Source organism: Schistocerca serialis, chromosome 1, assembly GCF_023864345.2.
Source record: "Schistocerca serialis cubense isolate TAMUIC-IGC-003099 chromosome 1, iqSchSeri2.2, whole genome shotgun sequence".
In the NCBI taxonomy this organism is placed as follows: Eukaryota; Metazoa; Arthropoda; class Insecta; order Orthoptera; family Acrididae; genus Schistocerca; species Schistocerca serialis.
In genome coordinates, this window is record NC_064638.1 from 764,969,186 (window position 1) to 765,113,364 (window position 144,179).

The window sequence follows — 144,179 nt, forward strand, 5'->3', positions numbered from 1 at the left end:
TAGTTATTTAACATAGGCTGATATCTCATTAAAGATTCGTATGTTATTCTGGAAACGCCACATAAAGAAGCACGTTGAATACCTTGAAGACGATGAGCAACTTGTATTTTCATATACACTGCCCAATCACATTAATGCCACCATCTACGAAAATCATTCTGCAGAGTGAGTAGTTACGAGACATGCAGGAAGAGAGTCAATGATTTTTTGGAACATACCGACGGGAATTTGGAGCCATACCGACTCCAGTACCGTGGCCAGCTGCGCTGTGTTCTATTTTATTCTATTTTGTTCATTTATTTGCAGCATGCTCCATCACAATATTTGTAATACTACATATAGGCCTATGCCTTGTCTGTGTGTGGAGTTTGGTGTAATGTTCGTGTTTTGTGATGTTGGCGATCCGGCCGACAGATCACCGTCAACAGTGTGACATGCCCCCACTTTCTGAGACACTGAGTAGAGGTTTCGTATTTAAACAATATGCCACAAATTCTGGTGATGAGAAACTTTACGCCACCACCTTCTCTGGCCCCATACTCGCTAGTAGCCGATAGGTTGCCATCCGAGAGAGTTCTGTCGCAAGATCACTCTCTCAAAAAATAGTAGCTTTTTTTTAATGAACGATATATTGTGTCATTATTATCAGTTTACGGAGTTTTTGCAAATAAACACATCATAATGGCTTTCGCTGATGTATTTCAAGTAATACAGCCCTCGCGTCGTCACATAGAATTGTAGCATCCGCCTGCTTAGCTGGGTAGTAACGTGCTTGCCTCCCATGCACTGGGTCCAGGATCTATTCCCGGCCTGGTTGGAGATTTTCTCCGCTCGGGGACTGGGTGTTGTGTTGCCCTCATCATCATTTCATCCTCATTACCGGCCGCAAGTCACCCAATGTGGCGTCGACTGAAATAAGACTTGCACTTGGCAGCCGAACTCGACTGGGGCATCCCGGCAAACAATGCCAGACGATCATTTCATTTCATAGAATTGTAGCGTGTAGAACTATACTTTACAGAGAATTCAATGACGCTGCTACAGCTTCAGCGAAGGACATCCATCACAAGAGCTTCACGGCAAAACAGATAGGAGGAAATCCAACGCAACGACTCAGTAAAACAATTCGACAGATATTATTAATCTCTGCAAATCTTGGACGGAAAATGAGGTCAGTCATACTGTGTAGAACTGTACTTCACAGAGAATTCAATGACGGTGCTACAGCTTCAGCGAAGGACATCCATCACAAGAGCTTCACGACAAAACAGGTGGGAGGAAATTCTACGCGACGACTCAGTAAGACAATTCAAGGACAGATATCCTTAATCTCTGCAAATCTTTCGAGGAAAATGAGGTCAGTCATGCCGTACGCCAGTTATACCATCTCCTAAGGACATTCTAGCTACACTGACACACTTCAGGATGTTAAGTAAAGTGAGGGGATCTTGCATTTGGCATCCCTTGCATGAGAAACTCCCACTACATTTGGATAACTTGCGGCGGAAGGCACTACATACTGCAAATTTGTGTTAAGAATAGGAAATGCAGTTCGATAGGAAGTGCGACGGAAAAGGAAGTAGGAACCGAACAAAAAATATAGAAAGTGACTGAAATTTGTGATTATCAGGAAGTAACATTGAAGAGTGCGAAAAGTGGTAAGTATACGTTGAGGAAAGTAACATAGAAGAGTGCGAAAAGTGGTAAGTATACGTTGAGGAAAATACAAAACGCGTCCACGGAGTATGAACATCACGCGAGTGAAATGTAACGAACGATTGTCGAGAAGACACCGTGGCGAAGAAGAAAGAGGCAAGGATACTCACGCAACCAGAGGAAGCATTGGAGCGGCCGGAATCGCGCGGGAAGCAGCTCAGTTCAGGGCTGCGACAGAGAAAGGGTGCACTGGAGGCGCGAGTGCAGAGGGGTCCTCTTTTTCGCGATTGCGTCACCAATAGAACACTGAAACTTTCCTAAAGTAAGTCAAAATTCATTCCGAGTATACAAAAGTAAATTAATGTTATGTTGCTCAGCAGTGGCAGAGTAAGTCAAACAATTTATTTTATTTAATCGTGTCCAAGCCATAGACAACCCACATATTACATATACACAAAAATACAAATACAATACACATATGTATAAATAAAACAAGCCCAAAATGGGGAGTCACATTACAATACAAAGACAAACATAGTTTATATATCATATCACGTCCCGCCAAAATTCAGCGCATTTAACTGCCACTGCCGTAGCGTTTGTCAGATCTTCTTTCCTGCACACTTCCCCCATGTTGCTGCATTCCAGGAGGTGGTCCACTGTTTGGGTCTGTCCGCACTGGCACGTGTCCGTCCCGTCTCGGTATCCCCATTTACACATGTTTACGTTGCATCTGCCCACCCCAGTTCGTAGGCGGTTGAGGGTTCTCCATAATGGCCATTTTAGTTCATTTCCAGAGGCCAATTGTTCGTTGGGTGAGGTTAGAGGTGCCTGGTTCTCCCGTAGGCAGTGTCGCTTGCCATTTTGACAATCTGGCCTTTTGTTTTGAGGTTTCGAGCGGTTGAACTGAGGTGAGGAAACTCCGTCTTGATTCTAGACGTGTGTGTGGAGGGTTTTGTCCGAAGAGAGGATAGCGCTGGTCACGCAGCTGCTTGAGGCGCTCTGCTTTGCTTACTATAGCTCGTCTGATGTTGGGTGGAGCTATGCAACTAACCAAATAAAGTTGGCTAACCGGGGTGGGTCTCAGGCATCCCGTGATTACGCGAAAGGATCCACTCGTTTCGCATTCGCTGATCTTTCCCAAACTGGAGCAGCGTATTCAGCAACCGAGTAGCAGAGTGCAAGTGCCGACGTACGTAAAGTATGTGGGTCGGCACCCTATTTTGTGGAGGTGAGCTTACTCAGGAGTTTGTTTCTTGTTGATAGTTTGCCCCTGACCTTATCTACATGATGTCTGTAAGTAAGTGTGCGATCAATGATGACGCCTAAATAACAAGGAGTGCTGCTGAACGCGATCCGTAGGTTGTTCCACGTGATGTTTAGGGTATGTTTGGCGTCTCGGTTTCGAAGGTGGAATAGGCAGGATAATGTTTTTGCTGCGTTCGGGCGTAGGCAGTTGGCTTCGTAGTATGGCGTTAGACCGTTGAGAGCATTCGTAAGGCTAATTTCTATGTCGTTAAAGTTCCCACCCTGCACGGCTATTGCAAGATCGTCCGCGTAAGCAAAGCTCCTAGTACCTGGTGCAGCCGGTTGATCACTCACATATATGTTGAAAAGAGTGGGTGCGAGGACACTGCCTTAGGTTAGTCCATTTTTCTGGGTACGCCATCGGCTTCGCTTCCCTCCTAGGTTTACGATGAACCATCTGTTGCTGAGAAGAGTTGATATAATTTTATCAGCCCGAAATCATTAGTCATAGCGTATATTTTAGTAAGCGGCAGTTTGTGATTTACAGTGTCGAATGCGGATGAGAGGTCGACAAGTACGGCTCCAGTAATTAGACGGTTCTCGTACCCGTGCTCTATGAACTGGGTAAGATTCAAGACCTGTCCAGTGCAAGTTTTCCCAGGGCGAAACCCCGCCTGTTCCGGAATTATCTGATGATCAATGTTAGACACAAGTCGATTCAGCAGTATGCGCTCGAACACCTTGTACAAGCAGCAAAGTAATGTTACCGGTCTGAAATTTTTTGGTTCGTCCAATGGTTTGCCGAGTTTTGGAATGGCTATGACCTTTCTCCAGGTTTTCGGGACGTTGTTTATCTGGATACAGGTAATGAAAAGTAGGAGCAGTCAGTTTTTCGTGTACTCGCCAAATTTAAGGATCTGTTCATTTCTAAGGGCGTCTAGCCCTGCTGCTTTGCCAGGTTTCAGAGATTTAATTGCGGACTCTAGCTCTTCGATGATAAATGGACGGCTGTAGTAGTTCGTGTCACTTTCGCCACTTCTTATTGGGATGGTTTTTGCTGGAGTCTTCGTTTTCCCATTAAGAACGAGTTGGTGCGCTATTTGGTTGGCTGTTACTCTTGGTGCTTCCGTTTGCTGCTTAGGGTCATTATTTAGCTTCTTAATTGTCTTCCAGGCAATCCGGCTAGAATGTTTCATGTCTACACTTTCAATTAGATGTTGCCATTCTTCTCGGCGCTTCTCGATTAGCTGGTCGGTAAGTGCATTTGCAAGTTCAAGAGTTTCTTCAGAGAATGGGTTCTCCTCATACTTTTCCTTATATGCATCGTATAGTTGCCTGCTGTCTTTCGTTAGGCCCGGTACAAACTCCGTTCTGCAGCCCCTAGGGATAGACTTTCTTTATACATTCTGGATGATTTCTGTGAACTTATCGTAGTTGCTGGGTGTTGGTTCCAGAGTTTGCAGCTTTTCGTCGATTCCAATTGCGAAACCTACCCAGTTTGCCCTCTTGAAATTAAATCTTCGTCGAAATGGAATCCGCACTGGCACCACTGCTGAAGTAACTGTGAGTTTAATGGGTCTATGTTGGAAGTGTGGAATAGGACCCAGGACATCTTTCACACACTCAGCTACCAAGTTCTGGCTGACGAAGACGAGGTCAGGGTTGTATCCCCTTTGCCACCTGCCGCTGTTAAAAGATGGGGGGAGCTTGGCGTCGTGTATGAGACAGAGTGATTCAGCATGTGCCCATGTCTCCACCTTGAGTAGTGGCTTGGTGGTAGCAGAATCAGCAGGACTACAAGTAGTCCTCCCAGGGCCGCGACGTGGACGCTTCTGCTGTGGCCCCAAACAATGAGAATGTGTCACCTACTAGAAAGTGTAGAGCAAAGTATCGTTCAGGAAAATGTAAATTTATGAGAGAATGGTGGTATGTATCCGCTTGCAAAACCTGTGGAAGGATCTCCAATTAGAATAAGTGACATAGTAGAAAACGAGGAGCAGGAAATCACATTAGGGTAGAAAACATGGCAATATCAAGAATTCAAGCAGCTGTTAGTGTACGACAACAGAAAATGAAACATCAATAAGAAAAGCAATAAATTTAATATGCAGAAAATGTTTCCAGGTCTGACGAACAAACTAGATGTGATTAACAATATAAAAATGCTAGGAAATCAAACCAATGGCTAAATTTGCTAAGGAAACTGATAAATTAGAAGAACATATCAAGGAGGCTGACAAAAGGTTAAAAGATGTAGATAAGAGAATAGCGACCGCAACAAAGGAATAGGAGGCAGCAACTAAAATTCGTGAAAAGGAATAACTACTAGGAAAGCCACAATAGTAAATCATAGTAGATGTATTAATGTACTCCTGGAGAATATTAAAACCTTAGATGAAAATTTCAGTAATGAGATTGAAAAATGTAATGTGTCAATCTCCAATTTAATAAAATTAATAAAACTGCATCAGCATTGTAAATTGGATTTTATGGTAAGGTCTTATGGGATCAAACTGCTGAGGTCATTGTTCCCTAAGCTTACACACTAATTAATCTAACTTAAACTAACTTACAATAAGGACGACAGATACACCCATGCCCGAGGGAGGACTCTAACCTCCGACGGGAGGAGCCGCGCGGAACGTGACAAGGCGTCCTAGACTGCTCGACTACCCCGCGCTGTGATCAGCATTGTCTGACGCAATAGATTCAGTACAGAATTTTGTAAAAAGTTTTATTGGAAACGGTTTTGACAGTGTAGGTGGTATTCAGAAATCAATTATTGTACTGCCAGAGGCACTGATATCTTCTCTGAAAGATAAGAAAAATCTCATTGCAGTAAATAATAGTACTAGAAACAGTGGAAAAAACATCACCACTGAAAGGTTTGTACTTTCCCTGATTTCACAGCCAAAGGAAGCCAGTTGCCCACGGCACTTATGAAACAGTTCCATGGTGTCTTACCAGAGTCGTGGGACAACAGGAGAAACACAAGATGTGTCATGATGTAGAGCGATTGATTTCTTTTCATTTGATAATTTTGGAGACAGGATTGAAATATGTGGTGTGCTGTTGATGGATGAGTACCCATGCATGCTGGGTGCCTCATCTGAGGGAGCCCACCACAGGGATGTTGTAGGCTACAGCTACAGAAAGATGCAATGTAAGGATGGTACTCCTGACAGTGAGGTCGTAGTGAATATCAGCGTGGAAGGATTCAATAGAACTAGAATGTTAAGGTTAATGTGTCCATCTGGGAGTATACAGTATCATGAATTTGAATTAATTAATAATTTTTCCTTTGTGATGACAAACAGGCAGTTTTTCTGGAGGTGTGTTGAATTAAATGATTTTTCTATGTTTTATTGTCTTGTTTCTTTGAATGATTTGATTTTTTGCGATGATCGTATAGTTACTGTTAAGTTTATCTATGGGACCGGCAAATACGAAGGTGGACAGTCATTACTGAGCCGGAACGCTGGTCGATCATCAGCGATCGGCTTATCTTTGGCGTGTCCCCGGGCATGAGCATCTTTGCGTTTTCGGCTGGGTCGCGCGGGACGGTTAGAGGCAGTCGGTGTGGGGCCGCCGGTGATACTGGCGGAGCAGTGGCTCGGGCGTAAGCACATGTGTGATGTCTGTTACGCTGGTGCTGTTTGCTAATCGTGAAACTCGTGCGGCGGTTACTGGTTGTCTGGAAGGCATTTCGTATAAACTGTGCCAAGCCTCGCAGCGAAAAAGGAGTCCGGAGTTGGTGTTGGCCTAGATATTTGTAGAAATTGAGGTGCCTGTGTGAGAAGCACGGCGTGGGCCTGTTGATTGCTTCGTCCTTCTGGCAGCCACCGCAAGCGGATGTTCAGCCGGAATGTCTACAGTTTGTGGTGAGCAAAGTGTGAACAAGTTCTCGTAGGATGTGCTCCCGGCCTGACTCTTAGCCTGTGTTATTTGTGGGATGCTGACCCCTTGTCTGTTACTGCTTCCGGGTGTTCAGTAAGATTTCACAGCAAACCTGTGTTGTTGTGGCATTCTGTGTTTGTGGCTCAGCCTCCACCTAGAAAAGGGAAAGATTTGGAATTCCTTAATGCTGTAATTTACACATATTAAAATTTTTTTTAAATTCCTGTTTAATGTCAGACAGATTCAAATGTAACTTCATTTTTGTTATTTGAAATAAATATGTTGGATTTATCTTAAAGAATTATGTGCAATCGAAGTAAGGGACCCAGTCCTTCATTAGTGCTTAACAGTGGCGTGTGGTCCGGGTTGTGAGTCCCGTGCTCGGACCAATCCCATATGATTAGATTTTTCATTATGGGTGTGTTGCCCATGAATTTTTTTTTGTATTTATGTTTTATTTTTTAACAAGATGACTGGTGTGTGCTGGAAAACAATTTCCTTCTGTTGGTGTGCTTGAAATTTCGTATGAAGAATGAGTGCCATTTCTTCTGTTGTCTGAGATGTTGCTGAGCATACCACAGATCTCTGTTTATTGATGAGTTTTTTGACAGAGTGATTGATGATCTGAGTACTGCACGTGGCGGTGTGCTGGTACACGATGAGCTATTTTGCGGTGAGTTTATGATGTTTCGAAAGATGGTGGTAGTGGGGAATGTTTTTGTTTGTACTGATGTGTAGCCCATGCTGAATACTAAGTGATGGATGAGAGCTGTTCATGCCAGAATACTGTAACATGACCCATATTTTGGCGAGCTAATAGACCGGCCAGCCCTGGTACGAGGTAAGGTGAATTTGTTGAGCGGCGGAGCGCTGGTGTACAGACCCAGGGCCGTCAAAGCGCCGCGGCCTGCCTGGCCCAGGTGCGGGCCCAGGTGCGGGCGCCAAGGCTGGGTCGGAAATGAGGAAAATCCCAGTACCAGGAATTTTCACACTTAAGAGGACAGACAATGTTCCAAGCAATGGCGGAATGTCGTAGGAGCTGAGAGATGGCTTCTTACAGCTCTTCCAGAATCTACCATAATTTACGTTCATCTATTATTGCAAATCTGAATACATCTTCGATCTCGGATAAATGAGGCACACCCAGGAGAACAATATTTCAATATCTCTAAAACTACAGACTTAATGTTTTGCAGTGAACAAACATTTTTACAATTAACCACTGAATTACCAACTTATAAACGCTTCATGAGATTTCAGCAAACGATAGATGATAGCAATGCATGATAACACCATCTCTGAAAACTACATATCTGTATCTATTTTACTTCTTGACTTACTACACGTTTGTCAGAATATCGTATTCTCCACATTTACACAACAAATGAATACAGCATCAATACCTCATTTTTTTCATACTTGCGTTATCATTTTATTAACAGTTTCTTATTTCGTCAGCAGCTTCATTTAAATGTTGATCGCAAGTGCTGTTTGTGGTAATTTAAAAGCGGTCGACCGCATGTTTTAGCAGAGCAGACACCACAACTGAAAAGAGAGCCAAAAAATGCTTTTTTCAAGAAGGCATAAACAATTACTTAAACAATACTTAAAGACAGTATGTTGTCATTTATTGTGAGTACACTTGTGCAAGAATGCTGGCTAGGCCTGGCAAGATGGGGAAGCTAACTTTAAACCCTTACAAAAGGGACAAAAATAGACAAATTCAAGTAGGTTTGATTATCATTTGTTTACTTAACCACTGAATTACAATAGCATGGAAAGAAACTTGCAGACTTGTTACATTTAGTTAGAAATATCTCGATTTGAAACATAAACTACCAATTCCCCGTCTTGCCCCATATGCGGGGTAAGATGGGGAACTAGCATGAATTCATCTCTAAAACTTAAATAAGGATTGGAATAACGAAATAATGTGAAGATAAGGTTTCGAAACATGGTTCTGCGAATTGTAGAATCAGGTATTACGTTTTATTTAGGCTTCTTACCTTCACATAGTAACCAAGGGTGGACAGCCTCGTCATCATCACTTTCTATCCCTGCACAAGTGTCGTGGCCCCGGGGTCCGTAGCTAATACACCGTATCCAGCCTCCTTCAGAGAAGTCATAGCAGTATAAACATTCTTCACTCTCTTCCTCGTTGTCATTCAACCTTAGTTTATAATCCCTTGAGCAGGAAGGGGTGGTTAAGACGTCAGTAACGTTCGTCGCTTTTTCGTTGTCGTTATGTCCTTTTGGTGGTATCCCAGGTTTATTAAACGTCTTTGAGAAGAGTTTTCGTTTACATGCAGCTCGTTTGGGGACTCCTTTTCGTTTAATTTCTTCAGATAGTTCACTCCTATAAGGAGATTCGGTTAAAACAACGGGTTTTTCACGCGTGTTAGATGGTTTCCTTTTGGTTTTTATCCACCTTTGAAATAGCTAACACCATTTCAGGGCTGATAACCTGAAAGTTAGACAAAACAGATGCTTGATTGTCAGTTGTTAATTGTTCAGGTGTTTTACGTCTTGACAATATCTCTGGTATTTGGTCTTCCGTTTCTGTAACTTCAGATGTGTGAGCTTGCTGAATGTCTGTAGTTGAACAGGGAAGGTAATCACTTTCTTGAAACACATTTCTGTTTACGGGCCAAATGCCTGTTCTCCGAAACCCGTTCACTGCTGTGGACATTGTAGCTGAATGAATGAAGGCTCTGCCGAATAAACTTGCGATCTGATGCAGCAAACTGCAACGTCCAATGGTTGAAGATGGTGTGAGCAGTGTGGTGGCAAACACAGCAAGACTACCCCATTTTCGCGGGCCACGTCCATCAGTTCTTAATTCTTGGTGTGCGTTTTGTGGTCGTCCAATATGAGAGGTATTGGTCTTACCTTCGACGCTCCAGTAAATACAATAAACTTCTTAAACCAAGTCAAAAATAGTTCTTTCGTCATCCAACCAGTTTCTTGGACTTCTGCCCAGGCACCAGAGGGCAGGCCAGTCTCAAACGCTTGTTGCATTCGTTTTCGAGGATAAATTAACATATGTGGTACGTAGCACCCCGACGCTGAAACATAGATTTCTGCAGTCACAGTCTGGCCTCTTTCTGCTGAAGTAACTGCTCCCACCTGTCTGCGCCCTTTCAAAGCAACCACCTTTGTGTGACCTTTTGGAATGACTGTTAAATCAGTCTCATCGCAATTCAAAATTCTGTCTCCCGTAAACTTGAATGTGTCTAATTGACTTTCTAACAGATCTAAAAACCGATCTACAGCAACTCGATTAAACCCCATTGCTCGTGCGATTGATGTGGCCTCTGGTTTTCGTATTGTTAAGGTAGGATTTCGTGCAAGAAACCCATTTATCCAATCTCTTCCAGCAGATTTGGCTGCGGTATTAAATGAATGTTTGACGTTGTTTCGTTCAGCTAGCTGAAAAGCAAGTTCAAAAAGTTCTTTAAGTGTTAGTCCAAAATACTGTCCTTCCATCTGTGTTAATTAGTCTTTAAGTTCTGCCTCTTGTTCTGGGGTAAACTCACTAGTGATTGGTCCTAACATTTTCACAACTGTATAGCAAGGATTAGCACGTTTCTTTGCCACATGTCGTTCAATCGTTGTCTGTGGCACGTTGAACTGTCGAGCAGCACTGAAAGAACCCATACGACCTTCTATAACAGCATTTACAGCGCCTTGCATTCACTCCAATGACCAATCGTGCCTAGACGTTTGTCGCAGATACTTGCGAACCATGTGAAATAAAACACGTGGAACGTACTATTGAGTCAGATCATTCCTGGTTATCTATATTATATAGTAAATACCATATTTCCAATAGTCAGTCGTTAAAGCATAGCAAGAGTACTGACTTTGCATGTTTTGTGTATTTGTATTCTCCATATAGTCTAAGGCATACTTTGTAATTAATTAGGAAACGTTGGAATAACGAATTCCCTTCAATTTACAATTGTATTTAACGTTTAATGTACGTGTTCAAAACCCGCAGCGAGGTAAACACATGAGACGATAAGAACGTAATGGTTGGACAAATAGTAGGGGCAAGACGAGGAAGCTCCCCAGCTTGCCCCACTCCGTCTTGCACCATTCCATGCTGTCAGGTTATGTTACGCCTACATGAACATTATTTAGTGAACATTGGCTACTGACACACCAGTTTACTGTTAATAAGACGTACTTTTCAGTGCTATATATACAGTCTGGACAAATGTTTACGAAACACATGTTTTAGGACCTCGAAAGGGGTAAAACATTGCAAATCAGTATAACAATTGTACGTACCTTGCAAAGCTCACAGAAACCGCCGCGAAACTAAGGTTCAGCAATGTCAACACACTGGGACCTGTGTATTGATGATGTTGACGTAGCTATCCACAGATGGCAGCACTCTAACTGTAGCTTATAGCCCTTCCTCGTCTTATCCCACCTCCCCGTCTTGCCACGCCTTCCCCTATATTTTGTACATGATCAGAGAGTTAGTGAATGTTTGAGATTTCTTTATTTAAATATTGTTGGAATAGTTTATTGGTTTAGTCCAGGAAGTGGTCATGGTGAGTCAGGTCATGTCTGTAGAGCTTAAGAGTTGTATATTTTTCATAGTTTTGGTAGGACGGCCCTCAGCCAATGGAAAAGTTAACGGTAGTGGAACACTACTGTGCTCAAGTGGAGACTTGTGCTTTTCGAGTGAAGAGTTCAAGGGAGTGATTCTGGACACTCTGCGCTGAGTAGTGAAAGAAGGCAGACCATCCAGTGGTATCATGTTTGATTCAGTCGTATAGGTGATTAATCCTGGGTGGTGAATGGCCGCTGTAATGTCCTAAATTTTTATAGGACTCTCACGAAAAATCTGAATGTGCCACAGAGTAGGAATCTAATTTTTGTTCCATTTGTATTGTGGAACTGAGGATAGATGAGTTGCTATTCTTTGCAGCGTATTGATATTTTGCAAATCGTCTTGTTGAAGTCTAAACTGTTTGAGCTCGTGAATATTTCGTGTACTGTGATTGCGAAATGAGTGCACTTGTACTCTGCAAACGAGGAACATTTATTTATGGTTGACATGAAATGTGTATATAACAAAACGAACTGTTATTCTGGTAAAAGACTAGTTAAAATATTATCCCACTGTGTTGTACCTGAAAAACAGCATTGATATTTTATGATAAGCTACGTTTGGTGGTAAACGTACTGTGGACAATGAAAACAATAAAAATAGATCTTCATAATCTTTTTACTCTGGTTCGAATCTTCGTAGTAAATATATCCTGTTATTGATATCCAAACCACTTATTTCAGTTGCATTAGCATCCCTACATGTATAAAAAATTAATTTTACATTTTTCAGAGATTAATAACGTGCGGTACAGCGTGAGTTGTTATTAGTATTGTTGGCCCCCATTTGCAAGATGGCACATTCTTTTTTAAATTACTCCAATATTATGTGGCGTAAAACCAAAAGGAGATGGTTTATATTTAATTTCTTGAATAAACGGACTAAAGTAAAGTTAATTTCCTTCATTTTACAAAGAGTGCTATCGATATCAAAACAGATTCTTGTGGTTCCTGCTTTACGGCTATCTTTTGTTCTATTGACGAGATTTTTCACAGTTAAAGTGCTCAGTCTTGAATTAATAGCAATTGTGCAAAGTAAAAGGTGTTTCTTCGTGCGAACCTACGAAAGTGTAAATTATTATTCTTGCTAAAAGACATTCTATTATAGCTCTGAAATATTTTTAAAAGCAAACGATTAAGCTGCTTCACACCGAGCTGTTTCTAATTTATTTTACTTCTATATGGACATTCAAAAGTGATCTATTTAACGGGAACTTGAGTATAGAAAGCCTTAACAATATCAAAAATAAAAATATCTGCCCATGAAATGAAGCTAAAGTGAATATGTTCTATGTAGCCTCATGTGATCTTACGATGTACTATGAACAGCACAAGAATAGTCACACTTACTGTTCAGTGTCTTGTACACACATACACAATACACACCCGATCAAGCCAATATATATATACAAAAAATCACTAGAATGGCGCCCACACGGTGTGGCCAGAAACACATGTGTGGTACAACATGAAACATTAGTATTTTATTGTAATTTGTGTTGTATTTCCTTTCTTTGCACACCATTGCCTACAACAAATAGGGTACAAATTGCTCGGCAATACGGTAATCTGAGAGAAGTTATCGCTAATAACATCCTGAACAACACTATGAAACTGCATAACATCCAAGGTAAGACTACGGTGGCATGCAACCCAAAGCTTCAAGAATAAAGGTAATAACTGTCTTTGGAGCATGCAACAAATGAAATTTTATTTGTGCGTTTTCAAAATTGCTTCTTGTTCCAGCACAATTTGGATTGCTTTGTGGGAAAGCTTCACCATAGAGTAGAGTCAGCAATGGGAGTGATTTTTTTTTTTTTTTTTTTTTTTTTTTAGATTTAGACTATTGAGGTGTTTTCAGTGCATTAATATTTCTTGTTCCTTGTATTTTTCTTTGTGTATTGCGCACATGTACTTAGGTATCCGACATGTGTACACCTAAAAGGAAAGAAAGGTTAGATGGAGACAATGTGACAGAGTTAGAGAAAACTGGTAACATCCGTGAGTTGGCTTATACCGAAACAGAAGATAATAGCCGTGAATTCCACACACTGGAAACTGACAAATGTCTGGTTCTTGTGGGGGAACACTGGAACAACAGACAAGCGTCAGGTCAGCTGACGCTGCTACTAACAATGCACAAGCCGTTGCAACATATGAGGTGCTGTTACTTAAGGCGGCAGAAAACGATTTCCTTTCTAGAGTATAAAGGACTTAGAGTATAGACTTAGAGTAGACTTAGAGACTTAGAGGATCAGCAGATTCGATTTCGGCCTAGTATTATTGAATTTAGTGGGACAGTTGTTGATAGTTTTGAGTGTAGTGTAGTACAAGGGTAGTCGTAGTGGTAAAGCATGCAGAAAGTAATTATTGAGACTAACCTGATACCTTTTAAGAATGTGATTATTCCTATGATGTTTAATTATATTATGCATTAAAGATTACTTCGACAATCTGGTGTAGTCGATGTGAGCTACTTGTCTTTATATTACAGTACTAAAATATTTTGTTATCCGTGTGACTTTTCCCTTCACTACTGCTAACTGCTGTCTGGTAAATGATTTTGTAACTCTGTATCAGTAACATTTGACTTCATTGATCTATACTGCGACTGTTCAGGCAAATGAGTCTCCTATATCAGTATTAGGTGTGTTTCAATATCGATGAAAATGTTAAAAAGTGACACAATCTATGTAAGATTATGCCTATTATCTACATTTTCAGTGTTGTGAGGAGCAAGAGGAGATTAGTGGAAAGAGAGAGAAAATGTAAGGCACTAAAATGGCAGACCTAGAAGTACCAATGCTCAAGAGTGTTCCATTGCAGCCACACTGGACAAGACCGTGGACCATAGCTAAATCAAAGTGAGTGGTTTGATAGTACCAACAAGCAGGCATCTGGAGAGATCATAGGAAATCCTGACCTGTGAGCTGATGTATGAATAAGCACTTGGAAAACGCCTTCCTGACAGTCAAGACGAAAACACACACGTGATTCAGAAATGTAACGTATATCCATATCTTAAGCAACCTCATAGTCATGTGGAAGTTACATCAAACAATTCCAGATGCTAGTGGATGGATATCTGCGTGATTTAAACTGCGACTGGTGTGACTCATTGTTCCCACTGATCAAACTAGTCTCCATAATACTGCTGAATCATTCAACAAATCCCATGCCTTATTCCGTTTATCCCTATTGACAAAAGCTGATGTGATGTCTAAAGCAGCCATTTGAAGATATGACCTGCGACATTTAAAATATTTTGTTCAGAAATAATTATTTTGAGTAAGAATATGAAAAAATTCTCTTCAGTCTTCCTGGTTAATGCAGGCCTCGCCCATGAATTTCTTTTTAACATTTCATTACTGTTAATATCCGTTCACGGATATTTATTTTGCAAACTATCATAGTATTTTACATTATTATCTGTTTTGGAAGAAGTCAATAATTGCATTGTTTCTTGCTCCGAAATTTAACATTTTAAGCGTGATGGCCTATTAATAGCAACTTAAATTCACTATATTTTGTCCACTAGTAAGGACATATTGTTACTATTATTCTACTAGGATTTGCTGCTTGATAACTTGAAAGATCTTAGTTGTTTGATATTATGAAGCTCACTAAGCTCTTTAAGCAACAAATTGAGAATATGGCCCATGCCATGAACCACCCTGGCGGACAATTAGGAATTATTATCTTTATTAATGTTATTATATAACGATTTTTTTCCTTAATAATCTAATAGGATACCATGAAACAATTTGGAATGTCTCCTGGTCATCATTTTCAGAGAACATTCCAAACCCCTTCAGCTTATTAAGGATGAGGTGAAGAAAGGTGTCTGCTACTGAGCAATTTCATTTCTTCAAATTATATTTTTTTCTTTTTCGTACACTGGTATGCTTATATTTGCTATAATCTACCAGTTTCGACATTCTGATATAAGCCCTTTAGCAACGTCTTTCCTTGATTAATGTGACAAACATAAGTCTTTGGTGAGTTGGCTTGTTTTTGACGAACAGTAATCCTTCATTGGTGTGGGACATGTGACTCTAATTTGAAAGTAGTTCGCCATTCTTCTTGGTCACTCCTTGTTCAGACTTGGAATGGCGAGTTCGAAGAGGCACTTTGTGTTGTATTCAGGTGTTGAGAAGGAAGCTGATTTTGTCTGGCTGTGATTCATGCTGTAGAGCAGACACTGCAGTACGTGAGGAATTGGATGAGGCCAATTCAGTTCATTTACTGTAATGGTTAGTTTTTGTGGGAAGCTTAGTCTGGGAATTTCCGTTTGTATTACTCCGTGTGCAGATATCTGATCGCGTATTACTGGACAATGTAATAGGGGCTCTAAGACTGCTACCACAAACTGTTTGTAATTTGGTTATTGTTTCATTTCATTTATTTCCTTCCACGTTATTATGTGTTTAATGACGTTAACCTCTTCTGAAATGTAAGATAATTTTGCCAAGGAATCAGAATAACATATTTCAGGTGAATCTTGGAACTGGAGGTTGAAATATCTCTAAATGGTTGTCAAGTTCTTTCCTTGTTTCTAAAGTCCGTATATTGTTATGTAAACTTGCATCATATGAATTGATTTTATCGAAAACCGTACCACTTTATACCATCTGAAAGTGTCGTGCTGGCTGTTTTCCATCCGTTGTATTACGAAAATTAGCTACGTGAGTCATAATTACTTTGATGATTAACTACTCAGTTACAGAGCTGGCACTGAGAATTTTAAATCATATTAAGTAGGATTTCGGCGTATTAATTACGTTTCAGCTGTTGATATCAGGCAGATCACTCTGCGCTGTACTGATGACAGCAGCTAAGAGCCATGGTATCGACTCGCCACATTTTTCTAATAGAATGTGATTTATGAAGGGAGCAGGATATCACTTGAGCACTCTGATAATTAACTACTTTCTTTATTTTGAATTTAGGTGGACTTAGGAAGGGGACACAGCCCCACAGCACAGTTGGACTTTATGACACATGTTCAAAGTAAGATATTGCACTTACGAACTCATTAATTTCTGTCCTAGTAAGACCATTTCTTTTCGTTGCATTGACTTCAAAAGAGAGCTGTGTGGCTATTTCCTGCGTGTCTTCGAGTCAGACTGCGTCATCAAGTTCTTTTCTTGGGCATTATAAATATACATTTTGCATGTCTTCAAAGCATTAGGGCTAATTTGTTAATACGTATGGGAATAGTCTATGCTGCTTTATACAGAAACATACGTTCCATTCTTTAGGTTAGTTGTGGTTGCTCGTGATTGTTAGTGATCCAAAGTTCTCCTTGATCATTTGTTCTGCTTATGATGGTCGCTGGTATGTAGATTTCCTTTGTGAGGTTTTAGCAATTGACTAAGGATATAGAATGACAACCGCCTAGAACAATCTTCGTTACGTGTGTTAGTTAGAACAGCTTCACTAACCTGGGGCTCTGTTCTTCCACAGGCTATGACAGCTTGTGATGCTTGCAAGAAGTCCCAAAAAATGGTTCAAATGGCTCTGAGCACTATGCGACTTAACTTCTGAGGTCATCAGTCGCCTAGAACTGAGAACTAATTAAACCTAACTAACGTAAGGACATCACACACATGCATGCCCGAGGCAGGATTCGAATCTGCGACCGTAGCGGTCACGTGGTTCCAAACTGAAGCGCCTAGAACCGCACGGCCACAACGGCCGGCCAAGAAGTCCCAAACGAAAATAACATTGTAACTATTTTGTGTTACAAAGGCAAATTCGAAGGACTGTGTTATGCTTGTAACAAGTTTTCCTGTCGCCACAATTGCTTTTGTATCACAAAATATAGCTTGTTTAGATGGTGGCGACATGCATTCGACGTTGCAGAAAAAGAATCCCCTTAGTCGACAAACGTACGGACTGACTGACCGTTGATGATGATTTCGACAAGATTTCCTAACGTCTTGGAACCTGTCGTCCATGGAGGATTTTAATTTGTGGCGGCCTCACCTGCGAAGATGGCTGCCCCGCTTAGTTTTCTGGATTTCGGCAGGTAAATGGGCGTCAGTTATATCTCCACGGCGACAGGGAATGGTTATGGCGTATTTGGACAGCTATGTCGTCCAGGATACGGAGATAGTAGGTTGACTGGAATCGCCTTCAGTTGACTGACGTGAATAAGACTTTTTTAGTGACTACTGCCTTTTGCAGCGTAATTGTCATCGAACATCGTCTTCATTCTCTGCAGTAGCGTGCAATGCATCCAGGGCATTCACAGTGGAAACATAGCGGCGTATAGTTCTGCAGACGTCTGTTTTTCTGCGGGTGGTTATACTTGTGGATGAGTTGGTTGTATGCTGGGTTGTCGTTTAAAGATTGGGCCTTATACCAAGTTAGCCGAGTCTCTGTTCACCGATCGTTTAGCTGGTGGAGGTGACTGATGTTCCAACAGTCTGTAATTCTCCACATAGGGGTCAATATTGATGGCTGCTACTTGTTGTACAGCCGGTTTGACATTCCTGGCTGCCATCAACTGCCACATCACTTCTCTTACTACCTGGCCTAAGAGAGGCGATGCCATCACGCTCTTCCACAAATGCCATAGGGATTACTTTCAGGTGTCGGCCAATCCTTTTCCGTCTGACATTTTTCTTGCGTTTCCTCGATGCATTGGACCCATTTGATGAATTCCTCTATTGTTCAGCCATCATTTTTCAGGAGAGCTTGGTACGTGTCTTCTGTGATTCCTTTCAACAAGTGTGAAATTTTGCCGGTTTCTATCATATTCGTGTTCACAATATGGCAGAGGGTCAAAGCATTTTGTATGTATGACGATGTCTTCAATTAGTTTTCCGCCAAGCGGACTTGCCTTTGGTTATCACCATACGTTTCTTCAAGTCCTCCTGGAATTTGTCCCAGCTGTCTATCTTCTCTTCATCATCCTCGAATCACTGCTGGGGGTACGCTGTCCAAAAAACCAAATACAAATTTTCCAGATACATCTTGTCGTCCTATATGTTGCATCTGGGGACTCTGCCGAATCCTTCCAGTCATTGCTGTGGGTCCTCACCATCGTGTCTGGAAAACGCTATGAACGCCTGGTGTGTGTCTTGCGTATTATAATAATACAAAATAATTAAAGGAAGTAATTAAAGGAAATTGATTGGTAATTGTTCTTCCGCTTGCAATGAAATGAGAATATTGGTACAGCGTATTATTATGAAATTTTCTACGTGTACGAAATTGTGCTATTGCTCATTCACTTTACCTTGCGTCGTTTCTTTCTCTGTGTCCATCATTACCTATGATCATCATCATCATCATCATCATCATTTAAGACTGATTAGGCCTTTCAGCGTTCAGTCTGGAGCGTAGCCCCCCTTATACAGTTCCTCCATGATCCCCTATTCAGTGCTAACATTGGTGCCTCTTCTGATGTTAAACCTATTACTTCAAAATCATTCTTAACCGAATCCAGGTACCTTCTCCTCGGTCTGCCCCGACTCCTCCTACCCTCTACTGCTGAATCCATGAGTCTCTTGGGTAACCTTGCTTCTCCCATGCGTGTAACATGACCCCACCATCTAAGCCTGTTCGCCCTGACTGCTACATCTATAGAGTTCATTCCCAGTTTTTCTTTGATTTCCTCATTGTGGACACCCTCCTGCCATTGTTCCCATCTACTAGTACCTGCAATCATCCTAGCTACTTTCATATCCGTAACCTCAACCTTGTTGATAAGGTAACCTGAATCCACCCAGCTTTCGCTCCCATACAACAAAATTGGTCGAAAGATTGAACGGTGCACAGATAACTTAGTCTTGGTACTGACTTCCTTATTGCAGAAGAGAGTAGATCGTAGCTGAGCGCTCACTGCATTAGCTTTGCTACACCTCGCTTCCAGTTCTTTCACTATGTTGCCATCCTGTGAGAATATGCATCCTAAGTACTTGAAACCGTCCACCTGTTCTAACTTTGTTCCTCCTATTTGGCACTCAATCCGTTTATATTTCTTTCCCACTGACATTACTTTCGTTTTGGAGATGCTAATCTTCATACCATAGTCCTTACATTTCTGATCTAGCTCTGAAATATTACTTTGCAAACTTTCAATCGAATCTGCCATCACAACTAAGTCATCCGCATATGCAAGACTGCTTATTTTGTGTTCACATATCTTAATCTCACCCAGCCAGTCTATTGTTTTCAACATATGATCCATAAATAATATGAACAAAAGTGGAGACAGGTTGCAGCCTTGTCTTACCCCTGAAACTACTCTGAACCATGAACTCAATTTACCGTCAACTCTAACTGCTGCCTGACTATCTATGTAAAGACCTTTAATTGCTTGCAAAAGTTTGCCTCCTATTCCATAATCTTGTAGAACAGACAATAACTTCCTCCTAGGAACCCAGTCATATGCCTTTTCTAGATCTATAAAGCATAGATACAGTTCCTGTTCCACTCATAACACTTCTCCATTATTTGCCGTAAGCTAAAGATCTGGTCCTGACAACCTCTAAGAGGCCTAAACCCACACTGATTTTCATCCAATTGGTCCTCAACTAACACTCGCACTTTCCTTTCAACAATACCTGCGAAGATTTTACCCACAACGCTGATTAAAGAGATACCTCTGTAGTTGTTACAATCTTTTCTGTTTCCATGTTTAAAGATTGGTGTGATTACTGCTTTTGTCCAGTCTGATGGAACCTGTCCCGACTCCCAGGCCATTTCAATTATCCTGTGTAGCCATTTAAGACCTGACATTCCACTGTATTTGATGAGTTCCGACTTAATTTCATCCACCCCAGCCGCTTTATTGCACTGCAATCTATTGACCATTTTTTCCACTTCCTCAAATGTGATTCTATTTCCATCATCATTCCTATCCCATTCTACCTCGAAATCTGAAACATTACTGATCGCATTTTCACCTACATTGAGCAACGCTTCAAAATATTCCCTCCAACTGCCCAAGGCATCCACAGGATTCACCAGCAGTTTTCCTGACCTGTCCAAAATACTTGTCATTTCCTTCTTACCTCCCTTTCGAAGACTACTAATTACACTCCTATATTTTAATTATATTTGTCGTCTTCTGAAAGATTCTCTTCCTGTTAATTTTACGAAAATATGACCGTGGACTTCTTTTCCTCCATTGCAATTGTAGATACAGGCAGCCGACTCCAGGGAACACCAGAGCCTCTCAAGATGATATAAATAATGAAAGAATTTTTCTTAACTTGGTTCTATTTCACTTTTGTAAAAATAATACTCCTATTAAGTCTTCCCTTATTCAGAAACACATATAACACAAAACACTCGTAGCCCGTCACACGTATCTATTCACTGGTGGCTCTGTTTCTGCAGCCTTATTTCTTTTTCTTTTTCAGGTGCTGTGCTACTGTAGCCATTTGGTAATCATAAAAAAAAGGCCCGCATCTCGTGGTCGTGCGGTAGCGTTCTCGCTTCCCACGCCCGGGTTCCCGGGTTCGATTCCCGGTGGGGTCAGGGATTTTCTCTGCCTCGTGATGGCTGAGTGTTGTGTGCTGTCCTTAGGTTAGTTAGGTTTAAGTAGTTCTAAGTTCTAGGGGGCTGATGACCATAGATGTTAAGTCCCATAGTGCTCAGAGCCATTTGAGCCATTTGATAAAAAAAAGGATCAGTCAAAGATCATACACTCTGTATAATGTGTCCTAGTGTTTAATTTTCGTTTGTTTCTAAAATATGAGAATGTGCAAGACTGTGACATCTGGAAAAAAATAAGGAAAAAAGTGAAGAACTTGTGCATCCTGATAATTCTTTGTTTTGTCAAGAAAGAAAAAAAAAACGAAGGCGCGACGTTATGGAACTAAAAGAGGGTCGGTAGAAGGGTCCGCGACCTGCTCAACACAATTTTTTTTCCATCTTCCCGTTTTCTTAAAGGTTGTGCGACGTTCCTGTGAAATTAATAGAAAAAATTTCTGTTAAGATTTGATGTCATGTAAAGATAAGTGCGCCCTCGGTCAGAAAAAAAGAAGTTGGGAGAGCACTTGCTCGCGGAAGGTGAAGGTCCAGGTTCGAGTCCAGGTCTGGTACACAGTTTTAATCTGCCAGGAATTTTTGGAAGTGTCTTCAGCTATCCATTTTGGAGAGGAAGTTAAGTAAGTTAACACGATTTGCCCAGTTACTGTGTCTAAAAGTGATCACCGTCATTATGTAAAGAAAATAATTTCTGAGAGACATGGGGACAATACTAGTAGCCACACGTCACGTGCCTATATCAATATCAGGCGGCCTGTTGCTCGGGAACAGGAACTCTGGTAGCACGCGTATTGTGAGGCTGTCCAATACGCTCTTTGACTGTCTGATGTAATTAGGGACACGCTAGTAATTATCAACCACACAAACGGCTCACTCTACAGGCAAGAAGTTGGCTAGGAAATTTATGTGTGACCGCTAACACGTGGCCCAACTCCATCCCTTGTGGCAAGGGACATGCAATTTGACGCTCTTAATGACCTACCGACGGAACAAGCGTTCGGATAGGCGCCCCATTAGTTCAAAGAGTTCACAAAATGACGTAGGCCTGTTTCCTCCTGTGCCGTTGAAATACATCATGGCAAATCATAACTTCGCGATGAAGATGAATGATATTCCCACTGCCTGTCATTCAGATAATGTTGATCTTACTGATATCTGATATGACTGATAACACTGATTCGTGTGTTGAAAGTTTCACGCTGCAACGTGATTACCACCGTATCTGTTGTAAGACTGAGTTATGCTACCCGAGTATATCGGTGAGGTTTTGCTTCGATAAGCTCTTCAGCTCACTTCTAGTTTAAAAATACACACATCTGTGACAGAAATTCTAAATGAAGAATCACACATCAGTTTTGGGCTTCCCAGTGTCCTTTCGCACATTATTGATTTTTTTTTTTTTTCGCTACGTTGTGGTACTGAGGGGCCATAGGCGTTCGTAGATGTTATTCACGTAATGAACGCTTTCGCAAATTGTCGAGAATGTGCATTACGTTACATGGTACTGAATGTGCGGGCAGCTTGCAGCGTCTTTAAAGTGTTTCCCTTATGTTTTATTACCTCTTATTCAGTGTTTTGCTATTTAAAAGAAAACGGTGGAGCCGGCCGAAGTGGCCGTGCGGTTAAAGGCGCTGCAGTCTGGAACCGCAAGACCACTACGGTCGCAGGTTCGAATCCTGCTTCGGGCATGGATGTTTGTGATGTCCTTAGGTTAGTTAGGTTTAACTAGTTCTAAGTTCTAGGGGACTAATGACCTCAGCAGTTGAGTCCCATAGTGCTCAGAGCCATTTGAACCATTTTTTTTTTTGAAAACGGTGGAAAACAATCAGTGTCTGCTGGCACTGGCTTTTCATTTAAATACTACTTAGCTCTTAACGTTGGTCCAGTTGATTTTGTGTTTTGCCCTACTAAAGCTTATGTATTTGCTTGTATCTACGTTCAGGAACGTAGAGTGCTGTTTGTATGTAAGTGTTGCAGATACGACTGATAATAGGTATCTAGTTTTGGTTACGCTACTGGCCAGCTGAGTGCATTAAATCCATGTTTGTCTTTTTTTTTTAACTAGCTCCATGCCTGTTAATTATATTGAACTTTTTATGACCCGCTCCCCACTGGGCTCTGCCCACTTTTTCTATGTATCTGAGCGGCTACTGCCGTTGATCGCTGTCCCTGTGGTTAAACATTGGTCTCGATAGGAATATTTCAGTGATTATCGTTTGTTTTTTTAAACACTCTTTAAACCTCTAGTAAGTCTAAAAAACACCACCTAACGGGGTCCTTTGGTATAAGTTCAGGCTAATGCTATACTTGGCCGCCGTGGTGCAGGAACCTGTTACAGCCGGCCGCGGTGGTCTAGCGGTTCTAGGCGCGCAGTCCGGACCCGCGCGACTACTACGGTCGCAGGTTCGAATCCTGCTTCGGGCATGGATATGTGTGTAATGTCCTTAGGTTAGTTAGGTTTAAGTAGTTCTAAGTTCTAGGGGACTGATGACCACAGTAGTTAAGTCCCATAGTGCTCAGAGCCATTTGAACCATTTTTGAACCTGTTACACACTGAGGTGACAGAAGTCATGGCATAGCGATGTGCACGTGTCCTGATGACGGTAGTACCGTGCACACAAGCTACACTCCTGGAAATGGAAAAAAGAACACATTGACACCGGTGTGTCAGACCCACCATACTTGCTCCGGACACTGCGAGAGGGCTGTACAAGCAATGATCACACGCTCGGCACAGCGGACACACCAGGAACCGCGGTGTTGGCCGTCGAATGGCGCTAGCTGCGCAGCATTTGTGCACCGCCGCCGTCAGTGTCAGCCAGTTTGCCGTGGCATACGGAGCTCCATCGCAGTCTTTAACACTGGTAGCATGCCGCGACAGCGTGGGCGTGAACCGTATGTGCAGTTGACGGACTTTGAGCGAGGGCGTATAGTGGGCATGCGGGAGGCCGGGTGGACGTACCGCCGAATTGCTCAACACGTGGGGCGTGAGGTCTCCACAGTACATCGATGTTGTCGCCAGTGGTCGGCGGAAGGTGCACGTGCCCGTCGACCTGGGACCGGACCGCAGCGACGCACGGATGCACGCCAAGACCGTAGGATCCTACGCAGTGCCGTAGGGGACCGCACCCCCACTTCCCAGCAAATTAGGGACACTGTTGCTCCTGGGGTATCGGCGAGGACCATTCGCAACCGTCTCCATGAAGCTGGGCTACGGTCCCGCACACCGTTAGGCCGTCTTCCGCTCACGCCCCAACATCGTTCAGCCCGCCTCCAGTGGTGTCGCGACAGGCGTGAATGGAGGGACGAATGGAGACGTGTCGTCTTCAGCGATGAGAGTCGCTACTGCCTTGGTGCCAATGATGGTCGTATGCGTGTTTGGCGCCGTGCAGGTGAGCGCCACAATCAGGACTGCATACGACCGAGGCACACAGGGCCAACACCCGGCATCATGGTGTGGGGAGCGATCTCCTACACTGGCCGTACACCACTGGTGATCGTCGAGGGGACACTGAATAGTGCACGGTACATCCAAACCGTCATCGAACCCATCGTTCTACCATTCATAGACCGGCAAGGGAACTTGCTGTTCCAACAGGACAATGCACGTCCGCATGTATCCCGTGCCACCCAACGTGCTCTAGAAGGTGTAAGTCAACTACCCTCGCCAGCAAGATCTCCGGATCTGTCCCCCATTGAGCATGTTTGGGACTGGATGAAGCGTCGTCTCACGCGGTCTGCACGTCCAGCACGAACGCTGGTCCAACTGAAGCGCCAGGTGGAAATGGCATGGCAAGCCGTTCCACAGGACTACATCCAGCATCTCTACGTTCGTCTCCATGGGAGAATAGCAGCCTGCATTGCTGCGAAAGGTGGATATACACTGTACTAGTGCCGACATTGTGCATGCTCTGTTGCCTGTGTCTATGTGCCTGTGGTTCTGTCAGTGTGATCATGTGATGTATCTGACCCCCTTCCTGGGACAATGAATTCACAGTGTTCTTATTTCAATTTCCAGGAGTGTATAAAAGGACAGTGGGTTGGCGGAGCAATTTGTGCTCTGGCGTTTCATGTGAAAAGCTTTCCGATGTGATTATGGTCGCACGATGGGATTAACAGAATCTGAGAGATCCACAGTGACAAGAGTGTGCCGCGAATTCCACATTTCAGGCATTACCTCTCACCACGGATAACGCAGTGGCCGACGGTCTTCACTAACGACCGAGAACAGAGGGGTTTGCATTGAGCTATCAGTACTAAAAGACATGCTATACTGCGTGAAATAACCGCAGAAATCAATGTTCGATTTACGACGAACGTATCCGTTAGGGCAGTGCGTTAATGGCGTTAATGGACTATGGTAGCAGATGACCTACTTGAATGACTTTGCTAATAGCACGACATCACCTGAAGTGCCTCCCCTGGGCTCTCGACCATACCGGATGGACCTTAACACGAGCGGAAAACCGTGGCCGGGTCAGCTGCGTCCCGAATCCAGTTTGGAGCAGCTGATTGAAGGGTTCGAGTGTGGCACTGACACCACGAATCCATGGACCCAGGCTGTCAACAAGACTCTGTTCCATAAAGCTGTGTCGACAGGGAACCGACAGGGTCCTCTAGTCCAAGTCACCCAATCTTTTTCAGCCATTCATTGACTTCACATTCCCAAACAACGATGGGCACATCACCACTCCACAGTTGTTCACGACTGGTTTGATGAACATCCTGGACAAGTTGAGGGAATGATTTGGTCAGCCAGATCGTGCGACATGAATCACATCGAACATTTATGGGACTAATCAAGAGCTCTGTCCGTGCGCAAAATGCTGCGCCGGCAACACTTTCGCAATTATGGTCGGCTATCGAGGCAACATGGATAAATATTTCAGCAGGGGACCTCCAACGATTTTTTGAGTTCATGCCACGTCGAGTTGCTGCACTACGTCGGGCAAAAGGAAGTTCGATATAACGTGAGTAGGTATCCCATGATTCTGCCACCTCACTGTACAGTTAGCTATTGACTTCTTCTATTCTCGACAATTTGCAGGACAGTCCTGAAGCACCTTCGCCAATTGTAAAGCTAGTTTACATGGCCGCCGGCCATCTATTCAGTAAATGCCTTTTTTTCATAATACTGTTAAAGTTCATTGTCAGTAAAATTTTGAAATTTGATTGTAGCTATAATGTTAATTTTAGTACTTATCTTCTTAATCTGTGATTCTTCTTGGTATTCTCACTACAGCAGCTCACCTCACTTGAATTTTTCAGCTATCTAAAATTTATGTGATTACATTAAATTAATTTTTTGGTTTAAGTAAATAAACGCCGCCGAGAGGTGACCTGTAGTATAAGTTGCACCTATTGTTTGCTTGACCATTGTGCTGTAAATCTCACTGTAATTACTGATGGATTCCTTGTATTATAGAGGAATTTCAGGGAAACCTTAAAGCTACTTCACCGACAGTAAACTTGTTTGCGTGGCCAGAGGCCGTTAACTGAGTTAACCTGCACATTTTCTTACCTATCTGAATCCCACTGAAGTTCAGTGTTTGTAAAATTCGTAGCTCTCTTGAAATTTGTTGGTGCCTTATTCGTGGTTAGAAAGTTTTATGGGACCATGGAAAGGATTCAGCAATTATGTTCTTAATTTACAGTTGTTTCTTGTATTTGCATATCTTACTAAGACTTGGGTCTTAAGTCAATTTTGCAGTAGCTTCGTTTGTTATTTGATTTTCTTTCCTGCCTATGAACAGAGATACAAGTTGATTATCTATTTCGCAGCAGTTTGATTTTTACTTCTGTGGTTGTCACTTCAGCAATTCAAAACAGTAAGTTTGGTTGCGAACGACACTTCTTATTTGTCACTGAGCCATTTTAATAGATTATCCTTGAAATTTATTCCTTGTTAATTACTTGTGCTGCTAGTTTGCCCTTAAAAAAAATAAATGAATTGTTCAACGATGAACTTGAACGAGTGTCGTGTGACGTCCGCCATGGCCAAAAGTTGAGAACATGGAAAACAAAATTAATAATCATAACGTCCTGAATCCTGGTTTAGAAACTCGTCACTGCTTAAATTTTTAATAAAAATGATCAGAAATGACGGGCGGAGACTTTCGGCATAAGAATTCACTCTCGCTCTGCCAACTACCTTCACAAAGATGGCGCAGGATCGGACAGAGGTTCAGGTCACTCTCTTGGCTTGGGGGTGGGAAACTGCCCCTAAGGGAATGAAGGATCACCAGTGATCAACAACATGAGGATGCAGAAGGCAACGGAAACCATTGTATTAAAGACACATAATGTTTTGATTATTAATTTAGTTTCCCATGTTCTCCACATTCAGCCTGGGTGGACGACACATGACATGGAAAGAAGACATGGATTAATGGGCAGATGAGTATAGGTAAATGTCAACAGCAGCAGAAAATGGTATAACTGGAGTAGCATTCGTTATGAATAGGAAGCTGGTGCAGAGAGTGTGTTACTGCGAACAGTTCTGTGATAGAGTTGGTACCAGAATCGATAGCAAACCAACACCGCCCACGATAGCTCAGGGATACATGCTGACGTCGAAAGCTGAAGATGAAGAGATTGAGCAAGTGTATGAGGATACTGAAAGTGTAATACATTATGTAAAAAGCACTCCGTCTTCAGGCCACAAGTGGCCCATCGGGACCATCCGACCGCCGTGTCATCCTAAGCTGAGGATGCGGATAGAAGGGGCATGTGGTGAGGACACCGCACTCCCGGTCGTTATGATGGTTTTCTTTGACTACTATTCGGTCGAGTAGCTCCTCAGTTGGTATCACGAGGCTGAGTGCATCCCTAAAAATGGCAACAGCGCATGGCGGCCCGGATGGTCACCCATCCAAGTGCCGGCCACGCCCGAGAGTGCTTAACTTCGGTGATCTGAGAGAAACCGGCGTATCCACTGTCGAAAGGCCGTTGCGACACATTATGTAAATGGAGATGAAAATCTAAAAGTCATGGAGGGCTGGAATTCATCTGTAGGGGAAGGAGTAGAAGAAAAAGTTCCAGGAGAATATGGGCTTGGAACAAGGAATGAGTGAGGAGAGAGACTAATTGAGTTCTGTAGCAAACTTCAACTAGTAATAGCAAATACCCTATTCAGGAATCACAAGAGGAAGAGGTATACTTTGAAAAGGCCGGGTGATACGGGAAGATTTCAGTTAGATTACATCATGGTCAGACAGAGATCCCTAAAGCAGATACTGGATTGTAAGGTGTACCCAGGAGCAGATATAGACTCAGATAACAACTTAGTAGTGATGAAGAGTAGGCTCAAGTTCAAGACATTAGCCAGGAAGAATCAATACGCAAAGAAGTTCAAGACATTAGCCAGGAAGAATGAATACGCAAAGAGGTGGTATACGGAAGCTACGGAATGACGAGATACGCTTGAAATTTATGTGTGAAATCTTATGGGACTGAACTGCTAAGGTCATCAGTCCCTAAGCTTACACAGTACTTAACCTAAATTATCCTAAGGACAAACACACACACTCATGCCCGAGGGAGGACTCGAACCTCTGCCGGGACCAGCCGCACAGTCCATGACTGCAGCGCCTAAGACCGCTCGGCTAATCCCGCGCGGCACGCTTGAAATTCTCAAAGGCTAAAGATACAGCAATAAGGAATAGCTCAGTACAGTTGAAGATGACTCGACATCCCTAAAAAGGCCGATAACAGAAATTGGGAAGGAAAACATAGGTACAATGAAGGTAACTGCGAAGAAACCATGGGTAACAAAAGAAATACTTCAATTGATCGATGAAAAGAGAAAGTACAAAAATGTTCCGAAAGACTCAGGAATACAGAAATACAATCGCTGTGGAATGAAACAAATAGGAAGTGCAGGAAAGCTAAGACGAAATGGCTACATGAAAAATGTGAAGAAATTATTTTCGGTAGGACTGACTCAGCATACTGGAAAGTCAAAACAACCTTCGGTGACATTAATAGCAAAGTTGCTAACGTTAAGAGTGCAACGGGAATTCCAATTGCGGACGAGAGAGCGGATAGGTGGAAAGAATACATTGAAAGCCTCTGAGGGGGAAGATTTGTCTGATGTGATAGAAGTCGATATAGAAGAGGTAGGTGACCCGGTATTAGAATCAGTATTTAAAATAGCTTTGGGGGACGTAAGATCGAATAAGGCAGAAGGGGTAGATAACATTCCATCAGAATTTCTAAAATCGTTGGGGGAAGTGGCAACAAAACAACTATTCACGTTGGTGCGTAGAATGTATGAGTCTGGCGACATACCATCTGACTTGTGGAAAAACATCATCCACAGAATTCCGAAGCCGGCACGACGTGACAAGTGCGAGAATTATCGCACAATCAGCCTAACAGCTCATGCATCCAAGTTGCTGACAAGAACAACATACAGAAGAATAGAAAAGAAAATTGAAGATGCGCTAGATGGCGATCAGTTTGGCTTCAGGAAAGGTAAAGGCACGAGAGAGAGGCAGTTCTGACATTGCGTTTAACAATGGAAGTAAGACTAAAGAAAAATCAAGACACGTTCATAGGATTTGTCGACCTGGAATAAGCGTTCGACAATGTAAAATGGTGCAAGATGTTCGAAATTCTGAGAAAAATATGGGTAAGCTATAGGGAGAGACGAGTCATATATAATATGCACAACAGCCAAGAGGGAAAAATAAGAGTGGACGACCAAGAACGAAGTGCTCGTGTTAAAAAGCGTGTAACAAAAGGATGTAGACTTTCGCCCTACTGTTCAATCTGTACGTCAAGGAAGCAATGATGGAAATACAAGAAAGGTTCAGTTGTGGAATTAAAATTCAAGGCGAAAGGTTCGGGAATGGAATTAATATCCAGGGAAAAAGGATGTCAATGATACGATTCGCTGATGACATTGCTATCCTGAGTGAAAGTGAAGAAGAATCACATGATATGCTGTATGGAATGAACAGTCTAATGAGTACAGAATATGGACTGAGAGTAAATCGAAGAAAGACGATGGCACTGACAAGTAGTAGAAATGAGAACAGCGAGAAGCTTAATATCAGGATCGGTGGTCGCGAAGTAGATGAAGTTAAGGAATTCTGCTAACTAGGCAGTAAAATAACGAGTGACGGATGGAGCAAGAAGGGCTTCAAAAACTGCTAGCAATGGCAAAATTGGCATTCCTGGTCAAGAGAAGTCTACTAATATCAAATATCGGGCTTAATTTTAGGAAGAAATTTCTAAGAACGTACGTCTGGAGTACAGCATTGTATGGTAGTGAAATATGCACTGTGGGAAAACCGGAACAAAATAGAATCGAAGCATTTGAGATGTGGTGCAGCAGACGAAAGTTGAAAATCAGGTGGGCTGACAAGGTAAGGAATCACGAGGTTCTGTGCAGAATCTGAGAGGAAAGGAATGTGTGGAAAACACTGATAAAGAGAAGGGACAGGATGATAGGACATCTGTTAAGACATGAGGGAATGACTTCCGTGGTTCTAGAGGGAGCTGTAGAAGGCAAAAACTGTAGCGGGAGACAGAGGTTGGAACACATCCAGCAAATAATAGAGGACGTAGGTTGCAAGTGCTACTCTGAGATGAAGAGGATAGCACAGGAGAGGAATTCGTGGGCCACTCAATAGACTGATAACCCAAAAAAAAAGAAAAAAAAACTTTATTCACAGGCATGTGGCCTGTAACTCATAAAGTGTCATGATGATCTCTACAGTGACAAAATCTTTCGAGCCAGTCGTCCATTTGCAATTCACTGAGGGGCCTTCCAATGGGAAGGTAACCGTGACAAAACATTGAATAACCAACAAAAGGGTAATGTACTTTCAGTCGGGGAGTGGACAGTCGGAATCTGAACATGGTAGGGAAGCCAGAAAACCTAAAACGGAAGTGCTAAGACTCTGTCTACATATAGTGATGGTCACTGAAGTTAAATAGAGAGAAGACAAGGATTTGTGACCAGACGAAAGTAGGGTAGTGTCAACAACATCAGAGAACGGTATAACGGGAGTAAGATTCATTATGAATAGGAAGGTGCTGCAAAGAGTGAGTTTCTGCGACAGTTCAGAGGTAGAGCTGTTGTCATTAGAGTCGACAGTAAACCAACACCAGTAACAATAATGCATGTATCCGTTCGACGTCGCAAGTAGAAGAAGAAGACAGAGAGAAAGTATGTGAGGATATCGTATCGGTACAAGGCAAGTAACTGCGAAGTGACTATGCGTAAAAAGAAGAAACATTTCAACTGACCGATAAAAGAAGGAAGTAGAAAAATACGGAAATTCAGGATTACAGAAATAAAAGTCACGTAAAAATGAAATAAACAGAAAATGAAGCTATGGCGAAATGGCTTCATGAAAAATGCGATAAAATTGAAAAAGATATGGTTGGCCGAAAGACTGGCTCAGCATATAGAAAATTCAAAACAGACCTTAAGAGTGCAATGGGAATCCCACCGTTAAATGCAAAGGAGAGAGCGGATAGGTGGAAAGAGTATGAAAGCCTATGTGAGGCGGAGGACTTCTCTGATAACGCGATGGAAGAAGTAACAGGAGTCCACAGGGAAGAGTTAGGGATATAGTATTAGAATCAGAATTTAAAAGAGCTTTGGACAAGTTAAGATCAAATAAGGCAGAAGAGATAGATAACACCCCATCGAAACTTCTAAAATAGTTGGGGAAAGTAGCAACAAAACAACTATTCACGTTTGTGTGTAGAATATATGGGACTGGCGGTATACCATCAGACTTTCGGAGAAACATCTTCCATACAGTTCTGAAGACAGCAAGCGCGAGAATTATCGCACCATCATCTTAACAACTCATACATGGGAACCACCGTGAAAATAAAAAATATTTTATTTGCGACAATTAGCTACACCTTCCAGCTACTTCTCTACATAGTCGCCGCTGTGATTTAGACATTTGTCATAGCTTTGTACCAACTTTCCAATACCAGTCATAGAAGGCAGCCGCCTGTGTTTCCTGCCAATTCTCTACGCTGGTCTACAACTCGTTGTCTTCACAGCTTGCGGTTCATGTGAGCAGAGAGAGTCAACTACGGGCTGTATTGTGCTAAACAAACACTTTCCATCGAAAACGCTACAGAATCATCTTCATTGCCCCTTCATAGCGCAGCCGAGAATTGTCATGCAGAAGGAAACGTGTGACAGTTATGTTTTGTGGGTTGCATGAATTCAAGAGAAATATCACACCAGTCCCTCGTACTTGGCAGGAGATACTATTGTTCTCAGCATCTTTACGTGCTCACTATGCGCTCAGAACTGAAAAGAGCGACTTGACGCGTCAGCGGGTATACTAAAGACACTGCTCAATACATTTGTGCAAAGCTTCATCGGATTTTCACTGTGGCTTCCATTTCGCGCCCCATCGGATCTAACTTTCCGATTGCCCGTCGTAGGTCGAACATCCTAAGTCTGGCACTTCTATTCCGAAACGTAAGACTTTCGTAAGAACAGTTGTATTTTAATAAAAACCACTGTTTCATTCAATTAAACATATGGCAATTATCAGTCGATCGGTCCAGTTAATTCCCATAGGAAAATTCCTACATTCGACACTCTCCAGTGATCACTGATCTGTGTGTACAGCTTTAATGGATATGTTCTCTCACCAAACGTAGCAGTTTCAATACATTCCACAAGTGTCCGTGTACTTGCAACACTTTACTGTTAGTGAATCGGAAATTCATACTAAAGTAGGTATTGCGTATGATACGCCACAGGACAGATGTCAAGTTGCGAGCCATATTAAGATATTTAGACCAATAAATATAGTTTGATAAAAGATTTTTGGAAGATGACACCAAAGAGACATATTTCTGTCGGCTCCGTCACCGTTTGGCGCTATGGAAGAAACATTCTGTTTCCTACCGTTTTAAATTACCAACAGTCTTCCGCAAGCCAGTAAGGGGATGGCAAAGAATTCGGCTAAAACGTACATGTATGAGCATCTTTGATTTTCTAGGCAGAAGCAGAAAATAAAATTTTTCCATACTAGCGGAACTCCACAGTTGTATTCCTCCATACCATAGCCGCCCTGTTACCATACGCTCTACAGTTTTCATGCAGTGTAGCACAGAAATTGACGGATGAATGTATGTTTGATGGAATGTGCAATGATATACGTGACTGAGAACTAAACATGTCATAGGCAAGTAAAAATTCTGTGAATATCATTATGGTTACCATTTCAAGGAATATTTTTGATATTCTCAGTAACATTCTACATTAAAGTGACAGTGAAAGCATAATTCTCTTCTTGAAGGTCATGTTACAATAAAACGCAGTTGAACGGCAGCCTGAACTGAGCAGCAGTGAAGCAGGTGAGAGTTAGTAGTAGGCGCTGTGGTTAGAGGCAGGTTCCAGGATGGCCGCTGGCTGCGTCTCGTTGTCCTTTTCGTTGACAAGGCTCAGCATCACCATCAGGTAGGAGAACGACTCCTGCAGCAACTGCGGAAAGACCAGAATACGTTGTTTCTACACAGCTTAATCGGGCTCATTCGACACCCCCGGGGGTGTCGGCTCATTACGGGTAAGTTCTTACCCTACGATAATTGTGCTTGGTGAGTACGGTAACAATGACGCTGAGAAATCACAGCTTATCGAATCACAGAACAGCTTACGTCATACACGATACCCCTTTTTTTCATTTTATTTCCCTCCATATCTCACGTTCTGCTATGCAAAGATCTTAGTTTATGTTTCAGGAGTAATCGTGCAAACGAGCTAAAATTTCAGGAAAGCTTTCTGTCAGCAGCCGCTCAGGTAATCGCGAGATGTCTTCAGCTCAAGCACTTGTGTTTTTCGGAATTACCTTGTACATCTTACGTGTGAAAAAAATTAATTAATAAGGCACTCCATGAATATATCGTAAAGTATAACTGAACATATTTTTCTCCACTATTCATGTACCTATTGCCACTTCCGTCAGGTTCAGATCGTCTTTTATCATAACTAGATCTCCACAGTATTATCTCGCGACCGTGTTGATAGTGGGAACGGGGTAATTACGAAATGTCGATTCATTATCATGCAGCGCCAAACCTGTATATCACTTCCTTCGTCAGTTTTGACATTAGGTTGCTTCACCTTTCCATTCCAAATTGTTCCATTTCTCCGCAGTGTCCTTTCTTCCAGGAGTGCTAGCTCCGCAAGGTGTGCGAAAAAAACCGTTCTGCATAGTTTGGAAGATAGGAGAAATAAAGATTTGAAGGCAGGTCCTGAGTCGTGCTTGGGTAGTTCCGTCACTGGCGCACTTGTCACGTAAACGTTCCAGGTTGAAAACAGACTCTTCACTCAAAACCGCAGAAATTCACACAAAAAGTCCCATTTTACTCTGGCACTACATCATATAAGTCTCTGTTGTCTGTGATACGATGATGTGACACCACTTGATGATTTACTGAATACTGATGAAGAAGATATGCATGCTTATATGTTCATTTTATAATTTATATAGATGCAGACTAAAGCGGTGATTGAAAATTTACATTAAGGCCTAAGTTCCAACCCAGGTCACCTGCTCACTGGTCAGATACATTAACCACTACGCCACCATGACACAGTGGCTTTGTATACCCGCACGGATTACCGTACCATGCCGCTTTAATCTGCAGACATTTGAAACTTTAGTCTCTGGAAACGTACAGTTTCATTTATTTTATAATTGTTTATCTATGTGCTGCATAGACAGCTTTTCAATTGCAGCAGTTACGTTTATACGTTGGTGCAATCTTAGCTCATTGAGGGAAGAAATGTCATATTTGACAATTTTTTCACGTCTTTGGCTGTCACTGAAACCTTGAAAGCAAGTGCTACAACAAGTATTGTGGACACCATAAACTGATCTCACAGGGAAATACCAGTCTGTCAAGGAGGGAAAACAAGAGTTGTTTAGCAACCTATAGTTTCATATTCTTTAACAGAAGATGATGTTATACCAAATGATGATATACTGAATATTTATTTTTATAAGTGTTTACCTGTGTATTCAATAGACGCAGTCCCCAGTTGCAACAATTGTGTTTGCATGTTGGTGCAAACTTAGTTGAATAAAAGGAGAAGTGTCACATGTGACAATTTTTTCGCGTCCTTGGCTGTCTCCGAACCCTTGAAATCAAACGCTACAACAAGCATTGTGGCCATCATAATTGATTCCGCAGTCAAATATCAGTCCCTCAATACGAAAAAAGAAGAGTCATATAGTACAGTATTGTTGAAGAAGAATGATACGCCATTGGCTGTTTATCAGGGAAAGAGCAGCAAGAATGCCCTTGTTCTCAGCACTATGCATCATTATGTGAAGATGTAGGCTGATGTGAAAAAGGAAGCCACATGTAGTTACATTTTATACCGGCCCTCAGTATGGAATGACCGTGCTCGACCAAATGCCTCGTAAATACGTCGGTCTGTTCAAACATGTTATAAGTCGCTGTGATAAACGCCTGAGTATTTTACAGTACAGTGCTCTAAACGAGCTAACGCTGAAACGCCGGGGGGGGGGGGGGGGGGGGGGGGGACGGGAGGGAGCTGGGGGAGGAGGTTCCTGAGAAGTACACAGCAACCAAAGATACCGCAACGGGAATCTGCGTCACCTCCGAAGGATCCTTGAGATACAAGAGAAGCGAAAAAGTTGGGTTGTAAAGTCCGACAGGTTCTGAAACAAATCATTTATCAAATGTCATACGTGTAAGAAATCTTCAATAAATGAACATCAAAGACTATTATTTGTGCTATTATCTGATCCTAGCCAGTAAAGGTTCCCACCAAATGTGTGTAAATTTCCTTAATAATAATTGACAATTTGAGAAAAGCTCCTTTGCCTTTGTTGATTTTATAATAAAATATCCAGCACTTCAAAGAATTAATTCATTAGTAGCCACGATAACCCAATTACATAGGACAATAAAAGCGAAAGATACATGTGTCATAAGTGACTCAGCCACGATTGTAGGTGGAAAGAAATACACCACGCGCTCAGGTTGATGCCGCGTTCCTTGATTTCATTAAGGCATTTGACACAGACCTGCATTGCCGTTTAATAAAAAAAATACCAGTTTACGGAGTATCGGAGCAGACCTGGGATTGGATTCAAGACTTTCTCGCACATAGTACTCGACACATCGCTCTTAACGGAACTAAATCGCCAGATGTAAAGGTAATATCCAAAGTACCATAGGGAAGTGGATAGGACCGTTGCTGTTTACAGTATATATAAATGATCTAGTAGAAATCATCGGATGCTCTTTAAGGCTATTCGCAGATGATGCAGTTGTCTATACTAAAGTAGCAACGCCAAAAGATAGTAAGAATTTGCAGAACGACCTGCAGAGAATTGCTGAATGGTGCAGACTCAGGCAGTTGACCCTGAACGTAAATAAATGTAACATATTGCGCATACATATAAAAAGAAATCCACTACTGTACAGCTACACTATTGATGACAAACAGCTGGAGACAGCGTCTGCCGTAAAATATCTAGGCCTAACTATCAAAAAATGGTTCAAATGGCTCTGAGCACTATGGGACTTAACACCTGAGGTCATCAGTCTCCTAGAACTTAGAACTACTTAAACCTAACTAACCTAAGGACATCACACACATCCATGCCCGAGGCAGGTTTCGAACCTGCGACCGTAGCGGACGCGAAGTTCCAGATTGAAGCATCTAGAACCGCTCGGTCACACCGGCCGGCACGCGTAACTATCCAGAGCGACCTTAAGTGAAATGACCATATGAAACAGATAGTGGGAAACGCAGGCATCTTACTCAGATTTAACGGAAGAATCTTAAGGAAATGCAACTCATCCACAAAAGAAGTGGCTTATAAGGCTCTTGTTCGCACAGTTCTTGAATATTGTTCATCTGTCTGGGATCCCTATAGCGTAGAACTGATAGAAAAAATCTAACGAAAAGCGGCGCGTTTCGTCACGGAATCTTTTAGCTGGTGAGTAAGCGTACGGAGATGCTAAACAAACTCCACTGGCAAACGTTTCAAGAGAGGCGTTGTGAGTCACAGAGACACTTACTATTGAAATTTCGGGACAGCACTTTTCGGGAGGAGTCAGATACATATTACTTCTCCCCAAATACATCTCGCATATTGACCACGAGGAGAAAATTCGAGAAATTAGAACCAGTGCAGAGGCTCACCGACGATCATTCTCCCCACGCACTATTCGCGAGTATAACAGAGTTGGAGGGATCAGATAGTCGTACCGAAAGTACCCTCCACCACACACCATTAGGTGTCCTGCGGAGTATGCATCTTTCAATACGATCGAGTACCTGGCCATATTGCACGACCTGTGGCGGAGTGGTTACACGACAGTAACATCCCTGTATGGACTGGCCAGCAGTGAGTCCTGACCTGAATCCTATAGAAGACCTTTGGGATGTTTTGGAAAGCCGACTCCTCAGTGCAGCACTCCGGTAAGATTGGGCTGCCATGCAGATGCAGATGTGATCAAAAGTATCCGAACACCATAAAAAACACACGTTTTTCGTATTAGACGCATTGTGCTGCCACCTACTGCCAGGTAGCGACCTCAGTAGTCATTAGACACCGTCACAGAACAGAATGAGGCGTTCCGCGGAACTCACGGATGTCATACGTGGTCAGGTGATTGGGTGTCACTTGTGTCATATGTCTGTACACGAGACTCCCACACTCCTAAACATCTGTATGTCCACTGTTTCGAATGTGATAGTGAAGTGGAAACGTGAAGGGACACGTACAGCACAAAAGCGTATAGGCCGACCTCGTCTGTTGACTGACAGAGACCGTCGACAGTTGAAGAGGGTCGTAATGTATAATAGGCAGATATCTAACCAGACATCACACATGAATTCCAAACTGCATCAGGATCTACTGAAGACACTATGACAGTTAGGTGGGAGGTGAAAAACTTGGATTTCTTGGTCGAGCGGCTGCTCATAAGGCACTCATCACGCTGGTAAATGCCAAACGACACCTCACTTGGCGTAAACATTAGACGGCTGAACAGTGGAAAAACGTTGTTTGGAGTGACTAACCACGGTACACAATGTGGCGGTCCGATGGCAGGGTGTGGGTATGGCAAATGCCTGGTGAACATCATCTGCCAGCGAGTGTAGTGCCAAAAGAAAAATTCGGAGGCGGCGTTGTTATAGTGTGGTGGTGTTTTTCATGGAGGGGGCTTGCGCCTCTTGTTGTTTTGCGTGGCACTATCACAGCACAGGTCTACATCGATGTTTTAAGCCCCTTCTTGCTTCCCACTGTTGAAGAGCAATTCGGGGACAGCGATTGCATCTTTCAATACGATCGAGTACCTGGCCATATTGCACGACCTGTGGCGGAGTGGTTACACGACAGTAACATCCCTGTATGGACTGGCCAGCAGTGAGTCCTGACCTGAATCCTATAGAAGACCGTTGGGATGTTTTGGAAAGCCGACTCCTCAGTGCAGCACTCCGAAAACATTGGGTTGCCATTTCCCAAGAACCTTCCAGCACCTGACTGAACGTATGCCTGCGAAATTGGAAGCTGTCATCAAGGCTAAGAGTGGGCCAACACAATATTGAATTCAAGCATTACCGATGGAGGGCGCCACGAACTTTTAAGTCATTTTCAGCCATGTGTCCGGATACTCTTGATCGCATAGTGTATCAGTGGTTCTACTGTTAAAGCACTGCCTGAGAAAAATGCGAAGCACCCAGAAGGAGAGAAGGAAACGAAATGAAGCTTCAGGATTGAGATGATATCTGTTGTTGTTTCATTGATTACAAAACGGAGTCCAGTTTACAACGAAGATGGCAAGATGAGCCCACTATGGCGTAGCATCCCCCCCCCCCCCTTTCTCCTCCGGAATGCGTGCACAGATTCGTCTGGGAAGGGTATGCTCTCAGGGAAGCACCTCAAGAGGGTGCGGGGCAAAGTCAGGACATGCGGGGACCGAACAGCAATCGGTATTGTAATTGTAAACTGTCGAAGCTTCATTGGTAAAGTCCCGGAACTTCAAGCACTAATACAAAGCACCGAAGCTGAAATCGTTATAGGTACAGAAAGCTGGCTGAAGCCAGAGATCAATTCTGCCGAAAATTTTACAAAGGCACAGACGGTGTTTAGAAAGGATAGATTGCATGCAACCGGTGGTGGCGTGTTTGTCGCTGTTAGTAGTAGTTTATCCTGTAGTGAAGTAGAAGTGGATAGTTCCTGTGAATTATTATGGGTGGAGGTTACACTCAACAACCGAGCTAGGTTAATAATTGGCTCCTTTTACCGACCTCCCGACTCAGAAGCATTAGTGGGAGAACAACTGAGAGAAAATTTGGAATACATTTCACATAAATTTTCTCAGCATGTTATAGTCTTAGGTGGAGATTTAAATTTACCAGATATAGACTGGAACACTCAGATGTTTAGGACGGGTGGTATAGACAAAGCATCGAGTGACACTATACTGAGTGCACTATCCGAAAATTACCTCGAGCAATTAAACAGAGAACCGACTCGTGGAGATAACATCTTGGACCTACTGATAGCCGGCCGAAGTGGCCGTGCGGTTACAGGCGCTGCAGTCTGGAACCGCAAGACCGCTACGGTCGCAGGTTCGAATCCTGCCTCGGGCATGGATGTTTGTGATGTCCTTAGGTTAGTTAGGTTTAACTAGTTCTAGGGGACTAATGACCTCAGCAGTTGAGTCCCATGGTGCTCAGAGCCATTTGAACCATTTTTGAACCTACTGATAACAAACAGACCCGAACTTTTCGACTCTGTAAGTGCAGAACAGGGAATCAGTGATCATAAGGCCGTTGCAGCATCCCTGAATATGGAAGTTAATAGGAATATAAAAAAAGGGAGGAAGGTTTATCGGTTTATCAAGAGTAATAGAAGGCAGATTTCAGACTACCTAACAGATCAAAACGAAAATTTCTGTTCCGACACTGGCAATGTTGAGTGTTTATGGAAAAAGTTCAAGGCAATCGTAAAATGCGTTTTAGACAGGTACGTGCCGAGTAAAACTGTGAGGAACGGGAAAAACCCACCGTGGTTCAACAACAAAGTTAGGAAACTACTGCGAAAGCAAAGAGAGCTTCACTGGAAGTTTAAACGCAGCGAAAACCTCTCAGACAAACAGAAGCTAAACGATGTCAAAGCTAGCGTAAGGAGGGCTATGCGTGAAGCGTTCAGTGAATTCGAAAGTAAAATTCTATGTACCGACTTGACAGAAAATCCTAGGAAGTTCTGGTCTTACGTTAAATCAGTAAGTGGCTAGAAATAGCATATCCAGACACTCCGGGATGATGATGGCATTGAAACAGAGGATGACACGCGTAAAGCTGAAATACTAAACACCTTTTTCCAAAGCTGTTTCACGAGGAAGACCGCACTGCAGTTCCTTCTCTAAATCCTCGCACAAACGAAAAAATGGCTGACATCGAAATAAGTGTCCAAGGAATAGAAAAACAACTGGAATCACTCAACAGAGGAAAGTCCACTGGACCTGAGGGGATACCAGTTCGATTCTACGCAGAGTACGCGAAAGAACTTGTCCTCCTTCTAACAGCCGTGTACCGCAAGTCTCTAGAGGAACGGAAGGTTCCAAATGATTGAAAAAGAGCACAGGTAGTCCCAGTCTTCAAGAAGGGTCGTCGAGCAGGTGCGCAAAACTATAGACCTATATCTCTGACGTCGATCTGTTGTACAATTTTAGAACATGTTTTTTGCTCGAGTATCATGTCGTTTCTGGAAATCCAGAATCTACTCTGTAGGAATCAACATGGATTCCGGAAGCAGCGATTGTGAGAGACCCAACTCGCTTTATTTGTTCACGAGACCTAGTAAATATTAGATACAGGCTCCCAGGTAGATGCTATTTTCCTTGACTTCCGGAAGGCGTTCGATACAGTTCCGCACTGTCGCCTGAAAGTAAGTGCCTCTGGAATATCAGACCAGCTGTGTGGCTGGAATGAAGAGTTTTTAGCAAACAGAACACAGCATATTGTTCTCAATGGAGAGACGTCTACAGACGTTAAAGTAAACTCTGGCGTGCCACAGGGGAGTGTTACGGGACCAATGCTTTTCACAATATATATAAATGACCTAGTAGATAGTGTCGGAAGTTCCATGCGGCTTTTCGCGGATAATGCTGTAGTATACAGAGAAGTTGCAGCATTAGAAAATTGTAGCGAAATGCAGGAAGATCTGCAGCGGATAGGCACTTTGTGCAGGTAGTGGCAACTAACCCTTAACATAGACAAATGTAATGTATTGCGAATGCATAGAAAGAAGGATACTTTATTGTATGATTATATGATAGCGGAACAAATACTGGTAGCAGTTACTTCTGTAAAATATCTGGGAGTATGCGTGCGGAACGATTTGAAGTGGAATGAGCATATAAATTAATTGTTGGTAAGGCGGGTACCAGGTTGAGATTCATAGGGAGAGTCCTTAGAAAATGTAGTCCATCAACAAAGGAGGTGGCTTACAAAACACTCGTTCGACCTATACTTGAGTATTGCTCATCAGTGTGGGATCCGTACCAAATCGGGTTGACGGAGGAGATAGAGAAGATCCAAAGAAGAGCGGCGCGTTTCGTCACAGGGTTATTTGGTAAGCGTGACAGCGTTACGGAGATGTTTAGCAAACTCAAGTGGCAGACTCTGCAGGAGAGGTGCTCTGCATCGGGGTGTAGCTTGCTGTCCAGGTTTCGAGAGGGTGCGTTTCGGGATGAGGTACCGAATATATTGCTTCCCCCTACTTATACCTCCCGAGGAGATAACGAATGTAAAATTAGAGAGATTCGAGCGCGCACGGAGGCTTTCAGACAGTCGGTCTTCCCGCGAAACGTACGCGACTGGAACAGAAAAGGGAGGTAATGACAGTGGCACGTTAAGTGCCCTCCGCCACACACCGTTGGGTGGCTTGCGGAGTATAAATGTAGATGTAGATAAAGATCACTCAGACAGTTCATAGAGACGCGTGCCTTATGTCGACGACCAATGTCCTGCTGAAAGATGACATCACGATACCGTCACGTGATTGGTAACACTTGAGGATGCAGGATGTCGGCAACGTACCTAACAAAGCATAACAAGTCACCCTCGTTCTGCCAACGGCCTGGTCAAGAAAGGGCGGAGGAGCGGAGAGAGGTTCAGGGCACTCACTTCTCCCAAGGGTGGGAAACTGCCCCTGAAGGCGGAAGAATCGACGAAGATCAACGGCATGAGGATGCAAAAGGGAATGGAAACCATTGCATTAACGACATGTAACGTGTATTCATTGGAAATGTGTCCTGTAATTAAAAAGTGTCATGATGATCTCTCCACTGGCAAAAGATTCAGGAATAGCCCCTAATTCGGATCTCGGGGAGGACACCGCCAAGGGGGAGGTTACCATGAGAAAAAGATTGAATGATCAACGAAAGGTTAACATTCTCCGAAGGGGGCATGGAATGTCAGAACCTTGAACATAGTAGGAAAACTAGAAAATCTGAAAATGGAAATGCAAAGGCACAATCTAGATTAAGTAGGGGCCAGTGAAGTGAAATGGGAAGAAGACAAGAATTTCTGGTCAGGTGAGTATAGGGTAATACCAACAGCAGCAGAAAATGGTATAACGGGAGTAGGATTCGTTATGAATAGGAAGGCAGGACAGAGGGTGTGTTACTGTGAACAGTTCAGAGGTAGGGTTGTTATCAGAATCGACAACAAACCAGCACCAACAACGATAGTTCAGAAATATATGCCGACGTCGCAAACTGAAGATGAAGAGATAGCAAAAGTATATGAGGATATTGAAAGGGTAATCTAATAGTTATGGGAGAATGGAATGCAGTTGTATTGGAAAGAGTAGAAGAAAAGGGTACAGGAAAATATGGGCTTGTGACAAGGAATGAGAGAGGGGGGAGGGTAATTGAGTTCTGTAACAAGTTTCAGCTGGTAATAGCCAATATTCTGTTCAAGAATCTGAAGAGGAGGAGGTATACTTGGAAAAGGCCGGTTGATACGGGAAGATTTCCGTTACATTACATCATGGTCAGACAGAATTCCAAAATCAGATACTGCATTGTAAGCTGTACCCAGGAGCAGATATAGACTCAGATCACAATATGGTGGTGATGAAGAGTAGGCTTAAGTTTAAGACATTAGTCAGGAACAATCAATACGCAAAGAAGTGGGTTACGGAAGTACTAAGAAATGACGAGATACGCTTGAAGTTCTCTAAGACTATAGATACAGCAATAAGCAATAGCTCAGTAGGCCCTCACAGAAGTTGGAATGAAAAACATAGGTATAAAGAAGATAATTGCGCAGAAACCATAGGGAACAGACGAAATACTTCATGTGATCGATGAAATGAGGAAGTACAAAAATGTTCTTGGAAACTCAGGAATACAGAAATACAAGTCGCTGAGGAATGAAATAAAATAGGAAATGCAGGGAAGGTAAGATGAAATGGCTGCATGAAAAATGTGAAGAAATCGAAAAAGAAACGATCGTCGGAAATACTGATTCAGCAAACAGGAAAGTCAAGACGACCTACTGTGACATTAAACGCAAGTGTAGTAACATTAAGAGTGCAACGGGAATTCCATTGCTAAATGCAGACGGGAGAGCGGATAGGCGGAAAGAATGAAAGCCTCTATGAGGGGGAAAATTTGTATGATGTGATAGAAGAGGAAGCAGGAGTCGATTTAGAGGAAATAGGGGACCCAGTATTAGAATTTAAAAGAGCGTTGGATGACTTAAGATCAAATCAGGCAAAAGGGATAGATAACATTCCATCAGAATTTCTGTAATCATTGGGGAAAGTGGCAATAAAACGACTATTCACGTTGGTGTGTAGAATGCATGAGTCTGGCGATATACCATCTGACTTTCGGAAAAGTATCATCCACACAATTCCGATGACTGCAAGAGCTGACAAATGCGACAATTATCGCATAAAAGCTTACCAGTTCATGCATCCAAGTTCATGCAATAATATACAGAAGAATGGAAAAGAAAATTGAGGATGCGCTAGATGACGATCAGTTTCGGTTTAGAAAAGGTAAAGGCACGAGAGAGGCAATTCTGGAGTTTCAGTTGATAATGGAAGCAAGATTAAAGAAAAATCAAGACACGTTCACAGGATTTGTCGAACTGGAAAAAGCCTTCGACAATGTAAAATGGCGCAAGATGTTCGAAATTCTGGGAAAAATAGGGGTAAGCTATAAGGAGTAAAGAATCAAGAGGGAATAATAAGAGAGGACGACCAAGAACGAAGTGCTCGGATTAAAAAGGGTGTAAGACAAGGATGTAGTCTTTCGCCCCTACTCTTCGATCTCTACATCGAAGAAGCAATGATGGAAATAAATGAGAGGTTCAGAAGTGGAATGAAAATTCAAGGTGAAAGGATATAATTGATATGATTCGCTGATGACATTGCTAATCTGAGTGAAAGTGAAGAATAAATACGTGATCTGCTGAACTGAATGAACTATCTAATCAATACAGAATACAGACTGAGAGTAAATCGAAGAAAGACGAAAGTAATGAGATGCAGCAGAAATGAGAACAGCGAGAAACTTAACATCAGGATTGATGGTCCCAAATCAGATGAAGTTAAGTAATTCTGCTACCTTGGAACTATAATAACCAATGACGGACGGAGCAAGGAGTACATCAGAAGAGACTAGCAACGGTAAAAAGAGCATTCCTGGCCAAGAGAATTCTACTAGTATCAGGCCTTAATTTGAGAAAGAAATTTCTAAGAACGTACGTCTGGAGTACAGCATTGTATGGTAATGAAACTTGGGCTGTGGGAAACCCGAACAAAAGAGAATCGAAGCATTTGAGTTGTGCTGCTACAGACGAATGTTGAAAATTAGGTGGAGTGATAAGGTAAGGAATGAGGCGGTTCTGCGCAGAATCGGAGAGGAAAGGAATATGTGGAAAACACTGATAAGGATAAGGGACAAGATGATAGGACATCTGTTACGACATGAGGGTATAGCGTCCATAGTACTACAGGAAACTGCAGAAGGCCAAAACTGTAGCGGAAGACAGAGATTGGAATACTGAAACGGTACAGTAGTTTCCGCGCTATAAGCAGCAGGTTTCGCTGCTCGCTCGCACCGAGAAATAGAAACAGAGGCGGCTCCGCAGCCAATTTTATTACACGACGCGGCCGGCCGCTGATGCAACAGAACCCATGTGGACGGGTGGAAAGAAATGTGTCAGGCTTCATAATACGTATTTATATGTGTCGTGTATTATGAATTTCTTGTACGTGAATGTGAATCTGCACATGAACATTCATAATCCTCCTCACACCTATCCGTGAAGTGTGGCCAAATCTTTGTTGGGAAGTAGTTCTGTAGTATAGTAGTGCCAACCTTACTCCTGGCTAGGGGACCAGAGAGACAGCACAGGCAGGTAAAAGTCAAAGACTTTCCAGTGTCACAAGATTTGGGGTGGAGAGGTTGGTCACGGCCAAGTGGTTCGACCACCCCCACCACCGGGGCCAGGAAGACCTCCGGGTGCCCGCCATATAGGGAGTGTTACAGAAGATGGGTAAGTGAGCAGACGTGCCCTCAGAGCGTCTGTCTCAATATTCAAGCATGGAAGAGAGGTATTTGAATATTTGTACTAATTCTTTTATTTCCAGCTTCGGATTGTGTAAGGAAATGAATGTTCTCGTTTAATTTCGGAAATTTGACCCCCTGTGTTAATGTATCTGGTCCCCAGTTTGCCTGTTATCCTCCTCACGTAGTGGATGTTCTATGCAAAATACTGGGAGGCTTTGGAGGTATACATTTGGCCAACGCAATTCCGTTTTTCCCGTAGAAAAGTGCGTGCAGATTGGTATATAATATACCAAAGCTATAAGTTGTAAAATTGTTATATCTGTAAACTGGAACAATTGCTGCAATCGCTGTAAAATCGAGTGATAATATTTAAAATAAATACGTAATCAATTGTCATCAATCTTTAACATACCTTAAAAATCACAAAGAAGTCAAGTTAAAGGAATTCATTTAAAATAAAATATAAAGAATGCAGGGACCCACACATCAGCGTGTGAGCCCTCCAGCCCCTTGCCTAGTATCGTACAGAAAGGGCACGCTCTCTAGGTAGCGGTCTCAAGCTCCCCTCCCCAGTTATCCGTTGCACAATTTTGATTCAGGGCTTGACGACATCAACTTTCATCTGGCGTCCCTAGGCAAGGAGGTTACACGGTAAACTTTCAACACTTCCACCAAATAACTGAGGACGTGAGTCGTAAGTGCTACTCTGAGATGAAGAGGTTGGCACAGAAGAGGAATTCGTGGGGGGCCGCAACAAACCAGTCAGACGATTGATGACCCCCCCTCCCAAAAAAAAAAAAAAAACCGTTTGTCTCCCTTGTTGTGGTCAGACGTGGTGGCCCGGAACCATGACGTCGAGTGTGCCTGTTTTACGTTCCCATAGAGCCCAAGGTCAGGGCACTGTCACATCCGAATGCCCCACAAATCTGAATTGCACATGATTCGACCAGCCGGCCAAATGGAGACCCACAACGAGGCATCTTTCAAACTCTGTCAGCTGCTGATAAGTCTGCCTGACACGAGTACGCGGCATCTCCGTGCCCTTCACGATGATCACGCAATATTTGAGGCTGGTCACACCGTTAATACCGTATCTGGCTCAGTAACAACACAACATACGACCAACACTTAAGTACTCTGGTGTGCGTTCTATATGCGTCAGAGAATGTCAACTATAATAATTTACAAACTTGTAGATGGTGTGTACGTGTACGAAGATCTCTGACCACATCTGGGTGCTTCACTTTTTTTTGTCACGCAGTGTTCCATTTCTTGTTCTTGTTCCCATTTGCTACCTTACAGGCCAACAAGCACGAGTTTATCCAGGATAGGATATATATATTATTAAACTTCTTTATTTATCTCCGTGCTGTATTTTTATTGCGAGCATTGCGCACATGAAAAATCGAAGTAAATTTGCATACTCCCTCAAACCAAAATTCCCAGCATTTTTAAATAACTGTTTTACCATAAGAATTTCTCTCACGAGTGATCCGAAATTCAGCACCACCATGTCACTCAGGCCCCGCAATTTAAAAAAAAAAATTTTTGGTACCCTGTAAAGTATATAGCGACAATGAGCTAATTTTCTAACCCGGTCAGTACCGTCTTGTAGCCAGGCTAAGTTTGCACGGCGCCTGACCTTGGAGAAGGTGTTGATGGAGAGCGGCACGAACTTGGCGACGGTGAGCTTGGCGGGCTGCAGGAAGCGCACCATGACGACGCGCACCGCCCCGCTGAAGCGCCGGCCGCGCTCCGGCCACGCGCTGCTGTACGCCGCCAGCACCACGCGCTCCGCCTGCGCAGATGTTAAGTGCCATAGTGCTAAGAACCATTTTTGAATAAGGCGAGTATGGATTTAAGTAGTTCTAAGTCTTAGGGGATTGACTTCCCCATTCAACTCCTATACAGTGTATTTTTGTCAGTCTAGCAGAATGAGGGCGAGCGCTAGCGTGAAGAAGCATCACTTCATGCAGTTTCCCTAATTGTTGTTCTTGGGCTACGTCCGCAGCACATCTCGGCTGTTGACAGTAAATGCCGGCAATGATAGTTACACCTCGGGGAAGCAATTCCTAGTACATCCCACCGTCACTCCTCCATCAGCTGAATGACGTTAACTTTGGTGGATGCACGCAGGTCTTTGTATCGAGAGTTGCTGCCTTATTTGGCTCAACCATTCCTTATTTTTCCTTACGTTAGCATAAAGACACCATTTATCGTCACCAGTAACAATACAGGATAGGAATGGTCTGTGTTGTTCATGAGTCAGTTGATGACGAGCAAGCAGAGATGCACATACGGCTACCTGCGATTTCCGATTTCCGATCGCTCTTTTTCGGGTGATACAATGATGATCATAGCGTTTCGCAGACGTCTGTTTCATTCGTTTCATCGATTGAATTTGTTCACTCTCTCCCTCTGAATCACTTCGAGTAACACGGGCGTTGATTGTAATAGAGCAAAAATGCATTAACTGACGGGATGCAATTTTACGACAAGATTATCTTTGGGGCGTTCCACTGAGGCAGACGGTCACACTTGGGGCTAAGCGTAACAGTTGATCTTTCGCAGCCGATCACTGCCATTGAACCAGCAATCTCGGTGTGTGTGGCTCGTATCTGGTCTGATACCAATTTTGTCTGGTCAGTTACATATTTCTGATGGCTTTCTGTAATATTTATAATAAATTTATCAACCGCGTATGTACCGGGTGATCAAAAAGTCATTATAAATTTGAAAACTGAATAAATCACGGGATAATGTAGATAGAGAGGTACAAATTGACACACATGGGGTTTTATTAGAACCAAAAAAATACAAAAGTTCAAAAAATGTCCGACAGATGGCGCTTCATCTGATGAGAATAGCAATAATTAGCATAACAAAGTAAGGCAAAGCAAAGATGATGTTCATTACAGGAAATGCTCAATATGTCCACCATCATTCCTCAACAATAGCTGTAGTTGAGGAATAATGTCGTGAACAGCACTGTAGAGCATGTCCGGAGTTATGGTGAGGCATTGGCATCGGATGTTGTCTTTCAGCATTCCTAGAGATGTCGGTCGATCACGATACATTTGGGACTTCAGGTAACCCCAAAGCCAATAATCGCACGGACTAAGGTCTGGGGACTTGGTTTGCCAAGCATGACGAAAGTGGCGGCTGAGCACACGATCATCACCAAACGAGGCGCGCAAGAGATCTTTCACGCGTCTAGCGATATGGTGTGGAGCGCCGTCCTGCATAAACATCGTACGTTCCAGCAGGTGTTTATCAGCCAGGCTGGGGATGATGCGATTCTGTAACACGATTGTCATGCGCAGTCACTGACGTTTTGCTGTCCAGCGCCATCTGTCGGACATTATGTGAACTTTTTTTTGTTCTAATAAAACCCCATGTCATTCCAAGCATGTGTGTCAATTTTTACCTGTCTACATTATTCCTTCGTTTATTAAGTTTTCAAATTTATACTGACGTTTTGATCACCCGGTATTTGGCCTAGTTAGTATGACTTTTCTCGCATCTGAAAGTATTCCTTACAAGTGGTGGGATAGAAGATGCTTCGTGCTATAAATCCAATATACATTCATTTGTACATAATCATCTAATTCATTACGTTTATTCTACACAAGTTGCCTCCGGTTTCTCTTTATTTAACTGAATTTGTTTGTTAGAATTTGCTCGAGCTATCACATGGTACAGTATGGGCAGAGAGAGAGAGAGAGAGAAAGAGTAAACAACTGACATACAATCATTAGCGTCTCCGCGGCACTACTCACTGATCAATGTATTTTTTCGTCTTGATTGTTTTATTTATTGGTTGATTTATTTATTTTTAACCATGCATCTTAACGTCAATTTTATTCCGACGATGTGTAATTTTCTCAGTAAACTGATACAAAGTTTTAAGGTGTATAGTTACAAAAAAAGGGATCGATATGGAGAATTACATTACTGGAGAGAGATACGGAGAATTTATCTTATACTTACCGCAGTCAGAAGTGTAATGGTGATTACTACAAGATATTTCATGCGTAATTAAAAGGTCTTAGTTGCTTTTGATATCTCCCATGAGACATTCCTTACCGGAACCCTTCCGTTCCAGGAAAGGGGGTATTCGCGCTTCGATGAAGTCGAAGGATACGCCGGTAGTACCGTAGCCACCGGCGGAGGCACGCAAACCGGACTGGTCTTGACAGAGGAGCCAAGCGAAATGTGAGCCGCAGCATAGGGCAGGGAGGGCTCTAGAGGCATAGTGAAGCCACATTCCCCGAGGGAGTAATCCCCAAAAAATCATTCTGCTGGCCCAAAGCAGTGAAGTGACAGCCCACTAACGGGCTACCCCTGGACAGCCCTCGTATCGCAGCCGCGCATTGCCTTTCCAGTGTTCAGTTTGAAGCCGTAGTGTTCTGAAACACGCACGGGTTTGTTGCTTTAATTCCCTCTCTAAACCTGTGTTCATTTCAAGGTGCACGTCCTCCAAACGTGCGCATGTTTGAAACGCAAACTTTACGGTGACTGATCTTCCAAATACGTGATTGAAGCGGCGCATGGAATATAGCCATGAAGTTTGCGCGCTTGTTTCACGCCGCTCGCCTTTCGTCTGTCAGTCACGTTTGTTTTTCTTTGTGCGGCTTTTGAGGTTACGTTTCTAGCGTGTGCTGTGTGCCAGCACGGAACGTTTGAAAGACATACGAGGCGGTACTGTGGACGATTTTGAAATCGTAAAATATGATGAAGACAATGATAATTATCAACGTAAAATTCATTACTGTTTTTCTTGTGAAGGTGATTAGGACGCAAAGTATGATTACGTCATTGAATAATTTTCGAAGTCAGCTCAAACAAACTGGATAATGATGAGACATTATTCGCAGCAGGTACGATATGATTTTAGAAAAGTATATTATTGTCATCTCTCGGAACTCAACTAAAACAAAGACAAAAAGAAAGGCGCGACTGGAAATTTTAATTCTAAAGCAAATATACCGAGCGAGGTGGCGCAGTGGTTAGCACACTGGACTCGCATTCGGAAGGACGACGGTTCAATCCCACGTCCGGCCATCCTGATTTAGGTTTTCCGTGATTTCCCTATATCACTTCAGGCAAATGCCGGGATGGTTCCTTTGAAAGGGCACGGCCGATTTCCTTCCCCATCCTTCCCTAACCCGAGCTTGTGCTCCGTCTCTAATGACCTCGTTGTCGATGGGACGTTAAACACTAATCTCCTCCTCCTCCTCCTAAAGCAAATATCGGAATCAAGTTTTAAAATGTAACTAACACTACCTTAAAAAATTCACGATTATTGAGACGGGGATTGAATGTCCTAATAGAGATTAACGATGATCATTCCCATCGAATCAGTATCGCCCAAGCATTGAGCGTACTGGGTTTGTCTAAAGACACTATAAAGTATTTTGAATCGTATTGCGAAGGTGTTATGACAGATGCAGCACCCAAACCTTATCATGAAATTACTATCATTGAGGGATGTGAGGAAACCCTTACATTGCGCTGTGCAATGCACAAAAAATCCACTTGACGGACAAGTTACGTATCTATATGCACAATGGCCTCATCGAACATACAAGACACGAGACATCGACGTTTTAAACCGAAAGAAGACTGATTTATCTAACATAAATGTATATATTTCTGTCAAATAAGAACCAACTGTGCGCGTTGTAATAACACCAATAACGCAAAGAGTGTTTATGGCTGGTTTGACTGATGAAATTGCTTTCATTGATACAGGTGGATATAATACTTTACGTAGTCCGCAACTTCGACAAATCAGACTCAAACTTGGTGAGAACTTTTGTATGTTCCGCACTTTAATTCCTTTCCAATATCAGTTATTCGTTACCATTGGGCTTTTATATTTTAATACCATTGACGAAGTTTTCCCTATTAATAGTTAAGCTGTTTTGTTCTCGATTTATTGGAGGTTGAAATGTTTCTTGTACTTAATGTGGTATAATAGAGCCAGTTTGGCTACTTTCATTATTTGCACCTGATTCACCCACAATATTTTTAAAGAAAGATACTGAATATTGGGCACCCAGAGGGTATTTTGCAAATGTAACACAGACATTGTCCAAATGGAGCTGTGGGCCGATTCTGTAAACATTTCTCTGCTGTGGGAAAAAAAAAAAAAAAAAAAAAAACATGGGACTCTATGTACCACACCACTACATTTAAGTATTGTGACAGTCAAAAATTTGCAAAATACTCTCTGGGTGCCCAGTATTCAGCATCTTTCCTTGAAAATATTATGGGTGAATCAGGTGCAGATAATGAAAGTAGCCAAACTGGCTCTATTATACCACATCAAGTACCAGAAACATTTCAACTTCCATTAAATCGAGAACAAAACATCATAACTATCAGTAATGGAAACTTTGTCAATGCTATTCAAAATATTAAAGCCCATTGGTAACGAATAACTGATCTTGGAAAGGAATTCAAATGCGGAACATACAAAAGTCCTCACCAAGTTTGAATCTGATTTGTCAAGCTACGGACTCCATCAAGTATTATATCATTTATTGTCGAAAAAAAGTAACCGACGAAAATCTCGAAAAATTAATGACAGTTTACATCGATCGTTAGCCGGAAAGAAAGTGGTCTTCCACCTGGCAACGGAAGGATTCAGTCAGAATGATCAGCCAGATCAGAACTGATGAAAAGGAAAAGTGTGTACAAAATCGCATCAAATATTGATGATAATGATCCTCTTGCTATAAAACACTGATTTTATATAAATACGTCATTATATTTTTATATGTATCTAGTAATGTTGATTGCCTTACATATTGTATATCTCTTTGAAAGTAGTTTTATTTCTGTCTTATATACTAAAATTACTAGAAGATTTGCGTTTTACTACTCATTCATCACACACAAAACGTACCCCAAAGCGAACAAGGATTTATAGCGCTCAGTCAGTGCGCCTGGCAGTATAACCCGTGTACGATTGGAGGACGCGAGCCTTGAACTGAACCTTGCACCTTGAACTGAATTAGCGTTACAAACCCGAGTGTGTTTCAAGGCACCGCTCCCTCCTATTGTAGACGGAAAAGGAAATATGCAAAGCGGTCAGGGTGACATTAAGATTACTGGTAAACTTTTAAACTGCCTCGGAAACCGGACGTATATGTGGTAATGATGTCCGTAAAGTTAGACGACAAACGACTTGGTATATCAGAACATATAAATATGGGAACCTGTAATGCAAAGCATTACGAGAAGCTAGAAATGCTAAGCTGGACTTGGTTGTGTTGTGGGAGATTAAGAAAAGGCAAAAGGAAACAAGTGATCTGGGAAATTATACATTAATTTATGGTGGTGTACCTGTTGAAAATATAACAGCATTATGAGCAGCTATTTTAGTAAATGAGAAATCGAGGAGCAGGATAGCATTTTACTTACGTATTGTAACAAGTGGAATTAAAACTGTTGCAATATATGTGAACAATGTATCAGGATGTACCTCTGAAGAAAGAAGAAAGAATGAAGCTGATGAATTTTGCAAAAGTGTCCAAAGTGTCCTTGATTCTACAAATAAGAATGTCTATATACCCATAATACGTGAAATTAAACTATAATAGAACAACAGCCCATTAACGGCCTAATCGGAATAAATGAAGAAGCAGCAATTAATCAGGATGGAAAAGTGTTATAAAATTTTGTGAACATTAATACACTGAATATAGAAAATATCTTTGTTAAACGCAAATTTACCTGAAGTGAACAGATGTTTTTCGGAAATCGATAAAATAGAATTTAACTAACTTCTAGAGGCTTTACAAAGCTATAAAAACCGAAAAGTTCCTGGAACAGTCAATCTAAATCTGATACATTTTTATATCTGCCAGATGTAACTAAGTACAGGTTATTAGATTTTTTTAAATCAATTGCGATACTAATGCCCACTTTTAAAAAGTAGCAAGTACAGGTAGTTGAAATTATAGAGGCGGCATAAATATGGCATAGAAAATATGAGCGAAGATAATAGTAAATAGAATGAGGAACGTCATAGACAGCACATCACTTGGAGAACAAACAGGTTTTCGGAAAGGAAGGTCCTACCCAGATAACCGTTTCTCATTAAAACAAATTATGGAAACGGAAGAGACTGCAAGTGAAAAACCTACATAGTTCTTATACACTACAGTGAAACTTTTGATAATGCGCATAGAGGAAAGCTATGGAATATTATGGAAGACTGGAGGATACCACTACATCTGATCGAAGGTATCCGACGTCTACACACAGGAACACACAGAACTGTAAACCTAGAATCAAGTAATATCGCCCAAGGAAATATTAATAAAGATGTGAGACGGAGGTGTATTTCACCGATACTTCTTAATTTATATTCAGAAGACATTGTGTGGGAACGGAAAAAAGGGTTTATGAAATTTAGTATGGAGTACACCTTTAAAGGAAGAAATTTTATCAAAACTCCTTTGTTTGCTAAGGACTAGGTTGTAGCTACGAATAACGAAGGACAATTACAGAGAGTGCTACATGAATTGTATAAAATATCTAAATTACATACTTTTTAAGCATATAGACAAATAAAATCGAGTCCGTGGTATTGCATCTTTCACCGACACATTTGAGGACAAAACTATTAAACACGGTAGCACCTTCAATTTCTTGACTTATCATATGTGAGTGAAGTGAATATTGGAAAAAGCTTGAGATATTCAATAGAACGCCCAGGGGAAGAGTATGAAAGGGGAAAATGTTAAAATTTTATGATGTTATTGTAGTTCCCTGTGGATTATAAGGAAGTGAAAAATGGGTAATGAACTCTAGAACGCATCAGCCGAGATGAGATATCTCTATGAGATATCGCAGTATACTATTACGTACATAGGTTACCACACTACTGTACACCTTTCGCCTTTTCTCCTCCCCATCTCTCATCTATACTTTTAGCCAGTTTTCTTTCAGTTAACATACTACAAACTCTAATTACGTTCTGATTTCTGTATATGGGACGCATTAAAGTTTGACCTGAGCTTGGTATGATGGCACCCTGTCGGATTTCAAATTTTATGATAGTGCCCGGGCCTTCAGATGAATTTTGTGTCAGGTTTACGCCATATGGAGGCTGCTGTGATACTGCTATATGTTTTGCTGGTTTTCGCCATATGTTTGTGCCCACCCCCTTTATTTATATCAACTAGATAACTATCTTAATCCCTGCCATCTATCAGTTTTAACTTTAGGGTAGTATAGAGATGACTGTGGCACCTGTAAGTTTTTCCCACGTGTATGTATTGCCTCTTTTAAGTAAGTTAACAGGAACGAGTAGATTATGATTTTATACTACAACAATATGCATATTGTTTTTGGGACACGATTCGTTGTAGTTCTGTACATTAAAAAGGTTATTTTTACGTTTTAAGGATGGCTTTTAAGAGTTGTGCTTTTTGAATATACTGATATGATTATGTTGTGTTTAAGAGTGTGTAGAACATCAGTCCCATTCCCCCTCCTGGTACCGGCACTGATATTCCAACGATCATGTAGCTCATATTGCAGTGTTGCTTTGTAAATATATCTGAAGTGGTTTTGGTAAATGTTAATGTTATTTTATGTATTTACATGAGGAGTTCATGTGACATAACGTTATCGGCAATAAAAAACACAACACAGTGCGGTAAAGTGAACGTCAGCAGCACTATGTATTTTCAGTTTGTAGCCGCATCACGTAATGCGATGACTGCGATGTATGGCCAGATATATCTTGTAATATTTCATCGATGACATGTGATTTAGAGGTGCTGTATATTTGTCGCCTAAAAGCAATGCTTCACAAATGTGTCTTAATTTTTATGTTTTTCACTTTATGCCCTCCACTATATGATCGACGTATTTTGTTGATCTTCAGTTCATGTTTGCACTTGGTAATGGCTATAAGGCTGAAATAGAGATAGTAAATGTCTACTTAAACGTACAGTCAAATGGCAGAAATTTCATTCAAAAAGTTCTTCATGATGTGGTCTTCAATCAAGGAAAAATATTTAGCTCAGCAATAAATTCCGCATTGCGTAAATTACTCTGATGATGTCATTTTACTCAAATAATCCATACAGGAGTACATCGCAAATTTAAGGGCTTCATTCAGTAAATTAAAACAGCTTGGTCTACAAATGCAGCTTACGGAAATGTCATTTTCAAGAGGAATATCTAATACTTATATCAGGTATGTCTACAGTAGATAAATTAGTGCAATAGGTCTGCATTACAGTGAATGTCAGCTTATTAAAACTGTGATACATTAAACAGATAGTCATTTGTTGGTGAAATCAGTGGCTAGAGAATCTTCATATCGCAAACTACAGAAACTACACATACTTTTAAAAAATTGAAAAAGAAAGGTGGTGCTTCTCGCACAGCCTAGAGCATGAACCGAAGATTCAGGACACTGAATTCACTAAGGCCGCTGCCGTGCCTATTAATTTTTAATTCTGGGAAAGAACTCGTGCTCACAACAATGTATAGTCGTGACAGTTAGTGCCAAGTCGTGATAGCACGTAAAACCGTCAAAGGGTCGCAGCAGCCGATTGCATTCGCCGCCAAAAAGGAAAATTTCCGCATAACACAGGACGTGAACCAAGGCTCCTCAACAGTCACACAGTCAGAGGATCAGAAAGAAAGAAAGAAAGAAAGAAAGAAGCCTCAGCGTGGAATAAATCGTAGAAAGACATTTCCTTCGCATTCGAAGGTAGAGAAGCTAGCACGCGTGTTTATAGTAAATAAGAAAGTGTAACTAATGCAACACTTTTTCTCTGGAAATAGATTGGTTTTATTCGGGATTTCAATACACGATTTTATTCCCCAGCCTTTCAGCTACAAAACCCTATTTTCAACATAAACTCCTTTCAATTGCACGACCTTATGCCATCTTACTGGCAGGACCTGTATGCTTGCATGATACCACTCCACTGATCTATGGTGGAGCCAACACCTTACTACACAGTAACCTCCCCTTCATCCACGCACTGCTTCCCACTCAGTGCAATCTTCATTGGGTTGGGTGGTTGGTTGGTTTAGGGAAGGAGACCAGACAGCGTGGTCATTGGTCTCATCGGGTGAGGGAAGGATGGGGAAAGAAGCCGGCCGTGCCCTTTCAGAGGAACCATCCCGGCATTTGCCTGGAGTGATTTAGGGAAATCACGGAAAACCTAAATCAGGATGGCCGGACGCGGGATTGAACCGTCGTCCTCCCGAATGCAATCTTCATTGGGCCTGCCATATAAACGTGCTGTATAATGGATGAGGGAGAACATTCCAATGAAGTTTTGTGAGCTCCTCTCGGGCTCCCAAACTTATTTGAGGGGTTGTGCTGTCATGGAGAAGCAGAATTAGATTCTTGCGGCTACGAACTCAATGTCCTGAGGGTAGCACAATACAGAGCTGTTGCACCATGAGGGAGGACATCAAATAGAATAGCCTCTTCAGAGTCCCAGAAGACCGTCGCCATGACTTTACCGGGGGAGGGTGCGGCTTTGAACTTTTTCTTCGGACGAGAGATGGTGTGGCACCACTCCAATGGTTGCCTTTTTGTTTCCGGCTCGAAGTGATGAACCCATGCTTCATCATCGGTGACAATGTTCGATAATAAATTGTCACCGTCAGTCTCATAGCGTGCAAGTAAACTCCTCATGGACGGTCCTATGTTGCTTTTTATGATCTTCTTTTAGGCGGCGAGTAACCCTGTGGGCACACACCTTTGAGTACCACGACTGGTGTGCAAGTGTCGGCACTACGGACAGCCGTCCAGTTCCTCAACAACGTGTCTTATTGCTATTCGTCGATCACCTCGAATGAAAGTGTTCATACGTTCCAATATTGATGGAGTTACAACTGTGTGCGGACGGCCGGCAAGCGGGGTATTGGACAGGTTTGCGCGACGTTGTTGCGATGACGATAGACGCCTTCGCACAGCAACTCAAAATGCCCTTGTTCACTCCCAGGTCTCCGTAGGCATGCTGCAAGCGTCTATGAATATCTGCGATGCTTTGGTTTTCCGTCAAGAGGAACTCAATGACAGCACTCTGCTTGGAACGCAGCTCCCTTACAGACGCCATTTTGAAAGCTGCGTGTAGCGCTGCCTCCTATTGGAACTTCATGAAATAACAGGGGTTGAAGCGGAGATGTTCCACGCATGCCCCACAACAAATTCCACGGTTTTCCAACCGAAATTGGTATAGCCTTACTTACTGAACGCCTCGCGTAATATAGGGAAGGCGCCTGATTTTACCGCTTTACTGTGAGTACATGGATCGCATCTGCGCTCTTGGACATTAGTATTGTAACATCATGAAGGAGCATGCGGGGAGCGTAAAATTTGCATGAAGTGTGTTACTTGCTTGGATTTGCGCAGCGCAGCAGCACAAAGTAGGCAGGAGTAACGTCATCTACAGTACTTTCTGCGTACAAGGAAACCACGCAGCAACTTTCAGTCAGAAATCATATTTGAATCTTAGTCGTTTGTGAGAAGATCCGGCCTGCCGCTGTGACACAGCGGTTCTAGGCGCTTCAGTTCGGAATAGAGATGGGCAAACTCGTTCATCCTTGGAAACTAGTTCACTGCTGATCGTTCTTTTTTGGGAACCGTTCATTTTTTCTCGTTTACCGTTCATTTGTGCTTGGTATATGGTTCTTATGAAAAACGGAAAACTAGTAGTGTAAGTGACTGAAGGATGGAGGGCACCAAGAGGGGGCACTTGCCTCCCCCTGGAGTATAGAGTTTCATTCATTACAGAGTTCTCACACACTTTTAAAAGTAATTTCTGTGATTCTGCAGAACCTGTCGTTTAGCCAACCGTAGCCTTGTGTGGCTGATCGCAGGGAAATAATATAGGGTGGTGCACGGAAAACCGGCCCCGAGTACAGACTGCTCGCCAATTACGGACGATGTGTTGCCCGTTACGAGCAGATACAACAAACAGACAAACATGAAGAAATAACAAGCTAATGCAAGCAAAAATTGCGAAACAATCGATGACGATGTGTAGAGAGCTGGAGAAGAGAACATGAAAAGCTCACGCGACGCGCATGGGCTATAGCTCACGTACTCTTGTAAACCTGTTGGTGCCTGTTTCCCAACTTAATAGACCACAAGTGTCTTGTATAAAATTCTTCGTTTCGACTTCCACTACATAGCTATGCTACGTTGTTAACAATAATCGTTTACATCCTATATATATTTCACGTTGTCTCTGAGTTCGTAGGCGAAGTAGAGTCTTTATGGAAGCATAAAATAAAATGTGGTTTTCTGATACGTGCGTCACACGCTTAGTAAAAATTAGGTTTTTATGTTGCATTATTAACGTTAATGCAGCAATAATAATAATAGTAATAATAAAGTTCGCAGTAATAAAGTTTTTGGTTTGAAAGCTCCTTCTCAACAAATGTTTTTGAGATAATAAGTAAATATGATTTTATGGCAATCTATGTCTTTTTCAAATGGAAAGCTCCTACTGAGCCAAAATGACCCACAAGCCACCTTTTATTTGTTTTTTTTTTCGAAGAAACCAAACTAGAAGGTAATGCAAATTGGAAACGACCATACTTAAAAATAATTAGAGCCTTCCTAAATGTAATGTTTTGTATATGAAAGATACACGAAAATCGTTTTATATGAATTTTATTACACTAAAAATTAAGCAAATTATTCAAAGTTAGCTGCTAAATCAAGTTGATGAAACCAAAAAATGTATTAATAACAAAAAAATTTTCCTTGCTATAAGTATGTCTTCTGCTGTTCATCGATATAATGAAGTGACCTGATATGCCCTTTTGTTACCTGAAAAGACGTAACTATTACATACAACGTAATTTTTATGTAATTTACGTAACTATAAAATACTTTTTGAGTACCGGTCCTGGACGTTGAATAGCCAGAACCAAGTGCAAGAACAGTTTGGAACACATGTAAAATAGGCGAGCGCACTGAACGAAACCAACAACTGGATACTGAACTAACTAGGAGCAGTCGGCAGTGGAACTGAGACAGGTGATCATTCGAAAAACGACGAGTGCGGCCGAGGGAGACCGAGACTGAGACGACCACGCGACCGAGGCTGGAACGAGAACTGCCGAAGTGACCGCCGCGACCGAATTAACTAGAGAACTATGAACCGATCGTTCCTCGTTCCCGGGAACTATAAGTAGACCGCCAAGACCGAAGTTAACTATGAACCGATCGGTCCTTGGAATTCGTTCCTCGGTCCTTTCGTTCATCTTGGTAAACCGTTCCTTTGCACCCGTTCGTTCGCGAACTACCCATCTCTGGTCCGGTACCGCGCTGCTGCTACGGTCGCAGGTTCGAATCCTGCCTCGGGCATGGTTTTGTGTGATGTCCTTAGGTTAGTTAGGTTTAAGTAGATCTAAGTCTAGGTGACTGATGACCTCAGATGTTAAGTCCCATAGTGCTCAGAGCCTTTTGAACCATTTTTGAGAAGCTCCTGTTATCCGTCGCGTGACAAGGAGAAACCTTGATATTCACGTGTTGGATTTCGACAGGCACAGGTTCGTGGCCCATCGAGAGTGTGATTTAACGTTCCTCTGCAGTCTTGACCCCAGTGGTCAGGATCCCACCAGTGGCCGGCGTATATGGAATCTATTCCCTCAGAGTCTTGCAGGATATTAGCAGCTCCGCAGGACTAGCCCATTTTTGTTTTGGAATTCAAGCTCACTCTGCAGTTCGCTGCTTCTGTATCTTTTGCGTGTTGTTTTGGTGCTGACAGGGTTCGCGAGTGTGACGTCCAGTTCTGCAGTGACTTTTCAAGCTGACGTTCTCTTATTTGGCACAGTCCTCTTCAGTGATCGTCTCTCACTGTCATACAACTTAGCGGATGATTTTTTCCCGTTTTCCCCGGTCTTGGTGTAAATCTTCGATACGATGCCTTTAGAATCATCAAACACTTCGGTTACCTCGATTACGGATGCACCCAGCGCATGAACGACAACAATTCGTTCACGTTCGAATTCACTTAGTTCCAACACAATGCTCTCACAACTACACATAACACTGTTCTGGCCCCGACTGGCACTTCCAACCTCTGAGCACACTGCACGGATGCCATTCTGGGTCAAATGCAACAGCGCAGCCTGCAAGCTTGGCTGTCGTCTTCATTTCTGCTCAAGCACACATTTGTCGTGGTGTTTCCATATTTTTGTTCAACCCTGAACATGTGTGTGTGTGTGTGTGTGTGTGATAGAGAGAGAGAGAGAGAGAGAGAGAGAGAGAGAGAGAGAGAGAGAGAGAGAGAGAGCGGCTAAGTGTGTCTGAGAGCAACAGAGAAAAATCATGAGATCATGAGTTACGTTAAGCTGGAATCGGGAATCACTGTCAATTTATTGATTGATTAATGTAATTGCGAATTCTAAATAGTTTGCTGTTATATAACTATCCACATTTTATACTGAATGTGGAACTGAGCTATACCTTGCATAACTGGCAAAATGTAAGTAGTGATATGAGGTTAGCTGCACTAATAATCATAATCTGGAAACGATTTAGTTAGTTAAACTAACTATCCGCTTTTTATATAACTGAAAATTTTATATATATTTCGTGTGGGAGAAACTCTTAACAAAACTGCAGCGACATGCATTAGGCCATTGTGCGCATGTTTGCATACAGTTGATGACTTTTATATTGACAGCTGTCTACGATTGTCATAACTTTGGACTGGTATTGGTTCGACTATAGTTGGCCAACAAGAATGGCGATGTAAAAGAACAACGGAGAAGTACAACATCTGCATCTATACATCTACACTTTAGGTGTCTGCCAGAGAATACTGCTAGTATTACTATCTCGCTCCCCTGCCCCCTTTCCCTCTCACATTGGCGAATGGCTTATGAGAAAAAATGATTATCGCTAAAGTTCCTATGACGCCTAATTGCTCTAGTTTTCTCGTCGGTGTCATTTCGCTAGACACATGTAGCTGGAAGTAATATGTTGTCCGACTACTCTCGAACTTTCAATACTGTACCTCTCCTTGATGCACAACACCTTTTTTGTAACGCCTGCCACTGAAGTTTGTTCAGTATCTTCACAATGCTATCGCGTAAACAATCCCGTAACGAAATACATTGCACTTAAAAAAAGTTGCACAAATAATCCAACATTCCACGTAACATCTTCACACTATGCTTTTTCCTTCTTTTTTCCTTTTCTAGAAAAACTTACCCCTAAGCTATGCATAGCACAATACTAACACCTCTTCGTCTTTCTGATCTCAGCCCGCATCTCGTGGTCGTGCGGTAGCGTTCTCGCTTCCCACGCCCGGGTTCCCGGGTTCGATTCCCGGCGGGGTCAGGGATTTTCTCTGCCTCGTGATGGCTGGGTGTTGTGTGCTGTCCTTAGGTTAGTTAGGTTTAAGTAGTTCTAAGTTCTAGGGGACTTATGACCACAGCAGTTGAGTCCCATAGTGCTCAGAGCCATTTGAACCATTCTTTCTGATCTCAACATCTAACTCAAACTCATTATAGAGGGATGCTGACTCAGTTCTTCAGGATAGCAAATGGGAAGTTGCGGTACAGAAAATGGCCCAGAGATCACCAATGTGTGTGTGTGTGTGTGTGTGTGTGTGTGTGTAGTGAGTGAAGTGTTATGAAACAATGTGTACATAGTGTATGCAGTGACTGGTAGGGAGATATGATTCAACAGTGTGACATTACATTATTTGATAAGTTATTTGCAAAAAAAAGTATTTTATACCCGGAGTAAATCTAATGGTTGTCTCTAACTAGAAGTCTGTAAGTGTATGTGTATACGAGTTAGCTTATTTTAAATTGGTCCGAACTTGTAAATACTTTGACATGTCCTATATCATTGTAAAAAGAGATCTACGGATGAATAAAGCTACCACCACCACCACCACCACCACCACCACCACCACCATTAGCTGAGCCACTTGTGTAAGGTCTTCAAAGATAACGGCTACTACTTCCAAGTGAATTAAATTTTTGTGCTTGAGTGATTTAAATTAATTGAAGTAGTAGGTTTACAAAACTCCAGCATATGTAAACCGTTCTGCATATTGTCAGGGAAGGAAACCAGCAACATACATCATGGATTACACACAAACATTTATTGGGTTTAAATGAAAGCCATCAGAACTGCTGCAAATGATAAATTTAATTTGGAAGTTCGCATTTCTCTCACATGGGACACAATTTCCCGATGTTGCATTACTATGTTGTTTGATATGTGATGTTGATCATTTCCTCTACGTACTTTAAAAAATAGTCGTTCTGTGGCACATGTGTAATAGTAGTACTTCTTTGAATGAAGCACTTAAGATAAGTTTTGTAAACTGTTTAATCTATAGAAAGACTTGTCACACGTTGCCACATTGATGTCTTTAACTAGTAACCAGAGACAGAAGTGAAAACTACAGAAAAATTCATATCTTCTGTAATCAAGGGTACCTGTGTCATAGCCGTAACTAGTAGCTTGAAATGCAGCCAATTAACAGCAGAGATACGATTTGCAGGTGCATTTTGAAGACAGTCATCGAACCCATTAAGTATCTGGACTTGATTGTGTGTGTGTGCGTGCGTGCGTGCGTGTGTGTGTGTGTGTGTGTGTGTGTGTGTGTGTGTGTGTGTGTGTGTGTGTGTGTGTAAACATCTCTATAGTTCTACTAATCTAATGAATCTGCCAAGACAGTGCGATGTAATCCAAGAGCTGGACGTTATGTTGTGTCGCTTGACCCAGCAATTATACGGCTGGCTTCGCAGCATCTATCTGTACACAACTGGCCATTAAAACTGCAGCACCAGAAATTTTAGTTACTGTCTTTATATTATAGTACGAAAAATACGTGATTTAATTTGTTGGTGATTTGACGGTACATAGGATGCAGTATGCAGAGCTCCAATCTCTGGCAGCAACAGTGGTTGTAGCCCAGCTAGCATCGAGTCGAGCGGCGCTTGGATGACGGATAAGGGTACCTCATTGAATGCTGCTGCACCTCTAAGCCAGAATTCACCGAGCGTAGTGGCTGGCGCGCGCTGGCTTTCCAGCCTCTCGGTAATCCACGGCCAGACGTTTTTAGTGGTTGAGAGAATGTGTCGGCTAGGGTAACAGCCCAATATTTCCTGTATCAAGGCGCGACAGGACAGCAAAGGCAACGTGATGTCTTGCTTTATTTTGTTGAAACATATCTTCACGGAGATCTTCGAAGATAGAGCACACCTACCGGCCTTAACGAGTGAGAAGTGTAACAGCCGTAGTTCAAATTACCGATGTGACTGAATTGTATACCCAATGACTGCATGACTTGTTGTACACTTCTACGTGGTCAAGTGAACACATAGTGAACAAGACGGAAACATGGCGGGGGTTCGGTGATGATTTGGGCAGCCATTTAGTGGTATTCCATAGACCTCGTGGGTGCTCTGCAGAGCTGTATCACTGCCAAGGCTTCTGTCGCCTCTTTGGCTGATCAGGTCCATTCCATGGCGCAATGTCTGTTCCCTAGTGGTGATGCCGTGTTCCAAGAGCAGCTGTTGACACAGCTCGCATCCTCCAAAAATGATTTTGTGAGCACGAGGATGAGATGTCGCAACTCTCCTGGTCACCACAGTCAACAGACCTCAATATTATTGACTTTTTGTGGTCTCCTTGAGAGATAAGAGCGAGTGATCCTCATCGTCGTTACCTGAACGTGCCATTATTTTGTCTTGAGCGGTGCCAGATTTCCATGAAAACCACGCAAGACATGTACACTATGTGATCAAAAGTATCCGGAGACCGCCAAAAATATACGTTTTTCATATTAGGTGCATTGTGCTGCAACCTACTGCCAGATACTCCATATAAGCGACCTCTGTTAGTAATTAGACATCGTGAGAGAGCAGAATGGGGCGCTCCGCGGAACTCACAGACTTCGAACGTATTCAGGTGACTGGGTGTCACTTGTGTCATACGTCTGTAAGCGAGATTTCCAGACTACTATCCACTCCTGGGTCCGTTGTTTCCGATGTGATAGTGAAGTGGAAACGTGAAGGGACACGTACAGCACACAAGCGTACAGGCCGACCTCGTCTGTTCACTGACAAAGACCTCCGACAGTTGAAGAGGGTCGTAATGTCCAATAGGCAGACATTTATCCAGACGATCACACAGGAATTCCAAACTGCATCATGATCCACTGCAAGCACTATGACTGTTAGGCGGGAGGTGAGAAAACTTGGATTTCATGGTCGAGCTGGGTGTTGTGTGATGTCCTTAGGTTAGTTAGGTTTAAGTAGTTCTAAGTTCTAGGGGACTGATGACCATAGCTGTTAAGTCCCATAGTGCTCACAACCATTTCATGGTCGAGCGGCTGCTCATAAGCCATGTATCACGCCGGTAAATGCCAAACGACGCCTCGCTTTGTGTAAGAAGCGTAAACATTGGATGATTGAACAGTGGGAAGACGTTGTGTGCAGGGACGAATCACGGTACTCAATGTGGCGATCCGATGGAAGGGTGTGGATATGCCCGGTGTAGTGCCAACAGTAAAATTCGAAGGCGTTGGTGTTTTGGTGTGGTCGTGTTTTTCTTGGATGTGACTTGTTATTTTGCGTGGCACTATCACAGCACAGGCCTATATTGATGTTTTAAGTGCCTTCTTGCTTCACACTATTGAAGAGAAATTCGGGGATGGCGATTGCATCTTTCAACACGATCCAGCACCTTCTCATAATGCACAGCCTGTGGTGCAGTGGTTACACGACAATAATATCCCTGTAATGGACTGTCCTGCACAGAGTCCTGACCTAAATCCTATAGAACACTTTTGGAATGTTTTGGAACGCCGATTTCGTGCCAGGCCTCACCGACCGACATCGATACCTCTCCTCTGTGCAGCACTCCGTGAAGAATGGGCTGGCATTCCCCAAGAAACCTTCCAGCACCTGATTGAACGTATACCTCCGAGAGTGGAAGCTGTCGTCAAGGCTGAGGGTGGGCCAACACCATACTGAATTCCAGCGTTACCGATGGAGGGCTGCACGAACTTTGTCATTTTCAGCCAGATGTCCGGATACTTTTGATAACATAGTGTATTTTATTTATCCGTTACGAGACGACTGGAAGCTGTTTTGAAGGCCAACGGTTTTCCTACATCTTATTAGACAAGGTAATGTGTTATGTGTTTGGTGCGACTGCAGTGCGCATACTCAAAAACAAAAAAAACAAAAATTAATAATTCGGCCATTGTCGGCATTATAATTACATTACCAACTCTTTGAACTTGTTACCTGTAAATACATAACCTCTGGTTTTGTCAGTTCATACCACGTAAAGTAGAACATGTGATGTAAAGACAATCTGGAAATTGGGAAAGTAGTCTGTGACCATTGAAACACATTCACATTTCTATTTAGTTATCGAACAAAAGCAGCCACACCACTAGAATGTTTTAAGGGACTGAAATAAAACAGAAGGTTTTTAGAATTCTTTTAGTAGACAAAGTTACAGTTCTCTACGAAAATCTTATGCATAAAAGTATGTCAGAAAATTTGAAAGGCTCCAATTGATTGTCGAAATACGTAGAGCAAATAAAAGTGACTCGTTACAATTATTTGTATTTTTCAATTGACTTTTTTTTCTTTAACAGAAATTGCTTGGTTTGTAGTTCTTATTGATGTTCACAAATATCTTCCCACCAACAGTTTCAAATAATCAACTGAATTTCTAAACCAGCAACTGTTTCCATTCCAATTTTTCCAGATTTCTACCACAAGATTTTCAGGCCAGTTCTTGAGTACAAAGACATAAGAGAAGTTACATTGAGTATCTGCTCTGATCAGTGATATTAATGTATATGAAAGTGTAAACGATAACATTTACATCACAGTCGGCTGTGTATGGGTTTCTTCTTTAAAAAACACGCTTTTCAGATGGCATTTTTTAAAAATTAATCTAATTAACTCTGTTTGAAATCAGGGTTTTATTTTGGGTTTAACGAAAACATTTCAGTTTTAGTCTCATTTTTCGATCTCTTTCTTGGTATAAATCTAGTTATTCTTCGCCATCCTTAGCAATAACTACAGCCCAGTCGCGCACGGTACGATCACTGACAATAAATGAGTTTGCCTGCTTTCTCAGAAGCAGAAAGAGGCGTTATCTGATGATGCATTTTTTGCTCTCTCTGTTGACGATCTGTAACTTCACTTTTTCGTCTACACAAATTACGTTCAGAAAGAGAGTGAGATATTTATTATAAACTGTACTTACTATCAAGAGCTGCTGATAAAATCTCTTTATTTAACAGCTATTTGCGATCATCAGACCATCATCGGGTTCATAAAATCGTTGACAGCATCATATTAGCCGTTGTAATACCATTAACGCCCGATAAAAAGTTGACTGACTGTTGATGTAGCGTGATCGAGTGCACCGACTGGCAGTTTCTCATTGACGACGTAATTTACGGTACTATGTTACCTGGCGCCAACGGCTTTATAGCGCATGATATTATGCTGTAAATGTTTCTATGAAACTCATGATGGTCTGTGGACTGAAAATGGCTGTTAAATAAAGAAATTTTATCAATAGCTCTTGGTGGTAAACTTGACGTTTTCCAAATATTTACCAGCTGTCTCCTCCTTGGGAGAAAGTTGGTAATCAAATTGGACAATTTCGCTAGCAGGTTCTTCAAGCTTGTACCAATCTTCGATTTCTTCGTTATCGTTGAATTCAACGCGGCAAGTATCAAGTGTGATTCCACGCATACACTTACACTATATAAACGCAGGTCTAAAAGTTTAAATAACAATTTGCACATCATGGGCAGTTAACCTAAGACAGGGAAGTCCTGTGTGCCATCTCCCTCGCGTAAACTTTGTTACATGTTTTTAACTGTGTATGTGTTGTATCCTCTGAAGAGGAGGTTGGAGACCAGCCTAGCTTTTATCTAAACCAGCGTGGAGACGACGCTCAGGCAGGCCGGTGTATCAGACCAATTTAGAGGAAAAAAGTGCTATTACTAGAAGCATTTCTTTTTACAAAATCAGCCTAGTCTACATGAAATCATAGTAATATTTTTAACGAGAATTTTTCAGTTTAAATCACGTTTCTCGATATTCATCTCGATAAAAATTTATTCTCCCCCATCGTTAAGACACCACGAAGATCCAAAGGGGTATGGATCGCCTCTTTGACTCAGAAACAAGCTCGCTGAGCGTTGAGCTTGGTAAGCAGATTAATTGCGCTCTATCTGTGTACTCCTTGCTCTCACAGGCTTGTGATTCAGTGGAAAGCAGTGGACAGGAATCACAACTTTTCAGTTGTGCCTTGAAGCGCTTCAGACAATGATGACACCCTCAGCAGCATTGAATGTAGTACAATGTGACATTTCAAGACTTTTGCAAACGTCCCGAATGCCTAACATTGTTCGTTGCAAGCGAGTCCAAGATAGAGAAAAAATAACCACTCCACAACAGGAAGGAAGCTGACCTTAACTGTGAAATTCAATTATTTAAGAATTGTGGATTCCCGCAAAGGATGCGCATGAGGCTCAGAAGTGTAAGCATCCCAGATACTCTGTAGTGAGTTCCCCGTTCACAACCATAGCAGGAAGGTGTCCGGGTACAGAAGAGCCAGCAACCTCAAGACTGAGCCACGAGTGAACGGAGTTATGTTCACGCAAACTCTGTTTCATTTTACGGTAACGTCAGTCATTTCTGGAGGGAGAGAAGTAGGTTTCATAAATGCAGGACCACCGCAGAAAGGAACCGGTTTGGTGGTAGAGTATTTCTGTTGTGGAGAAGCATCTCATTGACTTTACGCGCGGCATTTCACGTCTCCGTTGAAGGTCGGAAGCAGAGAGTTAAGTGCCACAACGACACATGCGGCTCTTCAGACGCCCAGACTGTGCGCTTCCTCTAGTTTACACCTGGGTCCAGTTGTAAATGAACAACTTACAGGTGAGGATATTTGTATAATGGCCGACGGGGATCTCCGGATATGAATCCTATAGGCCGTGTCTTACATGCATTGCGGAGAGGAGCTGCACACATTCAGTTGTCAACTGGGAGTCCCCCAAATCTCCTCATGATTCCTGTTCGCGGATCGGCTGCCGAGAGAGCTTTCAAACACTCACATGGAACACGCAACGTTTCTGCTAAATTTGTAAACCAGAGTTGTTTCGTTATTCTGGAGGAGATATACCGATTTCTTAGCTTAAAAAAGCTTTCGGTTGCACAGTTTTTGCATCGATGTATTTAGAATAATTATGCACGCCAAATTCCGTATGATGAAGTTTAATTTGCTTAGGAAATCCGTTCGGAATTTTCTATTATGGATAAGCTTTGGCCTGCTGCACAAGAATGAATAGAGTGCTGCACAAGTCCAAAGTTTGTAAATATAGAAATTTAGTCTCTTTCACGTGGAAAATAGCACAACTTGATATTCCACAGATTATTCTATAAATCATAGCTGTTCCAAATCCGTTGCCCAAATACTGCTCTTACAAGACTGCCGCTTCACCGCACTGGTTTTGAAATCTTCCATAATTGTCTTCTTGCAGCATCTAGATCTCACCCTTACGTTTCAAGACACGAATTTTTGATGGACTGTACGAAAACAAAAATCTCACAAATGCTTTCAGATTGGTATAAGTCTCAAACGAAGTTATTGAAAAACATACTCAGTAATAATATTTTCTAAATTAGAATTAAAAGAAACAGTCTGAAAATATGAAAGATCCTAGCCGAGGAAACCATTTCACGAATTACTGAAAGCAGAAGAAGAAGCATATCTGCTCAGAATCATTACACAAAAATCATTAATCGACAATTAAGAAATCTGCAGTTCCTAAAAACTGAGTTTATGAATATATCATTAAAGAAGAACCTAATAAATAATTCCAATAGATAACGTTATACGTGGAAAACTAGCGAGAAGATTCAGTGCAGCAGAGACTTTCGCGAGCAAAAGAAAATTCACTTTAACATTGATCTACTTAATTAAATTAAATGAAAACTTTTTCATAAGAAGTAATTACGACACATTTGAAATGAAACTAATGTTCTTTTCTATCTCTTATTCATAATCCAAATATTGTAGGTACCCATACAAACAAAATATGATAAGAACATTCTTAGAAAAGAAAATATTGCTTCACTCAGTTGAAATGATTTGAGATACGTCTATTATATTAAATATCCATTTCAGCTGAACAACTGAAAAAGATGTCGTGTATTCAATGAATAGCCAAAGGATCGCTATCGAATTATTGGTAATATTTCAGTTTCGCAATAAAAACATGTTCAGAGGTTTCAGAAGATTATTTGTGTCAGTCATCTTTTGGATTCAGATATAAAAACATTTCATACAGATTAACTAACGTTCTCAAAATCAGTTGGCAGCATTTATGCCGCAAAAGATTCTTTTACGTTGTCCATAAATCTGTTAACTGAGAATAATTACGCTACTGTGTGTTCTGTTTTTATATTCTTTGAGACTACTTGGTTAACATTTTCCTCTTTGATTAACTTTTGTTTCTTTTGTCTTCCTACTGCATGGTCAGCATTCTTTTATTAAACGTTACTCACTGTTTATAATATAAGATGACATTAGTAGTGACCAACTGTTTTGTGCTCGTTTATTTCTATCTCTAATAATATATGGGAAAGCAAACACATTTTCTGTAATAATCGTTTTAATTGCTGCTGCTGTGTATAGCTACGCCCTCCTATAATATAAGAAGACATTAGTGGCGACCAGTTGTTTTGGCTCGTTTATCACTAGTTCTAATATTATATGGAAAAGCGTATATCTTTTGTACAGTAATCATTTCAATTACTGATGCTCTGTATAGCAAGAGAATTTTGTACGAGAGTACATCATACCTGGGAAATTAACTTTACAGTTAGCGCGAGGAACACAAGAGTCATACCTTGGAAGTCAGCATGCTGCCACATATGGATATCACTCCGTTGGTGATGAAGTAAATGAGAAAGAACGCCAGCATCTCAAGGAACTCAATGTCCACTGATGTAATCTGTCACAAAAAGAAATACAAGGTATTTTTCTCATTTATTGTTCATATTTTGTTCGAACGGTTTCTGTAGATAATAATGATTCAAATCACTGCCAATACTCTTAAGAAATCTGTCTTTCTCTGACAACCAAAGACTTCTGATGTAGGGGGAATTTGTTTTATTCCGTCCGAGAGTGTATCACCGAAATTTATTGGAAATCACTAAGAGTAATCCCGACTGCAGTTGATGTGATGGGTTCAGGCCTCCAGAATCGCGGTGTCCACGCTTAGAGAGAGTATTTAGCAACTACGAGCGTGGGAAGCATAAATAACGTCCTGAAAACCACCTCAGTGGCATTAACATTTTTTAGTTTAAATATTTCCCATCCCTCGCGTTACTGTCTGACAACGACACACTATCAGAGCCTGAAGGTTTTTTCCCAACGACTTCTTTTTTTTAGAAAGAAGCCGTAGTGTAAACTTTTTTCTACGCGGAGATACGACAGCGTCTTTGAAAATATTCTGTCACTGGAAAAGCTCCAGTGCAGGCTCAGACTAGTGTGCTTGAAATGTTGAATGATAAGGAAGGAAACAAACTTATTTAGATCCTAGAATATATTTTTTTCCCTTGCATTAGTCACGAAATCTTAAGGATTTGTGAACATGAATTCTGATTGTCTTCCTTCTCCTACTCGGCCTTATCCTTCAATCACATATTTCATTTTCTATTGGAGCCCTGCGGTAGAATTTGTCGATCTCTTATTCACATACTGTCTTGAGATGAGATATTATTTTGGGAATTTGCTAGGCAGATGAGTTACGGAATGAGGTTCTCCGCAAAACCAACGAGGAAAGAAACGTCTGGAGAACGCTGACAAGAAACATCGACAGGGTAACAGGGCATCTGTTAACACAACAGGAAAAAACTTCTTTGGTGCTAGAGGAAGCAAAATAGGTGAAAGCTATAGAGGAAGACAGACGTTGGAATATATTCCGAAACTAATACAGAACATTGGGTGACAGTGCTGTCCTGAGAAGAAGTTCTTCTCAGTAGAGGAATTCATGGTGGGCCGCAACATACCAGTCATAAGACTAGAATTGATAAAGGAAGTACGGTTACAAAGCACATGGCAATATTCGTGCTGAAATGTTTCATAGTACGTGACAGAAATTACGCACCACAGTCTCTCACACAGTTCCCTCTCACATATTCTTTTCTGTGTGCTGTGTCGGTAAGCCTCGACCACGGAAAGCTAAGTGACTTATTTTGTTGTGTTCCAGTCACAAATAGATTTTTTTTATTTCGTGCTTTCGTCGATGAACTGAAGTACGTCCTCAGTAACCTAAAGTTTCTTCGCTGATACTGTCTTTGCACCTATACTTTTCTGTCAAAGTTTTATGCCTGTCCCTTTTAGAGATGTCTAGTCTCCTTCTACTGAACTGCTTACTGTTTTATCCATTGTCACAGTATCTGCAGCCTTAGAGAACTTCAAACGCATCTCGTCATTCCTCAATACTTCAGTATCCCATTTCTTTCCACACTGATGCTTACGAATGATTTTCTTAAGCTCCTGTCTACTATTCATTATTACCAGATTATTATCTGGCTGTATATCTAGCCGTAAGTACGCTTACGACCGTGATGTAATCCAGCTGGAATTTTTAAGCGTCTCCGTGTCGCTTCTCTGCGATTTTGAGCAATATATTCTGCGTTACTAGCTAAAATATTTTGCAGAACTCAATTACTGTTTGTCCTCACTCTTTCCTACTACCCCAAGAGCTTATTCTCCTGCAGCTTTTTTTTTTCTCTTCCTTGCCCTACCAGCACGTTCCAATTCCCCTTGATTATTGGATAACCCTATGTAACTGTGTTTTTCTCCTTGTGTTTTAAATGTTATTTTCTAAACCTTTGTGCCCCAGTAGTGTGAATAATAACAGTTACTCAATTCAAGCTTTGCTTTCTTGAATATGTAAGTAATATTTTCAAACTTACCTATTTCATATTAGGAAAGAAGGGAAATAAAATTTCCTTTTGAATAATGTTAGTTGAAACACACATACTAAATCTAACCTACATAAACCAAGAAACATGGACACGTAAACTGGAAGTGATTAAGTTTCCGAGATTTACGACTGTAAGGTGAATCACTTTAACGAATAAACCCCAGGTGTAGTCCCCCATCCCGTTTCCCTTATACTGTCACTGATAGAGGTATTCAAAATCCAAAATATCTTGACGGAAGCCTTCCCTTCCTTTCCCGACTTTGACCGGATGTTCGCCTTGAACTAGTCTAGGTGATCGTCGAGAATATTAGCACCTTGTATCTCATTAAATCGTTGTTTTTCAATACAGTCTTATCCAGTTGCGCATGATTTGGATCTTATGATTGTCGAAAAGGCTCTAAACAACTGCTACAAACCAATTCCGAGAAATTTGCTCATTCTCAGAGAGTATCCGTTCTATGATCATCTTTATCCGACGTCCCACAGAAAGAAAAGCTTTGACTTTTGCCTCGTCCAGTTTGGGAAAGATGCCTAGCAGGTATCCAATGGCTGCTGAGCAATTTTTCAGACATCTAACAAACGTTTTATTAGGCGAAACTTGATGCATAATAATGGCGTCGGCACCTGTTTTTGGATCTACCAGCGGTTTTGACTTGACATTATGTGGTGTCACCGCCAGACACCACACTTGCTAGGTGGTAGCCTTTAAATCGGCCGCGGTCCGGTAGTATACGTCGGACCCGCGTGTCGCCACTATCAGTGATTGCAGACCGAGCGCCGCCACACGGCAGGTCTAGAGAGACGTCCTAGCACTCGCCCCAGTTGTACAGCTGACTTTGCTAGCGATGGTTCACTGACAAATTACGCTCTCATTAGCCGAGACGATAGTTAGCATAGCCTTCAGCTACGTCATTTGCTACGACCTAGCAAGGCGCCATTATCATTTGCTATTTATCTTGTGATGCATGTACAGTCAGAGCGATGTTCACCAATTATGGATTAAAGGTAAGTATTCAAGAAGCTACGTACTTTACTTTGCTACTATAAATTCCCTTAACTGTTCCAGACCTCACGCCAGCCTGCGTGAGCTTAAACGCGTGCCTTTCGGCTTCACCTCACAGTGGCTTGGCTGTCTTGCCAAGTCACAACACATTATTTGATATTATTCCGCACCTCGGCATCCCTGGGGCGATATCCCACGTTAGCTTGGGGTCGAGCGGGACTAGCGTCTACCGTGGCTGTAGAACAACGTCGGACATCAGGAGAAAGACAACTGAAGGACTCACTTTTTACCCGGCCCTCAATCCAAAACGACATTGGCTCCACACATCGTGGTACTGAACAAGACGCTCCTCCAGCCTGTAATGGTGTTCAGGCTGTTGTATAGGTAACGCCGCTGGAAAACATATGAAGATGCTCCAAACTTTGGAAAATCGGGCGCTACTTGTGAAGTGCAATCTCCCGTCCGCGATCGTACACCAAACTGCTGGCGTTCAATGTCTCCGCGAACGCTTCCGCGAGACTACGCGATCTTTCTACAGAAAAACCGCAGGCCTTGGAAAACCAGAACATCAAGGCGTTTGGACACAAAATACATTTCCGAACGTCAGATAAATAGCCGCACTGCTATTTGGCAACGCCAGTTACCACTAGAATACACTGAAGAAATCGGATCGACAATAAAACAAACCAAAAGTGAAGAATAACAAGAAAGGGCGCTATAATAACAGCAGGAAAAACCGCAGATTGTTATGATCCAAGCGCCTGGAAACAAGCGTCTAGGTATGGCTAAGATTCATCTACATCTACATCTACATGATACTCCACAAGCCACCTAATGGTATCTGGTGGAGGATACTTTCGGTACCACTAACTGATCCACTCGCGAATAGTGCGTGGAAAGAATGATTGTCCGTAAGCCTATTGGTACTACTGTCGTGAGCATCTATGACAAGTGGTGAAGGACGGTGAATCACAATGTGAAGACCGAAGTCTTGCCTGCTGAATGAAGCCGGATAGATGGCAGTCTCTGGCGGATTTGAAGACAGAGTACAACTCTGGTGCCGGCAAAAGTGTTTTGGAGCACATCTTTCAGTGCACAATGGCTGAACGTGAGGCTCCGCAGCATACAACCCACAAGAGTTGTCATATTGACTCTACGACATCCTTAATTACGATTGCATGGACATAGGACCAGCGAGACTGGACGGTGGCACAATGGAAACTCGTCCCCTGCTCGAATAAAACTCGTTTCTTTCCACACCAAGTCAATAGCCGTGTCCGGGACACTGTCGTCCAGGCGAAAAGCTTTCCGAATCATTCACTGTGCCAGGTATGCACTCTGATGTTGGACATTCACCTGGACGTCCTTAGAACCTGTGATAGTGACCGGAGGCACCATAAAAGATGAGGGCTACGTAACCATCATTATAGTCCACCTGCATCATTTCAAGTTTTTTATCTTTGGCGATGGCATTGGAACTGTTCGAGTCACAAGGGCAAAGATATGTTAAAAGGTTTGTAAATCATGGTAGTAAACTCTCGTTGATATCTTGCCCACTAAAATGGCACGATCTGAATTTTGTATAGCACATCTGTCGAAAAATCAAGCGGCAGCTCCGGTCTCACGATTCAGATGCCGGTAACCTACAGGAATTGCCTCTACACAAAGAAGAGGTGCCACACACCTCCGGAAACCTACCAATGAGTTGTCGAATCATTGCCACGCAGAATCGCAATTGTAATTCGTTTCACATCTGGACCCACACGTTACTAACCAGGTGGCTTATCACTTAATAAATATGTTCTGTATTAAGATGCTACCACCAATCGCGGCCGAAGACTTCCGGCATAAGAGGCCACCCTCATTCTGCCAACGTCCTTGCCAAAGAGGGCGGAGGAGCGGACAGAGGTTCTGAGCACTCCTTTAGCCTTGCTTTGGGAAACTGCTTTTAAATGCGAAATAATTAGCAATGATCAACAGCAAGAGAATACAGAAGCTAATGCAAACCTCTGCATTAAAGACACAATGTTTATCCACAGAGCATATGTCCGGCAAGTGAAAAACTGTCCACTGGCAAAAGATATCAGCTTGCCCACATATCGCCAAGATTGTTGGGACTATGCTGCAGAAGTTTCGCTGAGAGGCTCTTACACATAATCCATACAACTACTATCTCTCCCCGTGTGATTTCCATAGTTTTAAAGCGTGAAGAGAGACATTAGAGGCCGTCGATTAGCCTCGGACGAAAAGGTGCGTGCCCGGGGACATTCATGGTTCTATAGGTAACCACAAACATTTTTGCATGAAGACAATGGCATTGTTGTATGACAGTGGGATAGATGTATTAATAGTTATGGCTGTAACTTGTGAAATAATAAATGGATTACTTACTTTTTCTTCATATGTCTCGTTTTCATTTGATTACCCTTTATATTTAAGTTTGATTGTCAAAGCTTCATTATTTTCCAGCATCTTAAATCACAAGATATCACTTATATGGCTGAACACACAACATTTTCTGTGAAAGTAAGTTTAAGTTTGGATAGAAAATGTTATTTTTGTTCGTAGTGTTATATTTACTTTATGTGATTATGAAGTTATGATTGATTCTTCTTAAGAAATGTCGCAAGAGAGCTAATGAGATTTAAAATTGTTGTTATTATGCTTAGTTTTGCGAATAGTTTCCTACATAATGTTAGAAGGTGTACACAACAAAATATTATTCTTATAGCACGTTTCTTTGCAATGAATAGGTTGTATCTATATGTTGAAATGCATCAGAAAATTATTTGTTATTAATAAATGTAATAGTGCAAAGCAAACAAATTTTCTGATCCTTTTATAAAAAATCACATGTAAAGCAAATATGACACACTATCAGTAATTTTACCTATTAAACGAAGATTAATAAAAAAAACCATATGTTGTTATTTGTATTCCAGCAGACTGCTTTACTTCCACTTACGTTTATTGCATTAGCACATAATATATCCACAATGAATTCTGCGTTGTGAAAATCCCAAATAGGAAAATATAAAATAGGTATGTCAGCGTAGGTATTTAGCGGAAATTACAGGCGCCTGTCTTCTATGAAGAGTGAACTGCAAAGTTAACAAAATTCGCAAACAGAAACTACAGTTGCCTGTGCTGAATACTTACGGTTAGTAAGGCAAACATGATGAGACACATGACCGCCATCATTGGAAGGAAAACCCAAAGCATGATAATATAGTACACGTCTTCTAGCTCTTTAATGTACCTGTGAAGTAAAAGAAACTTTTCTACATCTATCAGCTTAACAATAAGAAATAGAGAAAAAGTAGAAATTACAATAGTAAATTTTAGTAAATACCGAGATGTGATGGCTGCCTTGACCAACATTCTTATATGGTCCTCTTTCAACAGTCACAACTTCATCCTATTGTAATTACAACTGTCATCGCATGAAAATTTTATGTTTGATATGATCTATGTAACTTTAAAATCCATAAAAATCTAACGTGTCTCACAGATCGCTAATAACACTTGATGCCACTCAAGTATCCCAGCAAGTTACCATCGCGAACCTAAAAGTTCAGTCCTCCTAACAAGCGACACATCACGGAATCTTCCCCATGCAACTACCCAGATAGCTGTCAGATATTCTCCAATTTATTCATGTAACTCAATGGCAGAAGGTGATGTAAATAACATGTAGTTTTTGTGTAAATGACGTCGCGATCAGACGATTGTGCGAGAGATGTATTCAGCATATGCTTTTTGTGTGTGTGTGTGTGTGTGTGTGTGTGTGTGTGGGCGCGCGCGCGCGCGCACGGCCGAGCGCTCGCGCGCGAACGTGCTCGCTCTGGGGGTGGGGAGGGGTGATGGGCCGGCGGGACGGGGAAGGAGGGGTTTAGTGTGTGGACGAGCGTCGAAATGTGTTTCATCTAAACCAGGCTTAAACCGTCGGCACACGGACCGTGCTGCCGAACGTTAACGTTGAGCGTGCCAAGTTCAACGTGCTGTTGAACGCTCAGGAATGATGCGACTTGTGCATACGGTACGTGGACCCCAACGTGGTATACGCGATCGCAACGCACTCCAGCGACAGTTGAGGAACGTTTCTAGTTCGTTAATCACACTGTTTACTCAACGGGAGCGCGTAAAATTCCCACGTTAGCTCTATTAAAATGCACATTTCTTCCATCGTCCACGAAAAGTAAAGTACCATGTCCAATCAATAAGGACACAGGCTCATAAAAGTCCCATGACAAACAGTGCTTTACAAAATTGGAATACTTCTCCGCATAAGATAAACATTATTTCATCATTCCCACATTTTAGTAAAACCCCAAGGTCAGTCTTACTTGATCACTGTTTCTACCCAGTAGCAGAATCTTTGCAACATGTGAAATACGAAGCGTAAAAGAAGAAGGAGCAAAATATCGTTATACAAGTAGCGAAAGCTGTCCTTTAGATTAAGCCAATCGAACAAAGTCACCCCTCAAAAAAAGGTGAACTTGTATTTACATAACATCTAACATTATAGTCTATACTTACATTAAACTAATAATAAAGTATCTGAACCTAATAAAAACGTGAATGTTACGAAAAAAAATTGGTTGTGTCAGGACGCGAACCACCGCCGCAACAAAAAAAGTTCATTATTAAATAGTGACGCAATTCATTACGCTAAACCAACATCACAGCTTTTGTATCAAATCATAGTATCTTACCTCTCGCTAAAAACCTTAATCGCAGATATTTTACTAACTGAAATTTAATTATAACACATTGTACCAAGAACAATGCGTTTTGGCTGGATCTTCACTGTGTCGCTGCCTTCAAATAGCCTACTCTCATTATACGCAAGTTACAATAATTCTTTTGCCACGAATATGACATTTCTCGTTGTTTTATTGGTACGAATCACACAGTTAACAACCGGTTTTGCAGTGATTCTCAATTTTCTGGTGCTCGGAACGGCATATATACACATAGGCTTGAAATGAATGCCAATATGGCGCCTTACAACTCTGTACTGAAGGGAGACTGCGTGTTTATGTCGTAGGTGGCGTTGTGCCATGCCATTGGTCAACGCTCAGACGCACGCTCAGAATATCTGACATGCCAAATATTGCTCTGCACGTTCGGAAAGACTCCCGAGCGTGCTATTCCATGCTGTGACGTCAGAAACTCGGAACGCTCAACGCTCAACGTTCGGATGCACGGTCCGTGTGCCGACGGCATTAGAAATTTCTCATTGGCTAATGTTAGTTGATCCATTAAACCCAGAAATACTGAATAGTAGGTGATTAGTAGTTCTTCGACATATGGAATATTTTTATCTTCAGAATATCTGGGGTCATTCGAAAGGACGATGATTAGCGTACATATAATTTCGATACTCCTTGCAATGTATGTGAGGTAAATACAAGCTATGATTTTGCAACTTCTAACTACAATACGTCAAATCTTTCTTAACATGAGCCGGCCGCGGTGGCCGAGCGCTTCTAGGCGCTTCAGTCCGGAACCGCGCGACTGCTACGGTCGCAGGTTCGAATCCTGTCTCGGGCATGGTTGTGTGGGACGTCCTTAGGTTAGTTAGATTTAAGTAGTTCTAAGTTCTATGGGACTGATGACCTCAGAGCTATTTTTTAACCACCTTAACATGAAAAAATGCTACACATCAATTGAGATAATAATCCACAGTCACAAAGTGACATCTGTTGTGAAGTAAGGAAGTTTAACAGAATCATTGCTGTTCGTGTTGGACTTTAATTACTTAGGGGGTAGACCTTCTGAACGTGTTGGGATTAACTATGAGGACGGATCAGCTCATAAGAGATCCATCTCGATAACATAAATCCCTGTGACGAAACTGCTCTTAATACCGAAAAACTGTAAGGTACGCACTTGCGAATCGTGAAAATTTAGTGATCTTTCACTGGATGACTAACGAGTCACAGCTAGTGACAGCCGGTGTCATGCGAGTTGAAACAGATAATATGCAGAAATATGAAGTGAAAGTTTTATGTCAATTAGGTTGTTGGGAAAGAAACTAACAGGCGCCGATTTATTAATAGGATGCTTGGAGAGCTGTTCACGAATGACTTGTGGGCAAAACTTGTACAACCAACAATTGAATTCATGGTATCCATATCAAGTCAGACTGACATGAGTGCAATTAACGTTGATGGGTGACGAGCTTGCTTCTGTAAATAGAGATATAACAGAATTGCTGGAACACATTAGCTGTTTGACGTTTCAAGAAGACGTATTTTAACAACGACCTTCTTGGAAAACTGAGTGGTTCAGCCTCATTTCATGCAGCCCACATGACGTATCCGTCATGTATTTCTTTCTTTATGACAATGCTTGGCCGTACACTGCAAATGTAAGACGACACTCCCATAGTGTTTTCTCTAGGGAGTGTTTGACCACCCACCATACAGCCTGGACGTGGCTCCCTCAGATTTTCATCTATTCGCTCACATGAACCGCTGCCTACGAGGACAGCATTTCGACATGGGCAGCGAGCTGCAGACCAGCGTAGAGATTTGGCGGAAAACGTACACGGCTTCCATCTGTGACAAGAGTATTGGAACTTTGGTACCCCACTATGACAAATGCCTAAGTCGGAGTGGTTGCTATGTAGAGAAGTAGCTGGAAGGTGTAGCAACAAGTTGAAATAAAACTTTTTTTTTATTTTCGCAGTGGTTTACATTCCGCAACCACTCGGATGTTGAAAAAAAGTAGTCCTGATACTAATGAATGCGAAGAATCGCAGGGATAGCAAATGACTAATGACATCTCGCACAGAGGTCAGTCGTTCTTTCAACAGTCATTTTGTTTGTAGAACGTCAAGCAAATTAGATGGGAGAACAATGCAGGATAAGATGTACCAATTTTTTTATAGCAATGCAGTTTGTACGGATGTGGCTATAACATACACTGCTGGCAATTAAAATTTCAACACCAGGAAGGTTAGCAAATAACGAAATTTTACTCATACTTGTTGTTTGTTTACACTACAGTAGGAATAATTAGATTAATAGGTGAGTTGGGGGGTACGGAGGGTGTGAAATTCATTACACAAAGCTGCTACCTCTGGCAGCAACAATGGCTTCAGCTAAGCGTCGAATCAAGCTGATCTTGGGTGACAGCTGTGGCTATTTCAGATATAAGGCACTTGCTGTCCAAATTAGCGGTTATGGGAGTCAGAGGTGATCGTATTGTGTGCCCAATGACACAAGATACGATCACAACAATGATAAGTGGTGATTCGTGCGAAATTTTTCGTATATGCTAAAATATTACAAAAACAAACGGATTCTGTTAGGAATCGTTAGCGCCAGGATTTCACCCGGAACAAGTCCCGCCCACTCACCCCCGGTATTCCCGGTCTTTGTTCGGAGCCTGGACATCGTTTCAGTTGACCCACGTGGTTTACCGCGTTCGGCTGCACTTGGAGTGAATGTTAAATTAATATCTTGCTAGGTCTTAAATTTTGCCAGATAGTTAAAACACACGTTATAAAATACGTGCACAATTGGCCTCAGCTGTGCCAGGTACTTCCACAGCAAACAAAAGAGAAAAAAATGTAGCATTGAATTCTTTAAATACGAGAACTCAGTATTCAGATAAATAGCCTATGAAGAAACATACTTCTATGTGAGAAAAAGCACTCAAACCTAAAACAGGAGAAACCTACCCTCAAAGAATAATTGCTCGGAGAAAGAGGAACCACCGTATACTTGACACTAGAGTTTCAGAACTCAGACAGTATAAGCGAAACAAGCACCAGTGTTCACTATAATTCCAGAGGGCATCAAAATTACTTTGTTCTTGTTAGATCAATCCAGGTTGTTTTTGCGTGTTATTCATTGAATAGTTTTGCTGAAAAGTTTTAGGGGTGGAAGAAGAGTTAGCACAGCATGGAGGACGTTTTACAGCCGTGAAACACTGCAGCATTTATTTCCTCCATAATTGCTCTGTGACCAACATACGGATCATCAATATTATTTTTAAAAAATAGTTTGAATGACATTTATGAAATTAATAAATCTTTTGGTTAAAAATAGACAGGACAAAGAATAACGACAGATTATTTTCCTGAGACGTTTGGAACGGCATATCGGACACTAATCACACAGAAACAGCCACATTTCTTTATACCCTCGTTTATAATGCACAGGTATAGCATTCGAAGAATTTACAAGTTAAAATTCACCCATTACCCATGCAAATACTAACGAAATATACCATATAAGCAAATATCTTACTGCTTTCATTAGGCATTTCTACTTTATGGCATTCTTATATTCTTTAATTTTCGTGAGCTACTATGAGGGCCTATATAAACAAAACGACTTTCACTTATTTCTATATAACGTTGATTTTAGACAACAGAGTTAGTCGACTGCATCTGTGGCTTTACTATCGACATGACAGATTCAAGACCATTGTTTTCGCATTGTATGTTTGCTGTGCTGTTTCCCTCAAATAAAAGTATTATAATAAGTGAATTAGTTAATGAAAATTTGTGCTTATTGCCCTAAAATATCATCACGTTATTTTTTTATTTCTATTGCGGCGATGCTTTCAATTCTCTATAAATATTTTTATTTCTTTAATAATGCAAATTCATATTATATTACTATTCAGAAAAACTTAAATTTCTTATCATTACTGAATTTCATCACAGTGTAACATGTGTTGGACTGTGACGATAACAACTTTGATATAGCTTCCTGTTTCCGGAACTCGCGGCTGTTTAGGGGAGGGCCTTACACTATGGATAGGCGTGGAGGGGGGTGAATGGCAGGGACTTGTTCCGGGTGAAATCCTAGCGCTAAGGGCACGTGATTCTGTTCCACTACATCGTCATGACGGGCGTGAACTAATATTGTTGCAATATTAGCGTTACCTGTTGCATTAAGATCGTGTATGGTGTTGTAAGTTAATGATTTTAGCCATGTTTTTTTTATTAATGTTAACATGTTCTAGTTCTTTCACGCTATCTGTAGCTCACGCGTTACTGTCCTCGAATGACAAACATGGAAAACAAAAAAATGCATTCCGAACAAACATCCAATGCTTTTCCTATACTTTCATAATAAATTCCTCGTATACTCTCTTTTTTTACCAGCACCTGCAGCCTCTTGACTTTCCAGGGTAGCTATCGTAACTAAACTGAGTATATTAATTTTACATAAATAAATTGAACTCTTTAAATGTAGATAATAGCTTAACATCGCAATAAACAAAATTAATTTGAAAAATAAGTAACAGCAGGATTCGAATCCAATCCAGTTAGATACCAGTCTACGTGATTGACCTCTGTGGCTAGGTCATTGATATTTCAAGTGCTGCTAAAAAATCCCTAATACTCATAAATATTTACACATCGTTTTACCTTTTCCTACCGCCTACTCAAGAGAAACATTCTAGGAAATTGAAAGGAGCATCTACCTGTTTCTATTCACATACATTATGTCAACTCCATATATCCTGTTGCACGCCCTCCCTTTGCATATCTTAGCAAGCTGTAAGCTTGGTGTCAATTCCATATTCCTGTACATAGCCATGCAGATAAATGTATAGACACTTTTGTCAAGTATCACAGATGTATGTGAGAATAACATTAACGTACCAATACCAAAGGAACTTCAGATTGTCAATTGTAAATAGCATCCAGAACAAAGTTAAGTAATTTTTATCCTTGTTATTATTTTAATAAATGTGTGTGAAAATCAAGGTCTGTTTCAAGTTGGTCACCGTCAATCTGCTACTCTAAGGGTGCAAGTGGCATTTCTATCGTCTGACCTAACGGCAGAAGATAAACACGCCACGGTAAGAACACGAGACATATTGCTGACACTCGGCTACTTCGTTAGAGCGACAAGTCAAATAATCTGATGGAGGGTGTACTGAAGCTCTTACAGTACGCACACCACAACGGTTCTACAGCGGATGTCTTTGCTGCCGCGTGGTGCCTTCTACCTGAGTATCTGCTGGTGGTGGCGCACCACGGCGACGATGTCGCAGGTGTCGGCTGTCAGGTCGTCGATGGAGCGCTGCAGGTGCTGGCAGGCTATGACGACGAAGTGGACGAACATGCTGTTGAAGGCGGCCACCGAGCACATGTGGTTGAAGGCGACGGCCGCCTGGTCCAGCAGCAGCAGCAGCTGCCTGGCGCGGCCCCCCACCAGGCCGTCCACCGGGTACGAGATGTCCAGCAGCAGCTGACACAGGGCAACCCACAGCACTCAGGGTACAGCCCAACCGAGCGCACTGTACGTGGCAACGGGGAGAGCAACATACTGTGTTGTGCTTCGGAGGGGAACGAATAGAACTGTCTGTACACTCTGAGCAGAAAAACTGAATTACTTTAAAATCACAGAGAGTTGCTTCCGAAATAAGCCTTTGTTACCATCATTTTCGAACGGTCATCGTCATCAGATAATAAAAAATTGTTTACATCAGCTTTCGTGGTATCGTTCTTATTTTTTATTTTTTATTTATTTATTTATTTATTTATTGTTCCGTGGGACCAAATTAAAGAGAAGTCTCCATGGTCATGGAACGAGTCAATACATGAAATTATAACACGATAGTAGAAACAGATAAAATGATATACAAGAAACGTATTCAGGTAACAATTCGTAAGTTTAAATAAAGAAAATCAACAATGTAACACTGGAATTTGATTAATTTTCCAGCTCTTCCAGGAGCCCCTCGACAGAATAGAAGGAGTGAGCCATGAGGAAACTCTTCAGTTTAGACTTAAAAGCGTTTGGGCTACTGCTAAGATTTTTGAGTTGTTGTGGTAGCTTATTGAAAATGGATGCAGCAGAATAGTGCACCCCTTTCCGCACAAGAGTCAAGGAAGTGCATTCCACATGCAGATTTGATTTCTGCCTAGTATTAACTGAGTGAAAGCTGCTTACTCTTGGGAATAAGCTAATATTGCTAACAACAAACGACGTTAAAGAAAATATATACTGAGAGGGCAATGTCAGAATTCCCAGACTGTTGAATAGGGGTCGACAAGAGGGTCTCGAACTTACACCACATATAGCTCGAACAACCCGTTTTTGAGCCAAAAGTACACTTTTTGAATCGGAAGAATTACCCTAAAAAATAATACCATATGACATAAGCGTATGAAAATATGCGAAGTATACTACTTTTCGTGTTGAACTGTCACTTATTTCAGATACTGTTCTAATGGTAAATAAAGCAGCATTTAGTTTCTGAACAAGAACCTGAACATGGGCTTTCCACAACAGCTTACTATCTATCCGAATGCCTAGGAACTTGAACTGTTCCGTCTCGCTTATAATATGCCCATTATGTCTGATCCAAATATCGGTTCTTGTTGAAATGTGAGTTAGAAACTGTAAAAACTGGGTCTTACTGTGATTTAGCATCAAATTATTTTCCACAAGCCACGAACTTATTTCATGAACGTCATTATTTGATAATGTTTCAATATTACACACAAGATCCTTCACTACGAAGCTGGTGTCATCAGCAAACAGAAATTATGTAATTAGAATTAATTTAGAATTGTATGTTAATACCTGTAGCTGCTGACGGGCGTTGATATATATCAACAGGGACAGGTGAAAATGTGTGCCCCGACCGGGACTCTTACGCGGCATTTCCTGCTTACATGGCAGACGCTCTATCCATCTGAGCCACCGAGGGCACAGAGAATAGTCCGACTACAGGGACTATCTCGCGCACGCCTCCCGCGAGACCCACATTTTCACCTTTTATGTCCACACACTACATTCGTAGTGTCCGTACCCAACACACTCATTACTCGTGGAACACATTCTTACCAAGTCCCGTAAGAGTTTGGGTAATATGTGTGCATCCGTACAGAAGAGGAAGGTCATGGCCGGTATTGTCATAACTATATACTTATATGGATATGGTGTCTGTTCTTTTGGACATGTCTGACAGAACAGTCACCGTATCCATATAAGTATAACGTTCTTAATGTTGCGTAAAAAAGATAATATAACCTCTAAGACAAACAAAACGACGCACCATGAAGGAATCATCCGAATAGTACGGGCCGCGCGGGACTAGCCGGTCTAGGCGCTACAGTCATGGACTGTCCGGCTGGTTCCGGCGGAGGTTCTAATCCTCCCTCGGGCATGGATGTGTGTGTTTTTCCTTAGGATCATTTAGGTTAAGTAGTGTGTAAGCTTAGGGACTGATGACCTTAGCAGTTAAGCCCCATAAGATTTCACACACATTTGAATATTTTTTTTTAATAGTGCGGATATTGGTAGATGTAATGTACATTACAGGCAAGAAAATGATTACAATTCCAGAAAAATTGGTTGATTTCTTCAAGAGAAAGTGCTTTCCGATCTCAATAAGTCATAACGCGTTGGTCCATCTCTGGCACTTATGGAAGGAGTTATTCAGCTTGGCACTGATTTGATAGATTTGTTGGATGTCCTACTGAAGGATTTCATGCAAAATTCTGTCCAAACGACGCCACAGATCGTTAAAACTTCGAGCTGGTTGCAGGACCCTGTCCATAATTCTCCAAGCGTTTTCAACTGCGGAGAGGTCTGGTGACCTCGCTAACCAAGGCAGGGTTTGGCAAGGACGAAGACAGGCAGTGGAAAGTCTCACCGTGTGCTGGCAGCACTTATATTGCTCAAATGTAAGCCCAGGACTATTTGCCATCAAGGGCAACAAAACTGGGCATCGAATATCGTGGACGTACCTCTGCGCTGTAAGCGTGCCGCAGATGACATCCAAAAGAGACCTGCTATGAAATTATGGCACGTCAGACCATCACTCCTGGCTGTCAGTCCGTAAGGCGGGCAATAGACAGTTGATATTCCACTACCGTCTAGGGTGTCTCCAAACACGTCTTTGGCCTGGAATCTCATTGACTGAAGCAGAATTGTCTTCAGTGATGAGTCCCGCTTCGAACTGAGCCCCGATGGCCAACGACGATGTCTCTAGAGGCGCCCTGCAGAACGGCGGGAAACCAACTGACTGTTGCCCTCCAAAAGGCCCAACAACCAGGAGATGGTCTGTGCTACTATTTCTTTTCCTAGCAGGACCCCTTTGATTTTCCTCTGCGGCTCGCTTACAGCACTGCGGTACGTCGACGGTACTCTACGCCTTCAAAAGTAGCATGCAAGTCAACAGCAAAAATGTAGTAATACATACATATCATGGCATTAAATTAATTGTTTTGTTGCTGCTTGGAGCTTTTGTTTGCGAATTAAATTTTGATCTTTAAAAGTTCTCCCTCTATAAAACACAATTTACTTATTTCTCCAGTGCAGAAAATAATGCAACAAGCAAAAAGTTCTTAGAAATGGTTTTATCGTACCGTTACTAGTTTCGGTAACTTTGATTTCTGGGCAAGTTTTACGTTTTCATCCCGCTCTGTTATAAGAGATAAGTCTGATATTCATTTTCGATCCATACTGATACATGAGCTTAGAGAAGTAGCATGTGGGTAGACATTGTCAGGTGATTGCAGAAGCAATTACTAACATCAGAAAGACGACACTGCAATGACAGAGGAGGAATACAAAGAACATGAAGGAGCATTTCTTCTATTCAGTATCTAAAGTACTGGTGAGAAACCACCATCTCTCCTACAAAGTAAAAACAAAGAAATGCTCTCTCTGTACGTCGGGGCGTTCCGGATAAAACACTTGACTCTTCAGAATGCGGCAGTTCTAGAGACGTTATGGATGAAGAGTGTAATGGAACACACCACTTTTCGAATTGAACAGCAATATTTCAGGACGCTGTACCGCAGGCTTGACAGAGATTAACTCTACCGAAGTCGAATTCCTACATGTGATGACAGATATTTCTCCATTTACACAATTCTTAACACGAGCTTCTCAAAAATAACCGCTTTCAAGTGTGATTTCTGAATGAGAAACCCATTACAAAACCTTTCCTTAAATACAGAGTGTAGAACGCGTTACACTAACGTACATTCTGTGGCCGTGCAGAAGGTCGTCTTAGTTTATGTTGTGGAACTCGTGTTCATAATTTGGTTAGTTATGTACGTGTTAACCGTAAGTTCTTGTCTGTGTTTATGCAGTTTTTATGACACATACGATTGCTACAGTTTGTATATGTTTGTACGTTTTGGGGTAAGTCAGAGGTAGACTGATTCGTAGGGTATTGAATCTACGCGCACCAAGCAGATAACACTTTTTTTTCTGAACGTCGGTGTCTGTACACACAGTTACTAGTCTCTTGATTGCATGGCATGATAATCCTATATTGCATGAGTGTAATGTCTGTTTTGCAAATGTTTCTAATAATGGAGTGCAGCTACGGTCAGCGAGTATTGTCGGCTGATCCTGTTGATACGTATTGTTAGTTCTCTTCCAAAAACATCAAGGGTCTGTAAGGTTATAAAATGTGATGTAGCCAATGGAATTGTGGTAAGAGGGGTCGCTTTCGTGTGTGGCGTGAGTAGGATTTATGCATTTTATGTTCTGTGTACTCATAGAATGCACTGCAGACGTTATTAGGAGTTCATGGCTTGCTGGCAGTTGGGAATTGTGCTCTGTAGTACTTGTCGAGATGTTTCGAAGATTTGTCAGACACTAGTTTTTTCCAATACATTGGTGGTCGATGCTGACCATATGTAAGAAACTGTGTCATTTTCGAGCATTCAACAGCTTGAATTTCTGGAACATGTTGTTTAGTTTGGATTGGGTCATCCTCTCTGAATTTCTAATCATAGAGCACGTCTCACTTAAATCACCACCATTACTTTGAGTAAACTTAAGATTTCTTGAGGGACAAGATCTGTATAAGATAAAGAGTGACGAGGTTGTCGGAGTCATGGTTTGCACCTGACTTTTCCTGTAGAAACCATAATCCGATTTGCCTCGATTTGTGTTGAAGTAAACTAAAAATAAACATCCAGTGAAAGCACTTTAACACAAAAGTTTTCATGATTGTACATTAACATTCATTCCAAGGTTTAATCACGACAAAACTTCTGGTCATCATTGTCATATGCAGGGGTAGTATTGTGTAGAGTTCCAAAACTTGCTGATTGAATCTTAGGACTGTTTCAGAAGCAGACGGTGTGCAGGGAGATACAAGGAGAGGCCAGGGCAGCAGGCAGAGCTGAGGACGGTCTTCCCTCGCCCCTCCCACGGGGACTACGCAGGACAGAGAACAGTCCTCGCGTTAAGCCACAACGGGTTCAAACGTGCGTTTCTATTGTTAATGTCATGTCAGCCAGTGCATGGCATGTGTCGGTAGACACCAGAGTTTGGCAAACTCTAAGCCACAGAAGAGGTCATCTATTCAAATTAGCGCAGCTGTGTACAAAAACATAATGTAACTGTGTTACATCTCAGAGAAAAGAGTTTTCACTGCTAATGCACTTTTGTGAAGAAAAATTTTATGCACAAGCACTCTTAATTTATTTTTGAGAACTTAGGAACCACACTAACTGGAAGTAGTTTTTCACACTCCTTTACTTTTTGCGCTGTACACACGAAGTGGACGGCTTTTGTAAAGTAACATATTTTTACTCACTAAGTCGTAATCACTATATTTCATTGTTAAAGTACTTCCTTTATTTTGTGTACTTTCGAACAGATCAAGATGTTACGTCACGCGTAAAGTGTAAAGAAAAAGAAAACAAAAAAAATTGTCAGCATAAGGAGATTACTCCTGTAAATAGGACATCCCAGTCCGTGGTAACATTGGGTTACAAACGTAATCAAAATTTTTGGTCAATTAAGTTAAAGAAAACATATTTTTAGTATTGCAGGAGCAGTGCAATTATGCCAAGCACTACAAATGTAGCATGGAAGTATAATAAGTTACACTGACCAATACTATGCTCCTAATACTAAGCCTGCACTGTGAACCCAGGCTAATACGTTAATTTCGTAATTAATCAAAGGGAACGAAAATTCCTGGTGTTATTTTCGAATATTGCTGATGTCTTGTGAGTTTGTTTATCGTAATGGAAGACTGTTAGGAGCCGGCCGGAGTGGCCGAGCGGTTCTAGGCACTACGGTCGCAGGTTCGAAACCTGCCTTGGGCATGGATGTGTCTGATGTCCTTAGGTTAGTTAGGTTTAAGCAGTTCTAAGTTCTAGGAGACTCACAAGCTGCGACATCGTCGCGAAAAAACAATGACCCGTATATGTAATAAGTTTCCTTTAATTTAGGTCTATGGTCACAAACTTTTTGTTAACAGATTACCGGTTTCGGTCTTTAATGACCATCATCAGATCTGTTTCATACTACTGACAACATGACTCGTGCATGTGATGTCATTTATTTGTATTTGACGATGCTGGTGCTGATTCCGCATTTAACATTTGACGATGCCACTATGGCTGCAGTACATTAGGACTTTGTTTTTATGAAACAGATCTGATGATTGTCATTAAAGACCGAAACCGATAATCTGTTAACAAAAAGTTTGGGACCATAGATGTAAATTAAAGGAAACTTATTCTAGGGGACTGATGACCTCAGAAGTTAAGTCCCATAGTGCTCAGAACCATTTGAAGACTGTTAGGAGTAGTTTTCGGATAGCAGTGGTTGTTTCACCAAGTTAATTTCTGGGATGCCTAAGCCAGATGATGAACAAGGGCTGCAATTTTAGAAATTTTTATTCTTTTCAAAAGGAGGAGGAAGAGACGACATTGCTGTTATACATCGCCAAGCGAGAGTGTTTCATTTTCTGCCGTTATTTGGTGGTTATTTTATTGAAACTATTGGGAAAGTGCACTTGCAAGGCGCGATCTCAGGGTCTTGTTGTCACCAGAAGGCAGACAGTGAATCTCAATAGGAGAGGTGAGCATCTCCAGGGAGATGGGCATCTTTCACCGAAGTGAGGCTGTGGCCTGCTTAGTGGTTTTGTGAGCAGAGCCAGTGCCTGGGCTAACTGGGGCCTGGAGCCACAATTCCTTCACTGCCATCCCCAGAGAACTGAGAATGCAGATTCTGGCTCTGCAGCATGAACTTCAAAGGTCGAGATACCGCAGCACTGCCCAGCCAGCGTGAGAAAGACTGTTGCTTTCGATCCAAAATTTTGGTCATGTAAATGAATTGAATCGTTCCAATATCATGCTTGGCGTGAAGAGGCCGAGCAGTCGAGGTGTCACTGCATTAGTCCAGTACCAACTCATGTTTGGTGACGTGCATTTTGTATTCCAATAGTGGGAACTTTCTGCTGCCTTCTCCTGTTTTTTCGTGAAAGTTTCTCGTCCATCACACTGACAAAGAATTGAGTCGTCCCCTACATGTAGAGTTTTTCGCAAGTAGAGATTTGAGGAGGGAGAAGAGAATTTCGTGACTTTCGTGTTCCGATTGTCATTCGATTAGTCTCCCAGTTGTCGTCTGGTTCTGATGGGCCCATTAACATTGTCTCATTAACATTGGAATTGTGTGTTGTCCAGATAATGGTAAGTGTTGTGTTTTCTCCAATACAGTCTTCCATATAGTTTCGCACATCCCCCAGTTATAGCGTCATTTTTGCGTGATTTGGACTGAGGTTTTATGCGACCCACTAATAACAAATATAAACTGTTACGAACCTAATCTTGTTGTTCTCACCGTGATAATCTTATCGCTGCGCACAGTGGCCAAACTGTAGGCAAAGTTTTCTTACTATTTAGTGAAAGTAACAATCACATCATTTTCTTGACTTTCTCGATTATAAGACGGTTAAATGACTAGGGAGAGCTGTATGATTTCCCCTGAGATTGTAAGTTTGCTGTGTACTGTTCAATGATTTTTTGGCTAAAGATCATGCAGTATTCATACGTAATAAGCAACATCATTTTAGAGCAGTGTCACACCATTACGTAGGTCTAGCGCCAACAGCCCACACTATCAGCTTAAATGTTCAGTCTTGTTCAACTGTTATTGAATCAGTGTACTTTATTTTACCTTAAGGAAAACATTAATTTTGACTCTGAATAATGGCTTTCCGCAGGCGAACTGTAACATCTGTATAAAGTCTATTTTATATATGGCCTGGTAATACTGCTGTGAATTTAGTAATATGTGTTCCAAGCTGTTTTCTGAATATTTCGTGGATTCAGGCTTACTACGAGAAGTCTCTAGGAAGGAGGAAAATTAGGGTTTAACATCCCAATAATTGCTAGGGAACTTGCTTTTCTTGTTAAGACCCCTGATATCTCATTGCGCTATGGCTCTTAGCTTTTTATGGTTACAGTCGACAGTATATTGTAATCAACCACTAACAGAAGATTTACCCACTGCTACGGAATTTTACCACTTAAGTTAAATTTTTGCCTGTGGGAAACTTGTAAGCTTAATTAATATTTACTGCCCCAAACTAGATTTTTATATAAAGAAGATCATATCCATGGAGTTGTTCCATAATAATAGTAGTTGTGCTTCCATGGCATCAATTGTGAACCAGCGTTACAGTTAACGAATTTTTCCTGTCCTCAGCTGCTGTGGACGAAAGGAGCTAATCTCACTTTCACCCTCAAGCACAGTACCATTTGGTCAATGACAGGCCAACGACCTGAAAGATAGTAAAAATACTTTGTAAACCCATCTGACAAATTTGGTCGATCTGGCCTTTGTTATCTTTAGTTACAGCCCCCTATGGGTCTCTCCCTCCCCCCCCCCCGCCCCCCTTTCCTCGCAGGTGTACATTAGCCTTACGGAAGAGGGAAGTTTATGCAGGTTGCGTAGCCAGCCTAACTTGTATTAAAAAAGTTTATTTTATTTTCAATTTTTCAATTTAATATTTTCCTGTAATGTTCAAGTACAATTCTTTGTGGTCCACATGCAAAAAAAATTGTTGCTTCAGCAAAAGCTGTTTTTTCCTGCTCAGTGTGACCCGCTAAAAACGTACCCACTATGTACTTGCCATGGGCAATCAATGTGGAGCTTTGGTTCCAAGCAGAAGGCTCTAACCGTTCCGACTTCCAGGTAGCAGTGATGTAATTTCTTTCCTATTCGCTTTTTGCGAATGTTGCTCCTTCATCGACGTTAACTTCTTGTACCACCTGACTGACTTGACAAATCAACCTGGGCGAGTCCGTTCGTACTTCAGATAAGAGATAAACTTCCTTTTTGTCCACAAAAATTTTCCCCTTATAACTCAAAGGCCCTAAACCATGCCCATACTATGCCTATCCTCACCTAGTTTCCTCCACACTTTACATTCTCAAGTAACACATTTTAAATATATAAAATTGTGTCACTTGCAGATTTGTTTTACTTTTTCATTCTTGCAACAGACCAAAACTAAGCAAACAAGCCAAGGAGTAAAATACAACTGCGGTGTTAAGATAAAATAATTCTGTGCCGGGGGACATCCTTAATTGATGTTAATCTTTGAACAATACACGGATAGTTAAGAAATAACTCTACATCAAACTTCCTGCCAGAGTCACGGTCCGGCACATAGTTTTAATCTGCCAGGAAGTATTATATCAGCGCATACTCCGCCGCAGAGTGAAAATCTCGTTCTGTAAACATCCCTCAAGCTGTGGCTAAGCCGTCTCCACAATACCCTTTTCTCTAGAAGTGCTAGTTCTGCAAGGTTCGCAAGAGAGCTTCTGCGAAGTTTGAAAGGTAGGAGACGAGGTACTGGCAGCAGTAAAGCTGTGAGTACGAGGCCTGAGCCGTACTTCGGTAGCTCAGACGTCAGAGCACTTAGCCGCGATAAGCAAATGTCCCGAGTTCGAGTCTCTGTCCGGGATATAGTTTTAAACTGCCAGAAAGTTTCATATCACCGCACATTCCGCTGCAGAGTAAAAATCTCATTCTAGTTACACTGTATCAAATTATCAATGTCTGTCAGGCTAAACGTTTTAGACTTAGTAGATTCAAAGCAAACGCTGAGCTTTAATTACATTCACTGCTGATCCTGCATTACTCAGTTAAAACAGTGTGTGCGTGGAACATAGTTAAACTTGCACCACTGCTTAATAGGTCACTAGAATAACTGCTCAATTGTTGTTTAGAAATTCTGATTTATTCATGCTTTTTGGAAACACCCCGTCAGCCGAACATCAGAAAGAAAAGTTCTTATGTCGCGCCTTAAGATATTTAAACAGTACGTATAAAGGTACTCGATCTGAAAGACCTTTCCTTCTTTTTCTTTTTTCATCCTCCCACTTACGGCAGTATTTTCCAGGAATGGGTAATCACCCTCCGTGATTTAACTATTGCTTTATTTTTATGTTTTACTGTAAATTACTTTTGTATGATACATGAATACACCCAATCCTCTTCTGACATACGGTATATCGCTGTTGAAATGGGCTAACTGTCAAGACTTGAATCGCAACTTTGATCGATATAGATTACAATAAAGATACGCGTCGAGAAAAGATGATACGTGTTTCTAACATAAGCTCTGATTCGCTTTTATCGGTGATACGAGTTCTGAATCGCAAGACGTATAATGAGTTTCCTGAATGGCTTCGCCATTCGCATATGAAAGACACGCATTGAATGCTTTTCCGTTATTGGCTGTCATTCTTCCATTTGTACTAGAAGGGAGACAAATGGACGTTAATACCGGACGGTGTCCAGCTTAATGCTTCTGCCCAAATGGAAGGAGCTCATTCATATGCTATGATCAAAAGTTCTCAGAAAATATTGGCGCACCATAACACTTTTATTTACAGTTAATGCTACACATTATTCACAAGTAATGTGAAACTTTTAACCGTCATCCGTCGCTAATTTCACCTCTGGAAATTTTTGTTAATGTAGAAGACCTGCATTTACTACATTAACATTGTGGTTCAGGAACCACCTTGAACTGGGTAAATTGGTTCTAAGGTCAAAAGAGGGCAACGGCATGCAGCCCAATAAAGCGTTCTGATGTTCAAACGAGCTTTTAGGTTTAAAAATAGTTACTACCGTTTACTTTACCGACTCAGTTGCAACAGCTTTACGATAAAAGTAGTTTCGATCACACTTTGCCGTCTTCAGATCTATGTGGTTGCGTAAGCAAACTGTCCTCTCTATACAGGGACTACACAACAGATACAGTTTTATCGTAACTACTCACATATTAAAAAAGTGCAACAGCTATGGAAAAATAAACGTCTTAAAGAAATGTTAGATATTGACACAGATGCTGAATTCCTTCGCTACGAAAATACCGCCTATAGTGAGATACTTTGGGTCGATGACAGTTTTACATAACTAGAAAAGTTGATGCAGTACAACTTTTGTTGGCATTTTGAGCGCAATAAACAAGTCAGCCATAAATATCCAGAAAAGTATTATTTTCAAATTTGTATTAGCTACTACCAGTACAATGCCCCCAGTTCTTTAAAGAACGGAACTCCCATGGATGAGTGTCGTCTGGGTAATTTGCGCTCCATCTTGTAACTAAAAGGAAGCATATTTTTAGGCAAATGTAAGATAGCAATAGAAGTATAACTAATAAACAAAATTTACGTGTAATAATTTGAAATAGAATACTTTGCCAAACCACCAGCTTCAGAATGGAATTTGGAAATAATCTAATTGGCTGGTTGATTTGTGCCTACTGTTCACAATACATCTACATCTACATGATTACTCTGCATTTCACATTTAAGTGCTTGGCAGAGGGTTCATCGAACCACAATCATACTATCTCTCTACCATTCCACTCCTGAACAGCGAGCGGGAAAAACGAACACATAAACCTTTCCGTTCGAGCTCTGATTTCTCATTTTATTTTGATGATCATTCCTACCTATGTAGGTTGCGCTCAACAAAATATTTTCGCATTTGGAAGAGAAAGTTGGTGACTGAAATTTCGTAAATAGATCTCGCCGCGACGAAAAACGTCTTTGCTTTAATGACTTCCATCCCAACTCGCGTATCATATCTGCCGCACTCTCTCCCCTGTTACGTGATAATACAAAGCGAGCTTCCCTTTTTTGCACCCTTTCAATGTTCTCCGTCAATCCCACCTGGTAAGGATCTCACACCGCGCAGCAATATTCCAACAGAGGACGAACGACCGTAGTGTAAGCTGTCTCTTTAGTGGACTTGTTGCATCTTCTAAGTGTCCTGCCAATGAAACGCAACCTTTGGCTCGCCTTCCCCACAACATTATCTATGTGGTCTTTCCAACTGAAGTTGTTCGTAATTTTAACACCCAGGTACTTAGTTGAATTGACAGCCTTGAGAATTGTACTATTTATCGAGTAATCGAATCCCAACGGATTTCTTTTGGAACTCATGTGGATCACCTCACACTTCTCGTTATTTAGCGTCAACTGTCACCTGCCACACCATACAGCAATCTTTTCTAAATCGCTTTGCAACTGATACTGGTCTTCGGATAACCTTACTAGACGGTAAATCGCAGCATTATCTGCGAACAACCTAAGAGAACTGCTCAAATTGTCACCCAGGTCATTTATACAGATCAGGACGTTTCCCTGGGGAACACCTGATATCACTTCAGTTTTATTCGATGATTTGCCGTCTATTACTACGAACTGCGACATTCCTGACAGGAAATCACGAATCCAGTCGCACCACTGAGACGATACCCCATAGGCCCGCAGCTTGATTAGATGTCGCTTGTGAGGAACGGTGTCAAAAGCTTTCCGGATATCTAGAAATACGGAATCAACTTGAGATCCCCTGTTGATAGCGGCCATTACTTCGTGCGAATAAAGAGCTAGCTGCGTTGCACAAGAACGATGTTTTCTGAAACCATGCTGGTTGCGTATTAATAGATCGTTCCCTTCGAGGTGATTCATAATGTTTGAATACAGTATATGCTCCAAAACCCTACTGAAAACCGACGTCAATAATATAGGTCTGTAGTTCGATGGATTACTCCTACTACCCTTCTTAAACACTGGTGCGACGTGCGCAATTTTCCAATCTGTAGGTACAGATCTATCGGTGAGCGAGCGGTTGTATATGATTGCTAAGTAGGGAGCTATTGTATCAGCGTAATCTGAAACGAACCTAATCAGTATACAATCTGGACCTGAAGACTTGCCCGTATCAAGCGATTTGAGTTGCTTCGCAACCCCTAAGGTATCTACTTCTAAAAAACTCATGCCAGCAGCTGTTCGTGTTTCAAATTCTGGAATATTCCATTCGTCTTCCCTGGTGAAGGAATTTCGGAAAACTGCGTTCAATAACTCCGCTTTAGCAGCACAGTCGCTGGTAACAGTACCATCGGCACTGCGCAGCGAAGGTATTGACTGCGTCTTGCCGCTCGTATATTTTACATACGACCAGAATTTCTTCGAATTTTCTACCAAATTTCGAGACAATGTTTCGTTGTGGAACCTATTAAAGGCATCTCGCATTGAAGTCCGTGCCAAATTTCGCGCATCTGTAAATTTTAGCCAATCTTCGGGATTTCGTGTTCTTCTGAACTTCGCACGCTTTTTCCGGTTGCCTCTGCAACAGCGTTCGGACCTGTTTTGTGTACCATGGGGGATCAGTTCAATCTCTTACCAATTTATGAGGTATGAATCTCTCAATTGCTGTTGCTACTATATCTTAGAATCTGAGCCACATCTCGTCTACATTTGCATAGTCAGTTCGGAAGGAATGGACATTGTCTCTTAGTCTTTGTCTTCTAGTGACACTTTACCCGTTTTTTTTTAAATAAAATTATTTTGCGTTTGTTTCTCGTGGATTTGGAAGAAACGGTATTGAGCCTAGCTACAATGACCTTGTGATCACCAATCCCTGTATCAGTCATGATGCTCTCTATTAGCTCTGGATTGTTTGTGGCTAAGAGGTCAAGTGTGTTTTCGCAACCATTTAGAATTCGCGTGGGTTCGTGGACTAACTGCTCGAAATAATTTTCGGAGAAAGCATTTAGGACAATCTCGGAAGATGTTTTCTGCCTACCACCGGTTTTGAACAAGTATTTTTGCCAACATATCGAGGGAAGGTTGAAGTCCCCACCAACTATAACCGTATGAGTGGGGTATTTATTTGTTATGAGACTCAAATTTTCTCTGAACTGTTCAGCAATTATATCATCGGAGTCTGGGGGTTGGTAGAAGGAGCCAATTATTAACTTAGTTCGGCTGTTAAGTATAACCTCCACCCATACCAATTCGCACGGAGTATCTACTTCGACTTCACTACAAGATAAACCACTACTGACAGACACAAACACTCCACCACCAATTCTGCCTAATCTATCTTTCCTGAACACCGTCTGAGACTTCGTAAAAATTTCTGCAGAACTTATTTCAGGCTTTAGACAGCTTTCTGTACCTATAACGATTTCAGCTTCAGTGCTTTCTATTAGCGCTTGAAGCTCAGGGACTTTCCCAGCACAACTACAACAATTTACAACTACAATTCCGACTGTTCCTTGATCCAAGCACGTCCTGTATTTGCCATGCACCCTTCGAGATTGCAGCCCACCCCGTACTTTCCCGAGGTCTTCTAACCTAAAAAACCGCCCAGTCCACGCCACACAGCCTCCGCTACCCGTGTAGCCGCCAGCTGAATGTAGTGAACTGACATATTCAGCGGAACCCGAAACCCCACCACCCTATGGTGCAAGTCAAGAAATCTGCAGCCAACACGGTCGCAAAACCGTTGACCCTCTGATTCAGACCCTCCACCCGGCTCTGCACCAAAGGTCCGCAGTCGGTTCTGTCAACGATGCTGCAGATGGTGAGCTCTGCCTTCATCTCTTAAGCAAGACCGGCAGCCTTCACCAAATCAGATAGCCGCTGGAATCCAGAGAGAATTTCCTCTGATCCAAAGCGACACACGTCATTAGTGCCGACATGTGCCACCACCTGCAGCTGGCTGCACTCTGTGCTCTTCATGGCATCCGGAATGACCCTTTCCACATCAGGAATGACTCCACCCAGAATGCACACGGAGTGCACACTGGATTTCTTCCCCTCCTTAGCCGCCATATCCCTAAGGGGCCATAGATGAGCTACTCCAGAAACGTCTCTGTCATCGTTATAAGAGGGGCTCGCCGTGACTGCCGTGTGATGAGTGTTAGCTATGGCCGCGGTGGAAGAGGAGCAGCACCGACTATTTCGGAGTCTGACTGGAGACGAGTAAGACAAACTCTATCGGCTGGAGCACGTTGGCGAACAGCCAGCCTATACATGCAGTCATCGAGGTGCGACCGCTGAGCCACATGGACAGTGCTGAGTCTCTTGCAAAGTGAGCTGTCTATTGTCATTTCCGAGCTGCCGTATATGGAGTACAGTGTGCAGATGGATGGTGTGCAGATACCGGAACGAATGCAGGCTATGTCTCTGCCCTTTTTCTCTTTCACGTACGATACCCAGATACATACTGTAGAATTACAGCTAATCAGATCAGTCTCTCTGCCTGCCATCTTCTCGCTGCTGTGTACGAAGTCATGGTCTGTTTTTGTGGTTCACCAAACGTCTCTTTTGGTAGCGGCTCTTCGTCTGGTTTCCTCCTGACTGTTGCCTGGTGGTACAGCGGTGTGGCGCATTCCTAGAGTGAAGGTTCGCGTTCCTAGAGTGTGGGTTAACAGTGTTTAAGAGACGTTTTCTGCCAGTCATTGTGTTCTTCAGTTTTCAGGGTCACTCCTTGAGAGGTACGATGCTTCGTTGGTGCAAGGGCGACATTGTTTTAAGTTGTCTTGCCATCTATAACAGCTTTGTCTTTGACGCCGTTGTCTTTTGTTCATATTTGTTTCAACTACCGCGTCGCGTTAGTGTTCTCTTCTACTGTGAATTCGTTTCTTGTTAAACTATATGTATTGTAACTGTACATGGCATGAGTGTGGGGGGTTTCTTTATGACGAGAAGATTTTTCCTTGTCCATCTTCTATTTTAGTTAATATTAACTTTGGCTTCCCTTTCGTTCATTATGTATGTCTTTAAGCGATGTAAGCAAATCTGCTCCTTGAGTTATGGAAGAGGTACCCATTAAAAAAAAATACCTTAGGGCGCTGGTAGCTTCGAGAATGTGTAGAAGAGAGAAATCATGATAAGTTTAATTTTATGTCCAGTAGCTGATTGTTTCGGTTACTGTTCGACTGTGTTAAGGTTTACAGTGCTTGTTGCGCCAAGGCTATGTGGAACGTTTAAGATCTGCGTAGTAATTTAGTATAAATTTATTTTTATATATGTTTATATGTTTGTCGAAGAGCTTTTTTAGAGGCATGGAGAACTAAGTTCTGTTTTCTGTGATTGGCAAGATCGAAGATTTGTGTAACTTCTTGGCTAATGTGGCCAAAAGCAAATGCTCATCAAATTAGGTCGTGATTGATGCTTTTCACATGGCTCGTGCCACCAAGTGTAATATGTTGATACTGTGTTTATTAATAAACGATAACTTTGATCTACGTCCAGTAAAATCCCCATCATGTTCCATTCTCCTCTATCCACACTCCTACCGTATTAGTAATGACGTTACTTATATGTTCACAGTTTAGTTGTATTAATGTATCAATCCAATACTGAACAAAACCAAACTACTTAGCCAGTCTTCTAACATGGAGGTCCAAAGGCTGTTTTTGATCATCCTCAGTCTTGAAAATGACCTTCCTCCACTGCTGTTTCAGAAATCAGCCGTTTTATTGCCAGCTTGATAAAATTCTATACACATGACGATCAAGGGAAAAAGTAGATGATTGTCTACATAATATTTTTGTCGCAAACAAAATCATTTACAGAATGTTGCGTTAAAAATTTACCATAAAAATACCAGAGGTTCCATGATAAAATTCAATATTAAAAAGGGTTACTTATCGAAAAGATTACGAAACGCTAACACGATCAAATAGGAGAGGTGGATGTATTAACTCCTCCATGAAGTAAAGGTCAAAGAATGTTAGTAATGTCGTGGTTGCTCTAAGAATGAACCTTTGATTTATTGTTACAAGCTGTTTTGTGAGTATTATCTTATCCATATGTAAGGTTGTCATCTCGTCTCTGGCAATACAGCGTTGTTCTCTGTCGGTGTCGCATTCATGTTCTTCTTCAGTACCTTTTCCCTTGCGCCTAACGGGATCGGCATTGACAGATGCGTATTTTAGTGGCGCCTCCACTCCCCATACGTCGTAAACTGCGTAACCCTACCCTATCTGTCTGCGTGTAGAATAAATCTGACTTTCAATTGCGAAAACGTTCTTCATGTATTGCTCGTGGTCTTGCGGTAGCATTCTCGCTTCCCACGCAGGGGGTCCCAGGTTCGATACCGGGCGGGGTCAGGGATTTTCCCTGCCTCGAGATGACTGGGTGTTGTTGTGTCGTCTCCATCATCAATATTAGGTGGCGCAGTGGCTAGCACACTGGACTTGCATTCGGGAGGACGACGGTTCAATCCCGCGTCCGGCCATCCTGATTTAGGTTTTCCGTGATTTCCCTAAATCACTCCAGGCAAATGCCGGGATGGTTCCTTTGAAAGGGCACGGCCGACTTCCTTCTCCGTCCTTCCCTAACCCGATGAGACCGATGACCTCGCTGTTTGGTCTCTTCCCCCAAACCAACCAACCATCATCATTATTCATCCCAATTACGGTCGGAGGAAGGCAATGGCAAACCACCTCCGATAGGACCTCGCCTAGTCGGCGGTGCATCGTCCCCTGTGCTCCTCAGGGTACGGGACCTTATCGTCATCACATGAGGCGGGACGCGTATATCAGGCCGATATTTACCTAGTTGGATATGGGAAACCGCGTTAGAACCACATCTACGTTTTTTTTATATGACGATTACCACTTTTTTGTGGGAATTTTTATTTATTTATTTTAATTTACTGTTCTTAATATATTCTTAATTTGGTTTTACTTTATACCACAACAAAAATAAATGTACCTAGCACCGCATCGTGCTCTGAGTAAAGAAAACAATATCTCGGTATGTTCCTACAACGAGGTAATGCATATGGGGAAAACGAAAAAAAAAAGAAAGAAAAAAAGAAAAAAGAAAAAAAAGTGCTGCGTACATGCTGCAGAAGGGTGTGTCGCTACTCTCCTTCCGCTTATCATCCAGGTACGTCTTCACGTACGCCGTACGTTTTCCGCCGAGAATCGAACTTAGTCTTGTCAGCTCACTCAATGGATGTCTTCTCCTATCTGTTAATGATCCAGCTGCGTGGAGGGTCGCGTAGGGCACTCCCTAAGTAATTAGAAAAATACTGTCTGTATTTTGGGTTCCGTACGATCTTGCAATGACGTTCTTGTAGGTAGTTCCAAAAGTCTAATACATCTTTAGGTCCATCGTGAAATAAGTGTACCGCATGCGCACGGATCCACGTGACAGCGTTGGTCTTGGTGCGCGGGAAATACTGTTGATCCGGATATAGTAGAAACCGAGGTGTAATGTGTTCCGGAGTCACTCGTAGAAAATACGACAAAATTTGCCGCACCAAGCTCCATACGTCTTCTGCCGCGCCACATGTGAGACGGTGTTCGTCCGTGTCTGTCATCCCGCAGTCTACACATAGAGGCGATTCCGCCATGTTTATCTTGTGGAGGCGTGATCGGGTGATCTGTTTACCATTGACTGTGATGTACCAAGTGGATCGGACGTCTGTGGCCAGTGTAACCGCGTGAATCGTCTTCCACACCACCTTCCAATTAACTGAGGGCTTTTGGTCTCCACGATGTTTGGTGGGCGCCTCTGCTGTAGGACATGATATATATCCCGCGCCGACGCCTGTTTCGTCGGTAGTACTGCGATACGGACATTGCTGTGTTCAATGTAAAAGTTCCCGAAGTAGTAGAAGGGTGGGGGTATGTCTTGCGTCGTCAGTGGGAGCATAAGGGAGGGCGCAGCTAAGGACTCCAACAGCAAACCTGTCGAACTTTCCGGGTGGTGGCGCCACAGCTTGATGTGTGAGCTGACGTACAGGGCCACAGCTCTGCCGTGGACATGGACTAGACCAAGACCTCCCCTTTCTAGGGGAAGGGTCAGCGACTCATAACTGACTTTGAAGAGCATGCCTGTGCTGACGCAGGCTCCGAATGCCGCTAATAGACGTCGAGCTATTAATAACGGTATTGGAAGAACACGCGCTGTGTGTGGAAGGCGCGATGCGAGGTAGACATTGACAAAGTGTGTCCTTTGTAGAATGTCGAGGGTCCGCAGACGAAGGTTGAAGATCTGGACCCGAATTTGTTGTAATAAGCATCGGTAGTTAAGAGCCGCAGTGCGCCGTATGTCGTCGTGAAACTATTTGATAGTGCCACGCTGGGGTCAACCCGTCTCCTATGGCCATGCCGACCGATTTGGTGACGTTGAGGCCGTACGCGGTAATCCATTCTAGTGCTCTGATGACATCGTCGCGATTGCGGAACACGAGAAACAGGTCGTCTGCATATGCTGTACAGCGAAATGTGACGTCACGTAGGGTAAGACCGGTGAGGCGTTGACGGAGGCCACAGAGGAGTGGTTCCAGTGCCAGAGCATATAGTAACGTCGACAAGGGGCAGCCTTGACGCACGGATCGGAAAATCGGGAGGGACTGCGAGAGACGCCCGTTAACGAGCACTTTGGAAGTCGCCCCTCGGAGGAGGCGCATCACGACGTCTGTGAATTGCTGTGGATACTGCGTGTGCTGGAGAACGGACTTTAGGTACCCGTGATCCACTCGATCAAAAGCTTGGCTAAAGTCTAGTGATGCCAGCGCTCCTGGGATGCGGCCTGCCCTGGCTAGGGCTATTAAGTCACGGTATCGACACAGTGCTGTGTGGATGTTGTTGATACCCCCTAGGGATGTCTGATCTGGTGAGATGACGTAAGGTAGGGTCGCTCGTAGACGATTTGCTAATAGTCTGGTGAATATCTTCATGTCGCAGCTGACGAGTGTAATTCGGATTGTAAATCCTGTGGGACAGTGCCGTAAACCAGTTGTGAGACTGCTGTCACCGTCGTCGGGTCGGAACATTGAGCATCATAAAGTCGTGCGTAATGGTCGAAGAAGGCTGCAGCAACATCGCGTTGTGTGGTGTGATGACGGCTGTCCTCAGTGTTGATGGCATGTATCAGCGCCCGTCTTCGCAGTGTACGTTCTCTGATGACGTGGTACATGGTGGGTCGTTCCGTTGCGAGTCTGTGTTGTGTTCGCGCTCGGACGATCGTCCCTTCGAGGTGTCAGCGCATATGGGCTACGACCTGTGCCTTCGCACGCTGAACTGTCAACTGTCGTTCCGGTGTGGGTGACAAGGAGGCTCATTCACGAAGGATGGTGAAATAAAAATCGAGGGTCTGCCGCCTCCAAGCAGCAGTCTCACGACCATACGTAATCAAGGTTCTCTGTAGGGTCGGCTTGGCGCAGTTTAACCACCAACTAATCGATGTAGGATACGTCGGGAGGCAGCGGACGCATGAACTCTACGTGTCTTCGATGACGCGTCGACAATCCGGAGAAGCGAGGTGAGCCAGGTTTAATTTCCAGGGATGTCGGTTGCGCCACACCCGTTGGCGACGAAGGGTGACGGCACATATATAGGCCTCGTGATCAGACAAGGCTACTGGCCACACCTCCGCGTCACTCACCGTTGCCGCGAGAGAACGGGAGACGTAAATCCTATCGATGCGACTAGACGAGTGACTCGTGAAATGGGTGTATCCTGGTCTATTTCCCCGGACATGTTCCCATGTATCTACCAGCTGGAGATCGCCGAAGAGTGTCCCAAGTTCGGGGCACTGTGAATGGCGTGGCAGCTGATCTTTAGGTGCTTGGGTGCAATTGAAATCGCCCCTAATATCAAGTCATCGTGACTGCCCTGAAAAAGCGGTGCTATTCCTTCTGCGAAGAAGAGCGATCGGTCACGACAGCGATTCGTTCCGGAAGGGGCGTACACATTGATAAACCGGACGCCTTTCACCGTTACGGCCATTTCTCTAGCGTCGGGGAGATATTGGACTTCGTCCGCCTCGAGGCCCTCTCTGAGGAGAACTGCGACTCCACTGTTAGTTGGTGAGGCGTGGGACACATGAGCCGAATAACCATACATACCCGGGAAATCGGCGACGAAGACTTCTTGGAGAAAGACAATGTCAACGTCTGCTGCATTGAGCATGTCTTGGAGCAGCGACTACTTCGTACGTGTCCGAATGGTGTTAATGTTGATGGTCGTTAAGGGATAGGTCTGCAGATCGTCTCCTGCGGTGGGGGCCGTCGTCAGTGTCGCCGTCAAAGGTGGGGCCTGTAATCTGCAGGCCGCGTCCGCGCCGGCAACCGTTGCTACTCGGGAGGGGCTGAGGTGTGGGAGGAGAGACCCCTCTCCTTATCCTTCACAGCAGGCGTAGAATCGTCTTCAATGTCATCCGCCCAAGGTCCGTAAGTTAACGGTGGCTGCGGTAGAACACTTGTGGGCTGAGTAATTAAGGGTGAACCCGCAATTGTTTCTGGTTGTGCACCAACGGCGGGCGCTGTGCTTGCCATCTGTTTGCCCGAGAGAGTGGAATCGGGTTTGTCAAAATCAGACAAAGTGACAGGTGAGGGCGATCCTGTGTCATCCATTTTCCTCGTCGTTTCGTCAGCCGTCCGGTCGTCAACTGAAGAAGTCCGCTGGAGGCAATCGTCTGAGGGTGTGCGACGTCGCTTTTTATGTTTTCTCGGGGACATTTGTTTTCGGGCGTGGGTTTCTGTGTCCAAAAGGGTTTGTGGTTCCCATATCGCATCCCCTCAGGGAGAAAGGCAGAGGTCGGTACAAACCTAGCGTCGAGTTCCATTCTCTCGTCCGAATCTTCATGAGGAGTCGATGGGCGGCGTTCTTCAATCTCTGCGGCAACCGTAATGTTGTTGGTCAATCCAGGACTGGCGACAGGTGTGCATTCTAACGCTTCCTGTCTGCTAAGTGGCTTGTCGGCTGTCATGACGGTCGATCGTGTCACCCCAGCGTAATTGAGGGGGAGGGCCGTGAGCGTAGGAGATGGTGCTGTGACATGTAATGGAATTTGTGTAACCCGACGTTGAAGACACGCCGAGCGCACATGACCCTCCTGGCCGCAACCAGAACAAGTACGAGGTTGTCCTTCGTACATTACTATTGCTCGACAGCCACCTATGACTAAGTAGGGTGGCGCATGTTTCTTTAATTCAATTTTCACTTGTCGGACACCGTTGAGGACCTGGTACGTCTTGAAGGTGTTCCATTTTTCGGCCACGTGGCTGATTACTGTCCCTTAAGGGCGGAAAGCTGAGGTAACTACGTCCGGTGGCACTTCGAAAGGGAGTAATCCTAGTCCAGCATGGTCAACAGTGACCACTCCTATGTGACCATCGGAGTGCTTGAACTTGAGAGTGTACGCGCATCTGTTCACAACTGCGTGACATAACTTGTCATCGATCATTTTGACGTAAACGACGCTACTTTTGATGGATAGGTGGATACCGATGATGTGCTGTGTTGATATTTGAACTTCGTCACGGATGAATCGTTCGATTTCAAATGCTCGTGGCCGCGCGTAGTCGGGCTGGAAGCTGATCTTGATGGTAGCTTCTCTGTAGGAATGCCATGGCGACTCAATGTCAACGGACGCGTGTATTAGCTGCGGCGAGGAACTAAACAAACTAAGCGCGCTCGCGACTCTGCGGACGGGACGTAAACAAGACGTCCTCGCCGCTCACCGGCCGAAAGCAGACTGACGTTAGTCGGATCACTATTTGCCGTTGTCAGACCACCTCACGTATTCGATCTGTAAGCGGTGTGTAACTGTGGTGGGATTTTCAGGTTACCCAAATTCCTAAGTGTAACTGGGTGTTGACTGTCACACTGTTTTTTTAATTTAATGGAGGCTATAATATTAATTTTTAAGCTACTTTCCTGAATTTTGTGCAAGAAGTCACCGACCTAACAAAACTCTGGTGTGATCTCCACGTAGCCGCAGGATTCCGCAGAACACAGTTTAAGAATGCTGGTCTAACTCATTATAAAATAAATTTCCTTTGCTTCACGTCTAAGATCACAAATTTTTTTGTCATGAGACTACCAATTTCGATCTATAGTGACCATCTTCAGATCCGTCTTATAAAAACATGTCCTAATATACTGGAGCCATAGTGGCATCGTCAAACATACAAAATCAATTCCAGTATCTTCAAATGCATATAAATAACATCGTATGCAAGAGATATCTTGTCAGCAGAACTACTGTTGACTTTGTTTTGAACATTAGTGCTGCTGACATGATGACTCTTCCGTATGCTGTTATTTATATACATTTGACGATGCAGCGCTGATTTTGTGTTTAATATTTGATGATGAATAGGTACCCGTGGTCTAGGGGTACCGTCTTTGATTCATAAAGAAAACGTTTTCGGTCCCTGGTTCGATCCCGCCACTGCCTAAATTTTGATAAATAATCAGCATTGGCGGCATTGGCGGCCGAAGACTTCCGGCATAAGAAGTCAGCCTCATTCTGCCAACGGCCTTGTCAAAGACGGTGGAGGAGCGGATAGAGGTTCAGGGCACTCTCTTGTCCTAGGGGTGGGAAATTGCCCCTAAAGGCGGAAGAATCAGCAATGATCAACGACATGAGGATGCAGAAGGCAATGGAAACCACTGCATTAAAGACACGTAACGTGTATCCACAGGACATGTGGCCTGTAATTGAAGAAGTGTCATGATTATCTCTCCATTGCCAAAAGATTCCGAAATAGTCCCCCATTCGGATCTCCGGGAGGGGACTGCCAAGGGGGAGGTTACCATGAGAAAAAGATTGAATAATCAACGAAAGGATAACGTTCTACGAGTCGGGGCGTGGAATGTCAGAAGCTTGAACGTGGTAGGGAAACTAGAAAATCTGAAAAGGGAAATGCAAAGGCTCAATCTAGATATAGTAGGGGTCAGTGAAGTGAAGTGGAAGGAAGACAAGGATTTCTGGTCAGATGAGTATCGGGTAATATCAACAGCAGCAGAAAATGGTATAACAGGTGTAGGATTCGTTATGAATAGGAAGGTAGGGCAGACGGTGTGTTACTGTGAACAGCTCAGTGACCGGGTTGTTCTAATCAGAATCAACAGCAGACCAACACCGACGACTATAGTTCAGGTATACATGCCGACGTCGCAAGCTGAAGATGAACAGATGGAGAAAGTGTATGAGGATATTGGAAGGGTAATGCAGTATGTAAAGGGGGACGAAAATCTAATAGTCATGGGCGATTGGAATGCAGTTGTAGGGGAAGGAGTAGACGAAAAGGTTACAGGAGAATATGGGCTTGTGACAAGGAATGAAAGAGGAGAAAGACTAACTGAGTTCTGTAACAAGTATTAGCTAGTAATAGCGAATACCCTGTTCAAGAATCACAAGAGGAGCGTTCGACAATATAAAATGGTGCAAGCTGTTCGAGATTCTGAAAAAAGTTGGGGTAAACTATAGGGAGAGACGGGTCATACACAATATGTACAACAACCAAGAGGGAATAATAAGAGTGAACGATCAAGAACGAAGTGCTCGTATTAAGAAGGGTGTAAGACAAGGCTGTAGCCTTTCGCCCCTACTCTTCAATCTGTACATCGAGGAGGCAATGATGGAAATAAAAGAAAGGTTCAGGAGTGGAATTAAAATACAAGGTGAAAGGATATCAATGATACGATTCGCTGATGACATTGCTATCCTGAGTGAAAGTGAAGAAGAATTAAATGATCTGCTGAACGGAATGAACAGTCTAATGAGTACACAGTATGGTTTGAGAGTAAATCGGAGAAAGACGAAGGTAATGAGAAGCAGTAGAAATGAGAACAGCGAGAAACTTAACATCAGGATTGATGGTCACGAAGTCAATGAAGTTAAGGAATTCTGCTACCTAGGTAGTAAAATAACCAATGACGGACGGAGCAAGGAGGACATCAAAAGCAGACTCGCTATGGTAAAAAAGGCATTTCTGGTCAAGAGAAGTCTACTAATATCAAATACCGCCCTTAATTTGAGGAAGAAATTTCTGAGGATGTACGTCTGGAGTACAGCATTGTATGGTAGTGAAACATAGACTGTGGGAAAACCGGAACAGAGGAGAATAGAAGCATTTGAGATGTGGTGCTATAGACGAATGTTGAAAATTAGGTGGACTGATAAGATAAGGAATGAGGAGGTTCTACCCAGAATCGGAGAGGAATGGAATATGTGGAAAACACTGATAAGGAGAAGGGACAGGACATCTGCTAAGACATGTGGGAATGACTTCCATGGTACTAGAAGGAGCTGTAGAGGGCAAAAACTGTAGAGGAAGACAGAGATTGGAATACGTCAAGCAAATAATTGAGGACGTAGGTTGCAATAGTTTTACTATTGGTGTTTGTAATAGATATGACCAACTGTCAGAGTCTAGTGGAGAGGAATCTCTAGTAGCTGTAGATGTAGGAAGTATGCAGCAGACCTCAGCAGTTACGGTGGCTAGGACAGTTGCAAAGTCTAAGAGAAAGAAGAAGGTTCTGCTGTTAGGTAGTTCTCATGGTAGAGGTGTAGGCCAGCAGTTGCAGGAAGTTTTGGGGAGTGAGTACCAGGTCACCAGCATTGTGAAGCCTAATGCAGGATTGGCTCAGGTGACTTTTAACATAGGGGGGTTATGTAGGGATTTTACTAAAGAGGATCAGGTAGTGATTGTGGGTGGGGCTGGTAATAGTATTGATAGGGATGGGAAGTATGACATAGATGGTGACCTGGAAAAGATAGCCACTCAGACTGGCAACACGAATGTGCATTTCGTGGAACTGTTTCAGCGTCACGATCGGCCTCATCTTAATATAGCCGTCAGGCGTAATAACATGAGACTTGGGGGTGCGCTGATGACAGAAGGCATGAGTCACATTTCAGTGGTGTCGGTGGAGTCTATCAGTAGGACGGGTTTCACTAGACATGGCCTGCACCTCAACAGGTATGGGAAGGGGAGGTTGGCAAAACTTATAGGTGACAGCATAGGTGGGGGTGGTGGGAACACTCATGGGAAAATTCCGGTAGTTGTGGGTGTTAGAGCTGTACCTTTTTTAGATTGAAGTCAGCTGATAGGTATTCCTGCTTAAGGGAAGTCTCTCTAACAAAGAAACCACTTTCTACAAAGCTTGGGTATCCGATTAATGAGGGAATTAGTATATTTCATCAAAATATACAAGGTATTCGAGATAAAGTTAGTGAACTGCTTATAGATGTTGACTCTGAAATTATTGGTATATCTGAACACTTCTTAAATAAGGAGATAATTCAGAGGCTTCCTTTACCAGGGTACAGGTTGGCTGGCAGCTTTTCTAGGAGCTCTTTGCGGTGTGGGGGAGTAGCCATGTATGTGAAAAACGGTATCCCATTTGAGTCAATTGATGTTTCAAAGTACTGCACTGAAAAGGTGTTTGAATGTTGTGCAGGTGTGGTTAAATTTAGTGGAGCTAAACTTCTTACTGTTGTTATTTATAGATCCCCAGACTCCGATTTCACAACATTTTTGCTAAAGCTAGAGGAGGTTCTTGGTTCACTTTATAGGAAATACAAAAAGTTAGTTATATGTGGTGACTTCAATATTAATTGTATAAGTGATTGTGCAAGGAAAAGGATGCTGGTAGACCTCCTTAATTCATATAATCTTATGCAAACCGTATTCTTTCCAACGAGAGTGCAAGGGAACAGTAGAACAACCATAGACAATATTTTTGTTCATTCGTCATTATTAGAAGGGCATTCTGTTAGCAAAAAAGTGAATGGCCTTTCAGATCATGATGCACAAATTTTAAGTCTAAAAGATTTTTGTGCTTCAACACATGTTAAATATAGTTACCAACTTTTTAGGAAAGCTGATCCAGTTGCTGTACAGACTTTTGTAAACCTTATCAAGGAACAAGATTGGCAAGATGTTTATAGTGCTGATACAGTAGACGATAAATATAATGCTTTCCTCAAGACTTTTCTCGTGCTCTTTGAAAGTTGCTTTCCGTTAGAACGTTTAAAACAGGGTACTAGCACAAACAGGCAGCCTGGGTGGCTGACTAAAGGGATAAGAATATCTTGTAGAACAAAGTGGCAATTATATCAAAACGTTAGAAACAGTCAAAATCTAAATGCAGCAGCCCATTACAAACAGTATTGTAAGGTGCTTAAAAAAGTTATTAGGAAGGCAAAAAGTATGTGGTATGCAGATAGAATAGCTAAGTCTCAGGATAAAATTAAAACCATATGGTCAGTCGTAAAGGAAGTGGCTGGTCTGCAGAGACAGGTCGAGGATATAGATTCAGTGCGTAGTGGGGATGTCCGTGTTGCTGATAAGTCGCATATATGTACAGTACTTAATAATCACTTTCTGAATATAGCAGGTGAACTAAATAGAAACCTAGTCCCAACAGGGAATCATATAGCGCTCTTAGAAAAAAGTGTTCCGAGACTGTTACCTGAAATGCTCCTCCATGATACTGACAAGAGGGAGATTGAGTTAATAATTAAATCACTAAAGACCAAGAACTCTAATGGATATGACGGGGTATCTAGCAGAATACTGAAGTATTGTTCCACGTATATTAGCTCAGTACTTAGCCATATCTGTAACTTTTCCTTTAGCAGTGGTCGGTTTCCTGACCGATTAAAGTACTCGGTAGTGAAGCCACTTTATAAAAAGGGAGACAGGGATAATGTTGACAATTATAGACCTATTTCTATGCTATCGGTGTTTGCTAAAGTTATCGAGAGGCTTGTATATACAAGGTTACTGCAGCATTTAAATTCACATAATTTGCTGTCAAATGTACAGTTTGGTTTTAGAATTGGCTTAACAACTGAAAATGCTATATTCTCTTTTCTCTGTGAGGTTTTGGACGGATTAAATAAAAGGTTGAGAACGTTAGGTGTTTTCTTTGATTTAACGAAGGCTTTTGACTGTGTTGACCACAAAATATTACTGCAGAAGTTGAAACATTATGGAGTAAGGGGAGTAGCTTACAATTGGTTCGCCTCCTACTTTAAGAACAGAAAGCAGAAGGTAATCCTCCGCAATATTGAGAGTGGTAATGATGTTCAGTCCCAATGGGGCACTGTTAAATGGGGCGTTCCCCAAGGGTCGGTGCTGGGGCCACTGCTGTTCCTTATTTATGTAAATGATATGCCTTCTAGTATTACAGGTGATTCAAAAATATTTCTGTTTGCTGATGACACCACCTTGGTAGTGAAGGATCTTGTGTGTAATATTGAAACATTATCAAATAATGTAGTTCATGAAGTAAGTTCGTGGCTTGTGGAAAATAATTTGATGCTAAATCACAGTAAGACTCAGTTTTTACAGTTTCTAACCCACAATTCAACAAGAACTGACATTTTAATCAGACAGAATGGGCATGTTATAAGCGAGACGGAAGAGTTCAAGTTCCTAGGCGTACGGATAGATAGTAAGCTGTTGTGGAAAGCCCATGTTCAGGATCTTGTTCAGAAACTAAATGCCGCTTTATTTACCATTAGAACAGTATCTGAAATAAGTGACATTTCAACACGAAAAGTAGTATACTTCGCATATTTTCATACGCTTATGTCATATGGTATTATTTTTTGGGGTAATTCTTCTGATTCAAAAAGTGTACCTTTGGCTCAAAAACGGGCTGTTCGAGCAATGTATGGTGTAAGTTCGAAAACCTCTTGTCGACCCCTATTCAATAGTCTGGGAATTTTGACATTGCCCTCACAGTATATATTTTCTTTAATGTCGTTTGTTGTTAGCAATATTAGCTTATTCCCAAGAGTTAGCAGCTTTCACTCAGTTAATACTAGGCAGAAATCAAATCTGCATGTGGAATGCACTTCCTTGACTCTTGTGCAGAAAGGAGTGCAGTATTCTGCTGCATCCATTTTCAATAAGCTACCACAAGAACTCAAAAATCTTAGCAGTAGCCCAAACACTTTTAAGTCTAAACTGAAGAGTTTCCTCATGGCTCACTCCTTCTATTCTGTCGAGGAGCTCCTGGAAGAGATAAAAAATTAAGCAAATTCCAGTGTTACATTCTTGATTTTCTTTATTTAAACTAACGACTTGTTTCATTTTATCTGTTTCTACAATCGTGTTATAATTTCATGTATTGACTCGTTCCATGACCATGGAGACTTCTCCTAAATGTGGTCCCACGGAACAATAAATAAATAAATAAATAAAAATAAATAAAGTGCTACTCTGAGATGAAGAGGTTAGCACAGGAAAGGAATTCGTGGCGGGCCGCATCAAACCAGTCAGTAGACTGATGACAAAAAAAAAAAAAAAAAATAAAATAATTTGATGATGGCACCAAGGCTGCAGTATATTAGGACATGATTTTACAAGGGGGATTTGAAGATGTCCATTATAGAGCAAAACCAGTAGGCGGATGACAAAAAAATTTCGTGACCATAGGCGTGAAGTAAAGGAAATTCATTCTACATTCCGGTCACTGTTCATTCGCGACCATGTCGCAGCTTGTGGATCATTATAAAATGTCTCAAGGAAAGTTTCCGATGCTGCAGTTACCTAACTCACTTTTAAATTATTGTGTGTAGGCCCCCTAGGATGCAGCACTCTTTGTGAGCTAAAAAAATGGTTGAAATGGCTTTAAGCACTATGGGACTTAACAGGTGAGGTTATCAGTACCCTAGACTTACAACTACTGAAACCGAACTAACCTAAGGACATCACACACAACCATGCCCGGGGCAGGATTCGAACCTGCGACCCTAACAGCAGCGCGGTTCCGGACTGAAGTTGTGAGCTATTTATGAAGGCTATGGTATTCTTTTTTTTTCCAACCACCGATCGTTCGCGAAATTAAAACCACAGTAAAAATCTGGTGAACCTTTGCGCATATAAGTTGCGCAGTGTCTCTAGTACGGCCGTCCATCGCGTGACGTCGCACTTTCCGTCCGTGGACGGACAGCCAGCTTCTCAAGATGTCTTCGGCCAAGTGTGAATTCCTACTGGCGGATGTCGCCTGATTTCATGCAGCCCACGTGCCTTTCATGGATTTCCTTTTTGAACAGTTCTCGGGTATCCGACCAGGTAGCGTCGTAATTTCTCCACAATATTTCGGCAGACGTACACGCTCCCATCTTCAGGTGGTTAGTGATGAATGCTGTGCTGTTCCTCTCCGCGCCCTATATATATATATATATACTAGCCGTTACCCCGTCCACCGTTCCTCTCCTAGTGTCCGGCTAGTATATATAGGGCGCTGAGGGGAATAGCACAGCGTTCGTCAGGAACCACCTGAAGATGGGAGCGCGTACGTCTGCCGAAATATTGTGGAGAAGTTACGACGCTACCCTGTCGGATACCCGAGAACTGTTCAAATTGGAAATACGCCGGGAAAACTTCAGATCGCATGCGTTTCCTTCTTCATGACAACGTTCGGTACACTGCAGGTGCTACAGTAATGCTGATGTAGCGTTTCCGATTGGAAATGTTCGACCACCCACCATACAGCCCGGACTCGGTTCCCTACGATTTTCATCTCTTCGTTCACGCAGACTGCTGGCTCTGAGAAGAGCATTTTGGCACACACAGCGAGCTGCAGACCAGCGTAGAGAATTGGCGGGGATCGTAGGCTGCTGCTTTCTATGACGAGGATTTGGAAAGCTGATACCGCCCTGCGATAAATGTCTTAGTTGGAGCGGAGACTATGTAGAGTAGCAGCTGGAAAGTCTAACTAAATGTTGCAAATAAAACATTTTTTATTTTCTTACGATGGCTGTGGCTGCATTTTCCATTTCGCGAAGGACTGGAGGTCGAAAAATAAACTACTGTCGTAATACGGCTGAGAGCGGTTGCAGCGGCACCTCAGCGAGCTGGCAGTACGCACCGCGTGCGGCCCGATGCAGACGCAGCCTGCCATCCAGAGCAGCACCTGTGCGGCCATGGAGGCGGCGGCGACGCGCGCGTAGCGCTGCACCCAGCGGCATGAGGCGCGCGGCTCGATGGAGGCGGCGCGCGCCATGAGGCGCTGCAGGCGGCGGCGGCGGCGCGCCATCAGCAGCATGATGACGTTGTTGGAGCCGAGGCTCACCACGAAGGCGCAGCGGCACGCGAAGTCGGTGACGCCGCGGTGGCGGGCGAGCGCCGCCTCGCGCGCCAGCGACGCCGTCGTCAGCAGCGAGTTGGCCAGCAGCAGCCAGCGCGCCGCCGCCCTCCACGCCGGCTCCGCGGCGCCCGCCGGCCAGATGCCGCCCAGCGACATCAGCTGCGAGTACAGCCCGAACTCCTGCCGCACGCGCGCCCGCGTCTCCTCGTCCAGCTCCTCCTCACCCGTCGCCTGCTCGTCCACCTTCATTATGTGGCGCACCTTGCTTTCGGACATGTTCGCCTACCTGCGGAATCAAAAAATAGGTGTCAGTCATTAAAACACACGGTAAGTGTCATGTGCAGATGCGCTAGGTGAGCAATGACGTCACTGCTGACATTCACACTTGATCGCATTGCATAGGTGCTTATAGGTACATGGCTCAAACGTAAGTCGTACACCATTACGAGTACCATCGAGACTTTTCACATCCACCTACATTAACAATTACATAACACCCATAAAAGATGACCGTGGGAGTGGTTCCACTCCGAAGCAAGCACCACGTATTGTAAGACATTTATCCTACTGGGAGAGGAGATGAACAGTTCCAATTTCATAGAACGTAGTCAGCAGCTGGCGGATACACGACAGCACCCACTCTTTCACTTCCTCGTCTGACTGAAGCCAACGTCCTCGCATGCCTTACTACAGGTCGCCAAAGATATAGCACTCTCACGGACGATGTTGCGGTGTTTGTTGTCTGGACCCTCTGCTCACTGCAATCCTTGAGTATGGAATTACAATCAATGCACAAGTGCTATGAAGACACCTTGCGATGTGTGGTCTTCATACGATTTCCAGTATGGGAGCGCACGTTATCGTGCAACGGGATGATACCGTCTGGCAGTTCCGCAAAGTGTCTTCATAGTCATAACATGCAAGCTTTCATGGCCGGCGTCTTCATTAATTGAAACGTCCGGGCTGAACTGCCGTGGTCCGTATGTATAACTTCTTCTCCTTCCTGATGTTTCGTTGCCAGCTGCGGGCAACATCTTCTGGGGTGAGTCGGCGACTGGCTGCTAGGCGTTAAGATCGGTGAAAGACGCACTACACCCCTTAGCTACCCAAGGTGTGTATAAAATTCCGTTTAGCTGTGGTACAACTAAAAGGAGTGTTAATACTCGCATAACGGAACACAAAAGGAACTGTAGACTGGGACAAATTGACAAATCAGCTGTAGCTCAACACGTTTTCAAAGACGGTGATCACGAAATAAAATCTAGTGAGACAAACGTGATAGCTAGGACCTCACATTGTTATACCCGCATGTATAGAGAAGTTATAGAGATCCACAAGCACGAAAATAATTTTAATAAAAAAGGATTAAAACTAGACAAGATATGGCGGGCGACTTTGTACAAACGATGTGACAATCGATTACCTGTAATCGAGAGAGATGGCATTAGCCAGAGATAGTTTTAAAGTCGAAAGCACGTGATGAGTGGTGGCGCCATCTAAGCGCTCTATATAAGAGGGACCTCCAGCGCCTAGCAGCCAGTCGCCGACTCACCTTGGAAGATGTTGCCCGCAGTAGCAACGAAACGTCAAGAAGAAGTATTACACATGGACCACGGCAATTTAGCCCCATAGTTTTAATTAATTTCTTATTAGTGTTTGCTCATTGATTGCGGTTCCGTGCAGAGAGTGCCCTTGCAGTCGAAGAGGAAGGTCATCGTGACCTTACCGGAACTTGTGTGAACAGCTTTGAACTTCTTTGGTGGGGGACATATGGGATGTTTCGACTGTTGGCTTTGCCCTTGCCATTGGGCTAAATGTGGCACCACGTAAGGTCCTCACGACGTCGTTCTTCAACTGCCTGGACCCTCTGCTAATTGCAATCCTTGAGTATGGAATCACAATCAATGCACAAGTGCTATGAAGACACTTTGTGGCGACTGTCACGCACCGTAAAGTCAAAACGCTCAGGAACGTGAGTTGGTACTTAATGGTTGCAGACGCAACGTCACTTTTACGGTATTCTGTTTGGATCGTGTATACGATTCGATTTCATCCCCGCAGCATCAGTTAAGGCCTGAAGATGATGTATTGAGTCACCAAAACTCATTGTACTATAATAACATCAAAAAGACGGCTTTAGGTGCTTCATTTTGTTAGATATGAGAATGGCCGATTGCCCGAAGACCATCAACCACAAAGATGGACGTACAAAAAGCCCAGGAATGTTGTCAGATACCACCGTCCTGTTGCACGGTTACACCCGCCCAGACGCTGCCAGACGTATGAAGGCTACATTTCAGTGATATGGTTGGGAACACTGCAACATCCACGGTACCATCCAGATCCTTCACTAAATAATTTTCACGTTCTTTGTGACCTGAACAAAGATATGCGTGGACGTTGGGTGCAGTCAGAAGAGGAAGCAAGAGTGGTTGCGGTTGTAGATCCATCAGCAACCAACCGCGATCTATGAAAAAGAAACTGATTATTTCGTCTCGCAATGGGATAAATGTCTCATCGTATTCGGTGATTATTTTTAAATGGAATCATTTCGTTGTCTCATTGTGATTGGTGTTCAGTTTTCATTTAATTGCCCCTCGTATATACACTCCTGGAAATGGAAAAAAGAACACATTGACACCGGTGTGTCAGACCCACCATACTTGCTCCGGACACTGCGAGAGGGCTGTACAAGCAATGATCACACGCATGGCACAGCGGACACACCAGGAACCGCGGTGTTGGCCGTCGAATGGCGCTAGCTGCGCAGCATTTGTGCACCGCCGCCGTCAGTGTCAGCCAGTTTGCCGTGGCATACGGAGCTCCATCGCAGTCTTTAACACTGGTAGCATGCCGCGACAGCGTGGACGTGAACCGTATGTGCAGTTGACGGACTTTGAGCGAGGGCGTATAGTGGGCATGCGGGAGGCCGGGTGGACGCACCGCCGAATTGCTCAACACGCGGGGCGTGAGGTCTCCACAGTACATCGATGTTGTCGCCAGTGGTCGGCGGAAGGTGCACGTGCCCGTCGACCTGGGACCGGACCGCAGCGACGCACGGATGCACGCCAAGACCGTAGCATCCTACGCAGTGCCGTAGGGGACCGCACCGCCACTTCCCAGCAAATTAGGGACACTGTTGCTCCTGGGGTATCGGCGAGGACCATTCGCAACCGTCTCCATGAAGCTGGGCTACGGTCCCGCACACCGTTAGGCCGTCTTACGCTCACGCCCCAACATCGTGCAGCCCGCCTCCAGTGGTGTCGCGACAGGCGTGAATGGAGGGACGAATGGAGACGTGTCGTCTTCAGCGATGAGAGTCGCTTCTGCCTTGGTGCCAATGATGGTCGTATGCGTGTTTGGCGCCGTGCAGGTGAGCGCCACAATCAGGACTGCATACGACCGAGGCACACAGGGCCAACACCCGGCATCATGGTTTGGGGAGCGATCTCCTACACTGGCCGTACACCACTGGTGATCGTCGAGGGGACACTGAATAGTGCACGGTACATCCAAACCGTCATCGAACCCATCGTTCTACCATTCCTAGACCGGCAAGGGAACTTGCTGTTCCAACAGGACAATGCACGTCCGCATGTATCCCGTGCCACCCAACGTGCTCTAGAAGGTGTAAGTCAACTACCCTGGCCAGCAAGATCTCCGGATCTGTCCCCCATTGAGCATGTTTGGGACTGGATGAAGCGTCGTCTCACGCGGTCTGCACGTCCAGCACGAACGGTGGTCCAACTGAGGCGCCAGGTGGAAATGGCATGGCAAGCCGTTCCACAGGACTACATCCAGCATCTCTACGATCGTCTCCATGGGAGAATAGCAGCCTGCATTGCTGCGAAAGGTGGATATACACTGTACTAGTGCCGACATTGTGCATGCTCTGTTGCCTGTGTCTATGTGCCTGTGGTTCTGTCAGTGTGATCATGTGATGTATCTGACCCCAGGAATGTGTCAATAAAGTTTCCCCTTCCTGGGACAATGAATTCACGGTGTTCTTATTTCAATTTCCAGGAGTGTATTCTGGTGGCTACCATAACGTGCATGGCGAGGGCACCTTATAGCACTAAATCATTTCTTTTCCTTTTCCACTCGCAAATGGCACGAGAGGTAAAAACGTCTGTCTACGCGCCTTTGTACGATCCTAATTTCTCTTTCTTGCTGGTTTTTATGTGAAAGGTACGAAGGCAGGCAGTGTTAAGCTCAAGACAGTGTTCTTGTAATAGGGGCTGAAGTACACGAGAGAGCCTCTGTATCTACCAATTACTTCGGAATCAGCAGTCGGGCGCCTTTTTGTTTTTTACTAACAATAATCCAGTTAGAGCACAAACAGTTCAATTTAGAAAAACATTAATGATAATATTATTGTTATTTTCCCAAACAATAAAACCCAAATACTCCAGTCAGTGACACTTAAAGCTTTTATAGCTGCTGAAGACTCTTGTGAAGGCAAAACTTACGATCTCTTTCATAGCCAAGGTCGCGCGCCACAGCACCGTAACGGCAGGTGCAGCGTCTGATTTCGCGCACGGTGGCTAATGATGCATAATGGTGGCTTTAGTAACATAGCAGAATAATAACTGATTCATAATAAATTTTTTGGGATTGTACGCAGCGTGTCGACAAATAAAAGTACAAATTTAATTTATGTAAAAGTCGTGAGAGTTCTGTCACAAGAGGACAATATAATTTATGGTCAACCTGGGTAGTAGATCCACATTATAAGCCAGAACATGTTGTTTTTCCATTGATTTATGCAATTCCACAAGACTATATCTTCCACGTGAATGAAGGAATTTGGGGAAAATTTTAAGTTAGACGTAAGACTACAAAGATTTTATTTTTCAGATACTCACCCAATTTTTCAAGGATATATCTTTTACGTACATGCAGATACAAACTTGGGTGTTTTTTATAATTACAGTTAGGATCAGAGTTCTGATTTAGCTTTCATAAATTATAACCGTATTGCTATTCTTTCTTGTTTCCATAATAATGTCTCTCAACACTTATCTTTATGTTGGTGGCAAAATTGCATTCACAATTCACATCACACACACAATATCGATATGTGTGAAATTTTACAATTTTTAAACAGTTACTGCAAGTAGTATACTATTCGTTGGTGCAGTATCGTAACTTACCAACACTGGCGGAGCCGGTGCGTCGAAGATTCCTGCGACCGCCAGAAAGGGGTTATAAGCGGCGGACATCTGGGCACCAGTTTTCTAGTTCAAGATTGGTTCTAGTTGCCAGATGGTGACGAACGCTAAACCGAGTTATTGATAGTTAGCTTTACTGGCAAACATTCAGTGTAAATAGACGCACAACCATGTCAGGCTTATACAAGGGCTAGTCGGAATGTAAGGCCCAACAGGTCGCGAAATGAAAACCTTGGCGAAAATCAATTTTTTCCGCAACTATTAGCCACACTTCCAGCTACGTCTCTAAATAGTCGCCGCTGCGACTTAGACATTTCTCGTGGCATTGTACAAACTTTCCATTACTCTTGTCACAGAAAGCAGCCGCTTGTGCTTTCCGCCAGTTCTCTACACTGGTCTGCCTTTCATTGTTTGTGCCAAAATGTTGTCTTCGCAGCCAGCGGTTCATGTGAGCCGAGATGAACAACGGAGAGAGCCAATTAAGGGCTGTATTGTGGGTGATCAAAGACTTCCCATCGGAAACCTGCAGGAGCGTCTACGTTGCCCCTGCAGAATGCGGCTGCAATTGTCTTGAAGAAAGAAGTGCATGACATTTGCGTTATTTTGGTTGCATAGCTGCAGACGTAGTCTCTCACAAGATCCACATACTTGGCAGGAAACACTTATTTTAGGCATTTCTAAGTGATCATTTTGCGCTCTGAACTGAAAAGAGCGACGTGAGGCTATCGACAGGCACAGTAAAGACACTGCCCAACACATGTGTGCCAAGTTCCATCGGATTTTCACAGTGGTTTCCATTTCGCACCTAATCGGACCTTTCTTTCCGAATAGCTGGCCACAGTTGCCATAAGTTGTGAACAGTGTTCCAGTTCTTTGTTGAGAAAATTACATGTATTTAAAGTGCACTTGTGTCAACTAATCTTTTGCTTGCCTGTCCAGATTCCTTCGGAGATAGATTCCTTTAGCCTCTTCCATTCTTTTATCGTCACTAACGCGGACATAACATTTGCATCATAACAGCTGTAATTGACTTTATTACTGGCAGAAAAAAACTTATCACTGACGTACAGCTACCTACAAGGATTCAGAATGAAATTTTCACTCTTCAGAGGAGTGCTCTACCACTTGGCCGCGAAAGGAAAAGGTCCTGAGTTCGAGTCTTAGTCCGGCACACAGTTTTAAACTGCCCGGAAGTTTCACATACGAGGGTGCAAGGATATTGCTAGTTTCTGTACTCTGCAGACTACCTCCTTTTAAAAACATCCACTATAGCAGAACCACCACTTGAAACGATGCTATTAATTTCATCTGTGATTTTGCCTGTATGGAATTTTTCGAATATAAACAAGAAATCGTTAAAATTTATTTTGTATCTTGATACGTACACATGACTGTTTATTTTGTTTACTTTTTCTGTCAAAGTTTTTCCATGCCCGAAGTTAGATTCAACAATTCCGAAAACTATGTCGAGTACAGCGATACCATTTTCTTGACTATTACATAATTTTCCATTAAAACTATTGACGAAATATGAATGACTAATGGTCACTGTACTATAGCAATTTGTTGAAATCAAATACTGTGTTGTGCAAAACATTAAGACGGAAATAGTTTTCGCCTGATGTACTGTATCACTGCCGAATCACATTACTCGCTGTAAGGTGGACGGTACACAGAAAGAAATGTACAGTACAGTACAGTACAGTACAATTCAGAAGGCAACCGGAAGAAATACTCAGTGAGACGAACAGAAATGACGCTTTTACTCAAAGACAACAGTTACACTGAGTCACCGCGATGTGAAGTGGTCCACTGGATATTAAAGGGGCAGGACAGGGCCCATAAGAGGACGTGTGATCACCATGGATTGCAGTGCACGGTCTGCAACGTGCTCCTCTGCTGGCCATAAAGTTGGTAACGCGTGTCAGGGCGTTTCATTCCTCTACCAGCGCGGAAGGTAACTACTGGACGGTCGTTGATACATATGAAAATGCTCTAATACGTTTTCCCAACGCTGCTCAAACGTCCTCAATAGGATTTAAGTCGAAGGAACGGGTACGCCAGTCTATTCACCGAATGTCGCCTCGTTCCGAGAACGCCTCCACCCTTGCAGTTGGAAGCAGTCACGCATTGTCACCCACGGAAATTTACCGGTGGATCGTGTTCAAAGACTTTGAGAACAGTATGCTCAAGTAACATTATTGCTACCCACACCATAGCACCTAGACCACCAGAACGATCATGTTCGACAACACTGGACGTGTCCTTATATTGCGTGAGGTGGGAGCACATTAAGCACCCAGGAATCTTGTGTCACTTCTGTTCGACTCATTATGTATTTCTACTTTAGGCAGTTGTTTCTATGTATGGACTAAAGTTTCATCGAGCTGTGTTACTTGGCACTGACCCATCATGTTAAACTTATTTGCATCCTTAAGCTTTGCGGGTTGTTCGGACGGGACGGAGATAAAATACTCACAAGCACCGATTTCATTCAAGCAATTTCACAACTCTGTATTTGAACAAATGAGCGATCTTTTATCGATTATTAACTGGCAAACCCGGTTAGTCCGGATATTCATTTTGCCATTTTTCTATTAGCATAGACAACAAAAAATGAACTGTGTTTGTGTGCAATATCGAAAAAATTTCATTTCCGTGTACTCGTGGAAACACCTTTGAAATTATGAAACAGTCGTACAAAGAAATATGCGTAAGTACAGGTGCTCCATGGATCTACCATGCGATTTTGTAAACGTCTTTATGGCAATGCCTCTTCATAGTTCTATAGACGGCCATTGTTTTCGCGAACAGCCGTTTGCCCATCGCAGTTGAAACCTGTCAAAAGCGCTGCAAGGTGTTTTCTTTAAGTTGATTCGACAGTAGGAGTGTTTTAAAAGGAATTTCAAGCATGATACGGCATTTTCCACGTATCTCGGTGTTTGTGAGGCCATATCTCTTTAACTATGTGTCGTAGGATGACGCATTTGTTTAGGAATATTCAGCGGTGCATGTGGATACTATCTGCAAAACATGTTGCGAATAGAGTCAGTAGAAAAGAAGTAATAAATTTAAACGTCGTGCACACGGCGGCATTTTTCACGCATCTCTGTTTCTGACGTCGTATGTCCTGAACTACGTGTGCCACCATGACATAATTTTGTAGGTGCATTTAGCTTCGTATGTGGATACTACCTGCATAATTTATTGCCAATAAAGTTAGTAGTACAGAAGTAATAAATTTAATGATCATGCATGTCGCGGCAGTTTTTCACGTATCTCGTTGTTTATGGGGTCATATCTACTGATCTGTCTTACCCCCAAAGCGATTGTTGCCTGACAGTAAGGGGTGGATATACCAAGTTTGATTGAATCAGTCCCGGAGGAGATGTGGCGTACACACGCACACACACACACACACACACACACACACACACACACACACACACACACACACACACACACGCACACACGCACGCGCGCGCGCGCGCGCATTGAATTAAGTTACATCCATTAGATTAAGTACAAGGAATTAGCCTTACTATAACCGCAGTATTTATATACAAGATTTTGCAAATCGTAATGTTCTTTCTCTGAATAAATTAAGCACACCATTTAAGACGATCTGTGACAGTTACTTTTTAACGGTGCGTTTCGATTTCCTACATTCAGCTCAGATTTTTCACTCCTTTCCACACCAATAATTAATTATTAATGTCCTTTAATATCACTTTTTTCTCGCGTACCATACCAGCAACTTGTCCAAGAAACGCCATTACTTGTCTCTCTCTCTACTCAACTCTCCTTCAACCGTCCTCCGTTCCCTTATTCGTCTAATTTTACATTTTAATATGTCTAGGTATAGTATTTATACAATAGACAATATGCATTTGTAGTATTTCACAAAGGGCGTCCAGTAAGTAAGTTTCCCTATTTTATTAGGAATATTCCACAGAATTTATTACGTTGAAACAATTTTATTGACATTGTACAATGCTTTTTTTTTTTTTTTTTACACACACACACAGTCGCTAGGTTTTTCTAAGCATTTTGTAACGTGCCACAAGTTTTCCAAAACAGTGTAGCAAGCACCAGATCGGATCCTCTGCTAGGAACCAGCTGCTCACCGCTGGTGTGACTTCATCATCGGTGTTGAAGTGCTTACATTCGAGATATAGTGGATATGGGAACAGTTCCTGGTTGAATCTTTCAAGGCCGAGTATTGTTATGAAGGAAGAGGACTTCGTAAGACAAATCCAGGATGTTTTCTTTCGAGGGCAGCGGACAGATACCTCAAGATATTATAGTATCTCTCTGCATTCATTGTGCTGTTGCAAGGTAGGTAGCGAAGGAGAAAACCCCCCTGACAGTTAAATATGGCTGTCTTCACTTTCCCTATCGAATGTGTGACCATTGCTTTTTGGGGCACTTTCGCCAGGTTTCTTCCAAACCATGCCTTGACATTTTGTCTCAGGAGTCGAATGATGGAGCCAGGTCTCAACCCCAGTGGCAAGCCGTTCGAAGAGAAGATCTGTCTCTCCGATGCAAAAATGGTTCAAATGGCTCTGAGCACTATGGGACTTAACATCTTAGGTCATCAGTCCCCTAGAACTTAGAACTACTTAAACCTAACTAACCTAAGGACATCACACAACACCCAGCCATCACGAGGCAGAGAAAATCCCTGACCCAGCCGGGAATCGAACCCGGGAACCCGGGCGTGGGAAGCGAGAACGCTACCGCACGACCACGAGATGCGGGCATTTCGAGAAACATTCTACCTGAGTCCATATGCTGCTGCTTGCGGACATCTTGCACAGACTTTCCCATAGTGAAGATGGTCTGCGTGGATCTTTGCGATAGGTGACTGTCAAAATGTTTCCCCAGGAGACAGCTGCATTAGGATTTTGTCTATGGTAATGTCAAGATCTTCCTACACAATACTGTGAACTGCAATCATGGCATCATTATATGTCGCTGTAGTGGGCCTCTCTGTGCACTGTTCGCTATGCACATCAACGTCGAACCATCCGAATGCTCAGCCAGATTTCTCCATAAAGAGAGGTTAATTTCCAATGGATATCGACAGCGGATATTTATTTCTATGCGAAAACAAATGACAGAGCCTAGCTCACAAGCGGACAGACTTTGTAATGATAATTCCGTGCTTTTTGCTGAGAAATAAAATAGGGAAATTTACTTATTGGACAACTCTCGTATGCACAAGATGTAACAGGTTTACGTGGAGACATCTCTATTGGTGACTGCTGACAGTGTACTGTAAAACATTACATCAGTATTTACTTTAATTGCAGACTAGTTTTTACAGCTGTTAGGATTAGTATGTTTTAAGGTTGGTTAATACCACCAAGTTGCACTCAGCCCTTGTCAGACCAATTGAGGAGCTACTTGACTGAAAAAGTAGCGGCTCCAGTCATGGAAACTGACAACGGCAGGGAGAGTCGTGCGCTGACGACGTGTCCCTCCATATCTGCATCCAGTGACACCTATCGGCTGAGGATGGCACAGCGATCGGTCGGTACCGCTGGGCCTTCGTAGGCCTCTTCGGGCAGAGTTAGTTAGTATCTCCATGTTGCAAGAGAAAGGCATTAATTCTTATTTTCGCTGGGTAGCATGTCAGGTGTTGAAGTGTGGACGTGTGGAAGCAAACCGGTTAGTCTATACTGGCAGGTGTAGTCCATTTAATGGTGCAGTTACGGCCGTGCATAAAACATCATGTCGTTAAGTTTGTGACGCGTATGTGGGGAGACTGTTCGACACAGAGGAAAAATAGCCAACACAAAGATGTGTGTACATAATATATCACAAATAAAAATACCTGTCCTTATGTCCGTTACGCACTGTATAAGTCTACACATTTTATGTGACATAGATGGTGTAAATGAAAGAAAAGAAAAAAGACAAACAACTAGCCAAAAAAATTCCTTCGTAAAATGTGAATGAGCTTCCACCAGGCGCAGGACAGACGTCCAGGCGGTAGTCAAACTTGCGGGCATCTCTAGAGTTACTGCATTCACTTATATTGCTATGAGGAGTGACGCTTCACCCAATGTTCTTGGAAGAGGAGGCACTTAACCACACACTTTCAAAAACTCTGACACAAACGAAACAGTAAGAAGTGTCCCGGGAGACCCGTGATACAATGCGAGACCCGGTCGTTGACCCTTCGTTGAGGCAGACCACTGCAAAAAAATGATCTCATGCACAGGACACAATGCGAAATTTTCGGCATGTTGTTCTATTTCCGGAAAAAAAAGCTAGACTGATGGACGAGCGAGCGAGCTAGAGTTGCTGGAGAGATCACCACTGGAAACCAAATGAAAAAGCAATCTACAACAGGCACCAAGGTAAACTTTCAGTTTTGGAGTAAGTTAAATTCCACCTCTAGCTTCTGTCGCCATTCATTAGAAAAACCGTATACATTTAGTATAATGACACTCTTATACCAATGTCCTGCACTGGAGGACCTGCTAGACTTTGTGTAGCATAACCGATAACTAACAAAACTAAACCATTACCTGCCGTCATCCCACAGTGCTGAGAAAAAGATGAAAGTACATTACCTAACGTACCAGTGTTGTTTGTTTGTAAGAACATGGCGACATGATGACTACGAAAGGGCTCCAAAAATATGGAAATCCCATTGGGAGGGATCGGAACTCTATGGACGACGTGTTAGGGCTTTCAAGCGAAACTTGTGCAGCGTACTCGAAACAACAGACACTTCAGCTCCGGGTGATCCTCGACAATCTTTTCTTTGACTGCAAGGGCCCGCTGCTCATTGACTTTCCGAAACACGGTGCCACACTTAATGCTGAACGGCAGGCGGACACTTCGCAAAAACTGAAGTGCGCAATCAATCCATGCATCCAGGCATCAGTCTCTTGCAGATATAATGCCTGCACACATGTTGCCAAGGTTGTTTCGAATACGCTGCAGACATTTCGCTGGGGAATCCGTAAATATCGTCCATACAGTCCTGATCTCTCGCCATCCGGGTTCCATATTTTTCGAGGCCTGACGGAAGATATTTGTGGTCGTTGATTTCCCTCGGACAAAGAGGTCGACACCTGGACGCAATCATATGCAGTCATGTATTCGCAGGTAATCGCAAACATTTTTCCATGAAGACAGTGACCATCTAGCTTCACAATGGGATAAATGTATTAACAGTAATCGCGATTACTTTTGAAATAAAAAACAGTTTACTTGCTTTTTTTCCATGTGTCTGGCTTTCATTTGCCGCCCATTATATTTAGTATTCGGTATGGCAAATTACATAGAATTTTTATTTAATTTTAGACCTCAGGAGCTACGTGCCCGCCAGCAATACTACTGACGCCCGCCAAGTTGAACTGCCTCTTGTCATGGAGGGATGACAACCAAAAGTGGCAGACACACTCACTCCAGAGTCTTTCCGGAAGCGGGGGCAGTGCTTGTAACCGCGACGTTGGTAAGTTGTATGATGGTAAGAATTTTTACACAGTGAAATCTCAGGTTATTACTCGCATTGACTCTCAGGGGGTTCGCTGTGTTTCGAGAAACATGTTCACAGATCTCATTTTCTGGCAAAGTATGCGCAAGCAGGTAAAGATCAATTAAGGAAGGAGCAGTCATTGTAATCTGAGGCGTTAATAAACCACAGATCTCCTCTCAGCCTGCATTCTATACTACGTGGTAAATCTCTTGCTTCTAGTAACACTTGCCTCTTTTGCACACAGTTTCATTGTACAGATCGTATAATTTTGTTGTCTACTATTTACATTTCGTATTTATGTGTTGAATATGGGCTCTGAGCACTATGGGACTTAACATCTGTGGTCATCAGTCCCCTAGAACTTAGAACTACTTAAATCTAACTAACCTAAGGACATCACACACATCCATGCCCGAGGCAGGATTCGAACCTGCGACCGTAGCAGTCGCGCTGTTCCGGACTGAGCGCCTAGAACCGCAAGACCACCGCGGCCGGCTGTGTTGAATACTAACAGTAATTATTTACAAAGGAATGGGTTACGGAGAAATGTAAGAACATTCAATACTGGTCCTATGACATATCTTAGGAGATAAGTTGAAGAAATATACATCTACAATTACTGTATTTGCAGATTTCGAGGAAACTTTCGACAGTGTTGCCTACAATACGCTTGCTCAAATTCTGAATCTAGCAAGAATAATATACAGGGAGGGCAAGGTTATCTACAAATTGTACAGAAACCACTCGGCAGTCAAAAGAGGGAACCATTAGAACAGGGAGTGAAACTGAGTTGTAGTCGATTCCCGATTTCTTCAATCTACAGTTTGAATTAGATCTCCACCGGCAAAGTTTTAGAGTTTGTTCAGAGATACCTTCTGCGTATTTTGGTCTAAGGTGCCCAGGATAACAGGCGGCTCGTTACAAAGTATTAATATAATTATAATTTATTCGGTTTGTTGCCGCAATTACCCTATTTCTGTGAAAATTACAACAGTGAAGAAACATCTAATATGCAATCACCAAAACGTACAGTACTGCATCACCCCTTAAGCCTATGTGAAAGTACTGTGCTGTTTGTTCTTTCGCTGCGGGCACACCTCAAAGAAACGTCACTGTGCCGAGCTCAAACTGCAAACAAATACCTTACAAGAGGTGCATATCGGCCATCTCTTGATCAGTAAATTTATCCAAACTGACGTGTATCTCTGTTAACGTAAACGAACACTGCCGAGAAGACAAATTCTGGATGGAACCGAATAGCACCCGATGGAAGTGAGCGTACGGCGTCAGTGGCCGGGAGTTCCCAGGCGGGAAGTTCGGCCGCCAAGTGCGGGTCTTACTGAGTGCGACGCCACACTGGGCGACTTGCGCGTCGACAGTGGGGTTGAAAGTAACACCCGATGCAAGCTTGAGAGCGGAGAGTAAAGTGACTTTACTATTGCCAACAGCAAATACTATGAGTGTATGAGCAGGTTTTCAAATAAGACAACACATTCTGTCGACATCTGCGCAGTTGTGCACTATTTTCAGTGCAATACACACACAAAACTAACTGCGGTAAGAAGCCAAATGAGATGCAATAATTCAGCAATGAGCCGCCGGAGACCGTGGGTCCCTCATACCAAAATACACGGAACGTGTCTCTGGACAACCTCTCAAATTTCGTCCGCGGTGTTCTGGTTCACACTGTATACACTGAAGCAAACGCTGGAGAAATGTGGAAAGTGATTTAAGCATCAGGAAAAAGAAATAAAAACTTTGATGTCTGCTGATGACGTAATTCTGACAGGGATGGCGAAGGACTTTAAGGGACAGTTGAACAGAATCGGTAGTGTCTTGAAAAGAGGATGTATCACAGACATCAAGGAAACCAAATTACGGGTAATGAGGTGTAATCATATTAAATGAGACGATGCTAAGGTAATTAGAGTAGAAGATGAGACATTCACTGAGGAAATAAAACGCTGAGTGGTGATAGCAAGAAAAGAGTTCCTGAAGAAGATAAATTTTTTAAATATCGAATAGAAGTATTTTCTGGACGTATTTGTCTGGAATGCGACCTTGTACAGGACCGAAACGCTGGTGATAAACAGTTCAAATAAGAGAAAGTAGAAACTTTTGAAATGTGGTGAAGAGCATTGAAGAGGTACTGAACAGAATTGGGAAAAAAAGTAATTTGTGGCCTTGACTAAAGGGAGGGATTAGTTTACACTAATCATCCTTAGGAATCAGGGACTTGTCAGTTTGGTGATGGAGAAATATTTCGAGAAGGGGGCCGGGGAGATTATGTATGCATAACAAGGCTTGAGTTCAGTAAACTGGTTCAACTGGATTAGGCTACAGTAGTTTCGCAGAGATGAAGAGTCTTGCGCAAGAAATGCTGCATCAAACCATAGGACTGAAGACAACAACGACACTATATCAGTGATTTCCAAACTTTTCAAATAGTGACATCACAACGTTTCGTAATAAATTTAGGAAATAAAATCAAATACAGGGTACCACATTCAAAAACTGGAAAAAAATAAGCACTGAGTTCTTGCAAAGCTTCATCGTTAACACATTTTTCCGGCAGCTCATCTCCATCGCATTTCAAATTGTTCCAGAATAATACAGAATTTTATCCTCTTCTCGCATATCTCGCTGATGATATCTGAGTATCTTTCTCCATCCGGTGGTAAAGTTGTTACTGTTGAGGCAGACAAATAAATAAAATTGCCGCTCTCCGTATTTCAGTGTACGTAAATGTGACTAGTGTAAGTGTTATTCGCCTTCGTAGCTAAATAGAAAAGAACTCAAGAGGAATTGGCCGTTAAGGTTGTCACATACGTACTGTCTGCTAGATAACGTCACCAAAGAAGGGTTCTACTCCTCGACGTCGGCGTCACAATTGACAACCAGTGTACTGAGAAATATTAGGCCAGCCACGTGACGGGTTGTTTCAAGAGAGAATTTTGATCAGCATTCTTTTACGTCTACGGTCTCAGCTGAGTAATTATTCATTACGAAAACTAGCAACACGATGAAACTTATCTCGAACTGTAGTCTTACTGCAGGACACCAAGTTGCCTTTACGGAGTCTAGTGGAGGTATTACGTATGCAACTTCTATTGGTAAAGCACCAATCCGAAGTTGATAAACACAGTGACAGCCGTGATTCATACAAGAGTATGTGAACTTCGCTTCTGCTGTTACATTTCACAGAGAGAATCTGTAATAAGCATCCACTTAGCTTCTGCATTTCTCTTCCCAAAGTGTGTCACAAACTGGGAATCAGACAACAAACTTTCTCACGAGACTGCCTGTTTCTCTAACTACAGCTTTGTCAGATCAATGTCAGAGCACACAACAGAAATTTATGTCTTCGTGCATCCACGTACTTTGTGTCTCACAGCACTGTACACCATGCAGTAGTACCTCTAGAATTACATACTTAAAGAAATTTCAGGTGAACCAGAAATTAAATTCACTTTATCCGTAAGATGTAACTCACAACTGATAACCAAATTTGCTCTATGATTATGAAAACTAAGTATTTCTCGACGCCAATCTACATATACACAATCAGTTTGGTTACAGTAAAACAGTATGTATGGCTGCCTCAGCACAATACCTCTCCACTGCTCCATGTATATACAGATATATACATACCAGAATGAAAAATCCTCTTATCGTAGCACGAATAAAGGCTAATACGTCCCGCGTAGAGTTAGAGGTGTAGATGAAGAGAACTAGCTTTTCGACTTATCTGGCAGCTTGAAGACATATTCGCGCTTTTTTACCTGTTAGTATTAGTACTCATAACGTTTAATACACTGCATCGTCTCAAGTAAATAACATGATACATGATGTCACGTTGTATAACATGACACATGACATCACATCATCCAACATGGCATTTGTCATGTGCAATATGACACAACGTGGCACCAAACTTTAGGATACATGAATCCCCAATCTGGTATACTTCCTATTATAGACGCGCACAACTCCTGGATACTTCCTATTGTCGATCCATTCCACTGTCTAGAAGCACATAAATTTGTGTCTATTTGTTCTTACACTCTTCACCGTTACGTAACAGGGCGAGGTTGTAAGCGAGCTCACTGCAGTGGGGAAGTACGGTTAACACCAATGTGCGAACGTGTCAAGATGTTTTGATTTGAATGCTCTTGAAGCTGCTAGATAAATCGTAAAGCTAGTCACTTTCTTTTACATCCCTAAATCTGCCCTGAACATATTGCCTTTTTTGTGCTGGTTCCCAACTTGTACTCCAACATTATTTTGGTATTAGACCGCCATAGGCTGGCAACAGATTTAGTGCCTACCAGGCACTTAAATGTGAGTTGCAGAGTATCCATGTAGATGTAGATGTAGGTGTAGCTGTAGCTGTAGCTTTTTGTTGACTCGGGCGACAACTCATACGTTAGAGATTTTTTTATTGTCTTTCTAACCATGTTGTTTATATCGTGGCAACGGATGAAACTTTAAAAAAAAAGCAGAACGACCATTAATTGTATGTATTTGTCCACCTTCTCACAAAATTTGAACCGATTTGCACAAGTCTGAAACACAGTAGTGGAGAGCGTAAGAAACGCACAAAAAACGTATTTTTTGGAAGTAAAATCAGAAGGAAGTTAGATTTTTGAAAAAGAGTTTTCAATTCATTCGTAATAATGTGCTTTTTGCGCGTTCAGTTCACGTAAGAATGAATTTTACCTGTTACATTTAACTCGACTTTAAACCATCGTATCTCGACAGAGGACAAAAATTATTGGATAAAAGAAATTTCATTTCGACTTTATTCATTTATCTACGGTTGTGCATAGTTTGAAGCGATTCGTACATGTTTAAAAGAAAGAAGTGGTGCGATTTAAAAACCTACCAGAAAAATCTGTTTCTGCACGTCAAATCCAAACGGTGAACATACGAATGGTGTCATTAGCTGAGCATTAACTTCAACTCAATTAAAATCTTTTTAAAAAGGAATTAATCGATTCGCACAGTTTATCAGAGCACGAGCTCCGGTTAGTTATTCAAACCTTGCTTAAAATACTGTAACGTCGCTACAGTAAGACAGATGTTCGAGTAGTTATACAAACGCCCGCTTGTCCAAAACATTTTACCAGACGTTCCTATCTCAAATAGGGACCGTGCACCATGACCGCCTCAAAACGTGGTTATGGTTGCCGCCATTATATCCTCATACGGGTTCCCGACTGGAAACGGGAGAAAAAAGGCCCTATGAACTTGGGCCCAGAAATGCATCGTTGCCGTGATTGACAGCTCCTCTCACCGCGCGCCGTGTGTTCCTTGCGTGCTACAGTCTGTGACTGATGCAGCGTACTGCAAGCAGCAGAATGGTCCTGTTTCTTGTCGGGGACAAACCAAGATGGTGTTTGTGTACGGCCAAGCAGATCGAAACGGTCGAGAGTACTACAGATGTATCAAAACAAGTACACTGATAGACACCAACCACATCATACAACACTAGAAGCTCTTTCGGAACGTTTGTGCGATCGTGGGTCCTTTCAGACACGTGAACGTGCAGGGAGGTGGCGGACTGCGCGTACACAAGATTTCGAGGACCGGTTCTACCTCCCGAGCGTTTCGATTTGCTTGGCCGTACGCAAACACCATGTCGTCTTGTTCCTGATACGAATACCGGACCAGTCTGCATCATTCGCACAACCTGCAACACATAAGGAAAACACGTGGACAGAGGAACTTTCATTCGGCAGCGCCATCTACCGTAGCAGCGATGCATTTCCGGACACGTTCATAAACTGGTAATCATATATTTTAAAAGTGCGTCATAACTGTAAGACCAATAAATAATCACAACTTTCGAGCAATTGCTCTATCTCGCTAAAGACACTATTTATATGTCTGCATTATATTAATTGCATACTTTTCGCCTTAAATTTGTGAATAATGTGGACACCTTTTCGCTCCCACTGCTATCATCAACTGGAGCAACCGACTGATGTGACTAAAACTCAGTCTTCTTCCATATCCGGTATCCAGCTCATGATATGCCGTCATACGAAATTGTAATAAAATCTTCACCCGTTTACTATCACATGACGGGAATTCAAGTCTTTCTGTCTTCTAGCAAAGCGCCAGCTCTTCGCCACATGACGGAAAGAGAAAGTTAACTTTCCAAAACATCATGCTCACACTACGACTATTGTTTCTTTTTAATTGGTTGCCTTTTGGGTATACAGAGACCCTTAATGTGGCTCCGACGACTTCCGGCTTGGAGCAGTGACTGTCTTTCTACAATGGATGAAAAGGGCACTTTCGCAGTAAGTGCTCCTATTACAATCCTGAATCCTATTAAACACAGAACCAGTAGTCTCAGAGATGAAAGTGTGAAACTTCTTTACGAACAGACTAGCTCACAAGCTAGTTCTGATGAATGCGGAAAAGCTGAAGACAAATACAAGCAAATTAAAAGATGCATTCACGAGGCAGCATATGAAGAGCTGTGTCAGTAAGCAAAGGAAGAAAAAAAAATCCAGAGTGATGGACGGAGAACATCGGGATAAGGTAAAAGTGAAAAACAAAATGTGCAAGAGGTGCCTGAGGACGTGAGATCCAGAGCATAGAAAAAAGTTTGTGGAAATTAACAGGGAATTTAAAAAAAGGCATTGTTAATAGGAAGAATGGAATGTGAGAAAAGAAATGTGAGAAGACAGAGAGATGTATGAGGGGTAAAAGGGTAGCAGAAACCTGGAGAACAGTGCACAATTTAAGAAGAGATGTGAAATAAGGGACAAATATAATAGTGCCATTAGAGATTAGGAAAATCATTTTAGGGCACTGCTTATGCAACTGACAACCAGATATTTGAACTGGATTGAATTTTTTGAACTGAACTGGATGTTGAGAATGAATTATCTGTGGGAAATGTAGACCCAATAACTACAGCAGAAATAGGAAAATTTGTAAAAAATCGAAAATCGCAGATCAGGAAAAATGTAAGTAGACGTGATAAAATGTGTGCTGAGTGCGTTGTGGCAATGTTGTTAGAGGGAGTAGAAGTGCCCAAGGAGTCTGAGTTGGCACATCTAAGTACAGTTTATAAGAAAGATGGTAAGAATGTATGTGGAAATAATCGTAAGTTAGTGTTACAAACTCTATTGGTAGACTGCATAGTCTTAGAAGACGGGGTAGACGGGGTGCTGATGGACACTGGAGAGCAAAAGTGGATTCCGAAAGGGATGACCTCGTAATAACTACATTTTTTACTTTGAGAGAACTAATGACAAAGTGACTGGGAAGGAATCAGAGTTGCTGTTTGTTCTGCATAGATATCGAGACAGCGTATGACACAGTGCTCCTGAAAATTGGATTGGACTGGATTGTTTGGGGGAAGAGACCAAACTGCGAGGTCATGGGTCTCATTGGATTAGGGAAGGACGGGGAAGGAATCCGGCGTGCCCATTCAAAGGAACCATCCCGGCATTTGTCTGGAGTGATTTAGGGAAATCACGGAAAACGTAAATCAGGATGGCCGGACGCGGGATTGAAACGTCGTCCTCCCGAATGCGTGTCCAGTGTGCTAGCTCCTCAAGAAATTGAAGTCCTGATGGGGCTTGATTGTTAGAAGTATATGCAACTTAAATAAGTTTGCAGAGTGTGTAATCAAAATGGGAAATAAAATTTCGTTCAGAGCCTTTCAAAATTACAAAAGGACTCAAGCAGGAAACCCGCTTTTGTCCTACATTGTTTAAAATATGTATTCAGAAAACATTAGACTTGCAGGGAAGGAAATGTGCAGGAATGGGAATGGACAGTCAGATAAAGGTTCAACGTATGCAGAACTTGTTCTTCGCAGATGCTCAGGTAGTGGTGACAAGTGAAGAGGGTGATATCTGCTTTATGTTAAGGAATTTATTAGCAGAATATGATAAGTGGATATTGAAAGTAAACTTTCGAAAGACCGAATACCAGTGCAGTGGAGAAAGTGTAGGAAATGTAGCAGCAAATGGCCAGCACATCAGACCATGAAAAACTTTTAAGAACTGAATAGCAACTTACTGGAAGAAGGAACAAGTAATTGGAAAATACAGCAACGAGGAGCACCTGGGAAAACAGCAACCCAGAAATTAAACCCCCCGTTATCGTCTTCTAAGAAAAATTGGAAAGTAAATAAGACGATATATAGAAATATTGTAGAGCCTACAAAAACTTGGGCTGCGAATACTGGGAATTTACTGGAAAAAATTAAAGCAAATTGAATATACAGCTTACTTGGACCATTTTTCATTCCCAAAACGCCTTGAGGCTGTGGACCCCACACAAAAATAAAAATTTTAAGTTGAGAGTTGAAGACACGCACTATCTCAGAAGACCATGTACAATATCTCGGCAATACCACGAAGAAATACACTACTGGCCATTAAAATTGCTACACCAGGAATAAATGCAGATGACAAACGGGTATTCATTGGACAAATATATTGTACTAGAACTCACATGTGATTACATTTTCACGCAATTTGGGTGCTTAGATCGTGAGAAATCAGTACCCAGAACAACCACCTCTGGCCGTAATAACGGCCTTGATACGCCAGGGCATTGAGTCAAACAGAACTTGGATGGCGTGTAGAGGTACAGCTGCCCACGCAGCTTCAGCGCGATATCACAGTTCATGAAAGGAAGTAACTGGCGTATTGTGACGAGCCAGTTGCTCGGCCACCATTGACCAGACGTTTTCAGTTGGTGAGAGATCTGGAGAATGTACTGGCCTGGGCAGCAGTCTAACATTTTCTGTATCCAGAAAGGCCCGTACAGGAAACACGTGGTCGTGCATTATCGTGCTTTTTTTGTTTTGGTTTTTATGGTACAAAACTGCTATGGTCATTAGCGCCCGGTCTGTGACTTAGGAAACGGTAAAAAACGAAAATGGAAAGCAGCAGCAATGGGAACGAAACTCAAAAAATTGGAGAAACTAAAAGCAGAAGGAAAGCTTAAAAATCCACTACAGAAAGGGGTTGATTGTCCCCAAAAAGAGCTTCAAATGACTGACGTCATCTCACTGGCACTAATAAACTCGAGAACGCGATCGGCCGAGCGCGGGTCATCTGCTAAAATGGACGATATATCAGGCGACAGCTGTAGATGGGCGCGTAACGGAGTAAAATAGGGGCACTCAATTAAAAGGTGTCTTACCGTCCACAGCTGAGAGCAGTGGGGACAGAGTGGGGGAGGATCGCCGCTTAAAAGATGTCGATGGCTAAAAAGACAATGCCCTATCCGGAGTCTAGTTAAAATTACCTCCTCCCGACGACGCGTTCGGGAGGAAGAGATCCAAGCACAGGGTAGAGCTTTCACGTCCCGCAAATTACTATGGGGAAGTGTCGACCAATGTGCGTGCCATAAAAGAACAACACGACGACATAAAAAGCTCCGTACATCGGCGAAGGGAATCGATCGAATAAACCGAACACTGGTCGGGAAGCCGAAATCGATTTGAGGTGTCGCCAACAATATAGGCACTCCCTACACCTTACGATCTTTTCGAGCCATCAGTGTAAATAAATGTGTCTTCCTTCATTTGTGCACATAGAGCAGCAAATGCCCGACGATAAACAAGTGAAGGGGTACCATCCATGGGAAATTGACGAAGGTCACGGAGCAGGCAGATCCGGGGACGGAGTCGAGGCGGTGTTGTACCCCAAGTTGTCAAGAAGGTTTTAGGAAAGCGGAAGGAAAGAGAATGGAGCAGTTGACGGAAGCGGACTCCCGGTGGTAGTAGGGAGGAAGGGCGGTCTGCATACCCTACATTCAAAGAGGCGTCGAAAAAAATGTCATGGGCCGGATTAGCAGGCATGGAAGACAGATGGCTAGCACAACGCCTCAGAAGGACAGCTCGCCGATTGGACAGCGGAGGTTCAGCAGTCTCAGCATAAAGGCTTTCCACAGGGCTGGTGTAAAAAGCTCCAGACACTGAACGTAATCCACGGTGGTGGATAGAGTCGAGACGACGACGAATAGACGGCCGAGCAGAGGAGTAAACTATGCTTCCATAGTCCAATTTCGGGCGCACTAAGGCGCGATAGAGGCGGAGAAGGACCACTCGGTCCGCTCCCCAGGAGGTACCATTCAGGACACGGAGGGTGTTGAGGGATCGCAGACAGCGAGCCGAAAGATAGGAAACGTGGGAGGACCAGCACAGTTTTCTGTCAAACATAGGACCCAAGAATTTAGCGACGTCCGAAAACGGAAGGTTGACAGGTCCTAGATGTAAGGAGGGTGGAAGAAACTCCTTACGTCGCCAAAAATTAACACAAACTGTCTTACTGGGAGAAAAACAGAAGCCGGTTTCGATGCTCCAAGAGTGGAGGCGATCGAGACATCCTTGAAGACGTCGTTCAAGAAGGCTGGTCCGTTGAGAGCTGTAGTAGATCGCTAAATCGTCCACAAAGAGGGAGCCCGAGACATCAGGAAGGAGACAATCCATAATCGGATTTATGGCAATGGCAAACAGTACAACACTCAGCACGGAGCCCTGGGGTACCCCATTTTCTTGGGAGAAATTACGGGAGAGAGTGGTGTTCACCTGCACTCTAAATGTGCGCTCTGCCATAAATTCGTGAAGAAAAAGGGGCAGCCGACCTCGAAAGCCCCAAGAGAACAGTGTGCGGAGGATGCCTGTCCTCCAACAGGTATCGTATGCTCTCTCCAGATCAAAAAATATTGCTACTGTTTGGCGTTTCCGGAGAAAATTGTTCATGATGTAAGTAGAGAGAGCAACAAGATGGTCAACTGCAGAACGATGCTTTCGGAAACCGCATTGGGCAGGTGTTAAAAGACTGCGGGACTCCAGCCACCAAGCAGAACGGCAATTCACCATACGCTCCAAATCCTTACATACACTACTCGTGAGAGAAATGGGGCGATAGCTAGAGGGGAGATGTTTGTCCTTTCCAGGTTTCCCGCCATCGTCTGGGAAAAGTACTGTCGGTCCAAATTCGATTATAAAGGCGACGGAGGTAACGCAGACTATGGTATGATAAATGCAGCAACATTTGGATGTGGATACCATCCGGTCCTGGGGCGGAGGAGCGAGAAGAAGAGAGTGCATGTTGGAGTTCCCGCATGGAGAAAACAGTATTGTAGCTTTCGCGATTTTGAGAGGAGAATGCAAGAGGTCGCACTTCCGCTGCACGTTTCTTCGGGAGAAACGCTGGCGGGTAATTTGAAGAGCTCCAAATCGCAGCAAACTGTTGACCCAATGAGTTAAAAATTGCGACGGGGTCCACTAATGTATCATGCGCTACAGTGAGCCCAGAGACCGGGGAGAAACTATGCGCGCCTGAGAACCGTCGAATCCGACTCCAAACTTCGGAGGAGGGAGAGAAGGTGTTAATGAGCTAGTAAAGAATTTCCAGCTTTCCTTCTTGCTATCGCGGATGACGCGACGGCATCGCGCTCGGAACTGCTTATAGCGGATAAGTTGGCCAAAGTAGGATGGTGGCGGAAAACGCGAAGAGGACGTCGCCGCTCACGTATTGCGTCACGGCATGCCGCGTTCCACCAAGGAACTGGGGGGCGCTGGGGCAATACGGAGGTGCGTGGTATTGAACGTTCCACAGCTGTAAGAATAACGTCTGTAATATGTGTGACCTCATCGTCGACGCTAGGAAAGTGACGGTCATCGAATGTCGCTAGAGACGAAAAAAGTGTCCAATCGGCTTGGCCAAACTTCCAGCGTCGCGGGCGCATATATGGCTGTTGAGGCTGCAGTCTAAGGACACATGGAAAGTGGTCACTCGAGTGTGTATCATCAAGGGCGCACCATTCGAAGTGCCGAGCTAGCGGAACACTACCGACTGAAAGGTCCAAATGAGAGAAATTTGTCGTGGAGGCAGACAAAAATGTAGTGTCCCCGAACTAGATCCGCTTGGTGGAAGACGTCTAGCAATAGTGAGCCACGCGGACAAAGATGACAAGATCCCCAAAGCGGGTGGTGGGCTTGAAGTCCCCAACCAGCAAATAGGGGGGTGGAAGCTGACCAAGAAGATGAAGGAGATCAGCTCGTGCCATTGGTGTGGACTATGAAATGTATACAGTACAAAGAGAAAAGGTATATCCAGAAAGGGAAAGACGGACAGCGACAGCTTGGAAGGAAGTGTTTAAGGGGCTTGGGTGATGATAGAGAGTATAATGGAGAGATATCATGAGTCCTCCATGTCCTGGAGTGCCTTCAACAGAGGGGAGATCAAATCGGACAGACTGAAAATGAGGGAGAACAAAGCGGTCATGGGGACGCAGCTTTGTTTCCTGAAGACAGAAGATGACCAGCGAGTAGGATCGTAAGAGGATCTTCAATTCATCCCGATTGGCTTGAAGGCCGCGGATATTCCAGTGGATAATGGACATAGGGTGAACACAAAATGGAGGAATGTGACCAAGGTTGCCGTCAACTCAGTGACTGCTCAGAGCTTGCGACCGACAGCATGGAATGGCATTCAGCCGAAGGCAGAAGATACTGATCCATAGGTTGTTCAGGAGCAGCTCCTGCCACCAGCGATCGGCCGGTTGATCGGCCACCAGCAGTGCACCTCGGCTACACAGAAGTCGGCCGAGGGCGATTACAGCCAGGTGGTGCTGTAGATGAGACACGCCTTGGTGGAGAAGGAGATGAACTGGGTTTCTTACTAGCCTTCTTGGAAACAGGATGTTTAGATGAAGGAGGAACCGATGGTTGTGAAGTTGGGGTACGTAAAAAATCTTCACGAGAATGCTCTTTTTTCGATGTCTTGGTGTCTGACTTTTGTGCTCGAGATTTAGCAGAACCCGATGAAGGGTGAGCCATAGAGTGGGCAGGCGAAAGTGGGGAGGTTGAACGGGCGATCTTTGCGCTGGTCGATCTGACGACCGTGGCACTAAAGGTAAGGTCTCAAGGCTGCGTGGCCGCCTCCTTTGTTGGCCGAGGAGAGGCAAGGACAGTGCTGTATTTTCCTGTCTGAGGCACGGTGGGCTGTCGACTGGCGAACAATTTTCGAGCAGCAAAGGTCGACACCTTTTCCTTCACTCTGATTTCCTGAATGAGATTTTCGTCTTTAAAAATGGGGCAATCTCGAGAGGAAGCAGCGTGGTCACCCACACAGTTGATGCAACGAGGGGATGGAGGTGGACAAGCACCCTCATGGGCATCCTTGCCACACGTAACACATTTGGCCGGATTGGAACAGGACTGGCTGGTGTGATTGAACAGCTGACACCGATAGCAACGCGTAGGGTTTGGGATGTAAGGTCAAACGGAAATTATCTTATAGCCTGCTTTGATTTTCGATGGGAGTTGAACATTGTCAAATGTCAAGAAGACAGTACAGGTTGGAATGATGTTCGTCTCAACCCTTTTCATGACTATGAACAGCCGTTACGCCCTGGTCATACAGGTGGTGTTGAATTTCCTCGTCGGACAATCCGTCGAGGGAGCGTGTATAAACGACCCCACGTAATGAATTTAAAGTACGGTGCGGTTCTACCCGGACGGGGAAGGTGTGTAGCAGTGAAGTACGCAGCAATTATTGTGCCTGGAGGGCACTGACTGTTTCTAACAACAGGGTGCCATTTCGTAATCTGGAACAAGACTACAGGACCTGCAATTGCGTCGACACCTTTCTGAATAATGAAGGGGTTGACTGTGGAGAAGACATGACCTTCGTCAGACCGAGAAACAACAAGGAACTGTGGCAACGATGGAAGGACTGTCTGTGGCTGAGACTCATTGAACTTACGCTTGTGAGCTGACATAGTAGAAGATGAGGAAACCATTGCGAAAGTATCCCCCATGATTACCGGCGTCTCCGATGGCGCTCTCCTTCCTTAGGTGATTGTTCACACCTCAGGTCACACCTCCCAACAAACGGATGGAGGGAGCAATCGGCACTTTCGGAAGGTATTAGCTCGGGTAATCACCCCTTCCTGGGCCTGGCCATTACCAGGGGGTACGTATGTGTCCTACCTGTCTACCCGGGGCGGGGAATCACGCGTTACCCCGTCACCGGCTATGCATGGAAATGCGTGGGTTGGCCTTCAGACACGCACAGGGAGGAAAAAAGAGAAAGGGAAAGGAAAGAAGAGAGGTCTCAAACACCGCAGCGGAGGAAGGGCAAAGAGAAGAGGTAAGGAAAAGAGAAGGACAAAGGAAGGACGAAGACTTGCAAGCGGAGAAAGCAAAGAATTTGTTACAGTTTCGAGCGTCCGTCTCCGGACGTAGGCACAAAACAGACTCCCAGAGGGGGCGAAAGGGAAGGAAAGAGGCGGAGGTGAGGGGGGGGGGGGGTCGAAGATGGAGGATGGGGAAGGATGCGGAAAGGGAAGGTATGCAGCCCGGAAAGGATGGAAGGCCACATTAGCTCGGGGTCCCGTGCGCACTACGCACGTATCCACAAAAGAGTTGTGAACCCCCTGGGGAGGGGGGGGGGGCATTATCCTGCTGAAATGTAGGGCTTCAGAGGGATCGAATGAAGGGTAGAGCCACGGGTCGTAACACATCTGAAATGTAATGTCCACTGTTCAAAGTGCCGTCAATGCGAACAAGAGGTGACCGAGACGTGTAACCAATGGCACCCCATACCATCACGCCAGGTGATACACCAGTATGGCGACGACGAATACATGCTTCCAATGTACGTTCACCGTGATGTCGCCAATCGTGCACCCAGGTTCATCGTTAAGTACACCTTCGCAGGCTCTCCTGTCTGTGATGCAGCGTCAAGTATAACTGCAGCCATGGTCTCCAAGCTGGTAGTCCATGCTGCTGTAAACATCGTCGAACTGTTCGTACAGATGGTTGTTGTCTTGCAAACGTCCCCATCTGTTGACTCAGGGATCGAGACGTGGCTGCACGATCCGTTACAGCCACACGGATAAGATGCCTGTCATCCCGACTGCTAGTGATACGTGGCTCCAGCATGGCGTTCTGTATTACCCTCCTGAACCCACTGATCCCATATTCTTTTAACAGTCATTGGATCTCGACCAACGCAAGCTGCAACGTCGCGATACGATAATCCACAATCGCGATAGGCTACTATCTGACCTTTGTCAAAGTCGGAAACCTGATGGTACGCATTTCTCCTCCTTACACGAGGAATCACAACAACGCTTCACCAGGCAACGCCCGTCAACTGGTGTATGCGTATGAGAAACTGGTTGGAAACTTTCCTCATGTCAGCACGTTGTAGGTGTCTCCACTGGCGCCAACCTTGTGTGAATGCTCTGAAAAGCTAATCATTTGCATATCACAGCTTCTTACTGTCGGTTATATTTAGCGTCTGTAGCACGTCATCTTCGTGGTGTAGCAATTTTAATGGCCAGTAGTGTACAACTATCACAGATATTATCCAGACTCAAGAAAGCATCACAGATAGAATAGAAAACGATAGTTCGCTTGGTATGGACATACAATACGAAAGACAGAAGACAAATGGCCAAAGAAGATATTGAATTACAACTTTCGTGGATGAAGGAGATGAGGAAGATTGAAGGTTGCCTGTTTGCGGGGGTAAAGGAGGGAAGGATAAAAAATAGAAGTAGAAGAAAACCACGAAGCATTCCAAGATATAAAGCCATGGTGGCAGTTTGTGGGATGCGATGACAGGAAACCCAGAGGAGGGGGAGAGAGAGAGGGGGGGGCAGAGAGAGAGAGAGAGAGAGAGAGAGAGAGAGAGAGAGAGAGAGAGAGAGACAGACAGCACCTTTGTGTACACCGATACAACCAGTCCAAACTTACACTGATGAACCAAAACAATATGACCACTGCCCTCCGCGAGGTTGTATGCTGGATGGTGGCGCTGAGGGCACGTGGCGCTAGAGGAGAAGTATATGAGCGGAGCAGGGACGATAAGTGGCGCAAATGACGATTCAAGCGACTTTGACAAAAAGGAAATTTGTAGTAAGGACTATGGGACCAAACTGCTGAGGTCATCGGTCCCTAGGCTTACTCACTAATTACTGTAACTCAGCCTAACTTACGCAAATGACAACACATACACCCATGCCCGAGGGAGGACTCGAACCTCCAACAGGGGGAGCCGCGCGAACCATGACAAGACGCCCGAGACCACGCGGCTACCCCGCGCGGCCGACTTTGACAAAAACTAGATTGTCGTGGCCCAGTGCTTGGGAGCGAAAATCTCGGAAACGGCGTAGCTGGTCACCTGCTCGCGAACTACAGTTGTAAGCATCTATGGAAAGTGGTTGAAGAAGGCTGAATCCACGAGCAGACGACAAGAAGGTTGGGCGTCCACATCTCATCACAGAACATTGGCTTGCCCGCGGCGATCCGTGGCGCATCTGACGGAAGAGTACAGTGCTGACGCAGGCACAAATGTTTTGGAGCACGCCGTTCAGCGCATGGTGTTGAACATGGCTTCCGCAGCACAGGACCCCTATGTGTTCCCATGTAACCCAACAACATTGCCAATTATGATTACGGTAGGCACGGGGTAGTCAACATTTGACCGCAAACCAATGGAATCGTGTCGCCTAGTCGGATGAATCCCGTTTATTGTTAAGCCAGGTCAATGGTCGGTTCCAGTTAAGCGTCATCCAGGCGATCAGCTCCACGAAAGATGCAGCGCGCCACAGGCGCAGGCCAGGGGGAGCAGTATTATGCTATGGGGGACATTCACCTCGGCTTCCATGGGACCTGCTATAGTAATCGAAGCAACAATAACAGCTGTGGCTTACGTGAACATCATTAGGGATCACCTTTATATCCTCGTGCTTCATGTCTTCCTCGACAGCGATGGAATCTTCCAACAGGGCCAGAATCTTACTGCAATGGTTTGATGAGCATGACAGTGAACTCACGCTGATGTCTTGGCCAACAAACTGAGCTTATCTGAAGCCGATGAAACCCAACTGTGACGCTATCGGGCGCCAGATCTGCAGCCACAAACCAGTCGCCCATAAACTACGTGAAGTGTGTGACATACGCATAAGAATCTGGTGGCACAAACCTCTGGAAACCTATCAAGTACTTGTCGAATCCATGGCACGCAGAATCACTGCTGAGT

The 144,179-nt window shown here is 43.1% G+C and overlaps 1 protein-coding gene across 1 annotated transcript; it reads right to left on the bottom strand.

The window, feature by feature from the left end:
• Positions 1-33,199: 33,199 nt before the first annotated feature.
• Positions 33,200-114,423, bottom strand: LOC126431019 (putative odorant receptor 85e). The gene is made up of 6 exons (XM_050090431.1): positions 114,247-114,423; positions 83,521-83,762; positions 76,696-76,795; positions 70,446-70,550; positions 47,156-47,311; positions 33,200-33,409 (listed from the first exon to the last, which is right to left on the bottom strand). Exons 1-6 carry the CDS (start codon positions 114,421-114,423, stop codon positions 33,290-33,292), a joined length of 900 nt encoding a protein of 299 aa, XP_049946388.1. The 3' UTR covers positions 33,200-33,289.
• Between the last annotated feature and the right edge of the window lie 29,756 nt (positions 114,424-144,179).

Excerpts from the sequence above, each read along its gene's own strand:
- LOC126431019 (XM_050090431.1), bottom strand. The coding sequence starts at position 114,423 with ATGCTGCTGATGGCGCGCCGCCGCCGCCGCCTGCAGCGCCTCATGGCG. Across the intron at positions 83,763-114,246 it reads TCTGCATCGGGCCGCACGCG|CTGCTGCTGGACATCTCGTA; the intron begins GTGCGTACTGCC and ends GCCCTGTGTCAG. Across the intron at positions 33,410-47,155 it reads CCATCAACACCTTCTCCAAG|TTGCTGCAGGAGTCGTTCTC; the intron begins GTCAGGCGCCGT and ends GTCTTTCCGCAG.